General features: G+C 42.1%; 1 protein-coding gene across 4 annotated transcripts; it reads right to left on the bottom strand.

The window, feature by feature from the left end:
* Nucleotides 1-28,760: 28,760 nt before the first annotated feature.
* Nucleotides 28,761-142,119, bottom strand: LOC106561945 (activating molecule in BECN1-regulated autophagy protein 1A). 4 transcript variants are annotated; one of them, XM_014126404.2, is made up of 19 exons: nt 141,820-142,117; nt 140,832-141,133; nt 140,655-140,713; nt 140,371-140,554; nt 127,226-127,398; nt 126,991-127,057; nt 125,426-126,897; nt 119,929-120,015; nt 98,543-98,725; nt 93,841-93,921; nt 92,871-92,974; nt 72,972-73,082; nt 61,130-61,318; nt 58,878-59,032; nt 51,761-51,900; nt 42,649-42,759; nt 42,122-42,318; nt 35,776-35,880; nt 28,761-33,645 (listed from the first exon to the last, which is right to left on the bottom strand). In XM_014126404.2, exons 2-19 carry the CDS (start codon nt 140,961-140,963, stop codon nt 33,029-33,031), a joined length of 4,167 nt encoding a protein of 1,388 aa, XP_013981879.1. In that variant the 5' UTR covers nt 140,964-141,133; nt 141,820-142,117; the 3' UTR covers nt 28,761-33,028. The 4 variants fall into 4 exon arrangements, with proteins under 4 accessions (XP_013981879.1, XP_013981878.1, XP_013981881.1 ...); XM_014126403.2 differs by having other exon boundaries at nt 140,832-141,029; nt 141,820-142,116; XM_014126406.2 differs by having other exon boundaries at nt 125,426-126,894; nt 140,832-142,119.
* Nucleotides 142,120-144,179: the final 2,060 nt, after the last annotated feature.

Here is a 144,179-nt window from a genome sequence, read left to right as displayed (position 1 = left end):
ACGTATACAGAGAAAAGAGTCGGCCCGAGGATTGAACCCTGTGGCACCCCCATTGAGACTGCCAGAGGTCCGGACAACAGGCCCTCCGATTTGACACACTGAACTCTGTCTGAGAAGTAGTTGGTGAACCAGGCGAGGCAGTCATTTGAGAAACCAAGGCTGTTATGACAAAATACCAGGCGAGGCAGTTATTTGAGAAACCAAGGCTGTTATGACAAAATACCATGTGTTTGCCTGTCCGTTTACCACACATTCATATGCTTTGGCAGCAATAAAGATGTAGGAGGATTATACAACATGGAAGTTTACACTCACATGCCAGTTTATTAGGTACACCCATCTAGCATTGGGTCGGACCACCCTTTGCCTCTAGAACAGCCTGCATTCTTCGGGGCATTCTACAAGGTGTTGGAATCATTGGCCACTTTAATAAATGGATCACTAGTCACTTTAAATAATGCCACTTTAATAATGTTTACATATCTTACACTACTCATCTCATATGTTTATACTGTATTTTAAACCATGTATTGCATCTTGCCTATGCCGCTCGGTTATCACTCATCCATATATTTGTATGTCATATTCTTATTCCATCCCTTTAGATTTGTGTGTATTAGGTAGTTGTTGTGGAATTGTTAGATTACTTGTTAGATATTACTGCACTGTTGGAACTAGAAGCACAAGCATTTCGCTACACTCGCATTAACATCTGCTAACCATGTGTATGTGACCAATAACATTTTATTTTATTTTATTTGGAAACGTTTCGAAGGAATCTTGGTCCATGCTGATGCAATGGCATCACGCAGTTGCTGCAGATTGGACGGCGGTACATTCATGCTATGAACATCCCATTCTATAACATTCCAAAGATGCTACATTATATTGGGTTGAGGTCTGGGGATTGCGCAGGCCACTCAAGTAAACTGAACTCTCTGTCATGTTCCAGGCAATGTTTTTCCACTCCTCCAGTGATAGTGATCGCCTGCCCATTGGAGCCACTTCTTCTTATTTTTAGCTGATAGGAGTGGACACCAGTGTGGTCATCTGCTACAATAGCCCATCCGTGACGAGGATTGACAAGTTGTGCGTTCTGAGATGCTGTTCTGCACACCACTGTTGTACTGTGCCATTATTTGTCTTTTTGTGGCCCGCCTGTTAGCTTGCACGATTCTTGCCATCCTCCTTCGACCTCTCTCATCAACAAGCTGCCGCTGAGTGGAAGTTATTTTATTTGTCGCACAATGCTCGGTAAACCCTAGACACTAACATGCGTGAAAAGCCCAGGAGGGCGACCGTTTCTGAGCTACTGGATCTGGCACTGGCAACCATACCACGCTCAATGTCACTTAGGTCACTCGTTTTGCCGATTCTACTGTTCAATCGAACAGTAACTGAATGCCTGTCTGCCTGATTTATATAGCAAGCCATGACCACGTGTATCACTGTCTGTAGGAGCGATCAATTTTCGTGAACAGGGTGGTGTACCTAATAAACTGTCCGATGCGTGTATATTCGTACATCGTAAAAAATGGTGGAAGACACTCCTGGTATTGTCAAATATCTGTAATTTACCCTTACTGCTATCACTAATGGGTGGCGCGATCCACTAATGCGGTAAGCCCAGAGATGGCAAGGTACGATGACTGAATTCCCTTTCGGGGAAGGTTTTTATTTGAGGAAAAAAAGCAACACTGTTGGTTCTTGAGTCACATAACAAAGTAGATGATTATAAAAATGCATATAAATAGTTGTACATGTAAGTGTAGCCTACACGTCTATTTAATATATCCTACAGTAGCAACGATTATTTATGTAGTAGTGCCAGGAACTTATGTGTCGTTCTGCAAAGAGGGACTCCAACAAGAAGCTCCTCATAAAATGCATTCGTAATCTTCATTAACAAGTTTTTTTCCCCTGAACTTTTCTCTTTACAACACAGTACCACAATTAGTGTTGGCCTAATATGTAGGCCTAGATTTCAATGTTGGCCTTAGCCTACAGTGTGCCACCCTGCCAAGCCTTGTGAAGTGAGTGATCAAGGATATTTCTTTTTATATTTCTTTATACTAAGCCTAAATGCCTGTTTGAGGAAAGAAGCAGGCTTGCTCTTGCTAATTGCTGTATGTAAAACAGGCCTACAGCATAGGCCAAATTAACAGTTGGGGAAAGTTGAGGAGAGAAAGTGCGATGGTGTGATCACTTTGGCCTATTATGATAACATTGTTGCACTGATGCATTGCAAATATGGTAATGAGCGAAGCCCAGTGGTCGGCAGCGGGAGAAGATGGAAAAGAATGTCCGACATTCTGCAAATTTTCTCTTCGATGACACATTTGATCTCAATACAGTTTTCTGTTCCCAAAACTAGAATCTGTCACAGAGTGGGGTAAGTTTTGTAGACTTTACCCTTTGCCAAAGTTTTTAAACTGTGTTATTGCACATGCACAATCCACATAGTAGGCGTTCACTAACGGAAATATGCAAATACATGCTAGAATGCGCCAATAGGATCTCGGTAGCTCGTGCTTGACTCTGCCCACCTCCTTGCTTGTTCTGCCCACTATGATTAATTTGCTCCCATTGGAAACGACAGGCTGTGGTCTATTTGGGTTAGTTATAAAAATCTTTGCCTACAGCGTGCATTAGGATGTGTTGTTCAGTTGATTGACAAGTATACTGTAGAACAATAAACAATCAACTTCCCTCTAGTGTGGATACTCACCAACGAGGGTTCGAGTCCGGACTCGCAATAAACTTCTTAAATAACTAACACTGTTAGTTAATTGCAATACTGCCATCTGTAGGATGGGAACGAGAGTGCTTGACTTTGTTAAGGACACTGTTATGTAAAAGTGTTTGTTCCTGTCCATCTACATCAGGGATCATCAACTAGATTCAGCCATGGGCTGATTTGTTTTTCTTGAGAGGATGGTCGGGGTGCTGGAACATAATTACAAATAATTAGAAGACTGCAAATTGTCCGCAGAAGCCCGAACAGATATAATGTTTGACTAATACCTAATCATTTCAAACCTTGCTTACATTTGTATACGATCACATGTGTCTCTCTGTTATGTGTAGGAATACTTAGAAACAGATTTCTTCAATTAAAATCACTTGGAGCTGATTTCCTGGTGTTTTTACAGTTCCTGGTGTTTTTACATGGAAACTTGGGGGGCCAAATAAAACCAAATTTGGCCGCGGGCCGCCAGTTGTGGAACTTTGATCTATGTCAACATTTTTAATTGGCTGACACAAAACTTGTTCCAGGAAATAATCACTGTCATCTGGTGAGGTTAGCATAGGGTTAAGGTGTGCCAGGTTATCTAATGGGACCAGCTACAATGAAGCGTTCTATCCCGTGCAAGTAAATCATCGAATTTTAATTGGCTGATGCGCATTTTGAGACACTGTTTAATTTATACTGTTTATAATGTTCGTAAGTACAGCCCCAGTATGTTCAAGTGCCCACCTTGCTAATATAAGACACTACACAGTAAATTAAGGATAGTTGAAATCACAGTGTTACATTTTTGGGGGTTACATTTACAATACTTGGAGTTATCCTAAACCTCGAGAGTGATACGCTCCCTGGAGTTAGTGTTGATAACTGGAGTTCATTGGGACAGAGTACTTTTAACTCCATTAAAAGGAACCAGAGACGGGGAGTTAAATATATAGTTATCCACAGATGTGGGAGGGGCCTCATTGTCATATTTCCCAGCATGCTCTGTTGCAGGTTGATTTTTTGAAATGACTGTGTACCTGCACATTCATCTGAGATGCAATGACACATCATATTTCAATTGTCTGCTCATCTAGCACTGACAGTATATAAATGAACAAAATTATACACAGTAGCATCTCATAAAAACCAGTCATAAAAAAATGTTTTTTAAAATGTATATGTTTATTAAGTAGTCTTGCTTGTCTCAGAGCTGTGCAAAATGGTGCTGAAATAGTTGACCACACACGGGTAGGCTATTGCTTGTTGGGGGGATTTTCACACCTACAGTAGCCGGGCTATTAAATTAACCGTTGGATAACAGATCGGCTCTCGGAACTCATTAACATGCGTTACTTTGTGTGTTTCGATTCTCTCGCTCTCTTGACCTCTGAATGCTCGGCTATGAACGCCAACTAACATTTACTCCTAAGGTGCTGACTGGTTGCACCCTCTATAACCACTGTTTATATTATTTGACCCTGCTGGTCATCTATGAATGTTTGAAAAATGATCTAGCCTTTATGGCCATGTACTCTTATAATCTCCAACCCCTGTGCACCTTCATCAGATGAACCGTAACATGTCGTGGACTCGGTAAGATGGACTCACTGATGGGTGAAGATGATGAGCGATCGGCAAAGGCAATCAACATCGCTCTAATCACAGTCAGAAGACAGTTGAAGAAACTTCAGTGGACCTATGGAAAGGCTCTGTAAAACATTTTATATACACTACCATTCAAAAGTTTGGGGTCACTTATAAATGTCCTTGTTTTTAAAAGAGAACTACATTTTTTATCCATTAAAATAACATCAAATTGATCAGAAATGTAGACATTGTTGATGTTGTAAATGACTATTGTAGCTGGAAACGGCTCATTTTTGTTATGAAATATCTACATAGGCGTACAGAGGCCGATTATCAGCAACCATCACTCTTGTGTTCCAATGGCATGTTGTGTTAGCTAATCCAAGTTTATAATTTATTATAAAAGGCTAATTGATCATTAGAAAACCCTTTTGCAATTATGTTAGTGTAACAGTGTAGGTTCCATCCCTCTCTTCGGCCCAACCCGGGCTCGAACCAGGGACCCTTGCACACATCAACAACTGACACCCACGAAGCATCGTTACCCATCGCGCCACAAAAGCCGCGGCCCTTGCAACGCAAGGGGAAACCCTACTTCAAGTCTCAGAGCGAGTGACTTCACTGATTGAAACGCTATTAGTGTGCACCACCGCTAACTAACTAGCCATTTCACATCGGTTACACTCACCCCCCTTTTGACCTCCTCCTTTTTCCGCAGCAACCAATGATCCGGGTCAACAGCATCAATGTAACAGTGTAGGTTCCGTCCCTCTCTTCGCCCCAACCCGGGCTCGAACCAGGGACCCTTGCACACATCAACAACTGACACCCCACGAAACATCGTTACCCATCATGCCACAAAAGCCACGGCCCTTGCAACGCAAGGGGAAACCCTACTTCAAGTCCCAGAGCGAGTGACGTCACTGATTGAAACGCTATTAGCGCGCACCACCGCTAACTAACTAGCCATTTCACATCGGTTACATTAGCACAGCTGAAAACTGTCGTCCTGATTAAAGAAGCAATAAAACTGGCCTTTAGATGAGTTTAGCATCTGGAGCGTCGGCATTTGTTGGTTCGATTACAGGCTCAAAATGGCCAGAAACAAATAACTTTCTTCTGAAACTCGTCAGGCTATTCTTGTTCTGAGAAATGATGGCTATTCCATGCAAGAAATTGCCAAGAAACTGAAGATCTCGTACACCGCTGTGTGCTACTCTCTTCACAGAACAGCGCAAACTGGCTCTAACCAGAATAGAAAGAGGAGTGGGAGTCCCCGGTGCACAACTGAGTACATTAGAGTGTCTAGTTTGAAAAACAGGCACCTCACAAGTCCTCAATTGGCAGCTTCATTAAATAGTACCCGCAAAACACCAGTCTCAACGTCAACAGTGAAGAGGCGACCCCAGGATGCTGGTCTTCTAGGCAGAGTTGCAAAAAAAAAGTATTATCTCAGACTGGCCAATAAAAAGAAAAGATTAAGATGGGCAAAATAACACAGACATTGGACAGAGGAAGATTGGAAAAAAAGTGTTATGGACAAACAAATCTAAGTTTGAGGTGTTCGGATCACAAAGAAGAACATTCGTGAGACGCAGAAAAAATGAAAAGATGCTGGAGGAGTGCTTGACACCATCTGTCAAGCATGGTGGAGGCAATGTGATGTTATGGGGGTGCTTTGGTGGTGGTAAAGTGGGAGATTTGTACAGGGTAAAAGGGATCTTGAAGGAAGGCTATCACTCCATTTTGCAACGCCATGCCATACCCTGGGGACGGCACTTAATTGGATCCAATTTCCTCCTACAACAGGACAATGACCCAAAGCACAGCTCCAAACTATGCAATAACTATTTAGGAGTGGCCAGCACAGTCACCGGATCTCAACCCTATGGAGCAGTTGTGGGAGTAGCTTGACTGTATGGTACATACTGTAAGAAGTGCCCATCAAGCCAATCCAATTTGTGGGAGGTGCTTCAGGAAGCATGGGGTGAAATCTCTACAGATTACCTCAACAAATTGACAACAAGAATGCCAAAGGTCTGCAAGGCTGTAATTGATGCAAATGGAGGATTCTTTGACGAAAGCAAAGTTTGAAGGATACAATTATTATTTAAATTAAAAATCATTATTTATAACTTTGTCAATGTCTTGACTATATTTTCTATTCCATTTGCAACTCATTTCATGTATGTTTTCATGGAAAACAAGGACACTTCTAAGTGACCCCAAACTTTTGAACAGCATTGTATGTATGTGTGTGTGTGTGTATGTATATATATATATATATATTTTTTTTTTCAGAACATTAACCACGTGTGTTCTCTTGTTGTGTACTGTTCTGTAGTTTCGACTCAATGATTCGTCTGACAAACAAATAACTTTGCGTACTGCAGGCCCAGGCATGGATCAAAGCTGGTGAGACTTTCAATGACATCAAGAGTTATGCTGGACCCTATGTCAGAGAGGTATTTTTGGGGCCACATCGTGTCTATTGTCCTGCTAATAGCCCTTGTGAAAAACAAGTGTTTGGAAACGTTTTCAAAAGGTGTCCATGCAGGGCCGACAGAGAAGTTCCTTACTTTTTCCCCCTTCCACTTGCCTCTTCCATTTATTCCCATAGTAATTTGTTATGGTTTGCATTGCAAATGAGGGCATAAACTGGGTCAAGACGCCAGCAGAGTAAGTAGACCTTTATGTAGCAAAATAAAGGTTAAATAAAAAGAAATAAAATACATCACTTTTAACAGCACATTACTCAACACTAGTGAGACTCATGTCGCCTACGGTAGGCCTACAGTATATCTACAAATATTTTTTTCATCTCAGTGATTATTTCCTGGAACAAGTTTTGTAGGTCTCCTGACTTAAACCCGATTGAACTTGTTGCAATTAAAATGTAGTTGAAATAAACATCTGTCTGTTAGCCTGGCATGGATTGTGACTCCATCTTGTTCCTCGCCCTCTTCAACTCCACCAATGCCACCTGACTCTCCGCCAATAATAACATTTAGAGGATTGGAGGATTCTAAATGAATATCTAAGGGGCATTTTCGTAAGGGCCAATCTGGTCTGTGAGAATACCGAAGGGGCTAAGGGGCTTTGATATAAGTATAATGCAGGGTTAATAATAATAATAATAATAATTGCTTTGTAAATAAGGATGCGTTATAAAAGGAAAATGACATGCGCAAGAGACGGTGGTATATATTTTTATTTATCACAATTTTCTTTAACCAATTTTGGTCTGCACAACTGACAGACAAGTTCCCTACTTTTTTTTTTTTTTTTTTTACTGAAATTGCAACCAACTTTCTATGGCTTGTTTAAAAAATTACGATATTTTGGAGATGATTTTGTTTCAAATAACCGAAAGTGAGCGATTTGTAATCTGAATAAAGGGAAAAAGGCCATTCTTGAAAATGGGGTGAGATATTCTTACTAATTTGTAAATAATACCAGTTTGTTATTTAGAATGATTTATTTCTGTTTTTAGAGGGAGAGAAACCAAAAGCCCACCGTGCCTATTTTTGGGAAAATCGTCAGTCCACATGTCAAGTGAAATTCCCCCATTGTATTTACCTATGTTCTCGCTTAACTTCAAACCACCAACAGTTTTTGTTGTTGTTGCCTGGTGCAGGACTCTAGTACCAGAGGAGAGACTCAGACTGAAAACGCCTCCATTAATTGGCACAGTTTAGACTACCGATAGATCGGCGTTCTAACTCCCCCTTGTGATAGTTTGGTGCAATGACAGAATGCCACCATCTACCACAAACAGTCGCAGTATAAACTCGTAACTTTTAAAGGAAGAACCACTGTACAGTATTTATGCTGCAGTAGTTTGTGTCGGGGGGCTAGGGTCAGTCTGTTATATCTGGAGTATTTCTCCTGTCTTATCCGGTGTCCTGTGTGAATTTAAGTATGCTCTCTCTAATTCTCTTTCTTTCTTTCTCTCTCTCGGAGGACCTGAGCCCTAGGACCATGCCTCAGGACTACCTGGCATGATGACTCCTTGCTGTCCCCAGTCCAACTGGCCGTGCTGCTGCTCCAGTTTCAACTGTTCTGCCTGCGGCTATGGAACCCTGACCCGTTCACCGGACGTGCTACCTGTCCCAGACCTGCTGTTTTCAACTCTCGAGACAGCAGGAGTGGTAAAGATACTCTCAAACTCTCAGCTATGAAAAGCCAACTGACACTTACTCTTGAGGTGCTGACTTGTTGCACCCTCGACAACTACTGTGATTATTATTATTTGACAATGCTGGTAATTTATGAACATTTGAACATCTCGGCCATGTGCTGTTATAATCTCCACCCGGCACAGCCAGAAGAGGACTGGCCACCCCTCATAGCCTGGTTCCTCTCTAGGTTTCTTCCTAGGTTTTGGCCTTTCTAGGGAGTTTATCCTAGCCACCGTGCTTCTACACCTGCATTGCTTGCTGTTTGGGGTTTTAGGCTGGGCTTCTGTACAGCACTTTGAGATATCAGCTAATGTAAGAAGGGCTATATAAATACATTTGATTTGATTTGGAAAGTAGTCAGACCGCTTGACTTTTTCCACATTTTGCTACGTTACAGCCTTATTCTAAAATGGATTTTAAATCATTTTTCCCCCCTTATCAATCTACACACAATAACCCGCAATGACAAAGCAAAAACAGGTTAAGAAATGTTTGCAAATTTATTAAAATAAAAAAAACAGAAATATCACACTTACATAAGTATTCAGACCATTTTCTCAGTACTTTGTCAGCGATTACAGCTTTGAGACTTATTGGGTATGATGCTACAAGCTTGGCACACCTGTATTTGTGGAGTTTCTCCCATTCTTCTCTGCAGATAATCTCAAACTCTGTCAGGTTGGATGGAGAGCGTCACTGCACAGCTATTTTCAGGTCTCTCCAGAGATGTTCGATCGGGTTCAAGTCTGGGCTCTGGCTGGGCCACTCAAAGAAATTTGGATGTGTGATTAGGGTCATTGTCCTGTTGGAAGGTGAACCTTTGCCCCAGCCTGAGATTCTGAGCGCTCTGGAGCAGGTTTTCATCAAGGATCTCTCTGTACATTGCTCCGTTTATCTTTCCCTCGATCCTGACTTGTCTCCCAGTCCCTGCCGCTGAAAAACATCCCCATAGCATGATGCTGCCACCACCATGCTTCGCGATAGGGATGGCGCCAGGTTTCCTCCAGATGTGACGCTTGGCATTCAGGCCAAAAACTTCCATCTTGGATTCATCAGACCAGACAATCTTCTATCTAATGGTCTGAGTGTCCTTTAGGTGCCTTTTGTCAAAACTCCAAGTGGGCTGTCATATGCCTTTTACTGAGGAGTGGATTCCGTTTGGCCACTCTACCATAAAGGCCTGATTGGTGGGGTGCTGCAGAGATGGTTGTCCTTCTGGTAGGTTTTCCCATCTCGACATAGGAACTCTGGAGCTTTGTCAGAGTGACCATTGGGTTCTTGGTCACCTCCCTGACCAGGGCTCTTCTCCCCTGATTGCTCTGTTTGGCAGGGTGGCCAGCTCTAGGAAGAGTCTTGGTGGTTCCAAACTTCTTAATTTAAAATTATGGAGGCCTTCAATGCTGCAGACACAGCAGGGCTTCAAACTGTAGAACCCAGTTCCTACATTTGAATATAAAAGTGGATTCTATCAAACAAAAATATGCTACATTTTATCTCTGGAACCCTCAGGATGACAAAGCAGAGCAAGATTACTGAATGTAAGTACATTATTTACCTTTAGAGGTGAATGTATCAAACCAGTTGTCGTGATAATCTTTTTTTTATGCACTCTCCTCAAACAATAGCATGGTCTTTTTTCACTGTGATAGCTACTGTAAATTGGACAGTGCAGTTAGATTATCAAGAATTTAAGCTTTCTGCCCATATAAGACATGTCTATGTCCTGGGAAATGTTCTTGTTACTTACGTCATCCTAATCACATTAGCGCATGCTAGCTCAACCGTCCCGCGGGGCGTCACCGATCCCGTAGAGTTTAATAAATGTACAACAAATTCTAAAAACCTGTTTTAGTTTTGTCATTATGGGGTATTGCATGTAGATTGATGAGGATTTAAAAAAAATACATTTTTAGAATAAGTCTGTTACGTAACAAAATGTGGAAAAATGGAAGTGGTCTGAATACTTTCTGAATACAAACTGGGTTTGGTTTGTTATGATGAGAAGACAAGATAATCAGGCTTTGTTACTGAAAATCAAGTATTTGATAAAACTTCTTGGGCACCTGACTTTCAGAGTCGGTGGTGACTAAAACATAATGACATTGATCAAACACAATTCATTCTGTTGAAAAACCAACCAACAGGGTGAATATCTCACCTTTTGTTCAATTAGCTTTTACTCATTATCAAGGGTCACAGCATGATTGAAATGTGCTATAAAAAACAGCAAATTTCCCTCTGTGTTTTAATGGCATCAGGGATCCATGGGGAGAGGAATTTAGAGTCAACAAACATCAGCCATGCATGACACATTAGAGGCTGAATATCAACACTCTTATGAAATATACCTCCATTGTGGATTCACAGTCATTTTGCAATTTGTTCTTAGTAATTAGCTATACCATTGCCGCACTCAGATGTTATTCATAATTATGTGAGTCAAAGGCCTACTATCAATGATGATGGACATGAAGGGGGAGGATGATTACTGTGGGAAAAGCATTATTACGCTCCAATTTTCACCATCCAGGTAAAATGAAGTCATTTCACACAGAAAATATGGCAAATATGCACACAACTTTGGTTTCAGCAGTGAAGTCCCTTTGGGTCTTGAAATTCACACTCTCACATAACCTTTATTATATCCATGCCACTTCAATACATAATACTGTAATATAAATTCTTAATGTGTGCTCAGTAATACCATAGAGGCTAAATGTCTTTGTTGACCCCCTATTGAATTTTTCATAGGCGCCCATCGTATGGTATATTAAATAGAATTGAATAGACGCAGATGAAAAGCCATGACTTTTTTTTCTCACTCCGGCAAAAGGGCTGATACTTGCTTCAGCAAATCAAAGGATTCTGAGCACTTTCCCCACCCTTCACTCTCTCAATCTGAACACACACTCTTCTACTGATTAATAAAATATCAAAGAAACTCAACTCACAGAAAAAAATCCCACAGGCTTTCTACGGAAAAGGGAGGGAAAAAGGAAACTCCCACATGCAAACACGCTGTTTGATTGGATAATCCCAGGAAACGTACCTGCTCACTATTTCTACGCCTGCTCAAGCAATATGATCCTACTTCTATTTCATGGATCTAACTTCCACATTTTCCTGCATTTCATTTTGAACTGTTATCCAAATCAATCTTGGTATCTGTTTGTGTGTTCGACAAATCAAACAAACCAAAGTATCAATATCGCAGTGTCTTTGCGTCAACATAATGAACTCCAAAAATCTGGTGATCAGTCAACCCCATAAGTGTCATTGTTATGGACATCCACAAATTCTACGTCTCTCCTGGCTTTGATGCGCTCACAGGACAGTCTGCATCCTTTTAGACAGATACTGTAAAGGAATTGGTCTTACGGTCTTATGAGAGATTTGGAAAAACCCCAAGGTGTTTTGTCTGAATAAAAACCGCTGTTGTTCTAACCCCCGAAGGGCCCTCTTATCTACTCATATGACCAGGCAGACCCAATCAAGCGCATTAGCCGCCTATTACAGATGGCATATGCTTCCTAAAAGTCCACCCTGCCATAATTATACCCGTGCAGGACAGCCTCCCGAGAGGAGGATAATCGGCGCTGATGAGATTATACATTCACGTGGGGCATGTTGGGAAAGAGAGGGGATGACGGAGTCATGAAGCAGTTTACTTTTGGAGGAGAGTAGCTGGGTTTTGTGGAACGACTGTACCGCTCCACTGTCTAATGTGGAGTCCTCACAGTTGTTTTTACTAATGACACCTCATTTCATCATTGTTATTTGCACGGTGTATGACTGTTGATCAAAACACAAACTTCTGTACATCTGATAGGGGTTGGTTTGCTTGTTGACATTGATTTTGATACTGATGATAAAAGAGAATGAAGTTGGTTTTCTGCCCTCATACTTAGCGGCCGTCTCTTTGGCTGCATTTACACAGGCAGCCCAATACTGACATTGTGCCACTAACTGGACTTTTGACCAGTCATATCAGATCTTTTGCAGAATCAGATCAGATGTTAGCCCAATTCTGATATTTTGCCCAATTATGGGCAGTCTGTATAAACATAGCCTTTGAGTCAGAAGCTGAAAATAAGTAATGTTATTTTCATAAAACAGTGTGCTGGCAGTTGATTAAACGTAGCATTTTTTGCTGAAACAATATTTACAGTATTGTTTTGATTTGTTACCTCACTTCACCAAAGTGCATGTTTCAGAGAAACATAATTAAATCTCACATGCTGACACAGCTTCTCACATAAAATGGCAACAACAAATGAAAAGCTCTGTAGCTTTTTTCAACCGTCTACAGCACATGATCTTAAAAACCAAGGAAAATAACAGGTCTCTGAGGTATTGTCCACTTTTAGACACACACCACCACCAGCATTCCTCTCAGAGGTAAACTATGTTTACCAATCAACTTTGAGTCAAGGTTGCATCAAGTGTTTTGACAGGAAATGTCAAAGTGAGACAAATGAAGCCTGGTCACGGACCGTTGGGCTGAGTGTCCGCTGCTTGAACAGGGTTCATATTATTCTAGAAATGAAACTTCTGAAGTGATATCATTGTAAATTAATGTTGACCGTTTAATGAACAGAGGGAAATGTCCTGACACAGAATGTGAAATATGTTGGTTTACATAGTCTGTACTGTCCATAAATGTGCTAAACAATCATATAATCTGAATTAGCAAACTGGAAGGAATAAAATCATACTCAACAAATTGGTCCCATAGCTACATTATGAGTCCCTTCAAAGGGACAGAATGTGCTGCAATAAATAAATAACAAGTCATTGAGCTCGACAGCAGTGCATCATTGTATCTTGTGTGTAAGAGGTTTAAAAAAGCACACCATCAAAGATATGCCAGACAGTCAGCTTTCCTGGGGCTTTTACTGAACACTCTCTCGCCCCCTCTCCCTCCTACCTACCCCACAACACCTCTCCCTCCCCCATCCGAGGGAAGGGCCACGGTGCTCACGGCAGGGTCAGCTAACCCTGTGTTTATGCTGCCAGGGAAACAGCTTCCTCCCACCTCTAAATTAAAACAGTGTTGGCACCTTCTGAGGGGCGCTTTACCCAGCTCTCTTCCCTCCACATGCTCTCCGTGACTCCCACCTGCCCCTGGGACAGACAGTCAGATGTGGCCTGGCGCTTAGCTAGCATACGAGACAAGCAGTGCCAGTGAAGGTCTTGCTAATTGATTCCTATACACATGGTAGCTTATTATTTTTCTTCACAGAACTTATGGAACAATGTAGTGGCCTTCAGGAATAAATCCACCATGGCATTTTTCTTCATTCAATCTACATTGTAAATGACGGAAGTTTAGAGTCAAGGTTCATTATGGGTGTAACAGCACTGTAATTATCACTGATGAAAAATATCTGTGTAATATTATTTGTCATTGAATTATCTTCACTTGACAAAAACGCTGGTGGGAACTTCATAACTGAAAACCCAAGGACGCACAACATTGTCACTGCAAGTTTGCACATTTTCCCTTGAGGTTAGCCTTTAACTACCTGTGGGTTTCATGAGCAATGGGAGCTGATCACATTGGATCAATGTCTCAACAGTGGAGCTTACTTGTACTCGAGTCTTTCCTGGCAGAGCTAGCCTGAGGGCTTCTAGGTAAATTGAAGGCCTTTCTCCCATACTGTACATCCAAATGAGAAGGCTGCACACAGAGTTGTGATGTTCAAGTTCAAAACTCATGAGCTCCAGACACAAAGTAAAGCTGTCGTAACTGTTATATAATCGCACATGGAGTCGGCCCTCTGTTCATCCATTAGGAGGGAATGGGAGGTTTGGTAGCTTGGCCTAAGGCTCTTAGCTAAGGTAATGAGGGAGTGAGGGACTGCCAGTGGACTACTCACAATGATAGCATTTATGTTTCCTTCATTTGGCTTGATCAATACGTAACAGGTTGTAATGTAATAAATCGCTTCAGATTACAGGGGGGAGAAGGGCATAAAAAAAATGTCATCCTTACTGGCAAAATTCCAAGTTGCAATAGAATTACATGAAGTATGAGGAGGGAGCTCACTGAGCCCAATATTCTTTCTTTACAGGAGTCCAAAGTCATTTTGTAAGAACTAAATTCCATGATGTCTTATCTACTTACTCTGTAATGTGTTTCCCAGGCCTAGCAGTGACCGTTGTGGGCTCATGAGACATCACTGTACATTGAATCCGCAAGCGGTTTCACCCAGAATTTATAGTAAATCTACCACAATCCCTACACGATCAATACGGAGTTAAACGGCCAGTACTGGCTGCGGTCTCGGTGATGACAGTGGGGATGGGGTGGTTATGGAAGCAGGTTCAGAGATGGGGACAGACACAAACTAAAGACCTTGCTGAAATAATAGCCTCCTCCTACAACCACGCAGCCTATTCTCTGACTTGTACTGGAGGTTTTTGATTTGATACTTTGCACTGATATGTGTTACAAGGCAATCTTCACCCTGTTACATACAGTGCAATCGGAAAGTATTCAGACCACTTGACTTTTCCCACATTTTGTTACGTTACAGCCCTATTCTAAAATTGATTAAATTACATTTTTTCCTGGTCAATCTACACACAATATCCCATAACGACAAAGCGAAAACAGGTTTTACGATTTTTTTTTGCAAATGTATAAAAAATAAAAACAGAAATACCTTATTTACATAAGTATCCAGACCTTTTGCTATGAGACTCGAAATTGAGCTCAGGTGCATCCTGTTTCCATTAATCATCCTTGAGAGGTTTCTACAACTTGATTGGAGTCCACTTGTGATAAATTCAATTGATTGGACATGATTTGGAAAGGCACACACCTGTCTATATCAGGTCCCACAGTTGACAGTGCATGTCAGAGCAGAAACCAAGCCATGAGGTGGAAGGAATTGTCCGTAGAGCTCCGAGACAGGATTGTGTCTAGGCACAGATCTGGGGAAGGGTACAAAAATTCTACATGATTGAAGGTCCCCAAGAACACAGTGGCCTCCATCATTCTTAAATGGAAGAAGTTTGGAACCATCAAAAGTCTTCCTAGAGCTGGCCGCCTGGCCAAACTGAGCAATCGGGGGAGAAGGCCCTTGGTCAGGGAAGTGACCAACAACCTGATGGCCACTATGGCAGAGCTCCACAGTTCCTCTGTGGAGATGGGAGAACTTTTCAGAAGGACAACCATCTCTGCAGCACTCCACTAATTAGGCCAGATGGAAGCCACTCCTCAGTAAAAGGCACACGACAGCTTCTTGGAGTTTGCCAAAAGGCACCTAAATGACTCTCAGACCATGAGAAACAACATTCTGCGGTCGGATGAAACCAAGATTGAATCTGGAGGAAATCTGGCACCATCTCTACGGTAAAGCATGGTGGTGGCAGCATCATGCTGTGGGGATGTTTTTCAGCAGCAGGGACTGGGAGTCTAGTCAGGATCGAGGGAAAGATGAACGGAGAAAAGTACAGCGAGATACTTGATGAAAACCTGCTCTAGAGCGCTCAGGACCTCAGACTGGGGCAAAGGTTCACCTTCCAACAGGTCAACGACTCTAATCCAAGACAACCCAGGAGTGGCTTCGGGACAAGTCTCTGAACGTCCTTGAGTGGTCCAGCCAGAGCCCGGACTTGAACCCGATCAAACATCTCTGGAGAGACCTGAAAATAGCTGTGCAGTGACGCTCCCCATCTAACCTGACAGAACTTGAGAGGATCTGCAGAGAAGAATGGGAGAAACTCCCCAATTACAGGTGTGCCAAGCTTGTAGCGTCATACCCAAGAAGACTCAAGGCTGTAATTGCCAAAGGTGCTTCAACAAAGCACTGAGGAAATGGTCTGAATACCTATGTAAATGTGATATTTCAGTTTATTTTTCTATATGTTTAAAAAAAACAGTTTTTGCATTGTCATCATGGAGTATTGTGTGTAGATTGATGAGAAAAAAACGAACAATTTAATCCATTTTAGAATAAGGCTATAATGTTACAAAATGTGGAAAAAGTCAAGGGGTCTGAATACCTTCTGAATGCACTGTACATAAATATTTTTTTTATGCAGATGCAGTGTTTATATATAAAATAAAGTATCATGATCGTATACACAACATTAACAAAACTGATACTAGTACCTGCCAACAATCTTCCCTGAATTGATGCTTTTGGGAACGTTTCATTTAAATCACTCTAACCCATGAAACAGTGTGTGTCTGATTTGACACTAACATCCATTTGAAGCTATATGAACATGTTTAACATGCTGAAACAGATTGCAGGTATGAGACTCTTCAACGTGACAGATGGGCATGGCAGCGGAAAAAGCTCTTCGTAAGAGCTACTCCTTGTGAGTGTCCTTCCATAGATATTTCCTCTCAAAAGAGTCCACTTCATCTGGAGATGATGTGTGGACAGTGAAACGAACATGAAATCCATCCTATTGGGCTACTACTGACATTAATCTAGCTAATCACTCCCAAATGTCTGAGAACTAAAAAAGAGGACCTATTTTTTTTGTATGTGTTTACATTTTAGAGTTGAGTGAATCATGTATTTTAACGGTTCCTTGGGTTTTCACCTAGAAAGAACTGTACAGTATGATTACAGTATGGTTGTATGGTGATAATGGTTGCGTGAGTTGAATCAATGGGTCATGAGGTGTGCAAATTACCCCCCTTACTGTTTGATGTAGCTCATTAGCCCACAATGCATCTGATAAAAATCACATTATGTAGTAAAAAGACCCCTCCCCTTTTCCAGATGTTTTTGTACTGTGTCCTGAGCTCTGCAACTGGATCCTGGACTTCAGGATCCAACAACACCTCCGCCATGCGGACCTGAATACGGGGGCCCATCAAGGGTGCGTGCTTAGGTCCCCTCTTGTCCTCCCTGTTCACCCACGATTGCGTGGCCACGCACGACTTCAACACCATCATTAAGTTTGCTGACGATACAATGGTGGCAGGCCTGATCATCGACGACAATGAGACAGCCTATAGGGAGGAGGTCATCGACCTGGCAGTGTGGTGCCAGGACAACAATCTCTCCCTCAACATCAGCACGCCCCCATCCACATCAACAGGGCTGTAGTGGAGCGGGTCGAGAGCTTCAAGTTCCTCGGAGTCCACGTCACTAAGGAATGAACATGGTCCACACACCAACACAGTCGTGAAGAAGGCACAACAATGCCTCTTTACCATCAGAAGGCTGAAAAGATTTGGCATGGGCCCTCAGATCCTCAACAAAGTTCTACAACTGCACCATTGAGGAAGGCCTTAAAAATTGTCAAAGACTCCAGCCCCCCAAGTCGTAGACTGTTCTCTCTGCTACCGCACGGTAAGCAGTAGCGATGCACCAAGTCTGTAACAGGACCCTGAACAGCTTCTAACCCAAGCCATAAGACTACTAAATAGTTAACCAAATAGCTACCCAGACTATCTACACTGACCCCCTTTTGCACTAACTCTTATGACTCAACACATACATTGCTGCTTCTGCTTATTATCTATCCTGTTGCCTAGTCACTTTACCCCTACCTATATGTACAGTACATATCTACCTCAATTACCTCATACCCCTGCACATCGACTCTGTATCCATTTCCCATGTACATAGCCAAAGTATCATTACTCATTGTGAATTTATTCTCTCTGCATTATTGGGAAGGGCCCCTAAGTGAGAATTTCACTGTTCGCCTACACCTGTTATTTACGAAGTATGTGACAGATACCGGTTGATTTGATTTGAGAGGACAACGCAGACGAAAACCGGTCTGAGGATGTAGCGATTAAGCTCATTTGGGAGGTGCTACATTTCTCAGACTTTCACTTCCGGTTACCAAAATCAACTACAAAGAAGTTTCGAGTGACACTTTAAAAGATGTATCTTATTCAACACATTATAAACAAATGATTACCGTTCTCATCTCTCCAGGACAAGCCTGTCAGCGGAAAAGGAAACTGAGAAAGATGCTATTTTGATCTAATTGCTCAGAAGTAGGGAGGTAGAGCAATCAGTGCAGGACACAGTTTGTATTTGAGCTGCTTTTTTTGCTGGCTTCCCACAAGGATCACTGGGCCATTAGCTTCCATCGTCCCCCGGTGGTCGACGTTATCTCAAATTGGCCTATTTGAACCGTGACACATCTGACAAACAGAAGAGAAGATGAGAAAACACAGACTCTACGTCAAAACAACTTGTGGTAGGAGAGGAAGGGCTAGCTTTTTGGGAGCAGATCTGATCTATGAACAGATCTTCTGTGAACTGTAATCTGCTTACCACCAAATCAAGTATCTATGACACAAAGAAACAGACCCCATACCACTGGCTACGTTATTAACCATTGGAAAATGCATTGGAGGTAGTTCTACATGCTGGTGATATTCAGAAACCTAAAGCAGTATTGACATCATAGACTAACATGTTACTGTAGAGAAGCTATGCAACAATTAACCTTATCCTCCTAAGCCACAGTATCTCATGATTTCTCTCTACAAACAATATGCCATAGATGTGACCTTTAGAAGGCCTGTTTGAATTTTTAGCTGTCAATCGATATTTGGGTTAATAATCGATATTCTCTATTTTTGCATCCATTTGTCCTCTCACTACATGCGGGGCACACTGGATGTCTTAGTGATAGAGCAAGACGCACAATGGTAATACCTGCACGTAATTGTGGCATTTAGTCTTTTCCGAGAGTTCATATTTTTTCTTGTGTGTGTGTGTTTATTGTGGGTTTGCTGCTGTAGTTCTGAAGGTTGTTTCAAACTAAAAGGTTTCCTCTGTGAATGAAGATGTTCTGCTGCTGTAAGGATGCTGGTTGTTTGACAACTGATAGTACATCCTGTTCATAATTTATTACTCAGGCCTAGTGTTTGTTCAAAAGACAAAATATGTGTTTCAAAAAAGGGAACTGCTGCTACCTCGCTGTCCAGCCAAGTTGCATGAACTGAGGAGCAAACTGAAGTGCAGAGGAAATTCAGCAACTCTTGGAAGACATTGGAAGTTGATAAAAGAGCTTCTTTATTATTAAAACTAAAACCAATGTGTTTCGGCCCTTGGCCTTCATCAGGGTTTTCATGTGCAAGAATTTCCTCTTGCACAAAGAAAAAGATCAAGGGTAGAGAGAGCTTTCACATGATTTAGCACTAGGAGAAGGGAGAGTGAAGAGTGGGGAAAATACAAGCTGCAGAATGAAGAGATGAATTAACTAGAGAGGAAAGCAGTAGAGCCTTGAGTCTGATGCTAGCAGCAAGCAACCAGGAACCAGAGAGATAAGCACTGTGATGACAGGAGAGAATTTAGAGATACCACAGACAGCAGCATTCTGAATGATTGGATAATTGACTCAGTGATTTCAAGAGAAATTATACCGTAAACATATGTGCTTTATCTAACAAACGATTCTTGATGTTGAAAGTGAAATGTTGATGCCGGTTCAGGATCTTTTTTTCCTATCCCAGAAATAACGGAGCAAATTTTACCAGTAGGTTGAAAGAAGGCACAAAATGAACCATTACGTCAACAACCTTAAAATAGCTTGCACTGACAGTGTGAGCCATTTCTTTTAGAAGAATTCGTTTTCTTGCCAATGGTTGTAGTAATGTACTGTAAAAGAACAGTACCAAAGGAGGGGGTATTATCTATAACTAAAATACTGAGATAAACTATCGTCAAACCAGTTCTATCCATGTCCATCGGGTTGGAATGAAAGGTGGTATAAAATAAAAAACCCTGTGAAAGTCCTTGATATGAAGACATGAGTGCCTTGACATTTCCTTCCAAAAAAAATTCAGCCGGGGTCAGTGTGAAAAGGTGAAAAACACTTATCTGAAAGGTCTATGAAGCCTTAACCGAACTTCATAAAGCACGATATTTACTGAACATTTTGATGGTGTTGCAGAAAAGGCCACCAGTATTTCAGTGCCCTTTATACCCTATAACTTTAAATATCTGCCCTTTAGGTCTTATATCTCTACCTTTTACCACTTTCTCCCTCTCCCTCCCTCACCTCCCATGTGTCCTGCACAGAAGAAGAGCCTTTATGGTTCTAGGGGTAGAACCTTTTTCCTAGTGTGTATGTAGCTGTACTGTATATGAAGTGCAAACTAATTATTATAATTATCAGCAATTATGTATATGGTGTCAAACGTTTCATTTAAATGAGAATGAAGTTATCAAGGACTTCTTGTTGCGTTGACCTTTACCTGTTGTATGTGGGACTTTGTAACAGTGGGTATCATAAGTATCCGCCCCCATAAGTATTCGCCCCCTTGCACAAGGTGCACCTGTGTAATGATTATGCTGTTTAATCCGCTTCTTGATATGGCACACCTGTCAGGTGGATGGATTATCTTTGCAAAGGAGAAATGCTCAGTAACAGGGATGTAAACAAATTTGTGCACAAAATAAGATTTTTGTGCATATGGAACATTTCTGGGATCTTTTTTTTTCAGCTCATGAAACATGGGACCAACACTTTGCATGTGTAACCATGCCAGCCCAGGATTTCCACATCGGGCTTAGTTACCGCGAGATCGTCTGAGACCAGTCACCTGGACAGCTGATGAAACTGAGGAGTATAAATAAAGCTCTTTTGTGGGGAAGAACTCATTCTGATTTGCTGGGCATCACTCCCCAGTAATGTTAAATCCATAGTTTAGAGGGGCCTAATTTATTCAATTGACTGAATTCCTTATATATTCCTTATGTATAACTCGTTGAAATTGTTGAAATAAGTAAAATCGGTGACATTTTTGTATGTTGCGTTGATATTTTTGTGTAGTATAGTTGAATCTGTGCTTGAAATTCAATACTTGAATGAGGGACCTTACAGATGTTGTATGTACGGGGGAAAGAGGAAGGGGGAGTCAATCCCTATTATTTCACACAGAGTGAGTCCATGTAATGTATTATGTGATTTGTTAAGCCAAATTCCTGAACTACAGTAATTTAGGTTTGCCTGAACATAGGGGGTGATCACTTTAAGGGAGAAATGATCTACTTGATGCATAAGGTTATTTGACACCCAAAGTTGTACGTTTTACTCAGTGACACGATGTTGTTTTGTGAAAGTTGCGTTGTGAAAAACATGGATATATTGACATGATGCAATTGCTTCAGTGACGCCCTGTCTTCGTTTGCCACTAAAATGGCTAAACTGCATCATTAAATTGTTATCCTTCAAAGTTACGAAACAAAAGGTTACATTCCCAGATGTCTTATTATTTTACAGGACAGAAGCTTATGTTCTCATCCTATAAATCATTCCTTGAATAAATCGTACTTGCATTTATTAGTGAGGAAAAACCCCAAAACGTATTTTATCTGAGAGACTTTGCACAGCCTTCTATACTTTATACATCTCCTAATAGCTGACCATGCCGATTGCCCTGATGCTCATCACCACCATAACATAACACAGGTTTGTAGAACTTGATTGGCTCTAAACACGGGCTGATAAAATAGGAGTTTAATTCCCAATGAATATCCATTAGACATGACTCACTAAAGCAGAATCTGACTGCATGTGTCATATACAATACGTAAATCTGTCATGTCCGAACGCATCGACGCTGGTGAAGATAGATAGATACTAGCTGCGGAAGACTTTTTGCAAGGTCCTTTGCAGACTGGTTTTCATTAGACTGTGCCTCTGATGCATTGCATCGTTATTTGGAGAGGGGAAAAAAAGCCACCCAGCTTAACTGGATCGAGACGGTCTTAAAGGGCCGTGTTCTGTGCCTTCGCAGCTTTAAATCCTCTCTTCTTTCCCTTAAGCACACACAGGTAATGTATTCTCTCCTCCATGTAAGCATATGGCTTATACATAATGGTTTCTGACTGACAATGATAAATATTTTGTAAACGTATAGTGAAAAAAACTAAAATACTAATCAACCCAAGAGGAATTTCTACATGTTGTGCCTCCGGAATGCAATGTTACAAAACCCTATGACAACAAAATAGAACATCTGCTCAAATCTGGTTTTCCGGGAAAATCCAAACGTGGTGTGGATTGGTCAGTCAAGAGCCTTTGACACCAGGTTAAAGATAATGAATTATGTATTGATTAATCATAATTTGGTCAGAATTACACTGAAGGAGGTTGACCGCCATGGGGCGTTATGGATGGACACTAACACCCCGGTGTTAAGCCTGTAAGGAATTGGCGTTATGAAGTAATTCACCCAGAAAAGAGAACCATGGCTCAGTTATCTAGGATGGGGAGATTTCCTGCATCACGACACAGGTCAACAAACACATAAAGATACCACATGGATCATGGCGGAGACTATGTGAGATGAGCTAGCTCATGTAGCCTGGAGGACAGTGCCTTTAGTGCCTTTTGTCCATCCATTCTTCAACTACCACTCACCCCTCTATGTCTCAGTCCATTTGCTTTCTCTACCTCCCTCTCCTCCTCCGCTCCTCTCTCTGTGAACCTGCCCTAGAGCTGTCCTGTCATAGGCTATGTGGGTGAGTGGCAGTGTGGTAGATATGCTACATCTACCCAATAAAATCCATTTCCATGGTTATATCCTTGTGTAAATGTTGGAGTTGGCTGGAATCTGAATCCTATAACGTCTCTTTAATGTTCAGTTACTGACAAAGGATAGGTAGTCATATTTCAATACATATTACATTGGCTTACTCTTAATTCCAACCTCTATAATTGTATTTATTCACGTTCCTCCTTTCGCAGTCCCTTGCAACATAATGATGTGCCACAACACTGTCATTTTCCTTTTCTCTCGTGTTTCACACAATGAGATTATATCAAATACACCTTTCATGAGAGAAGGTCCCCTACTCCCCAGCCATTGTGAGACCTACCCACCTGCTATGCTTCACTTCAGTACATAGCAGTAGCGGCTCCTGCGAGGAGGAAGGGGAGGACCATTCCCCTAAGTGAAATTTCATAAAAATAAAAATGGTGAAACATATATATACTAAATATATTCATAGGTCACCAAATAATTGATTAAAATACACTGTTTTGCAATGAAGGTCTACAGTAACTTAAACAGCACTGTCTGGGGTCGCACCATGGTGTAGCCAAAGGACAGCTAGCTTCCGTCCTCCTCTGGCTATATTGAGTTCAATACAAAACTTGAATGAACTGACACGTTGTCCATGCAATCATAGAATTAGGATCAGAGAACGAAGTCAGTGTGTTGTATTGGGATTGCGCTACAGAGCATTATTGGTGTTCTATGTGTTGAGACGCTTGGTGACATTGTTGGATAGTTGAGCATTTTGGGGATATTATTCAATTCAAATGACCTTTTTCAAATTACAGGAGACGGAGGAGGTATTTTATCAATTGTTTTCAGAACTTTATTTTTGTGTCCAGTTAGTGCATGTTATTTAAATGTGCCTTGCTAACTTCAGTAGCTAGCTAACTTAGCTACCAGGGAGTGTGCAGTTTTCTCTGCCAGAATGGCCAATGCTGAAGAACCTCTTTCATTCTCTGGGGTACACGGAAAAGGTGTGAATTAAAAGCGAGGGTCGACCTCTGCCTGAGATCAGTTTCATGGAGAAGGATGAAAAGGTGAGGGCCTTCAATACCACCTGGTATCGAAAGTATAGCTGGTTAACAGGGAGCCTTTCACCAAGCCGCCTGTATTGTTGGCTTTGCCTGCTTTTTGGAAAGTCTGAGCCTTGGTTTGAACTGTAGGTTACTAATAAGAGCAGCTGCATACAGCCTATGAACCCTGTCCATCTGGTCAGGGTAAACTAATTGGTAACGTTGTGTATTTATAGTCCATTTGTGTTTCAGGAGAAAATGTGAATGTGATCAAAGTTTGTTTATATTCAAAATTGGGCTGGCTAGGGTGCCTATACGTTTTTAATCAAATTATTAACTGGAATTCATCAATAAACATAGTAGTGATGACAGATGTGTTTAAATGTTTTATAAGGCCTACAGTTTCATAGGCCTGCATGATGCAAACATGCAAACATGCATAAAGCTCAGCTCTGTGAGTTCTACTGTCTATCTGTTGTTGTCTATGTGTCTGGGTAGAGGAAATCCCCCTCCTAATCTAGTCTAAATATAATTTATATGGACAAACGGTAGCTGCAGTCTGACAGGGTTTTCATCCCCCCTGGGCCAGGAGTTTTTTTCAGTAGTTTTTTTAAACCATGTGACTGGTGTATCATAGTCCGGTGGAAAACCTTTTTACAAATGATTAATCACTGTCAAACCTTATATTTTATTTTACCTTTATTTAACTAGGAAAGTCAGATAAGAACAAATTCTTATTTACAATGATGGCCTACCCTGGCCAAACCTGGATGACGCTGGGCTAATTGTGCGCCGCCCTATGGGACTCCCAATCACGTCCGGTTGTGATACAGCCTGGAATCGAACCAGGGTCTGTAGTGACGCCTCTAGCACTGAGATGCAGTGCCTTAGACTGCTGCGCCACTCGGGAGCCCAAAAGGGTATAGGGTTCAGAGTTTTCCTAGTTAGGTTAACAGATAATGAAAAACTCCAGGCCCCAGGGGATAAAAATTGCCCCACCGCTCTGGGACCTATGGTGCCACCAGTCTGCTTGCCGTTGTCAGTTATCATCAGGTATGTGGATGATCAGGGCTTTATTCAGGAACGTTTCTTGGGCTACTTTGATGTGTCAAGTGGGCGAGATGCGCAGTCTGTGTTTGATTTCATACATTTTGAGATGTCGGAGTTTAACATCATAGAGAAACTCATCCAAACCTATGATGGCGCAGCTGTAATGGAATGTATCTGCTATTTATATTTACAGCTAAGTCCCCTCCTGTTCCCTGATTAAGATGTGATGACGACTCCACTCCACTACCATTGTAAACTTTCTCCTGACATGAACTGAACCCACGTCTCATGTGCCCGCTCATCCACTGGCACATTGAATGTTTCCCCTCCACGCACTGTGAGAACCCCTATTCATTTTCTCTCATTACTGTTTGTAGAGTCAATCACTTACGCAATCACATTATAACATCAATGATTTTACGCCTTGCTTGGACAAATTCATTCTTATCTCTTTTGTCTATCTGTGTTGTGTTATTGTTCTGGGTCTTCCCAGTCAAATCTTGTACTGCACTGGTCAAGCCTCTGAACACCTCAACTCATGCCTCATACCCTCATTCAATCACGGCTGTGATCCTTTTCCAACTGTGTAAGTAGCCCTCTCATTCCCACTCCCCATAATATTGTACTATACATGTCTTTATTAAATGCTTTAGGTTAAAATAATTCGTCGTTGATGAAATTTTGAAACACACTTTGTCGTCTCCGTGCGTTCCGCTCCTATGCCGTGGGTCTCCCATCCTCTTAAATTTTAAGTCACCAGCCTCCACTGGTATATAGTATACTACTACCCCAGTTGTTGCACAATAACCTGTATTTCTTCAGCACAAAATTGTATGTAGTAAATGTAATACAGTATTATGATTTGTGCTTTGTGTCCTTTTTTATTATGTACTGTAATTCATACAACAATAAAGCACACTTATTACATCAAAATCACACTACTTGAAGCTAGAGGGAAGATTTACACTAATTTAACAAAGCGATAAAAAAATTAAGATAAGCTTGAATGCATGAGAGAGAGAGAGTGAGTAAGATAACGGCCCTTCCTCTCAATAGACCATTAACAATTAATCTCACCAAAACCTCAGTGTTCTGTGATAGTTCATACATTGGAAAGGTAATGATTCAGCGGGTCATTATGAGATGGCTTTACTCGATCATATTTTGCTGCTCCTAGTTGTGTGAGGACAATGAAAATGAATCCGGAACAATCCCTGACTAGTTCTGGTGCTCAACTTCCCCTGTAGTAGTAAGGGTAGACATTTAGTGGTGTAGCTTTTACAGCATGAATTATTCTACCAGGAACAACGTCGCTGCAGCAAAGCCAGCTGGTGTGCGTGTTTGTTTGTTTGTTTCTAGGACAAACTCCATACCCATTTAAAAGTCCTCATGCGGTTTTCTGTCTTCATGTTTACTCTGATTAAAAAAAATGTGCCCCAATTTAACCAAAAGGGGAGCATTTAGGAGTTGGGACGGGTTGATATTTTTTAGCATCAAGCTTTTTTTTTTGCAACAGTTAATTCATTATGAGGGGATCTGTGGCTAAAAGACAGTCAAGCACGTTGTGGTCTCCATAGATTTCCTATGAAATTTGGACGTTGGCCTAATTTGTTATTTGCCCATTTGCAGGTTGCATGTGTTACTTGAGCATGTGGTGATGCACGCTTATAAGCTTGAACTCATTCCAGATAAGACACACATCGATAACTAAAGTAGTGCAAGTACCTGGTGTCTTTGCAGACACACCAAGTGAAGAGTTCACCCGAACATCCCCAGGCCCCACTTATGGAGTGGTGGAGTATGGGTAATGGCTTCTTTTTTTTCCCATACCACCTCTGAGGACACCCATCATCCACCCTGCTACCCTCTCTCCTGAACGGTAGGTGCCCTCCTAGAACTGCCTCACCAAATTGGATTAATTAAAAGCATTGCTTTGAAGTGCCAGCCTCTTATTCACAAGAGACATGGCAGGGGGGGCGCGGAGGGGCATGCAGAAATTATAATGGGAGTGGAGAGACTATGGGTGGGGTGATAAGAGGGAGGAAAGAGAGCATCTGTGGAACAGTGGGGGGAGGTGGGAAGGAAGAGGGCAGGGGAGGGAGAAGGAAAACATGAAGAGGGAGTGCAACAGAGAAAGGGGGCAAACAAAGAGCGAGGAAATAAGTGGGAGGAGGACTTTCTCTCTTCTAAAAACGTCTTACTTTTGTGGCAGTATTTCCCCAGAGCGCCTGGCATACAATTAAACACATCGATTCCCCCACTGAAGCCTCTCCTCGTCAAGAACATTGAGCAGCCATTGCAGATGGACCGCAACTCAGAGTTGGACTCCCGGGAGAAAGTTTTGGGGCTGGAAGATGGCTACTGCAACAAGACTGGTGTAACTTGAGCTTCAGCATCTAATTAGTTCCGCCACCTCTCTGACTCAATATCCTGATGATTGCGCTGGATCAGAGGCTAGTCTGTGTAGGTGCTTAAGAGGAAGTATCCATTCACAGAGGAGCATACTGTCGTTATGTAAGTTCTCTGTTCTCTGCCTCCTGCAGCTCAGCAACATTCACAGCGGCAAAGGGAGGGATTGTATGGGGAATCAGACTGGTCCTATCCTCAGTCACTTCCAACAGCACTCTCCATGGTCATTTATAAAGTTAAGTGCAATGCTTTCATCAATTTCCCAGGTCTAGTTTCCATCCATTTACACCGTTGTGTAATCCTACCAGTTGATATAGAGGCACGGCTTTGTTTGTTTTCCCGCTACCTCTTTGCACCGGTCTGAATCTTCATCTCTAGCATAAACACATACACCCCTCAGTTGTTCAGGTGGGCCAACACTAGATAAAGCTCGACCTCTTCAAACCCCCAGGGTGTCCATGTGTCAGATCATTGTGGGACCTTTTGGGCAGATCTGATACAGCAGAGCAGCGACTGAGTAATCCAACGATTCGGTGGATTTTATATCTTCCCCTGAGTAGTTATCGAGAAAATATGAATAATTCAGCAGACTAGAAATAGTTATCCTTTTTGGTGAAATATCAAACAAATAAGGATGCAGTTTCATGATAATAAAAAAAAAAAGTCAATTCTCAAGGAGCAAATGATTCTGGAAGACATGAAAACCCCCAAGCAGGAAACAATCCTAATATTTTTTTATTTTGATTGCTCTCGTTATTTTTGCTCAATGCCTTGCTGGCCAAAAGTGAGTCTTTCTGTAGGAGGGGATGTGGGTTGTTTACCGGAAACATTTGCCATGAATAAACCCACATAGCTCCACAAAGATGATCAAAATAAATGGAGGAAGCAAAATATCTGTAGAGAGAATTAGTTCCATCCAATGTTAGCACTTGGTCCAAGCTCTCAAGAGAAGGTCAGTCTTGAAGATCCTGTGCACAGTATTCTGTACTGTGAACATGACCACCCCCAATGACATTGCCTTGTTCAAATTACTGAACACATAATGTTGAGCGATTATAAACAGCTGGCAGGATATATTGCCGTTATGCTATTAATTAATGCATTAATTATACAATAAATTCTCTTGAAATTCTCATACTGTAAAATAGCAAGGAGAGAGACGATGACAAAGTTTCAAACAGGTCATAACAGCTCACCATGTAAGAGAACCACTTCTTACTAGATGGAAGGAAAATGTATGATATTGTCTTTTACCCTTGAGAATAAAAAAAGAAAATGTATCATTTCTTAGCTTTACATTTTTATTTGTTTATGTTCAACATATATTTTCTAGGATCTTTGGTGTTCCAACAGCACTTAGTTGCACATTGACTACTGTAATATACTGCATTTTACCCTTTAAAGTAGATAGAAAACCCTTCAAATCACAATCTCCTACAAAAAACATGCACGCTGAAGACACTTCCTTGTTGAGTTCACGTACACTCAGGAGATCACATATTGATAAGTGTGAGAAAAAGACACTATGGTGAGTCAGCGACAACAGAACAAATACACTCATGACCTTTAGAATTTCCCTGAAAGTATTTGTATAGGAAGCTCATTATCCTCAATTTATAAACACATTTCAGACTTGAATATATTTAAAAAACTCCTAAACAGATTTGATCCAAATTTCAATCATATCCAGAAGGTCACAGACATTTTTATTCTGGTGCACAAACATGTGAATATCACCTGTGTGAACATATGACAGTGTAATGTCTTGACCACACTGATTTTGTGATGATCTGTGAACAGTGTAAAGCATTATAACTAAATACGCTGAGTATGTAATGTGATTACATATTGCCCTTAATTGCACAGAAACTAAAAACAGGGGTAGTCGCAAAACACCCTGGGCTGTGGAGAACTGTAAGTGGAGATTTCTACTCTATATACTGTAGTTCCACTATTTAACTATGGTCTGGATTGAATTTTGAATTGATACACACGCTGCTGATTATTGTATGTTGGTGAACTGAGCAGTGGCGGTTCTAGACCATTTCAACTGGGGGGGCAAGCTGGGGCCAGTTGTACTGTTAGAGGGGCCAGTTACATTAGACATTGTTGACATATTGTTTTCTTCACTGCATTGCAGGCATTAGCAGGCAAAAGACCATGTTCATAATCATCATCGTTGCCACCGTCTAATAACGGATGTAAAAAAAGAATGACAGCAAAAAATTTGTTAGGTACAAATTATTTCATACTCCACATTTAGGGGGGCCACAAGGGGGTCCAAAATTGTTATTTCCCCCTCCAGAACCGCTAGTGGAACTGAGTAATAAAGAGCACAGATAGGTGAAAGCTGAAACAGATGAGATCATCTAACGCAATGCTGTATGAGCATCAAGGTGACCAAATCCAACGCTGCTGTTTCGCTCACTGTTTTTCTCCCACTTCAAGCCCAGCAGGACTGGAGCCCACAGGGATCAGTTGTTCAGTTCTCCTGCTCCAATTCCATTTCTCTCTCCATCTCACCCACCAGTCACCACGAAGCCACTGTAAGCTCCTGCCTTCTGATTACAACACATCCTTTCCATGAACCCTCCTGACCAACAGGACACTAGAATGCAGTCAATCACATCCTCTTCAAATACAATAGAAAACAGGTGAAAGAAAACAGTCAATTCCACACGTTAAAAACCAAAAACAAGAAAAACACGAGATGAAGGTGCTCAAAAAGAAATAAAAAAGGGGGGAAACAAAAGAAAACTGTGTCAGCTGTCTGCTCCACTTTCCAAAGGGGAGGGGGGTCTTTTCAGGAGCAGAGAGTCTGACAGATCTGGGTTAGCCTGAACCATTCTGATGCCTGATGGGTCTCTTGGTTTGTCTGTCGCAAACACTTTCCCATTACATCCCTTTCTACTCCTACCGAGATCACTCTGATATTCAGCCCAAGAACTGTAAACGAAACTTCGGTCTTCATGCTATTTCCAAGGGTCGATTGTAAACAGATGATTTTTGTATAAAATCAGAATGGTATTGTCCCTCATGGATCATACGCTAACATGAAACACATTAATGCTTGAATAACAAGCATATATTTGTCCAAATCTAATTTCACTCAGAGTCCGACGCTATGAGAGGTAATCTAGTATTTCCCATAACCTTACAGGAGTCATTACAAGCCATAATGGGACCCCTTAATTGAGGACATTAAAATGAAGATCGGCACAGTACAAGTAAGTGGTCAGTCATACAGTATAGGAAAACACTGGGGAGACAATTTCACAATCGGATAAACAATGAACATAATATATTTATCTTTTTGACAATCTTCCTGAAGTTGTTTGTAGTCAGATCAGCATATGAACCGACAAATGGTGCATTGCTCTCCTAGAAGTGATCTGAACAACAGAGATAGACAGTGCTGCTGCAGGGTCACATGACTAATGCAACTCTGGTAAATGTATATGAAAAAAGATTATGATCAACCTTACGTTATTGCTTAAGTTGGCATATCTTCTTCTATAACCAATATCTTTCTAAAACATGAACTCAACAGATACAATCACAATATACTTTTGAGAGAGAGACAGATATAAGCAGTGCAAGTTGGCTGGACCAACAGTGGCTGAGAGACAAAAACCTGCTCATAATGCGTAACTTTTCACATCCAAATATCAAAAAAGTAACCCATTCACCATGGAGCTGCAGTAAGCACTTCCAAATTCATTAATTCAACACAGTTTCCTTCACTGTCAAAACCCACCACCTTGATAGGAAAAACAATAAACAAAATGTATTATTTTTTGCAGATTACTGCTAATGGCCAAACCAGTTTTAAAAAGAATTAAGAACTGACAAATCTGTTTGAAGCACACAAAGTCCATTCAACCTAGAGAGCTTTGCCCCTGTGGTGACTCGGAATGCGATCATCACCCCTGTGCACCTCCAACTGCCTCTCTGTCACAACAACACAACCCTCAAGACACCGGGGCGGCTTGTGGGAGGCAAACTGGCCATTTTAAAGAGAGCCTTCTGGATGCATCTCCTTTTCAAATTCCATTTAGTCTTAGATGACGGGGCTCAACATACCACAGTGGATCTAGAGAAGGAATCCTACTGTATAAAAGACAACCATCACAAGACATGGGGTGACAGTTTGACAGCGTGGAAGAGATGCACTATTGTCAAAATGCTTCACTTCAAATACTTGGCACAGCATTTCGGTGTTTCAAAACAAGTTTGGAAGTTACGAGGCTGCGGATCTAGGGCTCATGATCTACATGCCACTAGTACATGTGTACTGTACCCTGTTATTATTAAATCAACCTTTGAAATACATAAGTCATGCGGTTTGTTTTCTTTTCTGGGTACAGATGAACCATTGTCACACACACATCCGACCGCATACTGTACACCAGATTCAGGCATTACACTGGGGAGGAAAGAGTAATGGTATTATCTGGTAGCAACGGCTTGTAATGCTACTAGGTTTGGCTTAACATATGACAAACTCGAGGATCGGCAATATTTGTCATCAACTATATGGTCGAGCTATTGTGACGCACTAGACAATACTCTATTTGAACTTTACAAGTCAAAACCGTGCAGTTTTATCAGTTAGACAGTATCAATATGTTGAAAAGAAGTCTAAATGAGAAGGAGGTTATGAGATCATAAATAGCAAAGAAAGGAGTCGCGTATTATTTTGTCATTAACAGCGCACAGCGATAATATCGAATATCGCCCATATTTGGAGTAGCATATGGTGGAATTGGTCTCCCGAAATATTGCCCAACCCTAAATTCTACTCTGTAATGTAACGCTGCTCTCCTATGTAGTACAAGAGATTCAAAAGTTATCTTGGGTTAGCTACATCTTTGCGAAACACTAATCAACCATGACGACTATAACGGAAGAATGAAAAGTTTTGTAACCACAAAGGGTCACATAGAACATCCTCTCTCTCTCACACAATAGAATATAATTCATAGACATAAAAAATAAAAATGATACAGAATCATCCAGTTTCACAATCAAACTGTACCAATGTGATTGGTTAATAAAATGTGCTTCTACTCAGCATATCAGCTTCATGCTAATAGTGATCAAGAGTCTTAACACGTTTTGAAGAAAGTTGCAATTTGATCATGGAATTTGGTCCTTGATGGCATTTGAAAACCACCGATCTGAAACCCTGATTGTAAAAGAGTCATTCAGGTCCACCTCCCTCCGATGGAATGGTCAAACCGTAGCTTTGGATTCTTGCACTCAATTGGGCAATGACACAAGTCTCAAATTGAAGTCAGGGCACGCAAAGGAACACCACATCCAAGAAAGAGACCAAGCCTCATCCTAGGTTGAAGATAGGTCTCATCCATCCTACTATTGGATAGAAAACAGTTCATGCAATGGAGGAGTAGGATGAAGTTTTAAGTGCCTCATTTCATTGTTGGGATTGGAAGCCTCCAGAATAAACAGTAGTCAATGTATTAAGGCTAGACGGAGGAGAGTCTTCTAGGTAGAGATCAGATGGGTATGGAAAGCACATGACCATCTATCGACTGTAGGGGTCTCCGTGGTAACTGGCACTGTAGCTGTTGTTGTTGAGAGGGGAGACAACAGGGGACAGGGTTGAAGAAGAGGAGGAGGAAGCAGAGGGCGAGTGTGGATCTAGATCATCGACAAGTCCCACACCCTCAAACGCATCGTCTGTGTCCACAGGGGTCCCATCGGCCCCCTCCTCCACCCCAATGGGCCCCTGAGGGCTGAGATGAGAAGAGACTGTGATGTACTGGGAAGGGAGAGGTGTTACTGTCCTGCTATGGGCCTCAGAGGGCTCTAACAGGAAGGCTGAGCTTTCACCCAGCTGCATGCTCTGGTGGGTCAGAATACGGGAGGTGGGCTCTGTGAACGACAGAGTGCCACGGTGGGGCGGAGAGAGGGACGTCCAACCATCACCACCACCCTGACCCCTGCCCTGGGTGCCTCTGCCCCCACCCTGAGCCTCTGTCCCAGTCTGGGATCCGCGGTGGCTAACGATGACGCTGTTACCGAAGCTGCCCATGGTGGTGCTCTGCTCCCTCTGGACCACGGCCGTCGTACCACCCTCAGGGATCAGCCCGCGGAGCCGAGAAACGGCGTCCTCCCCACTGCCCCGGTCTTGAGATTCCCCTGGGGAGAGGAGGAAAAGACACGGAGAGCTTTGTAACACATACAGTAGAAACCGTTACATTCATTTCCTCAATGTTGGATTCACTTCATTACTGAAGCAAAAACATGTTGATTCGCAATGTCCTACTTGCTCAACATCTTGTTTGCACCTAACTACAACACACACATGAAAAACAAACCATTTCCACTTTTTACACAGATGCATGTCCTCTGCTTGGCGGTTGAGAAACTGCCTCCATAACTGTAACCAGACAGTATAAACTATTTGAGGGAAGGTGGAAGTGGCAGGCATGACGTGATCGAGGTGGGCCTCTTCTCTGTGATTTGGCACGGCGCGGCGATATCTACGCTAGCCGTAGCGCTAGCCCTAATGAAGGCCGCGTTACCTGACAGGGGAAGAATATAGGTATTTACAAGGCTGGCTAATGTCGCAGTGTCCAACTAGCCTGGATAAATCCACTCCTAAAACAGCGTTACCAGTCTGCTCTAGCGTCTAGCCCCTACAGTAATACCACATACTGTAATCATATTAGTTGGGCAGCTGCTGTTGGTGCAGAGTTCAACTTATCCCAATCCCCTATTGAAAGGAAATCAAAGATTATTTTCCGAGCCTAAAAAAAAATATATTAAGCAACATCTCGGAGAAAGTGCAGCCAAATAAATCTTTGAAACTAGACAGCTGTGTACTGTAACATCAGCGGAGTATGAATAGAGTGAGTCATGGTGCAACTCAGTGTTACGCCTATCTGTCAAGCACACATGGTTATTTGGCTTTGCCACAACGTGATTGGCTGTTTACACCCATAAATGTAAAAAAATATATATTCCTCTACAGGCAAAATACTGTATATGAAGATTACTGAGCGAACGTTGACAGCCTAAATGTTTCGCAAGCACACTTAATGTGATGCGGAGAATGAAAATGAGAGAGTGAGTAGGCTGCCTCTAGCGATGCATGGAGAAGCCAGACTGACAGATCAGAGTACTGGGTGTTATCTGTCAGTCACGAACTCTCCCGGGACTCTGCAAAGAAATTCATAATGAAATTTGTGTCAAAAACAAAGCCACAGTCAGAAGCACACAAGTGCAGTACCATAAGGTGGAAACACGGCAACTTTAGCATCCAAAACTTCAGGCATTCAGGATATGAACAAAGTACTTTTTAAAAAGTATTATTGTACTTATGGCTGTCCCTTCTACTGAAAACAGGAGGCATCTGCATTGTTGTTTTTGTCAGGCGCTTAAATTGTTGGGAGTACGAAATGTGTCAATTTGGAAGAGTAAACACAGGCTGTATGTTTTTGTTCTTCATTTGAATTGGGCTCCAAGCAACCATAAAAGTTTATGAACAATGGTATTATACCGTTATCTGCAGAATTACACTGAGTGTGCCAGCAGGACAGTGGCCCTGGCAATGCCATTATTCGTATGGATGGGACTACTACTGTACATTGGAAAAACATTCAAAAGAGCTACTGCTTACAATGTACAATACTATTTTTCGCACTGTGTTTGCTGGCAACAGTTACATCCACTCCAGTTTATGGCTACTGTATTCACTACGCACATTACGATCATTTGTGGTCTATAGATCATATTCACTAGAGTGTAAGAAATGTGTGAGCGTCGACAACTGGGCTGTAATAATCCCAGCTGTAATAAAGCTCTGTTGCCCCTACAAGGGAGAGGCCATTAACGGGTTTAATGAAGGGGAGAATATGAGGGAGGGAGGAAGAGGGAGGCCTCCTCCCTCCGTGTCCTCAACCCCAGAGATAAGGAGACAGTGAGTACTGACAATCATCTCAAACAATGACCAAATGTATTTATCACAGCCAACCCCCCCTGTTGACTGACTGGTCTTGCTAATGATGTGGTGGTAGAACGGTGTTAAGATCATAGATAAAGAACTGAGATGACCTCGTAGATTAGGCACTGCGATGTTTTCTCTGACTCACCTGGAGCTACATTATGTCTCCTATTTGGCAGCTGTTTTGCTCGCAGGCAAAGATTGTCTCGACTTTTAACACTATTTTGTGGCGTATAATGACACCACAAATGCCACTCAAATATGAGATAAGATTCTATTTACACTGAGAATCAGGTGTGAGGAGGAGGACTGGATGGGGTTACCTGGGTTAGCCAAGGTGGTGCTGGCCTCTGTGGAGGCCTCGGCTGACAGAGACGGTGTCGTCTCTGCGCTGCTGCCTGGATGAAGGTCCCTTATGTGCCCAGCAACTTCGGGGAGGAAGGAAATAAAACGCAGCACATGTTGAGACCGTGTTCGCTGGGAGAGAATGTACATTTACCTTTCATTTTGTACGGTTTAGAAAACATGCGTGCCTTGGTGACGCCAACAGAATCTTGTGTTCATCGTGTAAGAGGAAAACTACATCCAGTCAGATTACAACCGTTTGCCCAGGTAAACATTCAAACTCATTCAAACCCCTCCAAAAACAAGCTCATTGTGAAGGGAATTCTTCAAGGTGATCTGCTCCAAAAAAAAGAAATACGCCAAGGAGATGGATATGTACCGTGTATAGTACCCCGTACAATGATATATTTGTCGGAATATAGATTTACTCTGACTGAGAAACCTGTGCTGTGTTTAAACCATATCCCTCAAACATGTTTCCTAAAGAAATGTTTAGTCTCAGTGAGGGGGAGAGGAATCGGATTAGCGCAGTATTTTGTGGCTCCATCTGCGAGGTGGAGAGATGAAAGCCCGCATTGAGCGGCTGCCGACGAGGTGAGCGAATGAGGGTAGTGAAGAAAGAAAAAAAAGCTCAAACGTCTCTCGTATGCAAAACTGGACTAGGGACAGTTCCTCTTATACATGTTCTCTCATACCTCCAAAATCGTGGATTTCTGATTGTGACATCAAAGGTGAATATTGGCGTGACTATTTTCACCTCTAGATCCAATCAAACCAGAGACTGACAAGGCTAGGGGATTCTACTGAAACTCGCATGGCATCAGGGAATTGGATATAAGACCTGCCAGTGGGTGGCATTCTATCTGACTGTTTGACACCACAAGGCCAGCGGCTGTGTGAGTAGCACTCTCAGTGTCAGTCACCTGTCCACCTGCTAACTGAACTGCAGAACATTTTTAGAGTGGAAGTTTTCCCACAGTGTATAGCATTGACGGGTACAAATCCATTTAGGTTTTCCGCCTTAGAAGGGATGACGGGACGTTTACAGTGATGGATCACACCCATTTACCTTAACGACGACGCATCTTGATAAGTAGGTGACAAGACAAGCCTTGGTTGGTTAACCACAAAGAAATAAACAATGTACAGTACAAAAACTGTATGGTTACGTTTCAGGTCTAAGATGATTCTCATTCAAACCATTCAACCATAGTTCAGTGAAAAAGTAAACTGAAGATTTTAAAGATGATTTCTCCCTCACCCCACCCATATACGGTATGACCTGTGTAATTACACGCTTTTCAATATACTGAAAGTTTTCCGGTCGTTAAACTGGAGGGGTTTCTTGACGACCCAGATAGTAAATGGTAAGTCCTGGGGGGCCTCTATTGCTACTGTTGATTAGTCAAATATCCTCAGTCTATTCTCCATTTCCCCATCGAACAGCGGGAGGCGCCATTTAAAATCCTCTTCGGTGGAGTAAGGGAGCGTCTGCTTTATTGCTCAGCCCTGTGTCATCTCCCAAGTGTGGCCCCAAAAATACAGAAGGTGTTGAGGGAACGTTTCCTCCGTACCCACACGGCCTCTTATTGGCACATCAGAGGACCAGCGCTGAGCATTTCCTATAGTCTCTCTGACTCTCCCGCTCTCTCTCTCTCTCTGTGGGATAAATGATCATTTGGCCTAATAATGCAACTCAGGCGCTTTAGCTTCATCACTGTCCTGACAAATTGATTGCGGCTGATTTACCTGCGCGGTGGGCTATTAGGGCTCTCCGAAGTGTGTCGCTGCCTTAATGAAAGCAGGTGGGAAGTGTCACCTTGTGTTTAATACCTCTCCTCTGCACAAAACACAGGGTGTCTGACTGGCTGGAGGGGACTCGACTCAAACGGAATCTTGGCTAAAGTCACTTTGCCGGGTGGGCGGGTGTAACAGAGGTGCTGGTTGACTTCTTTTGGGGATCATTCGGGAATAGGATAAATCGGAACTACTTAACTAAAATGACATATTAGGCCTTACACAAAAGAGAAAGTAAGACCCTGGGCAAGAGTCGTGCCGAGTGTCCTATGAGACAGATATTCTTTGAAGCACAATGGCTCGACTGCCAAGGCATAAATACGGTGTGTAATGACTCTATCATGATAAAATGTGATCATCCTCTCTCACAGTGCTGCTAATCCATTTCAAATGAACACGTCGAGCAATGTTTGAATACAACTTGGTGAACAAGAGTTGGGCCTGAGGAGTGCGCTGTTCAATGCGATGCGCGGAGGCGTGTTCCCAATGCCTGCTCTATCCAACGGCAAATGCTCCATCAGGCATGCACTGGAGAGAGCTGCTAAAGAGTCACTTGAGGCATCACAGCCGTGGAGATGCGGATTAGTCAAACCAGCCAGCCCGCAGTATGTGGATGGATGATTCAGATCCGAATGATACGTAAATGTAATTTCCCTTTGCACCAGGCCCAACGGGCAAACGCAATTGCAAAGTTGCTCATTCGTTGGGACTATTTTGACCTACAGTCAATTTGCACTTACGCCAATAATATTATGATGAATAAATTCAGGTTTAAATCATTAAAAATCTTTTCTTTGTGATGAGTAATATTAGGCATCCTGATAGTGGTGTTTCGTACCTCCATCATTTTGGGGGAAAATTGTCAAATACACAATTTGCATACAATACCTCCATCTACCACTGAAAACTCCTTGGATGATATAGTTCAGATAATATTAGATATTATGAAACCTAACTTCAGGTTTGGGTAAGGAAGTAGGCATCATGTAAGATTCTCTTACAGCGTTTCTTATATAAGAGGGACTCAAGTCTTTTTTTTATGGGAAGGAAAACACTCCACTTCAAGAAATAGGCACATTTCCACTCGAGAGTAGCAGCGTCTGAGCAGTCAACTTTTGAAGGGCGGCGGGTTGGAGTCAAAGCAATCAACCTTAATTACCCTCGAACTCCTGGACACCTGTCAGAGAATCTTCTCATAGCTCAACCTGTATGACGAGGACCATGACAGAATGAACAGACATGGTCAGAACTGGTTCCAAGTGAGGTACAGTTAGTACCCGCCTACATACAGTACAGTGGATCTCTATCCCCCAATAGGGGAGTAGAAACGGAGATAAATGTTAAGTGCCGGATACGATTGGATGAAAGGTGAAAGGCCCTTGTTTTATGATGTACAAAACATCGTTTTTTGCTTGAAATACTGTAACTTATTGAAGGCTTGGCGTGAGACCTTGTTTTCGAATTTCTCGCCGGGTGTTTGTTTCAATCATTCATTTGTAATGAGTATAACGGAGGTGTGCTAATGCTCTCGCGACGTAATGCCTCGTGCACAACATTCCAGCTGAGCCGAAATGGACTGTGGTGCTCCGTTTGTGGATATTGACTCTTATGGAATTGAGTCTAAAACCCCTTTAGACAGTACCTTAAGAAGGCCCAGACACACAAAAGTGGACCATGCAGGTCTCATTTTCTCTGCCAGCGCTCACGTTCCCAGATGTGCCACTGGGAAACATAAAGATACAGTAATGGAAATGATATTTCAGTGCCCCAAGAGAGACGTGTTTTGGATGAGACCCAATATCACGACATCTATTTATGTGATCTGTTACTAAGACAGTTAAATGCAGAGATATCGGGTAATTGGTATTGCTATATTACCACTGGGACAACAGACAACTAATGGTCCACTTCACCTGATTTAGGAACCAAGAGCAATTCAGAGGTTATTGTCTTAAAGGGAAATTTCACTTCTTTAAAACATTTTTTTTTACTTCACATTGATTATCTCCAGCACCACCTCAACATATGTGAAAATGGCACCTTTCTGTTTTATAGTAAAAAAAAGATAGGAAGTATAAGTATTTCCAATGACATCATTGATGCGCATCATGTGATTTTATCCAATTATGAGTAGGCATTGCCTACTAATTGGTTGATGATGTCATTGGAAAGACACGGTATCTTCCTCTATCTTTTTTTACCACAAAATATAGAAACACGGCATTTTCACATACAGTATGTTGATGTTGGGGTGGTGCTGAAGATGATGAATAGGAAGTTGAAAATTTGTGAAATGTACCTTTAATTAACTAAACAAGTATTTGCTTCCTGTTGCCAGGTACTGTATGAGCCATTGGTGCATGCCTTTGAGGTCTTTGTTCTGCTCTGTATGGAATGAGGTCAAGGAGGTTGTTAAGACTGATTGCAATTAGGTTAAGTCCTAAATGCCAAATTCGTCAAATGAAAAGGATTCCATAAAAAGTGAATTCAATTATGACGCTACTAATTTGCCAGGTTGTATTTCCTGACAGCAACGAGGAACAAATTCCCCATTAATGAAAAAACGCAGCCGTTGTAGAAATGCACTGAAACAGAACAGCAGAAAGTGTTGTGCAGTAAAATGGAACCTAGTTGTGAATTCAGTGATGGGGTGATCATTACCATCACCGACCATCCAAGAGGGTCGCTAGCTGATATGATTAAAACCAGAATGGGGATTTACACAGTTCACTCGCTCAATTAATGACAAATTGAAAGTTCTTACAATATGCTTGAGGGGAGCGTTGGGCTCTCTGCATATATATTGCATATTGTGACTTACCTGTTAAGACATTACATAGTTGAACAGCTCAGTATTATGAAAACGATATACAGTGCCTTCGGAAAGTATTCAGACCCCTTGACTTTATCCACATTTTGTTAGATTCCAGCCTTATTCTAAAATTGATTAAATTGTTTTTCCCCCTCATCAACCTACACACAATACCCCATATTGACAAAGCAAAAACAAGTTTAGATTTTTCTGCAAATGTATTTAAAATAAAAAACGGAAATATCACATTTACATAAGTATTCAGACCCTTTACTCAATACTTTTTTGAAGCACCTTTGGCAGCGATTACAGCCTCGAGTCTTCTTGGGTATGACGCTACAAGCTTGGCACACCTGTATTTGGGGAGTTTCTCCCATTCTTCTCTGCAGATCCTCTCAAGCTCTGTCAGGTTGGATGGGGAGCGTAACTGCAAAGCTATTTTCAGGTCTCTCCAGAGATGTCCGATCGGGTTCAAGTCCGGGCTCTGGCTGGGCCACTCAAGGACATTCAGAGACTTGTCCCGAAGCCACTCCTGCGTTGTCTTGGCTGTGTGCTTGGGGTAGTTGACCTGTTGGAAGGTGAACCTTCGCCCCAGTCTGAGGTCCTGAGCGCTCTGGAGCAGGCTTTCATCAAGGATCTCTCTCTGTACTTTGCTCCGTTCATCTTTGCCTCCATCCTGACTAGTCTCCCAGTCCCTGCCGCTGAAAAACATCCCCATAGCATGATGCTGCCATCACCATGCTTCACAGTAGGGATGGTGCCAGGTTTCCTCCAGATGTGACACTTGGCATTCATGCCAAAGGTCTTTCCTCAGACCAGAGAATTTTGTTTCTCAGAGTCTTTAGGTGTCTTTTGGCAAACTCCAAGCGGGCTGTCATGTGCCTTTTCCTGAGGAGTGGCTTCCGTCTGGCCACTCTACCATTAAGACCTGATTAGTGGAGTGCTGCAGAGATGGTTGTCCTTCTGGAAGGTTCTCCCATCGCCACAGAGGAACTCGGGAGCTCTGTCAGAGTGACCATCGGGTTCTTGGTCACCTCCCTGACCAAGGCCCTTCTCTCCCGATTGCTCAGTTTGGCCGGGCGAACAGCTCTAGGAAGAGTCTTGGTGGTTCCAAACTTCTTCCATTTAAGAATAATGGAGGCCACTGTGTTCTTGGGGACCTTCAATGCTGCAGAATTGTTTTGGTACCCTTCCCCAGATCTGTGCCTCGACACAACCCTGTCTCTGAGCTCTACGGACAATTCCTTCGACCTCATGGCTTGGTTTTTGCTCTGACATGCACTGTCAACCGTGGGACCTTATACAGACAGGTGTGTGCCTTTCCAAATCATGTCCAATCAATTGAATTTACCACAGGTGGACTCCAATCAAGATGTAGAAACATCTCATGGATGATCAATGGAAACAGGGAGCACTTGAACTACATTTCAAGTCTCATAGCAAAGGGTCTGAATTCTTTTGTAAATAAGGTGTTTCTGTTTCTTCTTTTTATAAAGTAGCAAAACATTTGAAAAACCTGTTTTCACTGTCACTATGGGGTATTGTGTGTAGATTGCTGAGGATTTGTATTTATTTAATCCATTTTAGAATAAGTCTAACGTAACAAAATGTGGAAAAAGTCAAAGGGACCAAATACTTTCTAGATCTAATAGACAGGGTCAATGCTGGAGGGACTGGGGGAGAGAGACATGGGTATAGATATAGGTAGACCTTACTGTCTGTTGCTCCGGAGGCCTGGGATGTGCTGGGAACCTGTGGATCTCGGTCGGTCTGTGTTTCGGCATTCTGAAGCTGTAGGACGGGTGTCTGTGTGCCTTGTGATGTCACAACGGGGGTAGGGTGACGGGGCTGGAGACCGATGGCGTTCATAAGTCCCATGTCCCTTTCAGACCTCAAGGGGGCCCTGCTGCTCCTGCAAAACCCAGCCACATGGTCAGCGCTGATCCATATGGATGTAAGTGTGTGTATGACACTTGAGTGTTGGCATTGCATTTTGTTGAAACACAACTTACTGTTGTGAGCAAAAGGGGAGAGTCCAATGTCAATACACAGAACTAGTGCTGCCTTTACTTTGACAGACATGTAAGCACAGTTCAGAGAATGCCTGCTAGACAGAAGACTTGCATATCTCCATTGAAGAAAAAAACTCTACTTGCACATCCCCCTTCTCTGAAAGCCACATATACCTTGCCATTGTTCTCACACACACCATCCTCAAAGGCCAACCCCTGCCAATTCTCACCCTGGTCGCTCTCCGTCGTGGCTCTCACCGGTACCACCGCCTCGATTGTTGTTGACAGCAAATACGAGCTCACTGTGCTCAGCGGGGCCGTCTCCGTCTGACTGGGCATCTCTGGAGGGGAGAGACGAAGGAGAGAGAAAGAGATAAAAAGAGAAAGAAACAAAGAAAAGGAAAGAGAGAGGGACATTGTACAATGAGTCAGTACTATCATATCATTAATGTTTCATAATTTGGTCATATTTGTATGTTAAATCAGAGAACTAAAAATGTTCAGTTCCAATGTTCCACTTGTCATGTCAGACCTATACAGCAGGATATGCTAAAGCTTTCAATAAGTTACAGTACTTCAAGCAGAAAAGGATGTTTTGTACGTCATAAAACAAAATGTTTTGCTAGACAGAATGAGCAGTCCATACATTACCAACAAGCAGATCCCTCACAATAGTCCCCAGCATTAAGATGAGAAATCTTTTGTGCTGCTTCATTGCGTCATAGCTCAAAATGACACAACGTTGATTGACGCAGGTTATCAGACCTGGGTGCATCCACAACTATGATTTCATCGGATAAAAATCAATTCAGGGCAAGCACTCCGGCTATCTTCCGCGTAGAATATAAATAAAACGTACATCATTTTACCTTGCAGTGAAACAGTTGATATCGTTTTCATAATACCGCACTGGTCTGAGAATCTGACCAATAAGTGTCTGTTCCACTGATGTTGAGCCATAAAATGACCTCAAGACCTTCAATTCACATTTAAAACATTCCTGTCCAGTAGGATTGGATTAAATCTTTAAACAGAGACAGAATGGTACTGGAGTTCACCTAGAGGCAGTTTTTGGTATTTTAATCCTGCAAAATGATCCAGAATTATTTCTTAAATGGGGGTGGCACTGTACGTTGGCCCAGTAACCAGAAGGTTGCTAGATCGAATCCCCGAACTGACAAGTTAAAAATCTGTCGTTCTGCCCCTGAACATGGCAGCTAACCCAGTCATTGTAAATAAGAATTTGTTCTTAACTGACTTGCCTAGTTAAATAAAGGTTCAATTAAAAAAAAAAAAAATCTATTGTTTTTTAAGTTCATTGTTTTTATCAACGTTTCGTTTTTTTGATAGTTTATCAAGTATAGAACATATGAATTCTTCGCTTTTTAATCATCAACGTTAAATTAGTTAGCTACTTCTCCAACCGCTCCAATCAAATAGCAAATTGTTTGGATTCAAATACCAGCCGAGCTAGATCTTTCTAGATCCTCCACACAGAAGGATTCCTCAGAAGTTTTAAACAGATTAAAACAACCCTGTGTAAGGACCTTAAGAACAGCCTCTCGATACGGGCTCCTACGGAAAACATGGTGATCACGGGCCTGGCCATTTCTGCAGGCTGACCCTCGGGCAAATTACGTCACCCACTCCAAGCCAATACAGTCCATACAGAGAGCAGTGGAACAACCAAAATGTAATGAACGTTTTTACACCAATGCCTTCACATGTCGTGCACTCTACAATCTTCAAGCCTTAACAAGTCTCCTCTTTTGTATGAGTTTATCTCAGAGAATGATTTTGACCTGATCTGCCTCACTGAAAAATGGCACAAAGAGGGGGACTTTGAGCATCTAGATGCGGCAGCTCGTCCTGGATATAAATTAATTGAAAAGGCGCGAGGGGCTGAAGCTCATTGGCTATAACTCTAATTGCTAGGGGGCTGGGCCGCGGTGGGGAAAATGTAGGGGAAAAGGGTGCAGCACAGCTTCCAGAAAAACAGTCCCTTTCAAAAATAAATGGCTAATTTAGTTAAAACAGTAATTCTGCTCATAGATTATGCATGTATGAACTAAACATTCAGCCCTAAATGGGAGGTTAAAATACTTATTAGTCGCCAAAGTTCCAGAGCATGTCTTTAAGTCACACCCAAATAGATTGTGGCATGAGTGTTGGGAGAATGCAAGCCCTCCATAAAGCCTGGTAACATTGAATAGCTAGAGATAGTCAAGCAGTTGGTTTCTGGGAAGACAGCACCATTCAAATGCATCTATCAGCTGTATCTTAGACGGATTAATAAACTGCATCTTATTAGAATAATTAATCAACTGCATCTTATTAGAAGGATTAATAAACTGCATCTTATTAGAAGGATTAATAAACTGCATCTTATTAGAAGGAAACTAGAAGGAAACGAGCAAAATAAGTTTCCATGTTCCATTAATCCTCAACTGCATCTTATTAGAAGGATTAATAAACTGCATCTTATTAGAAAGATTACTAAACTGCATCTTAATAGGATTAATAAACTGCATCTTATTAGAAGGAAATTAGTAAAATAAGTTTCCATGTTCCATTAATCCCCAGCTGCATCTTATTAGAAGGATTAATACGCTGCATCTTATTAGAAGGAAAAGAGTAAAATAAGTTTTCCATGTTCCATTAATCCCCAGCTGCATCTTATTAGAAGGATTAATACGCTGCATCTTATTAGAAGGAAAAGAGTAAAATAAGTTTCCATGTTCCATTAATCCCCAGCTGCATCTTATTAGAAGGATTAATACACTGCATCTTATTAGAAGGATAAATAAACTGCATCCATGTTCCATTAATCCCCAGCTGCATCTTATTAGAAGGAAACGAGCAAAATAGTTTTCCATGTTCCATTAATCCCCAGCTGCATCTTATTAGAAGGAGAAATAAGCTGCATCCATGTTCCATTAATCCCCAGCTGCATCGTATTAGAAGGATTAATACGCTGCATCTTATTAGAAGGAAAAGAGTAAAATAAGTTTCCATGTTCCATTAATCCCCAGCTGCATCTTATTAGAAGGATTAATACGCTGCATCGTATTAGAAGGATAAATAAACTGCATCTTATTAGAAGGAAAAGAGTAAAATAAGTTTCCATGTTCCATTAATCCCCAGCTGCATCTTATTAGAAGGATTAATACACTGCATCTTATTAGAAGGATAAATAAACTGCATCCATGTTCCATTAATCCCCAGCTGCATCGTATTAGAAGGATTAATAAACTGCATCCATGTTCCATTAATCCCCAGTATCAGTGGACAAGCAGCAGAGTCAGCGAATCAGCAGCCTGTGAGAGACACTGATAAATCATGTACACTTAACGACCCTTCTGCTACAACCGTTAATTAAAATAAGTATGATACAGGGAAATGAAATACTTGATAAGAAACTGAGCAGTGGCTCTTTTTGGGGTAGTTACCATGGATCTAGGAAAACTGCTGGCAGGCTTCAAATTGGGAAGATATAGCACAAAAGTGGATATCTTATATGGACTGTTCTTCTTTCTCATGCCGGGAGGTAGATAAACAGTATGTGTATATTTCCAAAGACCATATTCTGGTGTGTAAACAGTGCAGTTGATGGACTGGTGTGCTGAAAGAAAAAAATGGATGAGAGAAAGGAGAAAGAGGGGATATTCTATTCACTCACTCCCTCAGGCAAAAAATAATATATCTGAGAGACAAATTGAGTGCGTGACACTTAAAATCGCCGAAACGGCAGCCCCTGACATGCTACTGCTTTCAAACCTGTCAAATTGTCTGCTTTACAACAAGCACACCAGGCAGTCGAAGAGACCTGCCCAAATCCCCAGAGGAAGACAATCTATGTCTTCTCTCATTTGCATGAAACCAGGGGGCGGTTATCTTGAGATATAACATTGAGCTCTGCAAATATCACCAGAATGATTCAACATTAGACACATGCATACGTTATGCATGAGTTATTTTGACATAAGCTTGGACGGGCCCAACTCAAACCTGTGTCTCAGCCAGTAATTGGATATGGGCACTGTTTGCTTCTTCATCATTGTCTTGGATAATGTGTAGCACATGAGGTTCATTAGCAAGTACGGTACCACGTCCAGCTGTAGTGAGTGCAGTTTTGCTGGAATCTCCTTTAACACACTTAGAACAAGACTAAGAACTGGAATAGAGACCGTTTGGACAGAGGTGTTTGGGTTTACAACGAGCCAGAGCTGAAGCCTCAACTGTTTTTGCCAATGGTCTTAAAATGCCTCCATAAAAGGGATAATGAGAGCTCTTCCTCAGGGCTCCTTTACCCAGCATTCTCTGGGTGACTGGCCTGTTCTCCTCCAGCTGTTTCAAACTCCGGCAGGCCACTGCTCCACCTCATGACAGTTAGAGGCATTTATGGGATATCAGTGTGTGATGATGATGATGATACACATACAGTACTATTGAGAGAAGGTGCTGGATATCATGAGTGTGCATCTGGTTTACAAGTCCCTACATTTTCTGCTTCAAATGTAAGAAAGCCACTGTGTAAAGTGAGAAGGAGGAGTGGGATAATCAATTTGAGGATAGATTTCCTCAGGTACCTGTACACGTGAAACCCTGGTTCCAGTCGGATAACTAATCAAAGTCCGCATTTAACCTGACGTAGACCCTGTACTAACTAGCAAGGAATTCCTACCTGTACCATTAGAGAATTTGGCCCGTGAAAAGCTTGCATTTTAGACCTCCAGCACACTAGCTGTGAATCTGAAAGGAAGTACACAATCCAAGAAAAGCTGCCAAGAACAGAATACATGGTGGGAGTAGGATCAAACTCTCAGGAGATAAATAAAGAAATAATATCAACAGTATTAGGACCAATAGGGGGAAAGTTATTATTTTATGAGACTACTTCCCAAACAAGGCCACTCTCTCTCTCTCTCTCTCTCTCTCTCTCTGTGTCCTGATCTCATTTCAGTTTCATCAGCAACATCACGTACCTGCTCCCGAGCAAAGCTGATTACAGCACAGCATGCTTAATAAAAAAAAAGAAGAAGTCAAATTGCATTATTTTTCATGCTGTTATTCTATATAATAAATCAGAAAGGCTACACCAGGCATGGACAATTGAATTATGGGGCTGAAAAAAAAATCAATCGCACAACAACCACCTCCATCTGCCAGCGAAATTGGGCTGTAAAATACAAAGTGCTACCCAAATCCCCCAAAACCAGGACAATGGAAGACAACGGAATGTGAGATATTTTGGTGAGGGATGACCAATAAGCTGAGAAATCAGATAGACAGAGACGGTGAGGCGTCTGTGCAACAGCTGAGATTGACAGGCTGCTCTTAGAATACAGCTGTTTCGATTAGGCTTTCTAGGATGGTTGGCCTCTGCCCAACTCGTTCCAGTGCCCCTGGTCCCAGTGCCTTCTGTTGCTAAAGAGGTTACTTTGACTACACAATGACCAATTGGCATTTGGTCAAGGTGAAAAGGTGGCTAACAGTACAAACCTATGGACTGTAGTTGAAACAAATATTAATCAAGAGGATGGTCATCATCAAAGAAAGGGCTGATTGAATTACTAATCCCCTAAACAGTCGATCACCCAAAACGGCTGACAATCATTGTTTGCTCTGATTCATGTCAAACTGAACGCAGTGAGACATTGAGAGGCTGTTTTGGCTTGGAGAGAAATCACCAGTAAAACTGAAATGTGGATGAAAAAAAAGTACACTTCTTCGAGAAAACAAGCAGCCTTAAATAGTTTTTCATCCGAGCAGAAAATGAAATATTATGGGTTGTAGGAAAAGAAAAACAAATCATTGATTGAAGATGTCAGGGTTCTCGTGAATACGTACAGAGCGAGGAAACTGCCTCTTCATCTGAGAAGCCTGCCTGTGGGCAAATCAGAAAACATTTCTCTCACGCTGCTTCAGACTGCCAACACATATGAAGTGCCGGATATTAAAATGCAGCTTAAATTGCTGCTTTCTCAGTAGAGAAGATGACGTGTGCATCGTTGCTGATCCATCTCTACTAGGTATCCTAGAGAGAGGGTGTGTGTACAGTAACATGCTGCCTCGCTACTGAGGTAGTACTGCTATTCGAGGTCCGGCCATATACGAGCTCCTGCTGTAAACCCCCTTAGACATGTTTGATCATGTCATTTACACAACACAAAGAGAATACAAACAAATACAGTGGGGGGAAAAAGTATTTGATCCCCTGCTGATTTTGTACGTTTGCCCAGTTACAAAGAAATGATCAGTCTATAATTTTAATGGTAGGTTTATTTGAACAGTGAGAGACAGAATAACAACCAAAAAATCCAGAAAAACGCACATCAAAAATGTTATAAAATGATTTGCATTTTAATGAGGCAAATAAATATTTGACCCCTCTGCAAAACATGACTTAGTACTTGGTGCCAAAACCCTTGTTGGCAATCCCAGAGGTCAGACGTTTCTTGTAGTTGGCCACCAGGTTTGCACACATCTCAGGAGGGAGTTTGTCCCACTCCTCTTTGCAGATCTTCTCCAAGTCATTAAGGTTTCGAGGCTGACGTTTGGCAACTCGAACCTTCAGCTCCCTCCACAGATTTCATATGGGATTAAGTTCTGGAGACTGGCTAGGCCACTTCGGGACCTTAATGTGCTTCTTCTTGAGCCACTCCTTTGTTGCCTTGGCCGTGTGTTTTGGGTCATTGTCATGCTGGAATACCCATCCACGACCTATTTTCAATGCCCTGGCTGAGGGAAGGAGATTCTCACCCAAGATTAGACAGTACATGGCCCCATCAAATGATGCGGTGAAGTTGTCCTGTCCCCTTAGCAGAAAAACACCCCCAAAGCATAATGTTTCCACCTCCATGTTTGATGGTGGAGATGGTGTTCTTGGGGTCATAGGCAGCATTCCTCCTCCTCCAAACACGGCGAGTTGAGTTGATGCCAAAGAGCTCCATTTTGGTCTCATCTGACCACAACACTTTCACCCAGTTGTCCTCTGAATCATTCAGATGTTCATTGGCAAACTTCAGACGGGCATGTATATGCATTCTTGAGCAGGGGGACATTGCGGGCGCTGCAGGATTTCAGTCCTTCACAGCGTAGTGTGTTACCAATTGTTTTCTTGGTGACTATGGTCCCAGCTGCCTTGAGATCATTGACAAGATCCTCCTGTGTAGTTCTGGGCTGATTCCTCATCGTTCTCATGATCATTGCAACTCCACGAGGTGAGATCTTGCATGGAGCCCCAGGCCGATGGATATTGACAGTTCTTTTGTGTTTCTTCCATTTGCGAATAATCGCACCAAATGTTGTCACCTTCTCACCAAGCTGCTTGGCGATGGTCTTGTAGCCCATTCCAGCCTTGTGTAGGTCTACAATCTTGTCCCTGACATCCTTGGAGAGCTCTTTGGTCTTGGCCATGGTGGAGAGTTTGGAATCTGATTGATTGATTGCTTCTGTGGACAGGTGTCTTTTACACAGGTAACAAGCTGTGGTTAGGAGCACTCCCTTTAAGAGTGTGCTCCTAATCTCAGCTCGTTACCTGTATAAAAGACACCTGGGAGCCAGAAATCTTTCTGATTGAGAGGGGGTCAAATACTTATTTCTCTCATTAAAATGCTAATCAATTTATAACATTTTTGACATGCGTTTTTCTTGATATTTTTGTTGTTATTCTGTTTCTCACTGTTCAAATAAACCTAACATTAAAATTATAGACTGATCATTTCTTTGTCAGTGGGCAAACGTACAAAATCAGCAGGGGATCAAATACTTTTTTTCTCCCACTGTACACATCCTGGGATTCTGGTCTTTATTCCCCTCTTTAAATGATCCCTGCTCAACAGTGTAGTAGGAGATGAGCCACTGATTGCAGCACAACTGCTTCTACCATTAGTAAACACACAGGGATATAATAATTGGTCTCCCGAGTGGCGCAGCGGTCTAAGGCACTGCATCTCAGTGCTAGAGGCGTCACTGCAGACACCTTGGTTCGAATCCAGGCGATGTCACAACTGGTTCCATAGGGCGGCGCACAATCGGCCCTGCGTCGTCTGGGTTTGGCTGGTGTAGGCCGTCATTGTAAATAAGAATCTGTTATTAACTGACTTGCCTAGTTAAATAAAGGTTAAATAAATAAAAAAATATATAAAAAAAGAGGCTTTCCCCAATAGGGATGTGGAGTCAATGCTGCAGTGCTGTACAGTATGTGTGCCTGTGAGTGAGGCAGTATGTCCATTGGGAATACTGTTTGTGTTCTTCCTCTTGTGATGTTTGTTTGGTTATGATGCACCTGTGGTGCTCTGCGTGTGTAGGAATGCTGTTACTGAATTTTACAGATCACAATTAGGGCTTCAGGATATAGATGTGGTTGTAACTCTCTCTTGCATGTACAGTGATTCTCTGGGTAAGATTATTGTTGGATCATTAAAATGGCTGACATAAATTAGAGACAATTTTGCTGTTGATGAAATGCAATGTCTTTAGGGATGTTTTCGATATAATTCCCCAAATTTCCTCTTCAAAATCACATAACATTTGTCTAGACTTAACTATTGCTGTTAGTAAACTTTTGGTTTGTTAGTAAGGTTTGTCATTTCTATGTGTAGAAAATACTATTTGGTCATAATGCACATTTTACTGATGTTGGATGATATCTAAGCTATAGTTTTTGTCCCTTGAAGTAACAATGTAGGCCCGGGGGCTAGGGAGAACAAATCATTCTTCCACTAACACCAGGCAATTTATTTCAGACAGCCAGACAGAACGGAGAAAAACATAACTGAGAAACTTCATGAAGCGTGAGTGAGAACAAGCTCCTCCGACTTGACTTAGCTGATGACATCTGGCTGAATAAGACAGTGGGCGCTCCATCGATCCAACTCTCCCTGCCCTGCCTGCCCTGCCTGCCTGCCTGCCCTGCCTGCCGTGGGTGGGGGAGCTGCCGCCTGCCTTCCCGAATGCCAAATGCTTTAAAGCCATGAGCACTGGGACTCTCGGGCCATTACGTAACCACACAAATGAGGGGATTCTTGTCCTCACCAGCAGAAACATAGATTTATCTAAAGCAGGGATAGAAAACACACTAATTGGCTATTCGTTTTTTCACTGTTTCCATACAAATGTAAAACAAATACATGGCATGTAGAGAAACGTGCTATGGGAGAAATCTAGCCACAGGCCACTCCTGATTTAAACATACTGTGGTAGTGAGAGAAGAGGTAGTGAGGACAAACTTAGTTCTCTAAGCCAGGGGTAGATTGCACTGTGCGAGAGGGAAAGCAAGAAAGAGAGAAAGAGAGAGAAACAGAGGTACTGTACAAAGAGTGTGTAGTGCAGACTTACACAGGTCTGCAGATGACGAGGTCACCCTTGTTGGTACCGTAGGCAAGACCCAGGCCAGGTTCTGGGAGCCAGCGGGCCGAGTTGATGCTGACGTGTCTCCGCTGATCAGCGGCCATGGGGTACACCACATCAAACATTCTCTGAAGGGAATGGGGACATATGGAAAGAAATCAATTACAACCACAGCAAAGAGTACCACTATTGTCCCAATATGATACAACCCCAACATCTTTTCAACAACAACAAAAAAGACAGTCATTTTATTGCATTAGCGCCGTCTTCTAATGAGCTTTATCTTTCACATTAGATTAGCATGTTATCGCATATTCATTAATTTCATGTTAATATATCGGTTATCAATTAACCCGATGATTCAGAACCTAAGACATAATCCGTTACCAGTGTGGGAATAGCAGAACAATGCTGGAACTTTAGTCTGTCTGCTGAAGTGCTGATTTAGTGTTGTAGAGTCTGCCTTGTCAGAAAGTAGAGAGCCGCTCCTTAGCGGTTGGCTGTTCCCGCAATTGAATCAAGTTCAGGAGAGACATTGTTGGAGTGCTCATTTAAGAGCAGTCAACTTGGCTTGTCACGCTACTTCTCAATATGACTAGCCAAAACTGCTGCTATGACAACCATATCAGGTGACAGACACGGGTACTACTTCCTGCCTCTGCGTTGTCTGCCTCTTACCTTATGAAGCGAAGATGAATGACCACATATACCAGTCTGTCTACATCTGCATACAAATTTTACACCACAGACAAAATAGGGAGAAATAACAAAGGAGAGGGGGAAAAAGCGGTTTCATTCATCTCCAAACGTAGGAGCAAGACAGAATAATTGGGGATCTGCATAAGAGCTGTCAGCTCAGAGAGCCTCATTGGACTGTGTACGCTGCCATGACTTGGGCAGTGTGTCAGTTGTGCTCGCAGGGAATGCAAAATGTTCATCGTACAAATTCAGAACACATCTAACACGGTTCCCCTTTTGCAAGAGTCATGTAAGAACAAAAAACAACAAGTTACATACACTACCGTTCAAAAGTTTGGGGTCACTTAGAAATGTCCTTGTTTTTTGTCCATTAAAATCAGATCAAATTGATCAGACATACAGTGTAGACATTGTTAATGTTGTAAATGACAATTGGAGCTTGACCAGTCTCAACGTCAACAGTGAAGAGGCGACTCCGGGATGCTGGCCTTCTAGGCAGAGTTGCAAAGAAAAAGCCCTATCTCAGACTGGCCAATAAAAATAAAATATTAAGATGGGCAAAAGAACACAGACACTGGACGTTGAAGAGCATCCTGGAGTCGCCTCTTCACTGTTGACGTTGAGACTGGTGTTTTGCAGGTACTATTTAATGAAGCTGCCAGTTGAGGACTTGTGAGGTGTCTGTTTCTCAAACTAGACACTCTAATGTACTTGTTCTCTTGCTCAGTTATGCACTGGGGCCTCCCACTCCTCTTTCTATTCTGGTTAGAGCCAGTTTACGCTGTTCTGTGAAGGGAGTAGTACACAGCGTTGTACGAGATCTTCAGTTTCTTGGCAACTTCTCGCATAGCCTTCATTTCTCAGAACAAGAATAGACTGATGAGTTTCAGAAGAAAGGTCTTTGTTTCTGGCCATTTTGAGCCTGTAATCGAACCCACAAATGCCGACGCTCCAGATGCTCAACTTGTCTGAATGGCAGTTTTATTGCTTCTTTAATCAGAACAACAGTTTTCAGCTGTGCTAACATAATTGCAAAAGGGTTTTCTAATGATCAATTAGTCTTTTTAAATGATAAACTTGGATTAGCTAACACAACGTGTCATTGGAACACAGGAGTGATGGTTGCTGATAATGGGCCTCTGCACGCCTATGTAGATATTCCATTAAAAATCATCAATTTCCAGCTACAATAGTCATTTACAACATTAACAATGTCTACACTGTATTTCTGATCAATTTGATGCTATTTTAATGGACAGAAAATCTGTTTGAAAAAACGACCAAAAAACCCCAGCGTTGAACGAGAAACTGAAGATCTCGTACAACGCTGTGTACTACTCCCTTCACAGTTTGAGAAACAGACACCTCCCACCTCAACTGGCAGCTTCAATAAATAGTACCCGCAAAACACCAGTCTCAACGTCAACAAAAAGAAAAGATTAAGATGGGCAAAAGAACACGGGCACTGGACAGAGGAACTATATTAAAAAAAAACAGGTCGCTAGGTGTAGGCAAGACCATAAGCAAATAGGTCAACTGGGATATGACTAAAGAGATAATCAGGGTGATATTTCCACAAATAGACAGGTATTTTCCTTTCCATGGTAGCAAGATCTTATCTATTTTTGCAAACTCTCTATTAAAATTGATTGGAGTGAGATAATTTATTTCTTTCGGGATATGTATACCGAGTATGTCCACATCACCATCAGACCATTTTATTGGTAAACTACACGGTAATGTAAATGTTGTATTTGTTTGTGATCCAACACATAATATAGTACACTTGTTGGTTTTAATCAAGAGAGGATAGAAAAAGTATCTAGATCCTCTATGAGGCTGTAGAGGGATCCAAATTGTGGATTTAAAAAAAAAAACATGAATCAGCGTACAATGACACTTTTGTATTTAAGCCCTGGATTTCTAAACCCTTAATATTATTTTTGGATCTGATTTTAACAGCTAACATTTCAATGGCAATAACAAAATAGATATGCTGATAGTGGACAATGTTGTTTTACTCCTCTAGAAAGTTTAAAACTTTGAGAAGTAGCCATTATTTACTATTTTACACAAAGGGCTACTATACATGATTTTAACCCATTTTATAAAAGATTCTCCAAAATGTAAATATTCCAGGCATTTATAAACTCAGCAAAAAAATAAACGTCCTCTCACTGTCAAATGCTTTTATTTTCAGCAAACTTAACGTGTAAATATTTGTATGAACATAAGATTCAACAACTGAGACATAAACTGAACAAGTTCCACAGACATGTGACTAACAGAAATTGAATAATGTGTCCCTGAACAAAGGGGGGCGGGGTCAAAATCAAAAGTAACAGTCAGTATCTGGTGTGGCCACCAGCTGCATTAAGTACTGCAGTGCATCTCCTCCTCATGGACTGCACCAGATTTGCCAGTTCTTGCTGTGAGATGTTACCCCACTCTTCCACCAAGGCACCTGCAAGTTCCTGGACATTTCTGGGAGGAATGGCCCTAGCCCTCACCCTCCAATCCAACAGGTCCAAGACGTGCTCAATGGGATTGAGATCCGGGCTCTTCACTGGCCATGGCAGAACACTGACATTCCTGTCTTGCAGGAAATCACGCACAGAACGAGCAGTATGGCTGGTGGCATTGTCATGCTGGAGGGTCATGTCAGGATGAGCCTGCAGGAAGAGTACCACATGAGGGAGGAGGACGTCTTCCCTGTAACGCACAGCATTGAGATTGCCTGCAATGACAACAAGCTCAGTCCGATGATGCTGTGACACACCGCCCCAGACCATGACAGACCCTCCACCTCCCAATCGATCCTGCTCCAGAGTTCAGGCCTCGGTGTAACGCTCATTCCTTCGATGATAAACGCAAATCCGACCGTCACCCCTGGCGAGACAAAACCGCGACTCGTCAGTGAAGAGCACTTTTTGCCAGTCCTGTCTGGTCCAGCGACGGTGGGTTTGTGCCCATAGGAAACGTTGTTGCCGGTGATGTCGGGTGAGGACCTGCCTTACAACAGGCCTACAAGCCCTCAGTACAGCCTCTCTCAGCCTATTGCAGACAGTCTGAGCACTGATGGAGGGATTGTGCCTTCCTGGTGTAACTCGGGCAGTTGTTACAATCCTGTACCTGTCCCGCAGGTGTGATGTTCGGATGTACCGATCCTGTGCAGGTGTTGTTACATGTGGTCTGCCACTGTGAGGACGATCAGCTGTCCGTTCTGTCTCCCTGTAGCACTGTCTTAAGCGTCTCACAGTACGGACATTGCAATTTATTGCCCTGGCCACATCTGCAGTCCTCATGCTTCCTTTCAGCATGCCTAAGGCACGTTCACGCAGATGAGCAGGGACCCTGGGCATCTTTCTTTTGGTGTTTTTCAGAGTCAGTAGAAAGACCTCATTAGTGTCCTAAATTTTCATAACTGTGACCTTAATTCCCTACCATCTGTAAGCTTTTAGTGTCTTAACGACCATTCCACAGGTGCGTGTTCATAATTGTTTATGGTTCATTGAACAAGCATAGGAAACAGTGTTTAAACCCTTTACAATGAAGATCTGTGAAGTTATTTGGATTTTTACAAATTATCTTTGAAAGACAGGGTCCTGAAAAAGGGACGTTTCTGTTTTTGCTGAGTTTATATAAACTCCAGTTGTACTTTATCAAAGTCAGCTATGAACACCAGGCCTGGTTTCCCAGATTTTTCATCGCGTTCTATTATTTCAAGTATTTGTATTATATTACCTCCAATGTATTTTCCATGTAAAAAAATGAGGATGAATAATATCCAACAATACCTTTTAAATTCTATGCGCTAAGCATTTTGCAAGAATTGTAAAAGGCCTCCAATTTTTTTATGGACTGGATCTTTATATTTACCACTTGGATCCTGTTTCAGTAATAATGAAATCTGACCTTGTTGAGTGTCTGATAATCTACCATGTATATAGGTAGATATATACAGTACAAAAAAAAACAAAAAAACTGCATGAAATGAAATGTATGTATTAACTACTGTAAGTCGCTCTGGATAAGAGCGTCTGCTAAATGACTAAAATGTCAAATGTATAGGAGTGGTTAAAACATGCTAATAATGGTCCTCTGAGTATATCAAAAAAGGTTTGGTATACTTCCACTGGTATGCCATCCAGCCCTGGAGTTTTCCTAGACTTAAAGGCTTTAATTGCGTCAAGAAGTTACTCCTCTGTAATTTGGCCTTCACATGAGTCTTTCTGTACAGCTAGTTAATTTGACATTATTCATATAAAAAACATACATACAATTAGCTTTGGCTTTCAAAATATTGTTTGGTGAATCATGGGTGACTGTCATTTGTAACAAGCTTCAGTAAATTATTTTTGGTAGCATTTCTATGTTGAAGATAAAAAAATATAAAAAAATGGTGCATTTTCCCATATTCCATCCAGTTTGCTTTATTTTTATAATATATTACACTTGATCTTGAATAAGTTCCTCTATTTATTTTTGTTTTTCCTCTAACTTATTCTGACCCTCTAGGGTACAGTTTTTATTGCTATTTATCTGTACTGTTAGTCCTCGTATTTCCTTTGTTAATATGGACTCTTGACCTAAATTGCTTTTGTTTTATAGATGAGTACTGAATTGCATGGCCTCTAAAGGCACATTTAAAAAGTGTCCCATACAATAAGGGGATCTGCTGTACCTATGTTATGTCGGAAAAAGTCAGTTATAAATTCTTCTGTCCTAGTTAAAAACAAGTTATCATCCAATAGGCTTTGATTAAATTTCCAATATCCTCTCCCACATGTAAATTATGTAAGAGTAATATAAATGCCAAACACCTCTTAGTTCACTTCAAAATCAGAGATGGGCTTTCATGCGCCGTGTGGCAGCTTTAAAAACAAAAACAATATTCACAATTTGTTCAATTAGATTTCGCTAATTATGGCTCTCTTCAGACCATGTAACTGTTCAGTTACAAAACTTATGTCACAACAATTTCACCACTGGCAATGTGAGAAGTTGGGAGTTAGAAGAGTTACTGGTGCTGCACTCCCCCAACCCCAAAGTTAAAATGTCACCTCAATTATCATATAGCCTAGTTGCCAGGGCTACAAAAATTGGGAGGGACGGAGAACAGTCTCACAAACAGCAAGAGGCAGAGGGAGAAACAGAAAGTGGCACCCTGGTGTTGTTTACCCAGCCAAGTCATTAAAAGCTGCCCAGGCAGCGGGGTCCTGCTTCCTGCTTTCATCAAGGCCTCTGAGGGCTGGCTCTGGGGTGGCCATGGGACACTGGGCTGTGTTCTGGGTCACTGGGATGTCACAGATGGATCCCTGGTTCCAAGCCCTGCATCATACACACTTTACCCCTCATCCTTCATACACTACCTATCACAACCCCTGTTACATTCTGATACATGTACAGCCAAAACAGAGTCACATATGGAGCCTCCAAACACAGAAAACGTTCAAAGACTCTTCATTACTATTTAAGTGTGGCACATTGTGCGATTGTGTAAACGGTGTGGTACATTCTCTAAATGGTCATCTGGATTATTAAAAAAATGGTTGCCTCAACAACAACAACAAAAACATGTTTCACAGTGCTGTTGATCAACGATCATCAAGACTGTAACAGCAGACAAGTTCCTCTGAAAGAGGAAAGGGAACACACTGTAGTGTGGTCTGCCAAAGGGCCATGAGAGATCACGGGGTCGATTAAAGACTAAATGAGATGTGCATAACCATGATTCTACTTGGGGTCTAGCCACAGAAGTCTCTCAATTACACTAGCTCACTTTGTACTGCTGGAATATAAAATGCTAGAGCCAGCACCTGGAGGCGTGTGAAAATTCTCTGATTGTAAGCCCATTTTCTACCCCCATCTCGTTGGAAAATAAAGATATTTGGTACCTTCAGAATCCAGTTAAAGTAGAGTCAATGCAGGCTCTGCCAGCACTGGGTTGATTGTTTGGGGTTGCTAATCTGGCTGGCCATTGTGAGAGGGCTGGAGCTCCGAGGGTATTATTGAGCTACTGTGCTGCATTGAATTGTAATGTCTGTCTCACGTTCCGGCTCAGTTGGTTAGAGATAATGGGGGTGGGTGGGTGGGGGTGGGGATCTATTGTTCATCCCCCCCCCAAATGATGGAGTTAAAGTAGCTATTTATAAAGAGTCATACTCTTTGCCAGCCAGAAGAAGCTTATCATTTACAATGTTCTTTACCTCCAGATTTGGGAGGTTTCATTTGGTTACCGTCACCCTGAAGATGCTTACAGATGATTTGGTTCTAGGTTCTTGCTGGCATTTTCAAGTTCAATGCAAATCAACCAGAGTCAAGACGCATTGATGAAAGCACAAATAAATGGCATAATACCTTGTTGTTCCTGAAATTCCAAAGGGTTAACGTTGGCCAAACTCACCCTCATGGAAGTCTCTCCACCATGGGGCTGCTGCAGGCGTAACACTTGCGCTACCATGTGGTCTGTGTTGTGATGGAGCAGGATCCGGCGAGAGGCCAAGCCCACCATCACGTAGTGGCCCATTGGGGACAGGCTGACAGAAATGGCATTAGGACCTAGACAAAGAAGAGATGGTTAGGCTACTACTTTACGTCGAGCATGGACGGGTTTGGCATATAAACTTAAAGCAAATATTGAACACCTTTTGTCATGGTTTTACTTGAGGGCCTAAAAACAGTATTTACAGTCTGACTGAAACACTCAACAGGAACCATTAAATTAAACTGTCCTGCCTTCTCTGATGCCTTAGATGCCTGCTACTGTACAAGCAGGCTAATGCAAGTCATGTTTCATTTCCTAACAAACCAGTGAAGTATTTCTTAAATGAATGGTTTTAATGGTTTTTGACGACAGATGAATGTTTGTTCCCACTTGAGAAACATACGGTAAAACAACCTCTCTCATTAAAGACAACCATTTGGAAACCGATGCTATTATCCAGTTAGGAATCTGGATTATATCCAAAATGGAATGCAACTTGCACCTGCTAAAAATCTAAAAGGTATATTTGTGTACTTGAGTAAGCTATTGCCTAGTCTTAATGATTGGTAAGTGTTGTCCTGCTCGCAAGAGTAGATTAACTGTGAATTACTGTGTTCACAGCTACTTTGGGCCCAGACCTGCTCTAAATAACTTGCTTGGAATTTATGGCTAAGCTAATTAAGTAGGCCTCCCACATTCCCATTCTACTTACCACCAAAAAATGGTTGCTTAGACTAAAGCTTTAATTTGCCTTTTTCAATCTTCATGCTTAATACGCCTTCATTAATAGATTAAAACTTACACAATACTGCTGAAATATATATATATTTTATTATTTGACCTTTATTTAACTAGGCAAGTCCATTAAGAACAAATTCTTATTTACAATGACGGCCTACCCCAGCCAAACCCCAATCACGGCCGGTTGTGATACAGCCTGGAAACGAACCAAGGTCTGTAGTGACGCCTCTAGCACGGAGACGCAGTGCCTTAGACCACAACGCCACTCGGGAGCTCAAAAGGGGACTTTAAAGATTCAATCTGTAAGATTGATATGACAGCACTAAATGACAGCACAGAATATATATTTCGAAGCACTCCTTAAAGTCCATGTGCCGGGGGGGGGGGGGGAAGAGATATTTTTGGCCTTACTACAATTATATTTCATACATGTATGGTCATGTGAAATTGTCCAATAAGACCCCATTGAGTTGTTTGGCTGCCATATTGGAAAAAAGGCTTCTATGGGGTTAATGCGGAAATTCTGTGATGGCCCAGTATCTACAAATCTTTTTTCTAGTTGTGTGCACAATTTGGTGCCTCTATCACCAAAGTTACAATTCAAAAACATAGCGGCCCCATTACTAGGGATGGGCACGGTTATTTGAATACTCGAAAATCCGAGCGGACGTTAGTCTTCGATTACCTGCGAGGGTGTATTCATTTATTATATATCTGATATTGCAACATACAAGGATATACCAGGGCATTCAACATTTTTATAAAACAAAAGTTTCACAGTTTTTATGAGTGAGCCCCATTAAAAAAAACTTCCGGTAGACTAGGCTACACACTTTTCAAGCATGTAACTTACTGTCGTCAATCAAAGCAGCACTACAGTCTGAGGCTCCATGCGTAGAAAGTAAAGTGGGAGATTTCTAATCAATGCAAAATGGAATTACAATTACAGAATTAAGGTGGCTAAATGAGAAGGGGTAGGCTACAATGATTAACCGTTGTTTAATATGGAGTTGTTGTAGACAAGGACGGAGATCGCGGCAAAATAGCATAAATGATCCTTGCTAGCTTATTCAAATAGATGTGATGCAGTCAAGACAGACACTACCAGATGAGGCGATAGATAACCTATCACAGCAACAAGTTTATCTAATTTGTGCGAGTCGGTTTGGCTACTTTCTTCCTCTCTCCCCCTCCGTGTCAGACACACCGGCCCCTGTTTTGGGCCCCTGGCTCATGGACTATTTATGGGCCACCGTGTTACTTTAGAACAGGGGTGTCAAACTCATTCCATGAAGGGCCTAGTGTCTACTGGTTGTTTTTTTCTTTCCTTTCCATTTCAATCAAGTACAAGGGAGGAGAAAAAACCCGCAGATACTCGGCCCTTCGTAGAATGAGTTTGACACATGTGCATAATAGAGACAATGACTCACCGAATCTCTTGGAGTAGAGCATCTCTCCCAGGTTGTGAGGCGCCAGAGAGTAGATAGCCAGGATGCCCTCGTCTGGGAAGCCCCGCTGGCTGCTGGGTATGAACACAGCCAGGAGCTGCCCGTCTGCAGAGATGTCACAGCTGGCGTCATTGTAGATCTTGCAGTTCTGCACCAGCACATTGACAGAGGCTGCAGTGGAGGAGACAGACAGATGTGAGCGTTCAGTTTCACACATCTCCCACTGTGTACATGTCTGGTGCACATCAACTATACAAAAGAGGGCATGCTGTAAAACAGGTGAATGTCTCAGAAGTTTGAAGGGAGAATGCAAGGAGAAGAAAGGTTGACATCAGCATTCAATCATATTTTGTTGCTCTCAGACAGCGGGGATAAATGTTGGTTAACAATACTGGTCATATTATTCACACTCAAGTAAGCCCTTAACTAGTCCATATTGCATTGACATAGTAAATTGCTTAAAAAAAAGAAAGTATAGTTCCCATTTCCAATAAACTTCCAGACGGCATTGCTAAGAAAACAAATGCTAATTTCAGTCTGTTCAAAAATATTTCCCGAAAGTTAGACTTGAAATAGGCATTGAATATTTATTTTGGCATTGATCTTAATGTTACATTCCAACATCCGGCATCATCCCTTCCCGTCTCCCTAGAGGAGGCAACAATCCAAAACATGATTAAGTCATTTCTCAAAGAAGGCTGAGAGCGGCGGCTATATTAACACATAACTCCCCTCCAAGTGTTGAGATACTGTAAGGAGAAGGGAAGTGATACCGTTAATGACTATACTGGCAACCTGATGTATTGATGGAAATAGGCTAAATAAAATGCATTCCATTTTTAGAGGGGAAACTATCCGCAAGCACATTGGCAATGTCGTGCAATTTAGATTGTATCAGCCATTCAACATCAACAAGAAAAAACAGCTCTCCTAAAAGCTAAGGGTCCCAAATAAGAGTAGAAAACGGTTAGTGTTTCTTTTACAAAGAAAGGGTACCCTTACGGCAAGCTGTGTCAAAGCGTACAAATTGGTCACATACAGCAGGCAGTAGAGGGATATCATCAGTTAGCTGTTAGCAGACCACGCTCCAGTTCCTCTAGCTGGTTATTCCCTGCCTACACCTTGGTTGAGGGAGCAGAGCTCTCCTTCCAATAACCTAGCCCAAGAATGTCTGTCATGGAACCAATACCAGTGGTCTACTTGGGTCCAGTGAGGACCATGGTGATGGCTGGTGAGGGATGTGGTGAGGGAGGGGTGGACAGCATGCATAGTGTATGGCCAATACACGGGGTGATCACAGCTGCTTGTGGAGAAGATTGAAGCTGGGCCATGATAATTAAGTAAAGCAGTGAAGTAGTAGCAATGTAGGGCCGGGGCCTTGGGGGACAGACCCTGTGTTTTCCTCTGTGACAGCGTTATGAGCTCAATCCATCTAGCACAGCTAAATGGACAGAGTGGGCATGCCACGCCTGCCTAGTGAAGCAGCAACTTGAGTACGTCCATTTGTGCTTTCACAAACAAACACACGTAACTTGTATAGGGTACACTGTATGCAATGTATGAGTAACAGAGAGTTGAGCACAGTTGTCAATTAAAATGTTGAGAAATTCACTAGCCTCCAGATAACATTTGTCTACACGGTTCTAGATTTCAGTTATCTCCTGTGGCTCCGTATAAATTACAACATGTAGACTAGATTTATTAAAAACCACTTCAAAAACAACTGCCAAAAAGCAGTACAATTCCCATGACTTAGACTGCTCAAGCATGAAATTGTTTTAGCAACAACAATATCAACAACAGCTAAATACATTATTGTAAGTGGAGTAACCATATTACTGTAGCAAGACACCATTATTACATTTTCCCTTACTGTTAAGTAGCCTTTTTAAAATGAATGGCTGGCCTTTCTGAAAAACAACAATCTTAAGCAACAATAATCAAAATGATTTGTGTTGCGTAAGATGTATTTACTTGTCTCGTACACAGAATGTGGGATAAGTGGATGATTGTCGAAATGAAAAGGGATACTTTTCATTGTCACGCAATACGCCTTCACATTAAAATGCAAAACTAATACATTTTATTTACTGCGAAATTAAACCTCAAAGCCTCTCAGCAATAAAATTGGCCCAGCTTCCTGCCATGGCTGCCAACATACTGTGATTTGCATTTTAAGAGAACAGTCTCTACTATGCCACTGGGATGAGATGTGGCAAACATCCATAGGACGGATGGCTTTGTCTGGTGAGGGAACGTGGCATTGTTTCGTAAACTGTTCTAGGCTTAGTGAATATTATAGCTGCCCTGGGTTTTTAAAAAAGGCACTCTCTTGAGCCATATCCTGTCATCGATCAAATCGACATCGCTCGATACCATTTCAAACACTCTCCTTACTCAACTCCCAGACAGGTTTGATTAAAATCTCATTTTCGTTGAGGACAGAGGATGCCCCTCCTCTGCCAGCTTCCTCTTGCTCCCTCACCCTCTCTCCAAACATTATCTGGCAGTTTTTCGCACAACAAATTAGCTTTCCCCTTCAGCCACTCACAGGCGGGATATTCTGCCAGTAATGGTGCAAAGCTCTGACTAAGTCGGGATGAGAGGAGAGCAACTTTTGTTTCCTAATCTAGGACAGTTCTGGGAGGAGAAGATGGGAGCTTCCTGGCCATTCAGTATAGTTTTTTTTGAGGATGCTGGCTTGTGATCTCTACTCCCCCAGCAGGCATACAGTTGAAGTCGGAAGTTTACATACACCTTAGCCAAATACATTTAAACTCAGTTTTTCACAATTCCTGACATGTCATCCAAGTAAAAATTCCCTGTTTTAGGTCAGTTAGGATCACCACTTTATTTTAAGAAAGTGAAATGTCAGAATAATAGTAGAGAGAATTATTTATTTCAGCTTTTATTTCTTTCATCACATTCCCAGTGGGTCAGAAGTTTAAATACACTCAATTAGTATTTGGCAGCAGTGCCTTTAAATTGTTTAACTTGGGTCAAACGGTTTGGGTAGCCTTCCACAAGTTTCCTACAATAAGTTGGGTGAATTCTGGCCCATTCATCCTGACAGAGCTGGTGTAACTGAGTCAGGTTTGTAGGCCTCCTTGTTCGCACACGCTTTTTCAGTTCTGCCCACAAATGTTCCACATGATTGAGGTCAGGGCTTTCTGATGGTCACTCCAATACCTTAACTTTTGTTGTCCTTAGGCCATTTTGCCACAACTTTGGAAGTATGCTTCGGGTCATTGTCCATTTGGAAGACCCATTTGCGACCAAGCTTTAACTTCCACATATTTTTCCCACATATTTTTCCTTCCTCATGTTGTCATCTATTTTGTGAAGTGCACCAGTCCCTCCTGCAGCAAAAGCACCCCCACAACATGATGCTGCCACCCCCGTGCTTCATCAGACCAGAGGACATTCCTCCAAAAAGTACGATCTTTGTCCCCATTGTGCAGTTGCAAACCGTTGTCTGGCTTTTTTTATGGCAGTTTTGGAGCAGTGGCTTCTTCCTTGCTGAGCGGCCTTTCATGTTGTCAATATAGGACTAATTTTACTGTGGATATAGATACTTTTGTACCCATTTCCTCCAGCATCTTCACAAGGTCCTTTGCTGTTGTTCTGGGATTGATTTGCACTTTCTCACCAAAGTACGTTCATCTCTAGGAGATGTCTCCTTGCTGAGTGGTATGACTGCTGCGTGGTCCTATGGTGTTTATACTTGCATACTATTGTTTGTACAGATGAACGTGGTACCTTCAGGCATTTGGAAATTGCTCCCAAGGATAAACCAGACTTGTGGAGGTCTACAATTTTATTTCTGAGGTCTTGGCTGATTTCTTTTGATTTTCCCATGATGTCAAGCAAAGAGGCACTGAGTTTGAAGGTAGGCCTTGTAATACATCCACAGGTACACCTCCAATTGACTCAAAATGATGTCAATTAGCCTATCAAAAGCTTCTAAAGCCATGACATCATTTTCTGGAATGTTCCAAGCTGTTTAAAGGCACAGTCAACTTAGTGTATGTAAACATCTGACCCACTGGAATTGTGATACAGTGAGTTATAAGTGAAATAATCTGTCTGTAAACAATTGTTGTAAAAATGACTTGTGTCATGCACAAAGTAGATGTCCTAACCGACTTGCCAAAACTATAGTTTGTTAACAAGAAATTTGTGGAGTGGTTGAAAAACGAGTTTTAATGACTCCAACTTAACGGTAACCTTCCAACTTCAACTGTATATACATGGGTTGGATTTGCAAAAGACAGCAGACAATGTGTGTCACAGAACAAATACGTCAAGCAAGGTCAAAAAGTAGCAGACAGATTTAAACTGAAAACAACAAAGTTATAACACTGCATGAAAAGCATGTCTGGTACCAACTTTGTTATAGAAATGGCAATGGAATAAAATATGGCACTTAAGCTGTAACAGTGAAGAGACGTGCCACCTCTTCCATCCCAAATGTCATTAATACGGGGAAAATAACTAAATCGAAGGATGGGCAATGTAATCCCTTCCTTGGGAGTTTACTATCCCACTTCCTCCATGCCCCCACCGCTCTACAAGACATCTGAGGACACATTGGTTTTACACTTTTTGTAAGAATATGTATGGCTAGCTTTCCACGAGTGCTATTGATGTGAATGGACTGTTCCAACAACCAATTAAATTTAGCAAGAGAAGAGAGAGTGGGGCCTTTGAAAATGTTGCACGATATCAGCATGGTTCCACACTTATGCAATCTGCTTGTAACCACCAATTACTCTCCAAGAATGAAAATACTTCTTAGCATGTGAACTAGGTCTGTGACGATAGCAGTATTGCAATATTTTTTCAAGGGCAAAAATGAAAACATGAAGCAGACCAAACTCTTTGGTCCTTTAAAAACCTGCTGTATGTAAAATATTGTGTCCTAATAGCTTGGGAAAATGACTCAATGACAACATTAGGGCTGTTTTCCTAAAGAAGTTAAATTCACTTAGTGTTTTTTTCCTTGCCAAGATACTAGAGTGTTGCGATACTGGTATTGTCCCGGCAGGGTTTCTGTTAGCCGGTAAATGCCGTCTTTTGGCCGATAAAATAAATTAAATAAATACATTTGTTGCTGGGCGGAAGAAAAAAAATACATTACAAAATGATGCTTTTTATTCATTGATGGAAATACTACTCGATGTGCTCCAACTTCAAAGGCAAATATACTTCATAGGCTAATAAAGCCACAGCCTGCTTGGAAATTTGTGTTGGGTGTGTGTGTGAGGTTCTGTGTGAGGTTCTCATAAGGGACTTCAGCTAAGTGTACTCAGACTGAGCTAAATTGGCAAAGATTTTGTTGATTATCCCCGTTTCCAGTGTGCCCGCCGAGATGGGATTCTTTCTCCAAAACAGAGTAAAGACGGCCTCAAGATCACGCCTTCTTGAGGACAAAGTAACGAGGCTGATATGCATCACAAGCTGCTGCAAGGAGTAGGACAGCGTTGACTTCCCAACGGCAGCGGCTCACTTTGAGCAGGCCAAGGTCCGCCGCAAACTCAGGTAAAGAGGCAAATGATTGTGTTCGTCAGGCCCTGTCCTAGCAGTTTTGCTGCCCAAGGCAAGATCAACATATGCCGCCCTGTGTCATGAATAGTATAAAGATTTGGAATGGATTGATAGACTAGAGTAATGATATGCACAATTGGTGCATTTCAGTGGAGCTTATTCAGTAGCACTTGGAAATAAAACATTGTTGCCAACTATTCACATTGGAGAGTTACAATGTTGCAATCACCAGACAGCCAACTGCCTATAGTAGGAAACAGAGTTGTTGCCAATAAGCCACGTATATCACACATTACATCAGTCAAGACCCCACGATAGCTCAAATTACAATAAAACATAAAAACGTTATAACATCATTCAGTAGAACTGTAAAAAGAGTGAGATATAATTTAAGCTTTGGAAACAAGCTCTTTCATAAATGCATAGAGCGGGACTCATTTCACTGGAGCGTTGTAAAATACGATATTTCTCAATGAATGAATCAGCCGTAACGAATATAGTTTATTTACGTATCGAATTTGATTGTCCAACATAAGTTTTATAATTTGCTCATTTTGCGTCCGCCTAGAGTGTCCTCAATCCACTGCTGTGGTGCCGAATCGCAGCGGGCAACAATTTAAAAGATTTTACTGAGTTACAGTTCATATGAAGAAATCAGTTAATTGAAATAAATTAAATTTGGACACACTTCCAAATTCTCTAAAACGATGTTGAGGTGGCTTATGGTAAAGAAATGAACATTCAATTCTATGGCAACAGCTCTGGTGGACGTTCCTGCAGTCAGCCTGCTAATTGCACGCTCCCTAAAACTTGAGACATCTGTGGCATTGTGTTGTGTGACAAAACTGCACATTTTAAGGTGGCCTTTTATTGTCCCCAGCACAAGGTGCACCTGTGTAATGATCATGCTGTTTAATCGGCTTCTTGATATGCGACACCTGTCAGGTGGATGGATTATCTTGGCAAAGGAGAAATGCTCACTAACAGGGATGTAAACAAATTTGAGCACAAAATTTGAGCGAAAATACGCTTTTTGTGCATATGGAACATTTCTGGGATATTTTATTTCAGCTCATGAAACATGGGACCAACACTTTACATGTTGCGTTTATATTTTTGTTCAGTGTAGTGAATCTTAACCCTAAACCGTTTCCTAACCTGCTACGACAAGTCAAATCTGACGTTAATTTGACTAAAGCTGGATCTCTTCTAGCCACGACCGGCTGGCCCTGGTGTTCGTAGACAGCCATTTTATTTCTGTTATTAGGCCTGGGTTGTATTTGAGAGGCCTAGATTGCAATTGAAAACAGCTGTGTTTTGTTATTTATTAATTCAAATGTTCATACAAATAGCCTATAGGCCAGGTCATTCGCAAATTATATTAGACAAATATTATATTTTGAAGATGTATTTCATTACTGTGTAGGTGACTTGTTCTTCTAGGCCAAATGTTTTTTTCTTTTCTAAATAATATTCAATTATGATTTACAGCAGGGATGAAGATGCAAAGGGCAATGTTTTGCTTTTCAATAAAAACCTGTCATGTTGGTATAAGAACATTGTTCTACTTTATTTTATTACAACTTTACAGGCAAATTTCTATTCTGTTAAAATGAATTACAATAATCTACATGTGATTTGGAGCACAGTGGGTGGACGCCCTAATGCGTTACACACCCAACGCATATGGACATCCGGTAAATTAGAATCCTGCCGGTCACGTTGTCCAGCGCCAAATTCTCCTGACGCAAACCCTGATGCACATGCCTATCCATCTAACACTAATGACCCCTGCTGCTGCAGATGTACTAGTGGACGGGTCAAAACAGCAGAGACCGCAAAGAAAGTGGGATTCATAATAAGACGTCAAAATAAATTAGGATGACCTAGGAGAGCCTATAAGTTGTTCCATCACTGCTAATATAGAGAACCAATAGCATACCTAAGCGCTTTTCTAAACCAAATTATTGTCTGCCCTAGAAGATAAAGATTCAGGATAATGACTCAATTAAGCAGCAACACACACACACACACACAGACGTTCAACTTAACTAACATCCCACACTGTTGTGTAATTGCACAACTCTTTCTTTGCAATATGTCTCGCTGAATATGTGCATCAGCCAGTCTGCATTTGGCAAGAGCTTTGAGATGAAGATGGGGAGAGCCATATGCATTGACTGTGATTGTATTTCAGACCCTCTGCTTTAATCATTGCTGAGAAGCTCCACACGCATGCACGCACGCACGCACGCGCACGCGCACGCGCACACACACACACACACACACAAACACACCGGTTAACGCATCTCTTCCTCTTTCCCAAACAGCTGTTACAGTTCATTGTTAATGGCACCACCCACATCAATTATATATGAGCAGCATTCCGGAGAGTCTGTCTGTCGAGCTTAGTGGAGAGCCATACACACCACATTGAGTTCACAACTTACTCTCACAGAGAGGAGGAACAGGTAACATCTGCTGTACTAGCGTTCTGAAATGAAGTTCTTATCAGGAGGCAAAGTTATCATTATTGCTTTTAAATGATTTACATTCATTCCGGTGATTTACCTAGTCTTTTTTCCATAATATAAGTGTTGAGCTTTTGTTACAAATGCATAGGTCAGATTAATTCAATATTGTTTTAATTGTACACATTTTAACTCTTGACTTCAGTTCAGGGCATCCCTGTTTGAATTCTATAACACATCAGTATTAAAAATAACTTTTCAGATTAGATGTCAATACCATAGTGCCCTATAAGCTCATTACAGGGCTCATGGCCCTGGGTCTGAACTCCTCCCTATGCAACTGGATCCTGGATTTCCCGACGGGCCTGATTTACAACAATGACGTGACAGCTTACAGGGAGGAGGTAGGTACTCTGACGACGTTGTGCCCATGCTTGACACGCCCTCAACCTCATCAATGGGGCCACTGTGGAGACGGTCAGTAACTTCCCATTTCTCGGCGTACACATCTCAGAGAAGCTGAAATGGTCTAACCAAACGGACACCGTGGTGAAGGAACGACAGCGACTCTTCAACCCATGCATGTGTAGAAATTCGGTCTGTCCCTGAGGGCCCTCACAGGGTTCTACAAGAGCACGATCGAGAGCATACCGTAGGGCTGCATCACAGTCTGGAATGGCAACTACACTGCCGCGGATCGCAAGGCTCTTCAGAGGGTGATATGTGCAGCCGAACACATCATTGGGTGCACACTGCTTGCCCTACAGGAAACCTACAACACCAGGTTTCACAGGAAGGTCAAGAAGATCATCAAGGATCCCAGCCACGCCCTGCTCTCCCTGCTTCAATCCCTCAGACAACGCAGAAGCGGCATGGCAAAAACTGGAAGATTGGCAAATAGTTTCTATCTCAGACCATCAGGCCGCAGAATAGCCACCACTAGTCAGCTACCTGCTCTCCCCTCACCCCTGCTAGTCCCCTATGGATACCCCCCCACTTCCCCTACAGACATTTCTAAAATCACATTGCTGGGATTGGGTGAGTCACATCTCACCAACCTGAGGTATATTGTTGGGCAAAAAAACGAAAAATAAGGGCAGGGTTCCCCAACTGGCGGCTCGTGGGTGATTTTATATGGTCCCCCAAGTTTTTGAGCAAAAATAAATATACTTTATTTTCCCTTTTTTTTTGGACATAAGACTGTAAAAACACCAGCAAATCAGCTCCAAGTGATTTTAATTTAGGAAATCTGTTCCAAAGTATTCCCACACATAATAAAGAGAGATACAGTGCCTTCAGAAAATGTTCACACCTTGATGTTTTCCACATTTTGTTGTGTTACAGGCCTTCACATCAAACCCCATAATAAAGTGGAATTACGTTTTTTTTAAATGTTACAAATTAAAAATGAAAAGCTGAATTGTCTTGAGTCAATAAGTATTCAACCCTTTTGTTATGGCAAGCCTAAATAAATTCAGCAGTAAACATTTGCAAGGACACTGTGACAATAATCATTTTTAACATGATTTTTGAATGATTACCTCATCTCTGTACCCCACACATACAATTATCTGTAAGGCCCCTCAGTCGAGCAGTGAAATACAAACACAGATTCAACCACAAAGGCAAGTGAGGTTTTCCAGTGCCTCGCAATCAATCTATTGGTAGATTACATTTTTTTTGGTTTTATTATGTATATCCCTTTGAGCATGGTGAAGTTAATAATTACACTTTGGATGGTGTATCAATACACCCAGTCACTATAAAGATACAGGTGTCCTTCCTAACTCAGTTGTCAGAGAGGAAAGAAAAAGCTCAGGGATTTCACCATTAGGCCAATAGTGACTTTAAAACAGTTACAGAGTTTAATGGCTGTGACAGGAGAAAAGTGAGGATGGATCAACAACATTGTAGTTACTCCACAATACTAACCTAATTGACAGAGTGAAAAGAAGGAAGCATGTAAATAACACAAATACTCCAAAACGTGCATCCTGTTTGCAACAAGGCACTAAAGTAATACTGTAAAAGATGTGGCAAAGAAATTCACTTTTTGTCCAGAATACTAAGTGTTATGTTTGGGGAAAATCCAATACAACACATTACTGAGTACCACTCTAGATATTTTCAAGCATAGTGTTGGCTGCATCATGTTATGAGTTAAGCACGGGCAAAATCCTAGTGGAAAACCTGGTTCAGTCTGCTTTCCACCAGACACTGGAAGATGAATTCACCTTTCAGCAGGTCAATAACCTAAAACACAAGGCCAAATTTACACTGGAGTTGCTTACCAAGAAGAACATGTTCCTGAGTGGCCTCGTTATAGTTTTGACTTAAATCTATTTGAAAATCTATGGCAAGAACTGAAAATGTTCTTGTCTACCAATGATCAACAACCAATCTGACAGAGCTTGAAGATTTTGGGCAAATTTCCACAATCCAGGTGTGGAAAGCTCTTAGAGATTTACCCAGAAAGACTCACAGCTGTAATCACTGCCAAAGGTGTTTCTATAAAGTACTGACTCAGTGGTGTGAATACTTATGTAAATGAGATATTTCTGTACTTCATTTTCAATACATTTGCAAGCATTTCTAAAAACATGTTTTCACTTTGTCATTATGGGGTATTATGTGTAGTTGGGTGATAATTAAAAATAATATTTAATCGATTTTGAATTCAAGTTGTAACAACGACATTTGGAATAAGTGAAGGGGTATGAATACTTTCTAAAGGCTCTGTATATGTGATCGTGTAAGCAAGGTTTGAAATGATTATTATTTAGTGAAATATCATATCTGTTTGGGCTTCTTGCGGTCAATTTGCAGTCAACAAATTATTTGCAGTCTACAAATTATGTTCTGATTATCTGCTCAAGAAAAATAATTTGTTGATAAACCCTGGTCGGTCTAGGGAATACCATAGGCTTCCGCTTCCTATATTCTGGGATAAGTTTCCTGTTTCTTCAATTCTTATTTGATTACCCCCAAATGAACAATCTTTGGACAATTAGCATGGGGACCAAACACTCAAAAGTTACAGACCTACGGTACGTACAGAGGTGAATTAGAAGTGAAATCCTCTATAAAAGTCATGGCTTAGTTTGAGGATAATGTTCTTCCCCAATGTCTATTGTAGGTAATGGGTATAATGATGCGCTGAACCGCTAGGAGTACACTACAGTAACTGCCGCTGGCTTCGGCAACAAAAGAAAATACTTAAAATAGACACGGTTACATAACATATTACAACCTTTAAAATAATAGCTTGTCAACAAAACCCTCAAACACAGAATGTTAAAGAAAACGAAACCCAGAAAAGGTGCTTGATTGGGCACTGAATGCATTAGAGCAGAATAACTCAGTGAGTTTTATATTTAGAGGTGGTGTTCTGAGCAGCGGGCCTCTGCTCTCTGTCTTTGACCTGATGTCAGGAATAACCTGGCCTGAAGCAGAGTAATAACCAGACCATGACACTATGTGAGCCTGATGATAAACAGAGCCACTGAATCTCCCATACCCTTAAGTATGGGACAAAAGTAGAATGCACTCAGCATGGTCCTGCAGGGATAGTACTGTGAAATGAACCCAACCATTAAGACCAGTGACGGGCAAGATGGACAGAGAGAGAAAGCATTACAGAATAGCAGTCAGTGCTGGGCTTGGATCTGAAACAATCCCCACAGAGGAATGAAAGATGGAAAGAAAGGTTGGGCATATCTTTATGAGTAGGCCTAAGTTTCTTGTTCCACCCCAACAAATCGACCATCCCAACCAATCGACAACTTCAACAATGTCGGTCCACTCACAGTTGCTGATTTCAGGTAGGTCGTACTTGGTGAAGTCCCACCACTGGAGGCGGTAGGTAGTGTTGGCGATGTTACTAGCCACAGCTGACTGACCGTCACCAATAACCGCACCTAGGAGAAGAAAACAGAGAAACAAAAAAAATGCACAAATCACTTGTCATGACTGTCCTGTGAGGATCCAAATAGGTCAGCACAGCTTTTGCAATGGATGACTTCAACCAGACCCTCTCTCACCCACAGCGGGGGGGGGGGGGGAGGAGGGAACTGGTGGGGGGTTGACAGTTCACACCCTGTTGAAAATCAAGGAGAGAGAACATTCCTCTCCAAATTCACACAGGAATGTTCCTTTGTCTACACAGACAGTTTCCTTCCGAAACGAATACATTCTAAAGCGAATACTGGAACAATATTTCTAACATAGAATGTGGGGAATGGTCAGAGACGATCTAAAGAATAATAATGTCATATGGGTTGTTATTTTGTGATGTCATAAAAATTTTGTTATAAAGGAACTACTGTAACTTGAAATCTCCATCCTCTACATTGTGTATGAAATATGGAATATGATGAAAGTATTTTTGTAAAGATATGGATTTGACTTTAGGAGGCAGCAGAGATCTGTTTTTTCTATAAACTTTGCACAGTAAGTAGCCACAGCCAGTGAGGTCAGAGAGCGTGTCAGCTTGACGGAACCGTCCCTTTCAACCAGAGTGTATAAAAGGATTGGTAAAGAAATTAACATTTAGACCAGAAAGGCGTCGAGCTGCAGCTCACGTCCAAAGTGGTTCGAACTCTGAAATCTCAAAACAAGGTAGAGACGATAACGTCACCTCCCGAACAATGATTAGCTGTCCTAAGTAAAGTATCTACAAAAGCGAATTTAAGTGGGACCATTCTACTACTTTTCAAAGCGTCGTATTCTACTACAATCATCAACCTTGAGAACCATCGACATGGCTGGCTAGACTATCTTCAAATAAGCAGCTTTAGGAGCGAATGGAAGGGGAATCAACTCTGTAGTTCTGTTCAGGACTACACGACGGACAAAGACATTTACACGTAAATACATTCATGATTTCTTACTCCAAACAGGTGGCGGTTCGTCTGCAAAGTTTGTGATTACTGTGAGAGTAGTTCTAAATGTACCAAAGTATTATGTCTCTGTCCCTCTCTCTCTCGCCCTCTCCATGTCAGTCTAATGTATTAAGTGTGTATGTTTATCCTGTGTTATCATTTAGTTAGCTAGTAAATAAATAGTTTAACCAATTTGTGTAGTACTGAATCATAAGTAAGGCTGGGGTTTTTGCAGATGCAGGAGGCTATGACTATTCAGAATGATGATATGATACAAGGTTATGATTAATATGTTGACTGTTTTATGGATGTGATAGGTAAAGTCCTTTAGAGTTATATTCTGGAGATGGTAACTCTTTAAACAACCGCTCTCGTGGTGCCCCAAATTCCTAATGAGTTAATTGTTTAATGATTCATTTAAATCAGGTAACAATGAAACATAGTTAGTTGATTAGATAAATAACAATCATCAGATAAATGCAAGTAAAGCCACGACACATTTCTATAATACCTATATTAGGTTATGGGAAAAAAGTGTTTTCTATTTTACAGTTTTGGAATTCTGTCAAGCCTTTTTTGAGCTGTCATCCAACAATAGGGAAAACCGCAGTGGTCCAGTACCAGGGTTTTTCCTGTCTGCTCAGTCATCATTCTCAGTAAACAACATACTATCGACCAGAAGTGTAAATGCTTCTGGTCGAGTAAATGAAAAATAAAAAAATAAACGTTTCTTATGTTGACGCTCGCTCATGAACAAACCAGTGGTTTTGTTTTCCTGGAGTGTTATGTTAATAGGATGCCATTAACGTGGCTGATGAGAATGGAATCCTGACAAGGTGCACATATGTCAGTGTAGGACTAATGTCAAATCAAAAAGGTATGGGTGAAAAACTACAGTGCACAAAAACCATTTAATAACCATCAAAGGTAGATACTGGTGTCTGTATGCTGTTATAGCAAAAAGGGAAATCTAGAACATATATTATTCATAAGAATGTCTAAACCTACGAGGCAAAGAACTGCTCTAAAATTCTGTAAAATGTGTGAAAAGAAATGCATTAATACTGCAATATCGCCAATTGAAAAGTCCTAATGAATAATGAGGTATAGGCCTAAATCATAAATGAATTTACTGGTTCTGATTTGATGTCAGAACAAACTTCCACCAGTCAGTACATAGTAAATGTCTGTAGTAACTGCACCAGAGGCAGAAACATCAATAGTAACTGCCCATCAGCTACAGTAAATGCCTCAAGTAATTACATACACTTGACACATTTTCTGTCTGTGACAGTATGTGTGCATGTCACTCCGGGAGTCTAGGACACTTACAAACAGCAACCGCAATTATTTTTTCACAGTTAATTTGAAATGGAGATAAAGGCCTCAGGCTTGTGAGACAAAAACAAGTTGTTGTACTGACTTGACAGCAAAATAAACTATGATAAAGACAAGAGGCAATGGCTGTTTATACTGAGTGTTTCATCTACTTTCAAGGTGTTTAAAAAGCAAAGTAGATTAAAAACCGATCGAGTTTGCCATAATTAGCTATGCTTACATGACACAATTTTATCAAAAATTACAGAAACTGCAGTGTGACGATTAAGTGCTTAATGTTTTTATCTGCCGCACCATGGTAACGGGCTAAACCTCTTTCAAGGCTGCACTTTTCCTTCTTACAGGAATACATCAAGTTTGCTTATTTTTATTCAACTAGTCAGGTTAGAACAAATTCTTATTATCAATGATGGCCTAGGAACAGTGTGTTGACTGCCTTGTTGAGGGGCAAAACAACTGATTTTTTTACCTTGTCACCTCGTGGATTCGAACTTGCAACCTTTCGGTTACTAGTCCAACGCTCTAACCACTAGGCTACCTGCCGCGAATACATATGGTACGCTGTCTGCCCTCTGCTCTTAGTTAAGTCATTACGAGAACATTGTTTATAACTTCAGTTCCTTTTTTTTGTCCAAGATCACTGAAGTGTTGGAGCAAATGACATGTAGAGGGGCACTTGACAAGTGTTGCATTCATTTCTGACAGACCCATCATGACTCATGTCAGAGGGGGGGTGAGAAGAGGCCTAGACTCATGTAGGCTTAGTACATAGTCAGCTGCATATGTGGGGAAACCATCAGCAATGAAAATGACTGGGAAGTTATCTGCCCTTATGCTCTATTCCCCCCATTTCGTTTTGTATTAAAAAAAAATTGAATTAGCCATCGTCTTACAGTATTTCCATGCATCATTGCCTGCAATGCCCAAAAACCTGATGGCAGAGGTTCAGGAAAATAGAGTGAATTACCTATTCTCTGAGGAAGAGGGGCGCTATAACTAAAGATACCATCTGTAGTGCACTGGCTCCTCTTGACTGATTGAAACAGAGTGGAAGGGCAGTAGATCTTTAAAGAGTGGATTTCACAAGTACTAGGCCTATACACCGGAAATACAAAGTACACGTTTTATGAGAAATGTAAAATTTGAAAGCAGACACCGGTCAATAAACTAAACATTTCTAATAATTTCATGGTTTAGAAATGTTTTATGATGATTCATCTTTGGAAAATCACGCTTGTCAGAATGATATGTGGCAAACAAACTACAGAATCTAGACTAGCACCATAGTTAGCCAGTCAATGACTAAGAGCAGTTGAAGCCCAGGCTGTTATTCGAAAAGCCTCAGCCATTTTCACACCCTCATCGGATCAAGTTACGGATTACTAGGGAATCAAACTGGAAAGTGAGAAGGATTGGAGAGTTGAACTGGATAGAAAGGAAGTGTTTGGGACAGTGTGAGAAGAAGAGTAGCAAGAATGCCTGGAGATGTTATAGGGTATGGGGACAATGGAAAAAAATAAGGGAGTTGGCGAACAAGGGACGGAGCGAGCGTAAGTGGTAGTATTTGATGCATATTACTCATAAGCTGCATTTTACTTCCCCCTGGTCTCTCAGTCCAGATTTAAAACCAGATACATTTTCACAGCTCCCCCTTAAAATTGGTCAAGGAGGGGGTCAGAGGAGTCACTGGTTCCAACCCCATGGCCACGCAGACTACACCACTGTCACATGGCACCAAGGATGCGAGAGAGAGGACCCTCATTCTCTCACATAGGAGATCTGCTCATAATTGTACCACATGGTGGGTTTGGAGATTGACCACAACTCACAGACTCACTGCGCTCATACATAAAAAGAGAGAGGACTGATAGCGCTCCAGTATATTTACACCAGCGGGAGAAGACCCATGTTATAGTCACACTATAATACACAGAGGAGCAGCCATATGAGGATCAAGCACCCGGTGTCATATTGCGTCATGCAAATGCAACCACTGGCCTTCTAGGAGTCTCTGTAAATTCGGAGAAAAACTACTACATGAGCGCATATTCAAAAACACACACATTTTATTCCGCTCTATTAGGAGACTAAGATCGAACTAGACAGAATAAGGACAGTCATTTTCCAACATCACTTAGACATTTCTCTGCTGGGGTTGTTTGCACTTTAAAAAGGAGAGGGAGTCACAAGTCTCAGAGAAAGACGCTTGTTGCTTTTTCCCACAGCCATTTTTATACCAGTTGAATGGCTGCTACTGCTGGTATTTGGTTCACATAGGGAGGTCTGAAACATCTGAATAATGGCCCCTTCCTGGCCACTCATATCCCCACATGGGTTGACCTCCCATAAACCAGATAACCTCTACTGCACATCTTGTTCTGTACATAAAATGGACATTTCTCCAGCAAGATTGCTTGCTAGGTGCTTATGGCTTTCTATGTCAGGATACAGCTAGTGGTGTTTGTTTATGGCTGAGCTACAAATGTTCAGTAGCTGCTTCAAGCTACCCAGTGTGAGCGCATCTGATCAACAGAAGGCAGAGAAATGGGATGCAGCTCTTACAATACATACGAAAAGAAAGTAAATCACAGCGGGTACACTAACATATGAAAAACATAATGCAGTGCTGCAGCAGCATGGAAGCATGTAAAGTGGAGCTATAGAATTTAAGGTGTGACAACTGCCCAATAGCAGAGTAGGGAGTAATCACCCATCTTATCAAAGTTACATGAAATCACAGCGGATTTGGTTGCTGTGGTTACATCAACAGTGCATTGAGGCATGACTGATGAAATTTAGAGAGGAGAAAAGATACAAGACAGTGGTAATGGCCAAGATGATTTGTTGAATATAAAATAATTCACATAATGTTTATCTGGATTAAAAAACTTGAAATAAAACTGGGGAATATTTATGACAGCCCTAATACAAGAGCAATGCTAATCTCATTTGCCACACTATGAAATAACGCAAGGAATGCAACAAGAGGGGGCATTATAGAAATGGAATCAGACTGACAATCAGTCTGTGTTCTGACAGTTTAAACAGTTTACATTTTGCCAGTAGAAAGTCAATCCCTTCTCACTTCAACCGCATACCTTTAGTCTGCCACAACTGACAGAATCCGAAAGAAAGTGATGTCAAAACTAGCCCAATGTGGTTTAGATCTGAAGAGTACTGCAAAGTGTGTGCATGATTGATTCAGTGTTTGAGAACATGTCTAAAAGAGTAGGTCTATACCCATTTCTTATGCTGAAAGTCCATAGAGGCTGTAACTGGCCTGCAAAGGGTTGTGCTTTCAGGCTCAACCAAGTACACATTTTGAAGGTACCATAAACAATGATTGAGTTGGAGGCGTGCATGGCCACGCAGTCGTGGGTGAACAGGGAGTACAGGAGGGGGTTGAGCACGCACCCTTGTGAGGGTCAGCGAAGTGGAGATGGTGTTTCCTACCTTCACCACCTGGGGGTGGCCCGTTAGAAAGAAAGATGCATGAATTATGCAGAGGCCATAATAACTGGACAGGGAAGAACTTTTGGGCAGATCAGGTGTAGCTTTTAGAGTCCAACTACTGCTTGAGCGTTCTTAAATTTAAAGTGTTGACTGAGCCAGCATTACTTGCGTTTTGCAAATCAACAAACCATTAATCTACTAGAAAAAACGGATCATCTGCCATTCACCACACTGCCAGTGTGTTTTACTCAAAAGCGGAAGTGAGCCTAAAGCACAGCAGAGTGATCACCAATGCCTTCCTTAAACCCATTTTGAATTTCCAAGAGCAGAGGAGATGGAGCCTCTGTAGAGTGAATTTTTCAAAAGGCTATTGTGTATGGTTATGTTATCTCTGAACAATAACCTAATATAATAGACACACTCTATTCTAACCACCGGGCCTCTGATGACGCTTAGCACTTACTTACTTCATAAAAAAACACTTAATGGAATAAGTAGGTAGGTTTTTATCGTTTGGTGATGAGAAAGCTGCTGTCAGCTGTCCGACACAGCTCTCAGGAAAGTATTACAAAACCCAAATGCATATCCTTTGGGAATTTCCAGGCAAGACTTTAAAGAGCCCATAACAGTATGAAGCACTGGTGTGTTCCTGCCATAGACTCCATAAACGTCCCTCCTCCATAAGACCTAGGAGGGAGGAGAAAGATCTTCAAGTAATGGCCACCATTACTGGCTCCACAGCCACAGGTCAACACTACCCCCTAGCTGGGCCTAGACAACATACACAATACACCATAGCCTCTAAAGCAAGGGTATTCAACCGGGGGTCCAGAGACCCACAGGTACTGCAGGGGGTTCGAGAAATATATACAGTCGGAAGTTTACATACACCTTAGCCAAATACATTTAAACTCAGTTTTTCACAATTCATCCTAGTACAAATTCCCTGTCTTATGTCAGTTAGGATCACCACTTTATTTCAAGAATGTGAAATGTCAGAATAATAGTAGAGAGAATGATTTATTTCAGCTTTTATTTCTTTCATCACATTCCCAGTGGGTCAGAAGTTTACATACACTGAATTAGTATTTGGTAGCATTGGCATTACAGTGTTAAACTTGGGTCAAACACTTCGGGTAGCCTTTCACAAGCTTCCCACAATAAGTTGGGTGAATTTTGGCCCATTCCTCCTGACAGAGCCGGTGTAACTGAGTCAGGTATGTAGTAGGCCTCCTTGCTCGCACACGCTTTTTCAGTTCTGCCCACAAATTTTCTACATGATTGAGGTCAGGGCTTTGTGACGGCCCACTCCAATACCTTAACTTTGTTGTCCTTAAGCCATTTTGCCACAACTTTGGAAGTATGCTTGGGGTCATTGTCCATTTGGAAGACCCATTTGCGACCAAGCTTTAACTTCCTGACTGATGTCTTGAGATGTTGCTTCAATATATCCACATAATTTTCCCTCCCCATGATGCCATCTATTTTGTGAAGTGCACCAGTCCCTCCTGCAACAAAGCACCCCCACAGCATGATGCTGCCACCCCCGTGCTTCATCGTTGGGATGGGGTTCTTCGGCTTGCAAGCCATCCCCTTTTTCCTCCAAACATAACGATGGTCATTATGACCAAACAGTTCTATTTTTGTTTCATCATACCAAAGGACATTTCTCCAAAAAGTACGATCTTTGTCCCCATGTGCAGTTGCAAACCGTAGTCTGGCTTTTTTATGGCGGTTTTGGAGCAGTGGCTTCTTCCTTGCAGAGCAGCCTTTCAGGTTATGTCGATACAGGACTCGTTTTACTGTGGATATAGATATTTTTGTACCTGTTTCCTCCAGCATCTTCACAAGGTCCTTTGCTGTTGTTCTGGGACCAAAGTAGGTGCATCTCTAGGAGACAGAACGCGTCTCCTTCCTGGGCGGTATGACGGCTGCGTGGTCCCATGGTGTTTATACTTGCGTACTATTGTTTGTACAGATGAACGTGGTACCTTAAGGTGTTTGGAAATTGCTTCCAAGGATGAGCCAGACCTGTGGAGGTTACATTTTTTTTTCCTGAGGTCATGGCTGATTTCTTTTGATTTTCCCATGATGTAAAGCAAAGAGGCAATGAGTTTGAAGGTAGGCCTTGAAATACATCCACAGGTACACCTCCAATTGACTCAAATTATGTCAATTAGCCTATCAGAAGCTACTAAAGCCATGACCTAATTTTCTGGAATTTTCCAAGCTGTTTAAAGGCACAGTCATCTTAGTGTATGTAAACTTCTGACCTACTGGAATTGTGATGAAGCGAATTATAAGCGAAATAATCTGTCTGTAAACAATTGTTGTAAAAATGACTTGTATCATGCACAAAGTAGATGTCCTAACCGACTTGCCAAAACTATAGTTTGTTAACAAGAAATTTGTGGAGTGGTTGAAAAACAAGTTTTAGTGACTGCAACCTCAGTGCATGTAAACTTCCGACTTCAGCTGTATATATAAAAATAATAATAAAACATTGATATAAAAATACATGTTTTTATGAATATTGCTAGCAACAACAGAATAAACACATTTTCAATTACATACCTACAGTAGAAAAGAGGAGAATATAAATTCTAATGATTCTCAACTGCTAATATTGAGCAAATTACACTCACTGGAGCTAATTACACTCACTGGAGTATCTGACATAGGCTTTGAAAAAGCACCCGCGAGTACCAGTCGCGGCAAGTGCTACTGGCTGCTGGTAAGCTTTCTTGACTGATGCTATTTGTGAAAATGTGTTTGGAGTTACGTTTCTATCTAATAGGCTATGTTACAGTTTACACTTCCTCCTCCATTTATAATGTCAGGAGGTCAAAATTAAAAACAATGTACCAAATCTATGAACTAAAAATGTTTGATTACTGGCCTCCCGAGTGGTGCAGAGGTCTAAGGCACTGCATCACAGTGCTAGAGGCGTTACTACAGACCCGGGTTCATTCCAGGGCTGTGCCACAACCGGCTGTGGCACAGCCCAGGACGGTGCACAATTGGCCCAGCGTCGTCCAGGTTAGGGGAGGGTTTGACCGGGGGGGCTTTACTTGGCTCAATGCACCCTAGCGACACCTTGTGGCGAGCCGGGTGCCTGCAGGCTGACCCCGGTCGCCAGTTGAACGGTGTTTCCTCCCACACATTGGTGCGGCTGGCTTCCGGGTTAAGCTGGCAGGTGTTAAGGAGCACGGTTAGGCGGGTCATGTTTCAAGGGACGCATGACTCCACCTTCGCTTCTCCCAAGCCTGTTGGGGAGTTGCAGCGATGAGACAAGATCGAAATTGAGGAGAAAAAGGGGGGTAAAATACAAACAAACAAAAATAAATAATATGGTTGATTACTTCTCCTTGCTATTAACCTGATAAGACGATAACATTTGTTTTGTGCTAACATATTATGGGGGTCCCTTGGTCGCCGGTTTGCCTGGGCGGGTGTCCCTGGGCAAAAAAAGCTTAAGGACCCCTGCTCTAAAAACTCTTGCTTTATTGCATCATGATGAAACATTGAGAATAAATGATACAGTCTAATAATATTGCAGATTAATTAGGGCTATTTTTTAGAGGGTACAACTTCTTTACGTGTTTAGTGTAATAATGCAGGCCCTGTGCACATAGAATTCAGCTGGGTACACTTCCTGGGATATGACACACTGCACAACGGAAAATCTGTTGCCCGTCTGCCAATGGAGAAATGAGTCCAAAAGCAGGAAACTGCCTAAATCCCTAATGTATTGAGCTTAATGCTGACAGCTGGAAACTTCCCCTTTTCATTGGTGAGTGCACATAACAAGCATTCAGTGGTGACAACCGGGCAGCAGACAGCATGCCGTCAGTTACCAGTCAGCATTTAGGCTAGTAACAGCCCGATCTGCAGTCTGATCACAGAAAAGAACATTCAGATATTCTAACATTGTTATCACACAGTTACATAACCCTCCGATCGTAGTCGGAACATCATTATCAGACAACCACAGCACAACTTCAACGTACACAACCAACCGACAGACAAATTCAGCAAAACCAAAGAGCATTGACAGGAGTTGAATAATAATGGTATTGTAATGGGAAACAAGACAACATAGAACAAGCAGAATGCCGCAGTAAGCATTTCATACTTTCTATATCCGCTGAAAGTTACCCAAACAGGAAACGTAAAGAAAGGAGGAAAATAGCAGGAGTGGGGAAGCAATCAGCCATACTGGAGATCTCTGCTCAACATCCTGACAATCCAGTCCACTCTTATAAGAGCGGGTTCAACAGTTGCACCTACAGTTGAAGTCGGAAGTTTACATACACCTTAGCCAAATACATTTAAACTCAGTTTTTTACAATTCCTGACATTTAATCCTAGTAAAAATTCCCTGTCTTAGGTCAGTTAGGATCACCACTTTATTTTAAGAATGTGAAATGTCAGAATAATAGCTGAGAGAATGATTTATTTCAGCTTTTATTTCTTTCACCACATTCCCAGTGGGTCAGAAGTTTACATACACTATTTGGCAGCATTGCCTTTAAATTGTTTAACTTGGGTCAAACGTTTCGGGTAGCCTATCACAAGCTTCCCACAATAAGTTGGGTGAATTTTGGCCCATTCCTCTTGACAGAGCTGGTGTAATTGAGTCAGGTTTGTAGGCCTCCTTGCTCGCACATGCCTTTTCAGTTCTGCCCACATATCTTCTATCGGATTGAGGTCAGGGCTTGGTGATGGCAATTCCAATACCTTGTCTTTGTTGTCCTTAAGCCATTTTGACACCACTTTGGAAGTATGCTTGGGGTCATTGTCCATTTGGAAGACCCATTTGCGACCAAGCTTTAACTTCCTGACTGATGTCATGAGATGTTGCTTCAATATATCCACAAACCTTTCCTGCCTCATGATGCCATCTATTTTGTGAAGTGCACCGGTCCCTCCTGCAGCAAAGCATCCCCACAACATGATGCTGCCACCCATGTCCTTCACGGTTGGGATGGTGTTCTTCGACTTACAAGCCTCCTGCTTTTCCTCCAAACATAACGATGATCATTATGGCCAAACAGTTCTATTTTTGTTTTATCAGACCAGAGGACATTTCTCCAAAAAGTACGATCTTTGTCCCCATGTGCAGTTGCAAAACGTAGAATGGCTTTTTTTATGGCGGTTTTGGAGCAGTGGCTTCTTCCTTGCTGAGCGGCCTCTCAGTTTATGTTGATATAGGACTCGTTTTACTGTGGATATAGATACTTTTGTACCTGTTTCCTCCAGCATCTTCACAAGGTCCTTTGCTGTTGTTCTGGGATCGATTTGCACTTTTCGCACCAAAGTACGTTCATCTCTAGGAGACAGAACGCGTCTCCTTCCTGAGCGGTATGACAAATGCATGGTCCCATGGTGTTAATACTTGCGTACTATTGTTTGTACAGATGAACGTGGTAACCTCAGGCGTTTGGAAATTTCTCCCAAGGATGAACCAGACATGTGGAGGTCTACAATTTGTTTTCTGAGGTCTTGGCTGAATTCTTTAGATTTTCCCAATATGTCAAGCAAAGAGGCACTGAGTTTGAAGGTAGGCCTTGAAATACATCCACAGGTACACCTCCAATAGACTCAAATGATGTCAATTAGCCTATCAGAAGCTTCTAAAGCCAAGACATCATTTTCTGGAATTTTCCTAGCTGTTTAAAGGCACAGTCAACTTAGTGTATGTAAACTTCTGACCCACTGGAATTGTGATAGTGAATTATAAGTGAAATAATCTGTCTGTAAACAATCGTTGGAAAAATTACTTGTGTCATGCACAAGGTAGATGTCCTAACCGACTTGCCTCAACTATAGTTTGTGGAGTGGTTGAAAAACGAGTTTTAATGACTCCAACCTAAGTGTATGTAAACTTCCGACTTCAACTGTATTAATGACAGGCATGATGTTGGCAGGCACTAAAACCACTCGACTTTTCTGTCTGAGTGTCCATCAACCACAGCATCAAACGCCTCCAAGAGAGCTCCCATACTGGAGATAAAAGGTTGTCGCCCTCCCATCTATAAAGAGAGACTACTGCATGACTGAGTCTGGTACTGCTAAGATATTCTAATACAGCCACTCATGCACTCAGTATCCCCAACCGGGACGCTTTGATTCAAACCATTTACAGTAACTAATCTTGTCTTTGTTATTTTGAAGAGCAAATACATTTGAAAAATGCAAATGGAAAAAACTCAATTTTACATGAAATTGTAAACAGTTTGGTTTACTCTTCACTAATGCATTTCAACAGGAAACTTCTAAGGCTTGGGTTTTCCATTGGGCTTTGGGGGATAGCCTATACACACAGATTTCTGGAGGGCTAACAAAATGCAGGCATTGCATATTCAACAGCTTTCCCAATACAAAATACATGGAGATGACTGTCAGACTTATCTTGGTTTGACAGCGCCTGAGCCAACTGGGTGATGGAGTACTTTGAACAGGGATGGGCAACTTAGGATTGGCAACTTAGGATGGGGATTGGGGGGGGGGCACAAAAAATCTTAACTCCCGATGAGGGGCCGCAGTGGTTCGTGGGTCTACATACCAACATCCATACAGCAAAACGTGCAATTCTACACATTTTGACATGGGGCGGAGATAAGATTTGGTTTTGTTTAGAATATGATATCTGAGTGAGAGTGACCAACAAAATCTATGGGGGCCCCCCCAGTCGGTAATTTGACCAATATTACTCGAAGTTTAGACAGCTGGCCGCTAGACTAACTTATCAATAAATATAAAAAGATGTAGCTGAACATGGGCTTATTGAGTGAATATCAGTGACTGACATGCGAAAACCTGCTGGAAATTGGAAATTGCACATTGTGTATTCTACTATTTTAACTCTCAACCGTGGCGGTGATGAATTCATCCGCGGGCCTACAAAAAGGGTGGGGGGGAGTTCGCCAGTTTCCCATCCCTGACTTGACATAGGGTATTCAATTGCACAGCTAAAGAAAATAACTTGAGCAGAAAAACAATTGAAGCAGTGATCAGGAAGAGATGTTGGAAATGAGGAAGCGGTACACTGTACACACATCAGTTTGGGACTTTCTCATGTACATCTTTAACATGTATAATGCTGTTCTCAACCCTCCCACTTGTAATCAGCATGTGAGCGGCTCCTGCAAATTCCAAGGTACATGAGAATAAATTATATGACTTACTCAAAAGGTGAACCTTAAAAGGAGGGAATTGCTTTCTTCTATACATCAGCAAGGAAGTAGCTCCTTATACGAGTTAAGCTCAAGAGATTTACTTTGGAGGAGAGGTGGATTTAGGATGGAGTGACTGAAGAGGAAAAAAAGCATAGGGATAAGCTGGAAAGACAACAATGGAGGGTTGGAGGAGAGAGAAGAGGGGTGAAGTAGACACAGTGTGGGGGTGAAGAGAAGGCAAACCGAGTGAGAGAAAGTGACTGATCAGACCGAAGGTGAATGAGGTTATAGAGGACTGAAGCAGGGCAAAGTGACAAGAGAGTGACAAGCCCCTCTTTTCACAGTATGTCAGAGAGCTGGAGCGTCACATAATAAAATACACCTGGCATATCCTCTCTCCACTTGGCTGCACGTGTGATTTCCCTGAAGGTCATATTTTTATGTTTGGCGGCAGTCCCAAGACAAAGCCCAAGTGGGGGAGGAGGAACATCGGGCCCCTTGCTGTTCAACTTCTGGGAAAGAGCTAACATGACCGACGGACTGTCTTAGAGCTAGCTGCCTTAATTAATTAAGACTTCCTGTCTCACTGATACAGCATGCCTCCAGGTACTCTCACTGCCACATCTGAACACGCACTTACAGACTGATACTAAATATTGAATTAAAACAGTATGGATTAAAGCACAAACCATTCTATATTGCATCATACACATGCCAACTGTTTTCTATTCTACTGCATTTTAGTCAATGCCACTCCAACATTGCTCGTCCTAATATTTATATATTTCGTAATTCCACGATTTTACGTGTGTATTGTTCTGAATTGTTAGATAATACTGCAGTGTTGGAGCTAGGAACACACGCATTTCGCTACACCCACAATAACATCTGCTAAATATGTGTACGTGACCAATAAAATTGGATTTGACTTAGATGCCATTGGCCCTGTCGCAAACTCATCCATAAAACAAAATCTCACATTATCGCAAAATGTAAGATTATACTGCAAAGTATCTGAGCAATGGGACCTGGCAAAGAAACAACAAATCCAGAATGTTTTTAGTCAACTTCACAAGTGGAATGACCCTTTACTGAAGAAAAAAAAGAAGCAGAGTGAAAAAAGGATAATGCACGACAAGATTAGCTTACGTGTGATTTAAAACACTAGGTCCTCGATGGTTTTGAACTGCTCCCTTTACGATACGTTCTGTTTTGACATGAAACCCTTACTTTGCCATGGATTTATCGAAAGGGAAGAAACCTTCACACAATAGGGAAAGAGATCCTAAAAAAAACTAGAGGCACTGAAATAGCAGCCACTGAAATAGAAGAGTACAGATCTGAAGTACTGTGTGTTATGCATTAAAAGCTGTACGGTTGAGGGTCTTTATGTAAGGGTGTCATCAGTTCCAGCAATTTCCATGTTGCTGGCATATTTGTGAACTGATATACAGTTCACAGATGCCTCGACCAACATGTCAATGCACAGAGGGGTGAAAAGCTGACATCTGCCACCAGCGCAGTCAAAAGTAGAAAACCCCAGAGGGGGACAAGGGAGATAGAGCAGAAATAAAAGTAGCTTCTCTATAGTCATGCAATACAGTACTTGCTACTTGGTGTGCTCTTGATTAATATCATATAAGTCTCTGGCATGGAACATATTTTATTTTTCATTTGTACATTTTTTTAGGGGTGGATCAGCTTAATATTGCAGAAAGAATATTGTTTCCATCAATGTAATTGTCTGCATCACTTCCAATCCCCCATATATTTTTTGGGTAAATATATATATATATAATATCTCCATACATGCATGCATACATATACACATATATACATACACATACCTATATAGACATACATACGTTTTTTAAAGAATATACCTTTATTATTCCATTCAAACCCTACCACCCAATTGGAGTAAACTAATAAACACTTCGGCTTTTACCTTCAATTTATTAATCTTATACACATTTTACAGACCCAGTCTATTTTACAATAGTTATTTTTGGTTTGTGTTTTAGTCCTTCCTCTATTTCCGATGTCCATCCAGTTTGATTTCGATTTGTAACTATGCTATTTCACAACATTTCTGAACCTATATACATTTTACGGAACCCGTATGTTTTACATTGGTTATCTTGTTATTGGTCCAACCCTTCAGCTCCATTCAACCCCTCCCATCTGTCTCTCAACACCATTCATTTCGGATTTCTATTTGCCATATATTTTTCAACTGTGCTGTGATGCTTCACAAAACAATTGAACCTTTCTATTCTCATAGCTTCTACAGATTGTAAATTAAAAATACACATTTTTGCTAAAATAATTACTATATTATTGATTGATTGACTATGGCTTTTCAAATCACCCAGTATTGCTATCTGCAGCGTTAGTTTTAGGCAAATGTTGCAATTCTTCAGCCATTCCTGGACCTGTGACCAAAAACGAGCTACATATGGACAATACCAAAATAAATGATCTAATGACTCTGCCTCCTTACAGCAGAATCTGCAGAGCTGGGAAGATTGTTTTTTTTTGAGCAGTATATATGGGGGATACAAAGGGAACACTTAAACAACACATCCTAGATCTGAATGAAATAAATAATCTTATTAAATACTTTTTTCTTTGCATAGTTGAATGTGCTGACAACAAAATCACACAAAAATAATCAATGGAAATCCAATTTATCAACCCATGGAGGTCTGGATTTGGAGTCACACTCAAAATTAAAGTGGAAAACCACACTACAGGCTGATCCAACTTTGATGTAATGTCCTTAAAACAAGTCAAAATGAGGCTCAGTAGTGTGTGTGGCCTCCACGTGCCTGTATGACCTCCCTACAACGCCTGGGCATGCTCCTGATGAGGTGGCAGATGGTCTCCTGAGGGATCTTCTCCCAGACCTGGACTAAAGCATCCGCCAACTCCTGGATAGTCTGTGGTGGATGGAGCGAGACATGATGTCCCAGATGTGCTCAATTGGATTCAGGTCTGGGGAACGGGCGGGCCAGTCCATAGCATCAATACCTTCCTCTTGCAGGAACTGCTGACACACTCCAGCCACATGAGGTTTAGCATTGTCTTGCATTAGGAGGAACCCAGGGCCAACCGCACCAGCATATGGTCTCACAAGGGGTCTGAGGATCTAATCTCGGTACCTAATGGCAGTCAGGCTACCTCTGGCGAGCACATGGAGGGCTGTGCGGCCCCCCAAAGAAATGCCACCCCACACCATGACTGACCCACCGCCAAACCGGTCATGCTGGAGGATGTTGCAGGCAGCAGAACGTTCTCCACGGCATCTCCAGACTCTGTCACGTCTGTCACTTGCTCAGTGTGAACCTGCTTTCATCTGTGAAGAGCACAGGGTGCCAGTGGCGAATTGGCCAATCTTGGTGTTCTCTGGCAAATGCCAAACGTCCTGCACGGTGTTGGGCTGTAAGCACAACCCCCACCTGTGGACGTCGGGCCCTCATACCACCCTCATGGAGTCTGTTTCTGACCATTTGAGCAGACACATGCACATTTGTGGCCTGCACGAGGTCATTTTGCAGGGCTCTGGCAGTGCTTCTCCTGCTCCTCCTTGCACAAAGGCGGAGGTCGCGGTCCTGCTGCTGGGTTGTTGCCCTCCTACGGCCTCCTCCACGTCTCCTGATGTACTGGCTTGTCTCCTGGTAGCGCCTCCATGCTCTGGACACTACGCTGACAGACACAGCAAACCTTCTTGTCACAGCTCGCATTGATGTGCCATCCTGGATGAGCTGCACTACCTGAGCCACTTGTGTGGGTTGTAGACTCCGTCTCATGCTACCACTAGAGTGAAAGCACCGCCAGCATTCAAAAGTGACCAAAACATCAGCCAGGAAGCATAGGAACTGAGAAGTGGTCTGTGGTCCCCACCTGCAGAACCACTCCTTTATTGGGGGTGTCTTGCTAATTGCCTATAATTTCCACCTGTTGTCTATTCCATTTGCACAACAGCATGTGAAATGTATTGTCAATCAGTGTTGCTTCCTAAGTGGACAGTTTGATTTCACAGAAGTGTGATTGACTTGGAGTTACATTGTGTTGTTTAAGTGTTCCCTTTATTTTTTTGAGCAGTGTATATAAAATTCTATTGGTTGCAAGAATTTTGTATAGTAATTTAAATTGAAAAATTCTAAGTTTTGAATCCGGCGTTGTTTTGCGTATCAATTCATAAACCATGTGCCATGGAATGGGTACATCGAAAATCTCTTCCCAACTATTTTGCAATTTATATGGCACAGCTGTCAGTTTTTTGGTCCTTAAATGAAATTGGTATATGTTTTTATTTATCACACTTTTCTTTAACCATTTATGTTCTTTAATACAGGGCCGACATACAAGTTCCTTACTTTTTTCCCCTTCTACTTGCCTCTTCCATTTTTGTGGTAATGCTGCAATTAATTGGTTGTAATTTTGGGTAGAGCAGACATTTCCATATGTCTGTGTTAGCTGCATGTGTGACATAACTCCACCAGTCCTATTTATAATATCATTCACAAAAATTATACCTGTTTTAATCATTTCTTCTAAAAATAGTTTTTTTTATCAATTACTAAATTTGAATTTAACCACAATATTTGTTGTATTATTTGTTCTGTCTTTTCAGGTGGATTAAACTGAAATTGCAACCAACTTTCTAAGGCTTGTTTAAAAAATAAAGATATTTTGGAGATTATTTCCTTTTCAAACAACCGAAAGTGGGCAGGTGTAATCTGAATAAAGGGGAAAAGGCCCTTCTTGAACATAGGATGAGACATTCGTACCAATTTACTAGAAAACCAGTTTGGATTTAAGTATAACTTTGGTATGACTGATGCCTTTAGTGAGAGGTCTAATGCTTTAATATTTAATCATTTCTGCCCTCCGAATTTATATTCGTTATATAAATAGGCCCTTTTAATTTTATCTGGCTTGCCGTTCCAAATAAAATGTAATATTTTTTGTTGATATAATTTAAAACATATGGTGTTAATAAAATAAAGAAAGTTGGACAAAGATAGGAGATGGTACTAAGTTCAGTTAATGTCTTTAGATAGAAATATGGATTAATAATGTATGATTTACTGGTACAATGAAAATAGTGGGGAACTGAGCCAAAATATTCTGAACAACCATTGTCTGTGTTCTATCAGATCATTTCCATGTTGTGTGCTGCCTGAACCAACAACCCTCTCTGTCCACTCCATTATTGTCCTTCTCCACAGTCATTCTGCACTTGGATTGGTAATTGCAGTGGGTTCACTCTGGGTTACAGAGTGAGCAGATAATATCACCCTGTCAGTTCCCTTCTCTCCTGACCTTTGGGGTGACAATGAGATGTCATCGCAGGTCACCTTCTCCATTAACAAATTCTCTTTCTGCTCAGACACTGATTGGCCGCCAAGATGAGAAGGGACATAGCCTCGACCCCGGTTTGGCTGCTCAACTGTGTCTTAAACGTTGAATGACGTGTGCACTGTACCTCATGCCTTTATGCAAGTTGAAATTAAAATGCACTTTTTGGATCACAAAAATTAACAGTGAACCCCTAAAAGACAAAACCCTTCCATTGAAAAAAAGATAACTGCCAGTTATATAAATGCGCAGCAGCATTATTTGTTTTTGGAATGATTAAAGATTTGCATTTCTGCCTCTTACATAAAGGCTCATATACATATACAAGCCTATGGTCATTACTGTCCTCTGCTGGTGAAAAAGCCAGTTCTCAATTTTCACTACATGTACACAGCAAAAACAAAAGAAGACGAGGCCATCTGTGAACGAGCTATGCTGAACGGCTGTGAAAGGCCATTTCAACTTAAACACTGTGTGCTGCTGTGGCATTTCAAGAGCAACATTACAAACCATCACCAACACAGGCGGCATAGCAATCAGCGTAGGAAGCAAATGGAGGGCTGGGCGGAGAACACATCTCTCCTGACTCAACAGGCATAAAACCTGATGTGATTTCTCTGTTTATTAACTAGACGTCTCTCACACACACACACACACACACACACACACACACACACACACACACACACACACACACACACACACACACACACACACACACACACACACACGCAGGAACTTTTCATTCAAGTTGAAAGGTAACACTAATTGTAAAACATTTGGTATGCGTAAGAGGTTTCAGCGGTGGGCAAGACACACACAATGACAGTGATACAGTACAATGAGAAACAACACCGTGCAGCCACAGCAGCACTCTCCTCTAATGTCTCACTGTGACTATCGGTCATTGTCAGCCAACGGAAGCAAAAGGTGAGTGGGACTATTTGGCTTGGTTTGACATGAGCTGTGAACGTGTTCTACCTTTGGGTATGAGGAGTCAGAAACCATTCACAATGCAGAAGCATGCTTGAGACGGGACTTCAGAGAAACTCACATTCTGACACACGAATCATGTCGGGGGGGGATAGTTTGATAAGTTTGCTCTTTGTGGGCGTTCCAGCATGTTTGCAAGAGTGTGGGCGGCAGGGGAAAAAAAAAAAGATGTTCTGAAGCGCTCTCGTCGACGAATTCCTTATCTGCAACGTCCACATCAATAACACTGGAGCATGTGGATTTTGCTCCAAAAGCGTGGGTGGAGAGCACAGGGCAGTCATCACGCAGAGGCCCTCTTCGCAAACACTTACCTGTGCTGCTGCACTAATACTCATGAGTGGCTGAACTGCTCATCCATCCGAAAATGGTACGTTGTGTGGGCAGCCAGGTCCTAAAGCACCAACGTGATCTGAAATATTACTGGAATGCCAGTAGCAGCCTAGTTTCCAAAACAGAAACACAAGATGAAAACACGAGGGATAACTCTGCCTACCTGCTAGGACCCTGTTGACAGAGGAATGGGTGGCCAGGCCAGGCTGGCCCCTCTCATGGTGGAAGATGCCAGGATATGGTAGATACTCAGGCAGTAGGAACCTCCTTGAAGAGAGAGAGAAGCGTCACATTATATAGAAATCACACAACAACTGACAGAGTTCACTCACCCCATAATTTAAGATATGAGAAAATTGGAGACCATCTCTGTCGCGTAATAGGGGACTACAAAGCACAGGCAAGTTTTTATAAAAGCCTTACCCGACTCTACATTGTTGCACAAACTGATGAGGGTAGCCTAGTGGTTAGAGAGTTGGACGAGTAACCGAAAGGTTGCAAGATCAAATCCCCCGAGCTGACAAGGTAAAAATCTGTCGTTCTGCCCCTGAACAAGGCAGTTAACCCACTGTTACTAGGCCGTCATTGAAAATAAGAATTTGTTCTTAACTGACTCGCCTAGTTAAATAAAGGTAAAATAAAAAATAAATAGAATTGTGCTATATGATTGTGCTAATGCTCACCACTGGTTTTGGGTAGAATGATTCAAATCAAACTTTAGCAAAAGTTGGAGAATATGTAAAACATTTCCTGTATACTAATCCTCGGGACACAGAGTCCCGTTATGTCATTGGCTGCTCATATCATTGGCCAAAAAACAAACATTGGAATATAAAGAGCCAATAAGTATAATGTATTCAGAGTCCAGGAGTACACATGAGTTTGGATAGGTTGACTATTTTTTGTTTTTCTGTTTCTTTTCTTTTTTTAGTTATGTATTTACAGTATCTATTGTATGCTGTGTGATGCTGTTTTGTTATTGTATGGATGGCTGTTGTTTTTGGTTGTTTTCTCTGCATTGTGTGTATTCCATCAGGGAAACCAATGGAATCGCTTTAACGTGTTATCCCTTGGGGTTGTACTCCGTGCATCTTTTTCCCAATAAATCAATCAATCATATCAGGGCCACCCACCGGGGAACAAATCTGCCAAGTGAGGGGGCAGACATACGAGCGTGGCGCGGAGCCCTGTGTCTGGCGCGATCACCGTTATCCCTGTGAAGACAGACAGACGGACAGAGAGGGAGATAACAGACAAACACATACAAAGAAAAATGTAAATCCTCTTAACTGAGAGACCGTAGCTGGACTCACTATATAGTGCAGGCTCACTTAAAAGTTTGATGTTAGCCTAACTTATTATTGGCTTGAGCTTGAGACCCAGACCAAAGGGAGGACGTTGCAGTACTGCTTGTGATCATCCAGCAGCCTCAAAAAACCAAGCAGCCAAACAGAAACTCCAGAGAAGATTCGCAAAAGTTTGAAAACGCTGCATTGCATAAAGATGGCTATTTACGGTAAAGATGGTTATTTATGGCTCCAATGTTTCTCCATTTACAGGTTTGAAAAACTGCTAGTAAGTGGGCCCCTTTTCACAACACAGTATAATCTAGTCTGGACACATTCAAAGGAGAAAAAACAAAGGCAAAATATTTCCAGGCCAAGGGGACACTGTATAGAATCGAACGGTAGCTCGTTCAGGTCCCTGAGCAGACTAGGTGAAAAATCTGCCGACGTGCCCTTGAGCAAGGTACGTAACCCTAATTGCTCCTGTTAGTCGCTCTGGATAAGAGCATCTGCTAAAATGGCTCAAATGTAAATATCTGACCTCGCAAAGGAAGACTGTGCCATTACAGGAACATTGGTTCCTGTCATTTATTCGCTGACCCCTGGAGGAATTAAATATGCATCATCTTTCCATCAGAGCAGAGTATCAGCTGAGAGGACGCGGCTTCTTTGTGATCCACTGGACGTTTCACATTCAGAATTTGCTTTACACTTCTTGAAAACTGAGACAATGTGAAGGACGCGAGAGAGAGGAAATCCGACGAACGCGGGAGCCTCTGAAAGTATTCTAATCGGAAAGCAGGCGGAAATAGACATGCTTTCATAAATATACCCTCAGCAATGAATTTCTAAGTCGGGCAGTCAGGTCGGCGGAATAATTCATGAACCAAATCGGTGAGGTCATATTTTGGCTTTGAAGATGCCCCATCTCACATCAGTCACCCAGAACTGCATTTTAATACCGGCTAAATGTTGTTTGCTCCGACTGCAATGATATTCTGTGGCTGACTGGCCGTATAACTTCATTCTATGTATGACGCTCAAGTCTAAAGTAAACCTATTTTGCTGGTCATGTTATAAATGTCCAGTAATAATGCAATAGTTCTTGGTCTAGGAGGACTTCATAAACTTGCAAACAGACTAGGGATGAAACGGTTACCGGTTTCACGATAAACCACGGTAAAATTCCCGACGGTTGATATTACCGTTTCAAATGTTTATTATCATTAAAACCGTGTTTGATTACCGCGGTTTGAAAAACTCACGGTAAATACTGTCCAGCATCAACCAAAGTTAGCAACAGTCTGACGCAGGCGCAGCATGCAACGTGGGTTTTTCTGTGTTTGAAAACATGGCGGAAGGCAGTGACGGCGCTCGGGAGATTTTTCAGCCTTCTAAGCGGACCAAATCTGAAGTGTGGTTGTATTTTGGGTTTTGCAAGAGTGTTGGGGGTAACTTATTCGAAGATGGTCACCCTGTCTGCAGAACATGCATCAGAGCTGCTTCACCTTGCCAGGGTTGCCAGGAAGCTTTTGTGCATCCCAGCAACCAGAGTGCCATCAGTGAGTGTTCAGTGCCAGCGGGCACATCGTCTCCCCACGCAGATCACTACTTAAACCGGACAAAGTAAATATGCTGACATTTTTACATTTCATTCCAGTGAACAAAGATGCATCCATACAGGATGTTAGGCCAGCAGCACCTGATTTCTTTATGAAGGAGAGAACGGACATACAGGATGTTAGGCCAGCAGCACCTGATTTCTTTATGAAGGAGAGAACGGACATACAGGATGTTAGGCCAGCAGCACCTGATTTCTTTATGAAGGAGAGAACGGACATACAGGATGTTAGGCCAGCAGCACCTGATTTCTTTATGAAGGAGAGAACGGACATACAGGATGTTAGGCCAGCAGCACCTGATTTCTTTATGAAGGAGAGAACGGACATTATCAGTGTTGTTCATTTTATTTGTTTACATATTTTGTGTTATTTTAATGTCAACACCTGCACATTGGATTTGTTTCCATATGGTTGTATTGTTCTTACATGCAAATTGCTTTACTTGTTTTGCTTTTAAGTGCACATTTGATTTACTAACTTAAGGTTGTGTTCATTAAAACCTGCACTATGGGAAACTAACTCTCATGGCCACATGGTGCCATCTTTAATGTTAATGTTATTATTTTAATGTTGATGCACACAAATGCATAGTGCAGCTAATTTTATTAGTTGTTTGTTGGTTTTCAATATAAAACTTGGTGAAATGATTTCAGTGTTTGTATCAGTACTTTCTGAACATTTCCAGCACATTTTAACAATACCGCGATAATACTGATACCCGTGATAATTTTGGTCACTATAATCGTGATATGACATTTTTATACCGTTTCATCTCTAAAACAGACTACAAACAAAATGGGGACAAGGTGCACCCGTAAGTAAGTTGAAGAAATGTCCAGCCTCATTCTTCGCAAGCGTAGAAAACTAACTCATTTAGATGAATCCACAATTCCTTTAGGAAAGGAGATGAGAAGAAAGGAGAGCAAAGAAACGGCCTAGCGATAGCTGCGTTCTGTGGAAACAGGCCACAGTGTCATCGGAGGTGTCATTATTAAACCTCTCTCTCAGATCAGCATGTTACGAAATAGGTCGAGGGTTTGGAAGAGAATTAGGATACAGCTCTACAATGATTTCTTCAGTACACCCCTTTAAAATACCAAGCGTTGTCATTCTGTGCAGTTCTCAAGGGGAGCATCATCCTGATTCATCTATAGTCTGAGCCTGCTGCTGTGTATGTTTTCACAGCACTGTAATCTAGGTTTACTTTCACTGTTTGCTGGTTCCATTACAGTGAGTGAATTCTTAACATCATTCCAAAAGCGCCATAGGGTTTTTCTGTTTAAAGAAAAAGTGAAAATCTGTCCTCAGTTATTCTGCACGTTAAAATATTTGATTTTGTGAAAATCAAACAAAACACTTATCAATAGTGTGTATTGTGTTAAGAATCCTGCTCCAGAAAGACCCCGCTCAGACAGGGCTGGTCGCACCAGTGCAATAGAAAAAATTATCTTATAAAGCCAGCCGCGGTGCTTTATTGAGGAAAATAGACTGTTGCTATATACATAGCTCCAGACTTCTCCTAATTTTTTAGATCAATCAAGACCCATTTGCCTACGTGGCCTAATTCATTTGGGGCTAATTCACCACCTCAGGAAGTGGAAATCAAAACACATTAGCTATATAGCTAACTGTAAATATTGCTCACAGTTAGCCGTGGAATTGCTCAATCTAACTGTAGATTGAATGTCCTAAAAACTTTCCAGTGGTACTAGCACGGACAACAAAATGGCCAACGTGCACGAGGCTCCGCATCCCAAAGACTTACTGTACCGCAAACTTCGTTTTTTAAAAAGGTGCCAATCGCTCATTACTGAGAGTTGAGAAACGTCATACCCCCAGAAATCTAAGACCCCATACGATTAATTGCACTCACTATGGCTGCAAAGTTTTCTGATCCACACCAGTCATAAAACACTTGGCAAGCAGAAGCCTAAATCTAGAATGGGGGATAAGGGGATGTTGTCTTGTTATAATTCCCTGAATCCCACCAGGTTCAATAATGAACGAGAGGGTGGCAGCACATGTCTAATCTTGTCTGAAGAGAACAGACACTGTCTCGCACTGATGTGGAGGTGACGCCACGCCATGCAATGACCCAGTTCTAACTAGCAACACTGGACCGTTTACATGCTCCAGGAAAATGTCCCAGCTGGTTTCATGAAACTCTGAATCCATCCCAAAGGACAATAAAAGGCATTCTAAAATAGTTGATAGAGTGACGAATAACTTAGTTGTTCATTCTGACAAACAGTTGTTATCACTATAAATAATATGTCCTTAATTGCCGGAGAGGAATAGCACCAGGGGAATTCCTTTGACCTCATTCAGCCAATGATGCTACAGTAAAAAGTCTGCAGAGGCCTGAGAAGACTGATGACCTCAAATAAGTCCTGGGAGCATAGAGTGTTCCAAACCACTGACCCTGGAGTATCATGGTCCTGCAAGCAACACCATCACCCTGCACCTTTTTTTTTTATAGCCAGGCCAGAGGCAATTAACATTTACATATTGAAAGAATAAAACCTAATCAATTAGAAAAATACATCACAAATTCAACCTTTGAGAGCCATGCATCAGGCATTCGATATGCAAGTTATTTTGGTAGGAGTGTTTTTCTGCTGCTGCTTTGTTAGACAGTCATTATGCATTCCAGATCATACAGAGGGTGTGTGGAGGCATAATGGAGGGAATTCATTTCTCTCACCCATTGGCAATGGTGCCTCCCCTCTGGGGACAGAAAAGCTCAGCATTTTGCTATGGTATGGTTTCATGCAAATAATTCCATTAATGGTGCTTCTTGTGGAATAAATCCCAAAGCTCTTGACAATTATAGGATGCTTTATCATAATGTGTTCTGTAAATGTCTTCATAAACAAGTGTCAAGGGATACGAAAGGCATTGGATGTTGTAGGTTGAAGACGACTCACTCAAACTCCTCAAATTCCACCTCGTTGTTCTCAATGGAGGGGGAAGAGTTGCTTCCTGGGCTATCCGAGGTGGATGAGAGAGGCCGCAGTCGGCTCTGGTAGCGCAGTGATCGTTGGCGAATGCTGTCCCGCCGAGATAAGTACTGAATCATCCGCTGGGCGTAATATGCAGCAGGTGACAACCTGTGAACACAGCAAGGACACACAACTAAAATCAATGGTGATCAGATAACCCAGGAGGAATAGACCACAATAGAAATCTGTCTGACTTTATTGTGCTATCCCAGTCACGTTTTTTTGTTGTTGTATGTACTGTGTAGATGTGTATTCTTTTTTAAATGAGAAATAAAAACAAGCAAACCAGGCAGAAAGCAGTGCTAATACCAGAAAAACCTGAACAAACCCAAGACCATGTATTGTCAGAGCCCACAAATGGTAAAGATGGAGCAGGCTTCTTCTTCTTAAAAAAAGAAGAAGTAAATGTCCCTCTCTTTCATGCTTCAACTCTCAGGGCCATAGTTACAATGTGGTTCAATTACTGACTGATCCAAGTGGATAAGCCTTGAGCTGCACTCCGGTACCACAGCACTAAACCTACACAGGGAGGACAGGGAGGGCAGCTCAGAAGCTAACTGAACACAGAGTGCTCCCCATGTAAACAGAGCTGAATAAACAGTAAGCTGAGATCCAGTGAGTTACACCACATTGGAAGACTATAGACCAGGGATGGGAAACTGATGGCCTACTTACCCTCTGAATTGCACATATATAATCCATGTCTCAAGGCTTAAAAATAATAATATTTAACCCGTCTCCTCCCCTTCATCTATACTGATTAAAGTGGATTTAACAAGTGACATCAAGTGACTCACCTGGTCAGTCTATAACATGTTCGTAATGTTTTGTACACTCAGTGTATATGTCTGCAATTAAAGCATTCTGGACATTTTTTTTATACAATGAACAAAAATATATAAATGCAACATGTAAAGTGTTGGTCCCATGTTTCATGAGCTGAAATAAAAGATCCCATACATTTTCCATACACACAAAAAGCTTATTTCTCTCAAATTTTGTGCACATTTTTTTTACATCCCTGTTAGTGAGCATTTCTCCTTTGCCAAGACAATCCATCCACCTACTGGGGACAAAAGGCCACTCTAAAATGTGCAGTTTTGTCACACAACAATGCCACAGACATCTCATGTTTTGAGGGAGTGTGCAATTGGCATGTGGACTGCATGAATGTCCACCAGAGCTGTTGCTGGAGAATTTAATGTTAACATTCATTTCTCTACCATATGCTACCGCCAACATTGTTTTAGAGAATTTGGCAGTACATCGAACCGGCCTCACAACCGCAGACCACATGTAACCACGCCAGCCAGGGACCTTTCACCTGCAGAATCATCACCCGGACAGCTAATGAAACTGTGGGTTTTGCGCAACCAAACAATTTCTGCACAAACTGTCAGAAACCGTCTCAGGGAAGCTCATCTGCGTGCTCGTCGTCCTCACCAGGGCCTTGACCAGACTGCAGTTCGGCGTCATAAGCGACTTCAGTGGGCAAATGTTCACCTTCGATGGCCACTGCCATGCTGGAGTGTGCTCGATGGGTGAATCCCGGTTTCAACTGTATCAGGCAGATGGCAGAATGGCGTTGTGTTGGTGAGCGGTTTGCTGATGTCAACGTTGTGAACAGGAACAGAGTGCCCCATGTTGGTGGTGGGGTTATGGTATGGGCAGGCATAAGCTATGGACAATGAACATAATTGTATTTTATCCTTGGCAATTTAAAATGCACAGAGATACCATGATGATATTCTGAGGCCCATTGTTGTGCCATTCATCTGCCGCCATCACCTCATGTTTCAGCATAATGCCCGGTCACATGTCGCAAGGATCTGTACAGAATTCCTGGAAGCTGAAAATGACCTAGTTCTTCCATGGCATGTTTGGGATGCTCTGGATCGACGTGTACGACCATGGCTTCTGGTTGAGGTATGTCACTGTGTGGATGATGTCATCGATGCACTTATTGATGAAGCCACTGACTTTGTGCTGCTGTGCGTTTAGTTGCCAATATTACTTTGCTACCTGACAACTTCACGGTTTTTACTTTTTGATTACCGTTAATATTTTTAGTTTTTCCCTCACTCAACTTTTTTCATTCAACTTTTTCACTCCGGAGGTTTTGTCTGGACATGGTTCGTCAGGACTTCCAACAGCCGAAGCTCAGTAACATTAACATGATGCCTTCTAATTGCAGTCGTTGTACTCATAATATACAGGAGAACGATCGCCTTACGGTGGGGATAGCTGTGCTGCAAGCCCAGCTTCAGACGCAATCGTTAGGCAAGGGCAATTTCAGTGTAGGAAAGGATGAAACAGCATCTGTGCCACCAGTAAGTACAGATAGTAACGTTAGTATAAACCCCCTCGCACGGTCCCCGCAGCCGGACAACTTTCTCATGGCTTCCGGATGGAAATGCTGTAGGAATGCTCAATCGGTGTCGCTCATTCAGCCGACAGAAACTTTCAAATCGGTTCTCCCCATTAAGCGAGTCGGAGTCAGAGGCCGAGACTTCTCTGGTCTCTACTCCTCCCGTTATGGGGTCTGAGACGCCGAAGCCTCCCACCATTAGCTCTGACAAATTGAAAACCCTAGTCATTGGCGACTCCATTACCCACAATATTAGACTTAAAACGAATCATCCAGCGATCATACACTGTTTACCAGGGGGCAGGGCTACCGACGTTAAGGCTAATCTGAAGATGGTGCTGGCTAAAGCTAAAACTGGCGAGTGTAGAGTGTATAGAGATATTGTTATCCACGTCGGCACCAACGATGTTAGGATGAAACAGTCAGAGGTCACCAAGCGCAACATAGCTTCAGCGTGTAAATCAGCTAGAAAGATGTGTCGGCATCGATTAATTGTCTCTGGCCCCCTCCCAGTTAGGGGGAGTGATGAGCTCTACAGCAGAGTCTCACAACTCAATCGCTGGTTGAAAACTGTTTTCTGCCCCTCCCAAAAGATAGAATTTGTAGATAATTGGCCCTCTTTCTGGGACTCACCCACAACAGGACCAAGCCTGGCCTGCTGAGGAGTGACGGACTCCATCCTAGCTGGAGGGGTGCTCTCATCTTATCTACGAACATAGAGAGGGTTCTAACTCCTCTAGCTCCACAATGAAATAGGGTGCAGGCCAGGCAGCAGGCTGTTAGCCAGCCTGCCAGCTTAGTGGAGTCTGCCACTAGCACAGTCAGTGTAGTCAGCTCAACTATCCCCATTGAGACTGTGTCTGTGCCTCGATCTAGGTTGGGCAAAACTAAACATGGCGGTGTTCGCTTTAGCAATCTCACAAGAACAAAGACCTCCTCGTTTCCTGCCATTATTGACAGAGATTGTGATACCTCACATCTCAAAATAGGGCTACTTAATGTTAGATCCCTCACTTCAAAGGCAGTTATAGTCAATGAACTAATCACTGATCATAATCTTGATGTGATTGGCCTGACTGAAACATGGCTTAAGCCTGATGAATTTACTCTGTTAAATGAGGCCTCACCTCCTGGTTACACTAGTGACCATATCCCCCACGCATCCCGCAAAGGCGGAGGTGTTGCTAACATTTACGATAGCAAATTTCAATTTACAAAAAAAACAAAAAAACAACGTTTTCGTCTTTTGAGCTTCTAGTCATGAACTCTATGCAGACTACTCAATCACTTTTTATAGCTACTGTTTACAGGCCTCCTGGGCCATATACAGCGTTCCTCACTGAGTTCCCTGAATTCCTATCGGACCTTGTAGTCATCGCAGATAATATTCTAATTTTTGGTGACTTTAATATTCACATGGAAAAGTCCACAGACCCACTCCAAAAGGCTTTCGGAGCCATCATCGACTCAGTGGGTTTTGTCCAACATGTCTCTGGACCTACTCACTGCCACAGTCATACTCTGGATCTAGTTCTGTCCCATGGAATAAATGTTGTGGATCTTAATGTTTTTCCTCATAATCCTGGACTATCGGACCACCATTTTATTACGTTTGCAATCGCAACAAATAATCTGCTCAGACCCCAACCAAGGAGCATTAAAAGTCGTGCTATAAATTCTCAGACAACCCAAAGATTCCTTGATGCCCTTCCAGACGCCCTCTGCCTGCCCAAGGACGTCAGAGGACAAAAATCAGTTAACCACCTAACTGAGGAACTCAATTTAACCTTGCGCAATACCCTAGATGCAGTTGCACCCCTAAAAACATTTGTCATAAGAAACTAGCTCTCTGCATTGGCGAAAATCTGATATCAACTTTGGAGGGGACAATTACATGAAATTTTCTCAAGAGCAATTCCTGAGGGGGACACCAAAAGTAGTGCTGTAAAACATAGCCTACATTGTAATATGGTAAATGTATATTGAGGAACCAAAGAAATAAGGTGTTTGCCATACTCCTAACTACCGGTACCCAAAACTACACAACTAATCACAACAGCAATACCATTGCCTTTAACAAATCTTAGTTCAGTCACCAGTTTAAGTTGAGAGTGGGGGTATCCATGGCATTTTCCAATTATGTTCCTATTTTACAAGTAAAAAAAATGGAGAACCTTTCATAATGTTGCCAAACAAAGACTCAACAAACTTACCTGAGACTCCCTGTCTCTGCCAGTCTGTCCCTGCATATCTGTCCCAACTCTGCTGTCTGTGTGCCATCTGTTGCCTGCTCTGCCTAATGACATCATTGTGAAACATTTCCATTAGAATTTCATTTCTTTCTTATGAACATTTTATCAACTAGTCTTTCAGATATTAGGCTACTAGGGTTCTTACTTTGCGTTTTGGTGTATTGAAAAATACACTGATGTCCGTCTTTTATTTTTCTGCCATTTTCTACCTGGCTGGCTGGCTGGCTACACACACACACACACACACACAGTGTGTAGGTTATTTACAGTAGGAGATGGGCTTCTATCATCTTCAATCATTCTATTTGGGCTTCGATCTAAAAGGTAGCTAGCAAATGTGAAACGGATTAAAATGACAAGAGTTGACAGCTGTATGAGTTCACCATTTACACAACATATGCTGCAACCTTTTGTAATTTTAATAGTTTGTTTCATATTGGCTGGCTTCCAACAATAGCTGAATTTGCAAAGCTAGTGAGCACCAATTCAGTTTCAGTGGTGTTTGCTATAATCATTGCTACCCAGGTTAAATAAAGGTGAAATAAAATAAATAAATAAAAGTTCACTTGCGACAATTTAGCTTTTGCAACGAGACCATTAAATATATTTAAGACAATGGTAGAAGAGAGTGTAGTTCTGTTCAGTTTGGATTTCAGTTTATCGCTAACCTTATCACAGGGACTTTGAAGCACTAACTTACATCATCTGCATGCTGATTCCATCTTTGACGACGCCACATAAATGGAATAGGTACTAGCTAGCTTAATAGTTAATATTTGCGTGCTAGCTCTGCATATTCAGCTTTTGTGTGTGAGCGATTGACTGGATTAACCTCACGTCAGTTACGTGCATTAAGTGCCTTTCAGACAGTAGATACGACCTCTCTGTTAGCTAGCAAGCTAAGGAACTGGCAGTGGATCAAACCATTGTGAGGCAAAGGGTGGGGGGGTTGCAATCTTTTGAAACTTAAAAACGCGCTATTAAGTGTCTATAATCAGCACAATTGCTTTCATTGCGTATTATTAATATTATTTAAATTACATAGTTATGTTTCAGTGATATATTGGGGGGGACGAATCACATTTTTCCCAGGATGGGGGGGTCGTGTCCCCCCGTCCCCCCTGGGATTTCCGCCCCTGGCTCCCAGGTATACAGAAAATACACGAGCTCTGAAGCAAGCTTCCAGAAAATTGGAACGGAAATGGCGCCACACCAAACTGGAAGTCTTCCGACTAGCTTCGAAAGACAGTACCGTGCAGTATCGAAGAGCCCTCACTGCTGCTCGATCATCCTATTTTTACAACTTAATTAAGGAAAATAAAAACAATCCGAAAATTATTTTTGATACTGTTGCAAAGCTAACTAAAAAGCAGCATTCCCCAAGAGAGGATGGCTTTCACTTCAGCAGTAATGAATTCTTTGAGGAAAAGATAATGATCATTACAAAGTAAATTACGGACTCCTCTTTAAATCGGCGTATTCCTCCAAAGCTCCGTTGTCCTGAGTCTGTACAACTCTGCCAGGACCTAGGATCAAGGGAGACACTAAAGTGTTTTAGTACTATATCTCTTGACACAATGATGAAAATAATCATGTCCTCTAAACCGTCAAGCTGCATACTGGACCCTATCCCAACTAAACTACTGAAAGAGCTGCTTCCTCTGCTTGGCCCTCCTATTTTGAACATAATAAACGGCTCTCTATCCACCGGATGTGTACCAAACTCACTAAAAGTGGCAGTAATAAAGCCTCTCTTGAAAAAGACAAATCTTGACCCAGAAATTATAAAAACTATCGGCCTATATCGAATCTTCCATTCCTCTCAAAAAAATTTGAAAAAGCTGTTGCGCAGCAACTCACTGCCTTCCTGAAGACAAACAATGTATACAAAATGCTTCAGTCTGGTTTTAGACCCCATCATAGCACTGAGACTGCACTTGTGAAGGTGGTAAATGACCTTTTAATGACGTCAGACCGAGGCTCTGCATCTGTCCTCGTGCTCCTAGATCTTTGTGCTGCTTTTGATACCATCGATCACCACATACTTTTGGAGAGATTGGAAACCCAAATTGGTCTACATGGACAAGTTCTGGCCTGGTTTAGATCTTATCTGTCGGAAAGATATCAGTTTGTCTCTGTGAATGGTTTGTCCTCTGACAAATCAACTGTAAATTTCGGTGTTCCTCAAGGTTCCGTTTTAGGACCACTATTGTTTTCACTATATATTTTACCTCTTGGGGATGTCATTCGAAAACATAATGTTAAATTTCACTGCTATGCGGATGACACACAGCTGTACATTTCAATGAAACATGGTGAAGCCCCAAAATTGCCCTCGCTAGAAGCCTGTGTTTAAGACATAAGGAAGTGGATGGCTGCAAACTTTCTACTTTTAAACTCGGACAAAACAAAGATGCTTGTTCTAGGTCCCAAGAAACAAAGAGATCTTCTGTTGAATCTGACAATTAATCTGGATGGTTGTACAGTCGTCTCAAATAAAACTGTGAAGGACCTCGGCTTTACTCTGGACCCTGATCTCTCTTTTGAAGAACATATTAAGACTGTTTCAAGGACAGCTTTTTTCCATCTACGTAACATTGCAAAAATCAGAAACCATCTGTCCAAAAATTATGCAGAAAAATGAATCCATGCTTTTGTTACTTCTAGGTTGGACTTCTGCAATGCTCTACTTTCCGGCTACCCGGATAAAGCACTAAATAAACTTCAGTTAGTGCTAAACACGGCTGCTAGAATCCTGACTAGAACCAAAAAATTTGATCGTATTACTCCAGTGCTAGCCTCCCTACACTGGCTTCCTGTTAAGGCAAGAGCTGATTTCAAGGTTTTACTGCTAACCTACAAAGCATTACATGGGCTTTCTCCTACCTATCTTTACGATTTGGTCCTGCCATACATACCTACACGTACGCTACGGTCACAAGACGCAGGCCTCCTAATTGTCCCTAGAATTTCTAAGCAAACAGCTGGAGGCAGGGCTTTCTCCTATAGAGCTCCATTTTTATGGAATGGTCTACCTACCCATGTGAGAGACACAGACTCAGTCTCAACCTTTAAGTCTTTACTGAAGACTCATCTCTTCAGTAGGTCCTACGATTAAGTGTAGTCTGGCCCAGGGGTGTGAAGGTGAACGGAAAGGCTGGAGCAACGAACCGCCCTTCCTGTCTCCGCCTGGCCGGTTCCCCTTTCTCCACTGGGATTCTCTGCCTCTAACCCTATTACAGGGGCTGAGTCACTGGCTTACTGGTGTTCTTCCATGCCGTCCCTGGGAGGGGTGCGTCACTTGAGTGGGTTGAGTCACTGACGTGGTCTTCCTGTCTGGGTTGGCGCCACTCCCTTGGGTTGTGCCGTGGCGGAGATCTTTGTGGGCTATACTCGGCCTTGTCTCAGGATGGTAAGTTGGTGGTTGGAGATATCCCTCCAGTGGTGTGGGGGCTGTGCTTTGGCAAAGTGGGTGGGGTTATATCCTGCCTGTTTGGCCCTGTCTGGGGGTTTCATCGGATGGGGCCACAGTGTCTCCTGACCCCTCCTGTCTCAGCCTCCAGTATTTATGCTGCAGTAGTTTATGTGTCGGGGGGCTAGGGTCAGTCTGTTACATCTGGAGTATTTCTCTTGTCTTATCCGGTGTCCTGTGTGAATTTAAATATGCTCTCTCTAATTCTCTCTTTCTTTCTCTCTCTCGGAGGACCTGAGCCCTAGGACCATGCCTCAGGACAACCTGGCCGTGCTGCTGCTCCAGTTTCAACTGTTCTGCCTGCGGCTATGGAACCCTGACCTGTTCACCGGACATGCTACCGGTCCCAGACCTGCTGGAACCCTGACCTGTTCACCGGACGTGCTACCTGTCCCGGACCTGCTGTCCCAGACCTGCTGCAAGCCTGACCTGTTCACCGGACATGCTACCTGTTCCAGACCTGCTGTTTTCAACTCTCTAGAGACAGCAGGAGCGGTAGAGATACTCTCAAAGATCGGCTATGAAAAAGCCAACTGACACTTACTCTTGAGTTGCTGACTTGTTGCACCCTCGACAACTACTATGATTATTATTATTTGACCATGCTGGTCATTTATGAACATTTGAACATCTTGGCCATGTGCTGTTATAATCTCCACCCGGCACAGCCAGAAGAGGACTGGCCACCCCTCATAGCCTGGTTCCTCTCTAGGTTTCTTCCTAGGTTTTGGCCTTTCTAGGGAGTTTTTCCTAGCCACCGTGCTTCTACACCTGCATTGCTTGCTGTTTGGGGTTTTAGGCTGGGTTTCTGTACAGCACTTTGAGATATCAATATTTAATAAATTTGATTTGATTTGTTCCAGTTCCAGACAATATCCAGCAACTTTGCATAGCCATTGAAGAAGAGCGGGCCAACATTCCACAGGCCACAATCAGCAGCCTGATCAACTCTATGCGAAGGAGATGTGTCGCGCTGCATAAGGCAAATGGTGGTCACACCAGATACTGACTGGTTTTCTGACCCATGCCCGTACCTTTTTTTAATTAAGGTATACAGATGCATGTATGTATTCCCAGTCATGTGAAATCCATAGATTAGGGCCTACTGAATGTATTTAAATTGACTGATTTTCATATATGAACTGTAAAATCTCAAATCTGTAAATACTAAACTATAAGCTGAGAACATTGTGTAGAAATTGTTTTAGAATGAAAACTTGTATGGTATATCTACAGCCTAGTCACAGTACCCACTAAGAGGAAAATGGATGTTAGATACTGTAAATAGCCTAAACTGTGCTAGGGCCACAGACTAGAGTATTTAGATTGAAACCAATGTGTTGATTTGAGTAAACAAAGCTCAAGAGTCAGTAGAGGTGAAGGAAGACACATAGCTAAATCAGTAAAGTAAATATGTTAGTTTGTGCTGCTGACAGCAGACAAGGTGGTCTGGGACAGTCAATGTTGACACTCCACAAACATAAATAGATAAATCCATCCAAATGACATAACTAGGAGAAGATTAGGGTTTAGCGTTTTTCAAAACCAAGACCCATCCATGCAATTATCACAAGTCAAGTTGTGTGCATACCTCAGTCTAGCCTTCCCATTGATTGTTTTACAAGGGCTCAAGGAGCTTGCAATACTCTGATATTAAGATCATGTTCTTTGAAGTTATAGTGTAGCCTGCTATGCAATCCCTGCATAGCTGTTCGTGTCACAAATGAGTTTATCTGCCTGCACAATTACTTGAATAGCTGGAAAAACCTGAGTAACATTAATCAAAAAGTTATTGCATGGACATTCAATCATGTAACCAATATGCCCAGAACGTCAGCAATTGGAATACAGTGCAAAATACTGGATTGGAAACTAAAACAAGTACTGGGAAATAAATCAACACCTGGCAAGTATTAAATGTGATCCTAAATTGACTCTACTAATGAGTTTGCCACATCTGCCATCAATTCCACTGAAGCTTTATGAATCTGACGTGACAGGGGTCAACCCTTCTCACAATGGCCAAAATAAAAGGAGGCAGGTTCCATTACAGGACAACATCTTTTGATAACTGGATATCCTAGAAACAAAATCCAAAATCTCAACTCTGGAGTTTAGAATGCACTGGGAAGAGAAGGTAGGAGGGTGCATCGTGTTCTTTTCTATGGAGGGTCCAGCACACCAGAGGTGAGAAGGAACAGCAGTGGACATGAATACCTATGAGGCCTGCCCACGAGGGAACGCTATCAAAGACACCGTCAAGCTCTGAAACAGGTTAACAGCAGAGATGATCAGATTATGGACACTATCTACTCTTAATGTAGTTCTTTCCTGGCTGCAAGCTATACAGGAAAATTACAAATGACAAGGCACCTACAAAGTTCCACTAGCTTTCTCACAATGTTCAATGGAAATTATTTTAGTAATTCCCTAGAAAAGGCTTTCTAGGAACTGGCCATATAAAGACCCATTTTCACCTCAGATACTCAAATCAAATCTAATTTTATTTGTCACATGCGCCGAATACAACAGGTATAGATCTTATTGTGAAATGCTTACTTAACTCTATTTTCTTAAAATTGCTTTGTTGGTTAAGAAAATATTTAATAAATAAACTACAGTTAAAAAACGACAAAAAATAAAATAACATTAATGGGGGGTACCGGTACCAAGTCAATGTGCGGGGGTACAGGTTAGTCAAGGTAATTTGTACATGTAGGTAGGGGTAAAGTGACTATGCATAGATAATAAACAGCGAGTAGCAGCATAGTAGCAGTGATCTGGGGACCCATACCAAATCTGTCTCCTGAGGAGGAAAAGGGGTTGTCGTGCCCTCTTCATGACTTTCTTGGTGTGTTTGGTGATGTGGACACCAAGGAACTTGAAACTCTCGACCTGCTCCACTACAGCCCCGTCGATGAGAAAGGCCGCGTGTTCGGCCCTCCTTTTCCTGTAGTCCACGATCAGCTCCTTTGCCTTGCTCACGTTGAGGGAAAGGTTGTGGTCCTGGCACCACACTCTGACCACCTCCCTATAGGCTGTCTCATCATTGTCGGTGATCATGTCTACCACCGTTGCGTCGTCAGCAAACTTAATGTTGGAGTTGTGCTTGGCCATGCAGTCGTGGGTGAACAGGGAGTACAGGAGGGGACTAAGCACACACCCCTGATGGGCCCCCGTGTTGAGGATCAGCGTGGCAGATGTGTTCTTGCCTACCCTTACCACCTGGGGGCGGCCCTTCCAGGATCCAGTTGCACAGGGAGGGCTTTAGTCCCAGGGTCCTTAGCTTAGTTATGAGCATTGTGGGCACTATGGTGCTGAATGCTGAGCTGTAGTCAATGAACAGCATTCTCACATAGTGTTCCTTTTGTCCAGGTGGGAAAGAGCAGTGTGGAGTGCGATTGAGATTACGTCATCTGTGGATCTGTTTCAACGGTATGCGAATTGGAGTTGGTCTAGTGTTTCCGGGATGATGGTGTTGATGTGAGCCATGACTAACCTTTCAAAGCATTTCATGGCTACCGACGTGAGTGCTACGGGGCCATAGCCATTTAGGCAGGTTTCCTACACTTTCTTGGGCACAGGGACTATGGTGGTCTGCTTGAAACATGTAGGTAATTACAGACCCGGTCAGGGAGAGGTTGAAAATGTCAGTGAAGACACTTGCCAGTTGGTCCGCGCATGCAAGAACATGTCTTGGTAATCAGTCTGGCCCTGTGGCCTTGTGAATGTTTTGACCTGATTAAAGATCTTGCTCATATTGGCTACAGAGAGCGTGATCACACAGTTGTCTGGAACAGCTAGCGCTCTCATGCATGCTTCAGTGTTGCTTGCCTCGAAGCAAGCATAAAAAAAGCATTTAGCCCATCTGGTAGGCTCGCGTCACTGGACAGTTCGCGGCTGGGTTTTCCTTTGTATTCCCTAATAGTTTGCAAGCCCTACCATATCCAACGAGTGTCAGAGCCGTTGTAGTTGATTCAATCTTAGTCCTGTATTGACGCTTTGCCTGTTTGATGGTTTGTCTGAGGGCATAGCGGGATTTCTTATAAGCGTCCGGATTATTGTCCCGCTCCTTGAAAGCAGCAGCTCTAGCCTTTAGCTTGGTGCGGATGTTGCCTGTAATCCATGGCTTGTGGTTGGGATATGTACGTACGGTCACTGTGGGGACGATGTCAGCGATGCACTTATTGATAAATCCCGGAACATATTCCAGTCTGTGCTAGCAAAACAGTCCTGTAGCATTGCACCTGCTTCATCTGACCACTTCCGTATTGAGCGAGTCACTGGTACTTCCTGCTTTAGTTTTAGCTTGTAAGCAGCAATCAGGAGGATAGAATTATGGTCAGATCTTCCAAATGGAGGGAGAGGGAGAACTTTATATGCTTCTCTTTGTGTAGAGTAAAGGTGTCTAGAGTTTTTTTCCCTCTGGTTGCACATTTAACTTCTTTGGGATAGGGGGCAGTATTTTCACGGCCGGATAAAAAACGTACCCATTTAATCTGGTTACTACTCCTGCCCAGAAACTAGAATATGCATATAATTAGTAGATTTGGATAGAAAACACTAAAGTTTCTAAAACTGTTTGAATGGTGCCTGTGAGTATAACAGAACTAATATGGCAGGCCAAAACCTGAGAAGATTCCATGCAGGAAGTGCCCTGTCTGAAAATTTGTTGTCCTTCTGTTGCATCTCTATCGAAAATACAGCATCTGTGCTGTAACGTGACATTTTCTAAGGCTTCCATTGGCTCTCTAAAGCCGCCAGAAAGTGGAATGGGGTGTCTGCTGTCTCTGGGCAAAGTATAGGAGCAGAGTTTGTAAGTGCTCAGCCTGGGGACAGTGAGACTGGAGATGCGCAGTCACGAGAACTCGCCATGTTTTTCTTTCTCTCTTTGAATGAATACAACGTTGCCCGGTTGGAATATTATCGCTATTTTACGAGAAAAACGCATAAAAATTGATTTTAAACAGCGTTTGACATGCGTCTAAGTACGGTAATGGAATATTTTGACATTCTTTGTCACGAAATGCGCTCGCGCGTTACCCTTCGGATAGTGACCTGAACGCACAAACAAAACGGAGGTATTTGGATATAACTATGGATTATTTGGAACCAAAACAACATTTGTTGTTGAAGTAGAAGTCCTGGGAGTGCATTCTGACAAAGAACAGCAAAGGTAATCCACTTTTTCTAATAGTAATTCTGAGTTTAGGTGACCTCGAAGTTGGCGGATGTCAAAATAGCTAGCCGTGATGGCCGAGCTATGTACTCAGAATATTGCAAAATGTGCTTTCGCCGAAAAGCTATTTTAAAATCGGACATAGCGATTGCATAAAGGAGTTCTGTATCTATAATTCTTAAAATAATTGTTATGTATTTTGTCAACGTTTATCATGAGTAATTTAGTAAATTCACCGGAAGTTTTCGGTGTGTATGCTAGTTCTGAACATCACATGCTAATGTAAAAAGCTGTTTTTTGATATAAATATCAACTTGATTGAACAAAACATGCATGTATTGTATAACATAATGTCCTAGGAGTGTCATCTGATGAAGATCAAAGGTTAGTGCTGCATTTAGCTGTGGTTTGGGTTTATGTGACATGTGCTTGCTTGGAAAATGGTTGTGTGATTATTTGTGTCTATGTACTCTTAACATAATCTAATGTTTTGCTTTCGCTGTAAAGCCTTTTTGAAATCGGACAATGTGGTTAGATTAACGAGAGTCTTATCTTTAAAATGGTGTAAAATAGTTGATTGTTTCAGAAAATTGAATTGTGGTATTTTAGTTGGTTTTGTATTTTGCGCCGTGCGATGCCATTGGCTGTTGGGTAGGGGTTCCGCAGGCGGAACGTCTGTCCTCAACAGGTTAACATGCTGGTAGAAATTAGGTAAAAGGATTTAAGTTTGCCTGCAATAGGAGTGCCGCTTATGGATGAGTATTTTCTTGTTTGCTTATGGCCTTATATAGCTCGTTGAGTGCGGTCTTAGTTCCAGCATCGGTTTGTGGTGGTAAATAGACGGCTACGAATAATATAGATGAGAACTCTCTTGGTAGATAGTGTGGTCTACAGCTTATCATGCGGTACTCAGTCTCGAGGTATTGCTCGCCTGAGGCAATCTTAATAATAATCACGCACCAGCTGTTATTGACAAATAGACACACACCCCTCGTCTTACCGGATGTAGCTGTTCTGTCCTGCCGATGCACGGAAAACCCAGCCAGCTGTATATTATCCGTGTCATCTTTCAGCCATGACTCGGTGAAACATAAGATTACAGTTTAATGTCCCGTTGGTAGGATAGTCTCGAACGGAACTCATGCAGTTTATTATCCAGTGATTGCACATTGGCCAATAGAAGGGATGGTAGAGGCGGGTTACCCACTCGTCGCCGAATTCTCACAAGGCACCCTGATCTCCACCCCCTGTATTTCCTTATTTTCTTAATGCGAATGAAGGGGATTTGGGACTTATCTGGGAGCAGCATTATATCCTTCGCATCACACTCATTAAATGAAAAATCTTCATTCAGTTCAAGGTGAGTAATCGCTGTTCTGATATACAGATGCTCTTTTCGGTCATAAGAGCCGGGAGCAGCAACATTATGTACAAAATAAGTTGCAAACAAAGCGAAAAAACACAATTGGTTAAGAGCCAGTAAAACGGCAGCAATCCCCTCCGGCACAATTCTGGTTTTTCAGCGGTATCGATGCATTGTATTGGATGCTTGCCAGCATGTAAGAAAATGTTCATGGTCAGAACATATAGGAAATGTTTTCAAGTGGGAACTATATGCAACTGTTACTCTTGCCGATGGGCCTAGGCTACTTCTTACTCTTGAATGTTTGATGATATTAAAAATGGAAGAGGAACTAGATTTGGATTTTAAAATTAGAAAACCTTTAACGGATCCTTACATTCAGTCTACATGCCTTTTAACTTTTGGGAAATTCTGATTGTTGGTTGAAGAACTCTACTGAGAAATGTGGTTGTTTTTTTATGATTGTATTTTCTATTTTCTATGCTCCTGTGATTGTGTAAGTGTTTGTCATGCACGTTGGTTTTAATGGGACTCCGCCCTTTCCTAAATAAAGTTCTAAATAAATAAACGTAAGGGAGAGAATAACGAGGTGGGAAGGAAGTGTCGGTGCTATCCTCACCACTAGAAAGGGTATTAAGCCTTCAATATCAAAGGTCAAAGAAAATGACAATTGAGAGTGAGGAGCCAATTGTCAAGTGTCCACTCTCTCCCAAAAGTTGGTTGTACTGATCATTATGTCCCTGCTCTGGGTCACACATTGATTTTCAATATTGCACCTTGGTTCCTAAGCAGAGCAGCTCTGTCCCTAGATGAATGTGTTTTTGTTGAGAGGACTTGGCCTTACTCTCAACCTCACAAGATTACCACCTCGGTGCTCTGCTGGCAGTCAATCCCAGAAACTAAAATGAGAATCTCCAGGCTCAGCGCAATTCATCACTCTTCAGCAAGACAGTGTTAGAAAGGTAGGAAACAGATAGATGGTGATAACGTCACCACTTCCCTCAGAGGTCCAGGAAACATGTTGTCTAGACCTGCAATGTATAAAAATATATTACCATGAAAAGACCGTGTTCTATTTCCATTTACAGTGCAATCATAAAGTATTCAGACCCTTTGACTTGTTCCACATTTTGTTTCGTTACAGCCTTATTCTAAAATGAATGAAAAAAAAAAAACATTTTAAATCCTCATAAATTTACACACAATACCCCATAATGACAAAGTGAAATTTATTCAAACTAAAAACAGAAATACCTTATTTACATAAGTACTCAGACCCTGTCCTATGAGACATGAAATTGAGCTCATGTGCATCCTGTTTCCATTCATCATCCTTGAGATGTTTCAACAACTTGATTGGAGTCCACCTGTGGTAAATTCAATTGATTGGACATGATTTGGAAAGGCACACAAATCAAATTTTATTGGTCACATACACATGGTTAGCAGATGTTATTGCGAGTGTAGTGAAATGCTTGTGCTTCTAGTTCCCGACAGTGCAGAAAAATAAAAATATCTAACAAGTACTATCTAACAATTCCACAACAGATACCTAATACACACAAATCTAAGTAAAGGAATAAGAATATATAAATAAAAGTATATGGATGAACAATGACAGAGCGGCATACGCTAAGATGCAATAGATATGTATATACTGCATTCTATACTATGAGATGAGTACTACAAGATATGTAAACATTATTAAAGTGGCATTATTAAAGTGACTAGTGATCCATTTATTAAAGTGGCCAATGATTTAAAGTCTGTATGTAGGCAGTAGCCTCTCTGTGTTAGTGATGGCTTTTTAACAGTCTGATGGCCTTGAGATAGCTGTTTTTCAGTCTCTCGGTCCCAGCTTTGATGCACCTGACTGACCTCGCCTTCTGGATGGTAGCGGAGTGAACAGGCAATGGCTCGAGTGGTTGCTGTCCTTGATGATCTTCCTGTGATATCGGGTGCTGCAGGTGTCCTGGAGGGTAGGTAGTTTGCCCCCAGTGATCCGTTGTGCAGAGCCCTGGAGAGCCCTGCAGTTGTGGGCTGTGCAATTGTCATACCAGGCAGTGATACAGCCCGACAGGATGCTCTCAATTGTGCATCTGTAAAAGTTTGTGAGGGTTTTAGGTGACAAGCCAAATTTCTTCAGCCTCCTGAGGATGAAGAGGCGGTGTTGCGCCTTCTTCACCACGCTGTCTGTGTGGGTGGACCATTTCAGTTTGTCAGTGATATGTACTCCGAGGAACTTAAAACTTCCCACCTTCTCTACTGCTGTCCCGTCGATGTGGATAGGGGGGTGCTCCCTCTGCTGTTTCTACGATCATCTCCTTTGTTTTGTTGACGTTGAGTGAGAGGTTATTTTTCTGACATCACACTCCGAGAGCCCTCACCTCCTCGTTGTTGTGTCGTCGGCAAACTTGATGATTGAGTTTGAGGTGTGCTTGGGTGAACAGGGAGTACAGCAGGTGGCCCCAGTGTTGAGGATCAGCGAAGTGTAGATGTTGTTTCCTACCTTCACCATCAGGAAGTTCTGGACCCAATTGCACAGGGCAGGGTTGAGACCCAGGGCCTCAAGCTTAATGATGAGCTTGGAGGGTACTATAGTGTTGAATGCTGAGCTGTACTCAATGAACAGCATTCTTTTTTTTAAACCCTTTTCCTCCCCAATATCGTGGTATCCAATTGTTAGTAGTTACTGTCTTGTCTCATCGCTGCAACTCCCGTACGGACTCGGGAGAGGCGAAGATCGAGAGCCATGCGTCCTCTGAAACACAACCCAACCAAGCCGCACTGCTTCTTAACCTGTCTGGGAACGTGGGACCCTTGCGTCAACAGCCAGTGGAATCGCGTCGCGCGAAATACAAAACCTCATAAATGCTATAACTTCAATTTCTCAAACATATGACTATTTTACACCATTTTATAGATACACCTCTCCTGAATCGAACCACGTTGTCCGATTCAAAAAGGCTTTACAGCAAAAGAAAAACATTAGATTATGTTAGGAGAGTACCCTGCCAAAAAAAACGTCACTGCCATTTTCAAAGCAACTAGCATGCATCACAAATACCCAAAACACAGCTAAATGCAGCACTAACCTTTGACAATCTTCATCAGATGACACTCCTAGGACATCATGTTACACAATACATGCATTTTTTGTTCGATAAAGTTCATATTTATATATAAAAACAGCATTTTACATCGGCGTGTGACGTTCAGAAAATATTTTTCCTCAATTGCTTCCGGTGAATCAGCGCTACAATTTACAAAATTACTATTCGAAAACATTGTTCAAATTTAATATTGTCATTCAAAGAATTATAGATTAACATCTCGTGAATGCAACCGCATTGCCAGATTTAAAAATAACTTTACTGGGAAATCACACTTTGCAATAAACGACATGGTATGCTCAGAAAAATAGGCTAGGCGATACATGTTAGCGCCATCTTGGAACCATCTAAAATCAAATATACTATTGTAAATATTCCCTTACCTTTGATTATCTTCATCAGAAGGCACTTCCAGGCATCCCAGATCCACAACAAATGTAGTTTTGTTCGAAAAAGTTAATAATTTATGTCCCAATAGTTCCTTCTTGTTAGCGCATTCCGAAGGCTACTCATAATGTACTGAAGCGCGCGGGACTTGTCGTCATGAATGTGCAAAAAATATATATTTACGTTCGTTCAAACATGTCAAACGTTGTATAACATAAATCTTTAGGGCCTTTTTCAACCAGAGCTTCAATAATATTCAAGGCATTGTCTTACTAAACGTTTCGGAACAAAATGGTTCCCATGGGCGCCCGCGTCATAGTAGTAATGGCCCTCCCCCTGTGACCAACTTCCCAAGCCTCTCTTTGGGTCAGTTTCTACCATAGAAGACTCAAACCACTTTGTAAAGACTGTTGACATCTAGTGGAAGCCTTAGGAAGTGCTAAATGATTATTAAGTCCCTTTCAATGGCAAAGGTTTGAAGTGATTCCACACATCAGATTTCCATTTCCTGTTAGGATTTGTCTCAGGGTTTTGACTGCCATATGAGTTCTGTTATACTCACAGACACCATTCAAACAGTTTTAGAAACTTTAGGGTGTTTTCTATCCAAATATAATTATAATTATATGCATATGCATATTCTAGTTACTGGGCAGGAGTAGTAACCAGATTAAATCGGGTACATATTTTATCCGGCCGTGCAAATACTGCCCCCTATCCCCAACAGGTTAACAGCGCACATCCAACCCGGAAGCCAGCCACACCAATGTGTCAGAGGAAACACCGTACACCTAGTGACCTGGTCAGCCTGCACTGCGCCCGGCCCGCCACAGGAGTCGCTAGTGCGCGATGAGACAAGGATATCCCTGCCAGCCAAGGCCTCCCTAACCCGGACGACGCTAGGCCAGATGGGCCTCCCGGTCGCGGCCGGCTGCGACAGAGCCTGGGCTCGAACCCAGAGTCTCTGGTGGCACAGCTAGCTAGACCTTAGACCACTGCGCCACCGGGAGGCCCCCATGAACAGCATTCTTACATAGGTATTCCTCTTGTCCAGAAGGGATAGGGCAGTGTGCAGTGTGATGGCGATTGCTGGCCGCCCGACCAACCTGAGCAGTAGGGGTAGAAGGGCCTTGGTCAGGGAGGTGACCAAGAACCCGAAGGTCACTGACAGAGCTCCAGAGTTCCTCTGTGGAGATTGCAGAACCTTCCAGAAGGACAACCATCTCTGCAGCACTCCACCAATCAGGCCTTTATGGTAGAGTGGCCAGACGGAAGCCACTCCTCAGTAAAAGGCACACGACAGCTCGCTTGGAGTTTGTCAAATGGCCCCTAAAGGACTCTGACCATGAGAAACAAGATTCTCTGGTCTGATAAAACCAAGATTGAACGCTTTGGCCTGAATGCCAAGCGTCACGTCTGGAGGAAACCTGGCACCATCCCTACGGTGAAGCATGGTAGTGGCAGCATCATGCTGTGGGGATGTTTTTCAGTGGACAGGACTGGGAGACTAGTCAGGATTGAGGGAAAGATGAACGGAGCAAAGTACAGAGAGATCCTTGATGAAAACCTGCTCCAGAGCGCTCAGGACCTCAGACTGGGCGAAGGTTCACCTTCCAACAGGACAACAACCCTAAGCACACAGCCAAGTAACCCAGGAGTGGCTTCGGGCTAAGTCTCTGAATATCCTTGAACCCGATCGAACACCTTTGGAGAGACCTGAAAAAAGCTGTGCAAAAAGCTATGCAACGCTCCCAATCCAACCTGACAGAGCTTGAGAGGATCTGCAGAGAAGAATGGGAAAAACTCCCCAAATACAGGTGTGCCAAGCTTGTAGCTTCATACCCAAGAAGAGTCAAGGCTGTAATCGCTGCCAAAGATGCTTCAACAAAGTACCGAGTAAAGGGTTTGAATACTTATGCAAATGTCATATTTCAGATTTATAGTTTTAATACATTTGCAAAAATGTCTAAAAACCTATTTTTGCTTTGTCATTATAGGGTATTGTGTGTAGATTAATGAGTTAAAAAAACAATTATCAATTTTAGAAGAAGGCTATATTGCAACGAAATGTAGAAAAACGACGACCATGTCCAATTCCATTTATAGCAGTGATAATGTATTTCAAAGTACTGCATGCATTAGAATAAGTCAATATATGCCACACAGCTGGACTACTGGCAGATGTTGAGGGCAGTGACCTTTGACAATACTTAATGTGAGCATCAGGTGCTTGAGGCGATACTGTCTAGTTCGTCTTACAGTATATAATGTTCAATGCTATCACATACTGTTGCCCAAGAACCACACAGAGACAAGTGTGTACCGGTTGGTGAAATGGTAGTCTTGCGTAGCCATTCCTCCAAAAACGTTGTCACACCTTCTTTGGAGGTCTGAAGAATCTTGTATTAGCCGAAACAGTTTGAATGGTCCGCTGGCTTCCAGCAGCTACATTTTTGTTTCATGTTACATTCCCAGAACCCTCCCCCACATGACTGTTGAAGGAGTGCTGCGTCTTAAGCTCCGCCCAAGCAAGGCATTTGATTGGTTTGACGTGTTGTGAGGCGTCAGATTTAGACCAGGTCTCCATCCCCTTTTAGCTAATTTAGGCCAGACTTCACCAGGCTTCCGGATTAGGGAAGCCTAGTTCTCTACGAGGCTAGTGAAATTATGTTTACAGTGGAAACACTTGCCATTTGTTTGCTGGCTTGTCTGCACCTGTTCGAGCACTACACCGAGGTCCGAAGGGCCGAACTGAAAATGTGTCATACTTCCTTGCCATCAAAATTTGCCATAAATTGTGATCTATCCATTGTTTTTGAAATTGTCGATACACACTGTCTCCCTTATGTGTTTGGTGATTGTTAGACAGAGTGAAGAGACTGTATAAATGTAGGTCCAATATAATTTCTGCACAGTTTCGATTTGGTTTTAGCCATCTTATTTTATTTACTTATTTTTACTCAAACCACCCGAGGGAAAATCAACTGTATGTTTGACACCCCTGTGTTTGAACAACCAATGTGTTTGATTTATTGAAGTGGCTATTTATTGTTGGTTCTTGTAATGAATGCTACATGCTAATCTAGTATGCTTGGTTGATTTTTATAAATTTTTTCTCACGAATTACATATTACAAGTAAATCATCAATAGCCCTGACTACTTGCCACAAAACTCACCTGGCAGGATCTGGATAAATGGGATGGTCCCGGGAGCCAGATATGTCATACCGAGACTGCGACATAAGAGATGACTCCAAAAGTCTCCTATGAAAGAGAAACAGAGCAAAAGGGATGGTTAGATGTGCATTTCCACTAAGGAAAACACCACCAACAAAGTTTTTGTACATGTTGTTGTTTAATGATCAGCCCAAATCATTTCCATATTCATTATCACCAACTAGTCTAAACCGCTTTCCAGTGAAAAAAAGGAGCCATTTTTGTGACTGACGCAACCAAACAATGTTTCTCTCCTATCTCGCTAATTTTCTGAGGTATAATTAAGAGAATGGATACCTCCACAATTAACACAAGCACACCATAGAGACCCTACATATCAGGTGCTTCCTTTTGGGTGACAACCAATGGATACGAATGTCTCCTAGCTCTTTTTAATTCTTAATAATAGTTAACCCACTGTTCCTAGGTCGTCATTGTAAATAATAATTTGTTCTTAACCGACTTGCCTGGATAAATAAAATTAAAAATGTAATTGAAAAAATAACCACCAGTGTCCAGGGACAAGTGATTTGGAGGTTAGATTTAGGATGGGAGTCAATGCACTACAGCCCAATCTATTATACTTGATAATGCCAATAAAACATGTGACAACGCTCTGAACCTTTATCAAGACCCAGTATTCCCACACTAGGAATGTTGCCAGATGATGCAAAGACCATGAAAAATGGCTACATTTCAATTCACGACATGCATTCAGCGGTCTAGCTCTTATTTTTTGGATGAAACTGGATGTTTCAGAGAAAGATTGGATTTAGGTTATGTTTTTCAGGCCATTCATCTGAAACGTTTGAAATAGAGTCAGATTCCTGACAAAACTAACATTTTGAAGTTAGCATGGTGTTAAAGGTGAATATAGAGAAGCTCAGGGACGTGTGTGTGGCAAAGGAGAGACACGACGTGACAATTTCAAATATTGAATTTGACATTTTTGGGACCCATAAGACAAAGACAAAAAGCAACTCCAAAATAGACAGTCTATTAATCCAAATATGGAAGGGCGGCAATAATTTATTCAGATTTAGAAAGCAATTTATTTTTTTAATTGTTGGATTCAAAACTTGTTTTAAAACAGCACATATGCAGTGCAGACTATTTCAAGTGATTGGCCAGCCCGCTAGCCCAACATTGTCAACATTGAAATCATTTAGAATAATTTACAGTGTGGCTGACATGTTAATGAGACTGAACATGCAGTTCCCATCCTCCTGCTTTAATCCTTACCCCAAAGTCACAAAACAACGTGCTCATTACTGTGAGGACTACAATGGCCAAATTACTGGAATAACTCAAAGCATTCCCTTCCTTGAAATTCACATTTATCTACATCTTCGCCAGCCTGCTCATTGGAGCATAGTCCTTTTAACCACAATCTCAATCCTTAAAAAGTATCATTAAAGTTCTAAGGGACATTCATTTGCTCATTATCGACAGCACATCAAGTAAAAAAATTATAGTGATGTGAAATGTCACAGCCCTGTGTAACAACCCATTAAATTTGGTCCAGTCTTTTTCTGATCCAGGACTTGAATGCCATTTCTATAGAGGATGGTGAGACAACTAATAAAACAATGGCCTTTATACTTCAGTTGCTTTAAGTTAAGCAAAAAAAATCCCTAAATATTTAATTGTTAGATTAGAACTTTTAGAAAATGGATACATCAACTGCTCTAGTCATTTGGGCTCAAAACAAGTCAGAAAATGTCTAAGAATACAGTAGCCAACACCTCTCCTTGAAAAAGCAATTACTGCAATAAATAATACAGCCTAGGCCTATTCATTTTGTTAAATCACTTTTAAATCTGCTATATCAGTGCTTTCCCAAATGAGGTGACTTCAGAATGTGGACACAAAAGAAAGAACCCATTAAACCCTTAGAGCAAGCCATTGTGCCCAGCTTGGCTAGACAACACAAAGTAGCCTGAAGCTCTAATATCATTATTATAGTCACATAAAACCTTGAACATATTACATTTAGGGTGAACTGCAACTGTGAGTCTATGAGATAGACTGGAATCTAAAAGAGATGTGAACAAAACTTCAGTTTGGTAATTTGCTTTCCAGACACTTCTTGACAGCCTACAGATTAGACCCAATGCTTTGGCCTCGTGTCAGACAAAGTAGAGCAGCACCCTCGGGCTACTGGAGAGCTCTCCATGCAACAAGCCCCAGCATTAGGCTAGATAATGAGAGGTTGGGCAGGAAGGGTAACTTCACATTGTTAAAGTTCACAACCCTGCCCTTGAAACAGAGGCTAATTGCAGCCTTCCAGGGCACAGGGGATGGATTGGGATTGAAGCAAGACGGAAAATGAGAGAGGGAAAAAAAACTGTGACCGTGTGTGTTTTCAATGACTAACAAAATGTTATGCAAATATTCGGATATTTAACTTTTTCCATTTCAGTTTTTACAAGAATAGGCATTACTTTCTTGCCTGGCTAACCAAACTCTTTGCTCCAGCCAAACGCTATGCCTGGATCTGTCTGGATCTGAGTACCTCCCGATGATTTATAGAATGAAAATCCATTCTCGACCATCTGATTGGTCCCAGAAACTGATGGGTTGGGCCAGAGCCAGAGGCTTTAAGTGGGTAAAGTGGCATTTTGAAAATGTGTAATTGTCTTTGATACACGGATTGGTTTTAGATTATCCAATCGCTGATGACTTTGTTTTGTACAACACCACTCATTTTGACGTCAGCACAAACGACTTCATTGATGGCAGTCTCAGACTGAACTATGTAGCGAACAATAGGGCAGCGGAAGAATTCAGTTTGAGTCGTCAGGCAAATTACCTTCTAAGCCTATGTAAAATAGATGTCATACTTTTGTACTGAGCTGCCACTGCTCAATCAGACATGTTGTGCAGAGCGCATCATATCCTCCTACTTTGTGGGAATAAAATTCACAGCAAATACCTATGCTAATTCCCTAACTAATCCTAATAGGCTAGCCTATGTCTAAGTATGCCTATTCTAGAAACTAGTAAGTTGTCAATGGTAGTTGGTAGTTGCCACAGGAGAGGCAGAGCTGTCATGGCAATCGTCTCTAAATATCTAGTCAGTACCATACTGCCACCAAGTGGAACACTGAGGAGCAACATGGAGACAGCCCATCTTCCACAGGTCCATCACAAATTAGCTTGTCTCCGCCCTTTGATTGGAAGGTTGGGAATTCGATCCCTGGCCAAGTCATACCAAAGACTCTAAACATGGGACCCGATGCGTCTCTGCTTGGAACTCAGCATTAATGAGATTGGGGGATAATTCTGCGTTCAATACAACTCTGAAATGTCTTACTTGGAAAGATGTAGAAAGATGAGGCCGAATTCCCCACTTGGAAAGTATTAGAATCAGCCAATAGAAAGCTCTTTTGTAGGCTTTTTGAATGCTATTCATAAAAGCCATCCAACAGAAGTAAATTCATCCACAAACATATAATTATATACACACTACCGTTCAAACGTTTGGGGTCACTTAGAAATGTCCTTGTTTTTGAAAGAAAATTAAAATTTTTGTCCATTAAAATAACATCACATTGATCAGAAATACAGTGTAGACATTGTTAATGTTGTACATGACTATTGTAGCTGGAAACGGCTGATTTTTTATGGAATACCTACATAGGCGTACAGAGGCCCATTATCAGCAACCATCACTCCTGTGTTCCAATGGCACGTTGTGTTAGCTAATCCAAGTTTATCATTTTAAAAGGCTAATTGATCATTAGAAAACCCTTTTGCAATTATGTTAGCACAGCTGAAAACTGTTGTTCTGATTAAAGAAGCAATAAAACGGGCCTTCTTTAGACTAGTTGAGTATCTGGAGCATCAGCATTTGTGGGTTCGATTACAGGCTCAAAATGGCCAGAAACAAAGACCTTTCATCTGAAACTCGTCAGTCTATTCTTGTTCTGAGAAATGAAGGCTATTCCATGCGAGAAATTGCCAAGAAACTGAAGATTTCGTACAACGCTGTGTACTACTACCTTCACAGAACAGCGCAAACTGGCTCTAACCAGAGTAGAAAGAGGAGTGGGAGGACCCAGTGCACAACTGAGCAAGAGGACAAGTATATTAGTGTCTAATTTGAGAAACAGACACCTCACAAGTCCTCAACTGGCAGCTTCATTAAATAGTACCCGCAAAACACCAGTCTTCAACGTCAACAGTGAAGAGGTGACTCCGGGATACTGGCCTTCTAGGCAGAGTTGCAAAGAAAAAGCCATATCTCAGACTGACCAATAAAAATAAAAGATTACGACGGGCAAAAGAACACAGACACTGGACAGAAAGATGGCTTTTTTCTTTGCAACCCCATACATCAATACCTGCATGTATTTTCTTTCGACTGGATTGGTCGTGAAGACAAGCTCAGGAAGTTCGAAGCCTAATCATTCCACTGACTGTAGCCAGTGGGGCAGTTGACAGACAGTCAGGCCAAGTAAGGCCCACTACAGTCGAGGCAAAGCAAACTGCCAAGGAAGGCATTACAAAACCCTCCAGAAGACACATCTACCAAGCAGCTAATGAGCAAGAAGGGGAAGCCATGGAGGCCGAGCATCGTCTCAAAACTGAATGAAATGTATACTTTAATTGGGATAGGAAAGGGGGTCCAACTGAATGTATTCAACTGAAATGTGTCTTCCGCATTTAACCCCTCTGAATCAGAGAGGTGCAGGGGGCTGCCTTAATCGGCATTCACGTCTTCTGCGCCCGGGGAACAGTGGGTTAGCTGCCTTACTCAGGGGCAGAACGACACATTTTTACCTCGTCAGCTAGGGGATTTGATCCAGCAACCTTCCAGTTACTGGCCCAACGCTCTAACCACTAGGCTACCTGCCGCCCCTTTGTCAGAGATCCTTACCAAAAAATAGCCCTAATGACTGCACAAGTTTGTAAAATGCCTTTTATCAACTTCGAATGAAGCACAAAAAGCAAGATATGCAAAGTTTGACTGTATGATTACACTAATGTCACAAGCATGGGGTGACTTGGGGTTATGTGTAGGTGTTGTGGTAGGGCAGACTTATAAGACGTGTCGAATTTTGCATCTCACCTCCATCTATAACTGCCTCAAAGTCAGAGTTCAGCCATCATGCTACTTCCAGTATATTGGAAAAAGCTATGCATCGATTATGTTTTTCATTTAACCTCTATGGGCTAGGTGGGACGCTTGCAGGCCACTTCCTGCTTGAAATCTTCTCAGGTTTTGGCCTGCCATAGGAGTTCTGTTATACTCACAGACACCATTTAAACAGTTTTAGAAACTTTAGGGTGTTTTCTATCCAAAGCCAATAATTATATGCATATTCTAGTTACTGGGCAGGAGTAGTGACCAGATTAAATCGGGTACGTTTTTTATCCAGCCGTGCAATCCCCAACAGGTTAACAAATTGCACAAAATATAGATAAACAAGACCTTAACACCCAATTCTCTCACCTTCTCAGGTAATCGTCATCAGGGCTTTCGTCAGGCATTTCTTGGTTTAAGGCCTCTTGTGGTACATTCACCGCTGGACTTGGACTGGCAGACTGTCTGTAAACCCTCTCCCACTGGCCTGTCTCCTGATTATACACCAACCCTACTGCCTGTTCTCTCTGCGGGCTGGGGGTTCCCCGGTGAGGGAAGGCTGTGTCCCCTCCAGGTTCATCAGCACTGGGCTGTATCTGTGCTAACTGTCTTCTGTCAGAGGACTGGGGATCCTGTAGCACAGTCTGCCTCATGTTGTGAAAGGCAGGGTTGGGGCTTGGATGCTGCCATGAGGTGCTCCCCTCTTGTGATGGGGTCTGGCCGGTGCGCTCCCAGCGCTGTGTACCTTGATTAAATGTGAACAGGTTGTGGCAGACTCTGCAGCGGTTCATATGGCCGCGGGAGGGACCAGAACCACCATCAATGCTGTGGGGGGGCTGATAATGAGGCATGACAGGCCGCTCAGAGTCTATGTTATTATTGAGCATCTCCCGTGTCTGTTGCTCTTGGCTGCTCTCTCTACCAGCGCCACCTGACTGCTCCATTTCCTGCATGCGATCATACTCCATGAAGTAGCGATTCAAGTTGCACTGCAGCACGTTACGGATAGAGGTGGGGCTGTTGCTCCCTCCCTCCCCAAGAGAGTGGTGTCCACTACTAGTGCTGGGTCCATCTACAGAGCTGTTTCCACTGGTGTGGGGGCTCATAACTGCTGGGGGAAAGCTTCCTCCCTCTGTGGCAGAGGTGTAGACAGGCGACTGATAAGAGCAATCCTGCTGTCTCAGCACAGACAGCAGGCTGACAGACGATGCACTAGTCCTGGGTGGAGATACCCCAATACTCCCACTACGCTCAGGCCGCATGTTGAGCATGCTACCCATCCAGTCTGCCCCCGCCAGTCGCCCAGAACACTCCCGGCCTGGCTGCTGGTGGCCTGAAGATGGAGTGCGTAAAGAGTGTCCTCTAGCACCGCTGTACACACTGCTGAAGGCAGAGGGACGGTGTGAGGAGCGAGGCTCAGAGGGCTGCCGGGGCTCAGTGCGAGCAGAGGAGAAGGTGGAGGCATAGGACTGGGTCTCCAGGCTCTCCGGGTCAGAGGGGTCCTCTCCAGATGGTGAAGGGGCTTGGATGGCAGAGCACCGACTGCAGAAGCAAACCATACCAAGGTGTTGCACACAACCCTGGTAGGGAGGTCGGGAGCGATTACGCAGGGCGGAATAACGTCCAGAGGAAAGACTAGGAGAGTCAGCAGCACTATTGACAGCGGGTGCAGGAGGATGCTGTTCCTCAGACTGTGAGCCTGAGTTCCTCGATGACAGGATGTGCAGGAAGTTGTGGAGAATGGGGGTACGGCGGACCGGTTGGGACTGTAGGAAGGATCGATGGCGAAAGTGGGGCATCTCCATGCTATCCATGGGGACCTCAGAGTCATCATCACTCTGCTGAAAAGCACACAACGGGAACAAAATGTTCTTGATATGACGTAACTGACCTAATGTAAAGTATATAACGTAAAGTATTAGACAGAGTCTCACCTGTTGGTTAGAGGGATTCACTATAGCGGTCAACAGGTAATGACCCAGTGGGTCAAACCTCACCAGTCTGCAACAGAGCATTCACATGTGTCATCTCCATTTTGCTTTAAATACAGTTTGAGAATATCTGACTCGGTTTTCAAATTCAGAAATTTCAGCAAAGTTTCAACAAGTCAACTAATCGAACACTGTGGAAATGACAGGGAGATGAGGAAAGTGGAGCTTTTCGTCAGACCTGACTCTCTCTGTCTCGCTGGCAGTCTTGACCAGGGCAAATGGCTCCCTCCTACTCCAGTCCCAGAAGTGAACCTCATTGTTTGTTGCTATGAGAAGGAGCTGGGCAGTAGGGTGAAACGCCAGGGAGGCAATGGCCACATTGCTCTCAGTGAACCAGCTCTCACTGCCACCCTGGGCATCAGATGGGCCACACAATGTTCAAAAGAAGATGATTAGTGTCAATATTATGCACAAAAACCCAGAATGTCATATCATCCAACTACTTTTAAGAGAGTTCAAGGAAATCGATTGGTAAAAAGTAAAACTTGTGATGATGCAAGAGAGGACATGGTCACTTACACCAGTGCCACACACAGAGATAGTTAGAGATCTCTAGTTGGATATGTTGGATTCGGGGTAAACTTTGAACATTGTTATACTCATAAGCATAAAGGAGTGGAAGAGACTGGTTTTTATGTCAGAGGTTAATGGTTCTCTGTAGAAAGACAGATGGCTTTGGAATGTGTTGGGTGGACGGGAGGTGGTCACATGATTGCTATAGGGGAAGCGGATGGACATCTGTGGATTAGTCGAAGGAGGGGTTGAGGTCAGGTCAGATCCCCTGAAGGGAGAAATGATGGCTTATTATCCTATTATCCTCTTCCTGTCAAACCATAAAAGGTCAGGACTGGAGAAGAGGCGTGCCTAAAGTGGAGTATACAGTCATGGGCAAAAGTTTTGAGAATGACACAAATATTAATTTCCACAAAGTTTGCTGCTTCAGTGTCTTTAGATATTTTTGTCAGATGTTACTATAGAATACTGAAGTATAATTACAAGCATTTCATAAGTGTCAAAGGCTTTTCTTGACAATAACATGAAGTTGATGCAAAGAGTCAATATTTGCAGTGTTGACCCTTCTTTTTCAAGACCTTTGCAATCCGCCCTGGCATGCTGTCAATTAACTTCTGGGCCACATCCTGACTGATGGCAGCCCATTCTTGCATAATCAATGCTTGGAGTTTGTCAGAATTTGTGGGGTTTTGTTTGTCCACCCGCCTCTTGAGGATTGACCACAAGTTCTCAATGGGTTCTCAATGGGATTAAGGTCTGGGGAGTTTCCTGGCCATGGACCCAAAATATCGATGTTTTGTTCCCCGAGCCACTTAGTTATCACTTTTGCCTTATGGCAAGGTGCTCCATCATGCTGGAAAAGGAATTGTTCCTCACCAAACTGTTCCTGGATGGTTGGGAGAAGTTGCTCTCAGAGGATGTGTTGGTACCATTCTTTATTCATGGCTGTGTTCTTAGGCAAAATTGTGAGTGAGCCCACTCCCTTGGCTGAGAAGCAACCCCACACATGAATGGTCTCAGGATGCTTTACTGTTGGCATGACACAGGACTGATGGTAGAGCTCACCTTGTCTTCTCCGGACAAGCTTTTCTCCGGATGCCCCAAACAATTGGAAAGGGGATTCATTTAGAGAAAATGACTTTACCCCAGTCCTCAGCAGTCCAATCCCTATACCTTTTGCAGAATATCAGTCTGTCCCTGATGTTTTTTCTGGAGAGAAGTGGCTTCTTTGCTGCCCTTCTTGACACCAGGCCATCCTCCAAAAGTCTTCACCTCACTGTGCATGCAGATGCACTCACACCTGCCTGCTGCGATTCCTGAGCAAGCTCTGTACTGGTGGTGCCCCGATCCCGCAGCTGAATCAACTTTAGGAGACGGTCCTGGCTCTTGCTGGACTTTCTTGGGCGCCCTGAAGCCTTCTTCACAACAATTGAACCGCTCTCCTTGAAGTTCTTGATGATCCGATAAATGGTTGATTTAGGTGCAATCTTACTGGCAAAAATATCCTTGCCTGTGAAGCCCTTTTTGTGCAAAGCAATGATGACGGCACGTGTTTCCTTGCAGGTAACAATGTTTGACAGAGGAAGAACAATGATTCCAAGCACCACCCTCCTTTTGAAGCTTCCGGTCTGTTATTCGAACTCAATCAGCATGACAGAGTGATCTCCAGCCTTGTCCTCGTCAACACTCACACCTGTGTTAACGAGAGAATCACTGACATGATGTCAGCTGGTCCTTTTGTGGCAGGACTGAAATGCAGTGGAAATGTTTTTGGGGGGATTCAGTTCATTTGCATGGCAAAGAGGGACTTTGCAAATAATTGCAATGCATCTGATCACTGTTCATAACATTCTGGAGTATATGCAAATTGCTATCATACAAACTGGCTTTGTGAAAATTAATATTTGTGTCATTCTCAAAACTTTTGGCCACGACTGTATATACTGGTAGTGGTGGAAACATGTCTTTGTCTGAATACAGCTGTGTCGACCCTTTGGAAAGAATTAAACTTGGTTAAGCTTCTCTAGTGTCCATGAGTTATTTACTCTGAAAAATTAGGACCTCACAGATGGCGCTGCAATCAGAGTTCACCATGATTTGTAGTCAAACCAAAGAGTCCAGATCAGTGGAGCAGAGCTGTCAACAAACAAGGTAGGCAAATTCCTATAACTGATTCCACTCATTTTGACATCTTGGGGAGATGTGAATTGTAGGCTGAACATTATAGGACATGGACTGAGAGAGCCTGAGTTTAATTCGGTAGGCCCATTGTGTAACGACTGGTCGTAGCTTTATGGTAGTTGGTAAGTCCCGGAAGGTAAACTCGTACAGGCTGGTACCTGTAGGGTAAGTCCTAGGGGGTAAATTCCTAGTAGGTTGGTTCCTGCTAGTACTATAAAGTAAATGGTAAACTCCTAGTAGGTTGGTTCCTGCTAGTACTATAAAGTAAATGGTAAACTCCTAGTAGGTTGGTTCCTGCTAGTACTATAAAGTAAATGGTAAACTCCTAGTAGGTTGGTTCCTGCTAGTACTATAAAGTAAATGGTAAATCCCTAGTAGGTTGGTTCCTGCTAGTACTATAAAGTAAATGGTAAATCCCTAGTAGGTTGGTTCCTGCTAGTACTATAAAGTAAATGGTAAATTCCTAGTAGGTTGGTTCCTGCTAGTACTATAAAGTAAATGGTAAATTCCTAGTAGGTTGGTTCCTGCTAGTACTATAAAGTAAATGGTAAACTCCTAGTAGGTTGGTTCCTGCTAGTACTATAAAGTAAATGGTAAATTCCTAGTAGGTTGGTTCCTGCTAGTACTATAAAGTAAATGGTAAATTCCTAGTAGGTTGGTTCCTGCTAGTATTATAAAGTATAGGGTAAGTCCCAGAAGGTAAACTCCAGCACGCTAGTGCCTGTAGGGTAAGTCCTAGGGGGTAAATTCTGGTTGGGATAGTTAATGTGACTACTATAAGAATAGGGTGAGTCCCGGAAGGTAAGCCCGTGCAGGCTGGAACCTGCGAAGGGTAAGTCCTAGGGGGTAAATTCTTGGTGGGGTTGGTTCCCTGCTAAACCTGTAATGAGAGGATGGAAGCCCAGTCACAGTGGCTGTGAGAGCGCAGGGTGTGAGTGTGTGTGTGAAAAAGAGGTTCGTTTTGTGCCCTGTTGGGGTGGTGAGCCATGGCAGATTATGTGGAAATAGGAAGACAAGTGTGAATAATTTTGGCAATATCTGTTATCAATAATAGGGATATTGGAGGCAATACGGGAAAAAGCCATTAAATCATCCGTATTCTCCAGTAATACATTCGCAGACGCTATAGTATCGTTCTAATACAAGGTATTAAGTGCCGTGACCGATTAATTATTATCCGGGGAAGTGGGTAGTGCTACCTTGGAAAAGAGTTAATAGAAGGTGTGTATTATAGACGGGAGTGAAGAAATCCAAGACACACTGAACCCCGTCAGGAGAGGTTAGCGAATAATAACTATTGATATGGCGACAAATGGCCCTGATTCTCCCTGTAATGTGGAGCTAGAAGATTTTAATAAAGCCATGGAGGCGCTGAAAGAAGCGCACCAGCATTCTACCAATTCGGCTCGAATATGGGAAAAAGTTTGCAAACTGGATAAAATTGGGCAACATTTCCCTGCTGACGAAGAATTCAAATCAAATAAAGAATTCAGGGAGGCAATTATGACTTGGCACAATGACATAAAACCAGAATCAAAAGCTCAATATATCAGCGTGTTGATGTCAGCATTCTATCAACAATAAACCACGATAAATCCGGAATGAGTACCAGTACACTGCCACAGAAAGACTGGGAACGGGATTGATGTAATTTGCACTTCTGCTTTGATGGCAAGTTTGAACCCTGTGGTCAAAACGGTAATTGTGGAGGTAGTGGATTTAATTCAAGAGGATGTTTTGAGAGTGGAATACAACTCCGCTCACTTCGCGGATGTGCGAGGGGTTAATAGGGCCATAGGGAAAATCACTAACTATAGTTTCAGTGGCCAAGGTAAGACAAAGAAATGTAGCGAAAAAACATCAAAGCGTAAGGAGAAAGCTCCCTGTTTTAGATGTGGGACTATCAGACATTGGAAGAATGAGTGTAAGGTGATACTGGTACCTGCTGCATTCGAAGGAAATGCCGTTATACAAGCGTTTGCATCTTTTTCAAAAGAGCAACAACAAATCGTCTTGAGATTAGCAGGAGAGGAAATGTCACATATCCGTGTATAGCCTAGGTCCGATCGGTAAGTGGTTAATAGAGATTACAGTTTCTACGTGAAGGAAGACGTATGAGATCACGTCTGACCTAACTTTTTAGTAAAGGCTAGGGATGAAATAACGCGGAGTCCTTACGATGAGAAATTGGCTAAATTTGCCACATAAAAAATATTTTGGGTTGAAGAATCTAGGCAAAATGCCAGGGGAATGGATTCTAAAGGTAACACATTTAAATTATATGGCCAAACACTCTCTGGAAAGTCAGAAATCCTTGGGTTTTTTTTTTTATCTCATGAGACATTTTATGTGGTTTTAGTTTGAAATAGATGCACGTTTTATGTCGTCTTACTCTGAAATAGATTTCTAGAATATACAAAAGGGTGGAGGGGTAACAAGGAATTAGCAAAGGAGTTACTAAACCTAAAACTAAACACCAGTCTATTCACATTGTACCATTACGTTATGAGGTTATTATTATTTCCGTAGGGAGTTATAAAGAGTTGTAATTCTAAGTTGATTAGTTATTCGAATTAGTTTATTTTTTATTTAACATGTTGTTTTAGAATCATGTGTTCGACGGGGAAAATTACCAGTTCCCTGGGGTCCTGGTTTTTGGGTAAATATACAGAGGTGCTGTGTTCAGTCTGCATATAGAAGGGAAAATATATGTTAATAAGGGATGACAGTTACTTCAAATGGATTGTGATATATGTATTGCTGATTTCATTTTGTGTTTTTGTTTCGATACAAATTTCACCAGATTGGGATACTGGAGTGTGGGATTCTGCGAGGGGTTAGGGTGCTAACTTCATGATCTGGAAACTCTTCCGAGAGGTCGCCAGTAGAATAAGGGAGTATGGACTAATTTTGAAAATGGTTTTAGCACTAACAGTATGTTGGTATGCTCTTTGACATTTGTCATAGATATAATGTTATTAAGAAAAGGTTAGTGTAATAAGTTGTCATATAGTCAATGCTTGTCTGGACTTCCTGGAACAGTTTGTGCTTTTTATGAGGTCATCATGGAAGGTGACGTCAGATCATGTCTTAATGCATGGTATGAATAATTTCACCACAAACAGTGTGTGTGAACCTCAAAACCCTCCCTAACTAACTGGCTGAAGAAAGAGCGACTAAGGCGTGCAATTCGACAGTGGCGTTTTATTAACACTTCTGAGTCCGAGCCATAAACCGGAGTGCTGAGAACGGCTCAAGTGAGAGATTTGTGTACGTGGGAGAAACTGACGTATCCATTTGGATATTGAAATCACGACATTATCAAGGGCCATCAAATGGGACAGGAAAGAGTTACATGTGCCATTGGGAAGTGCCGGGAGAAGGACAGGAAGGGGGGGGGTGTAATGATAGAGTATCATTCTCAGAGACTGTATATTGTTACAGAAGATAGCTCATAGGAGAGGGAGGACAGTTAACTGTACACAATATGGGGATTTAATTTAACATTACACATACCCAGATCATGGTGAGAGTAGAAGAGATAGTGGTGGCATTTCAGACACTATGGTAAACTTTCAAGAAACCTGTGACTCAAAGTTTTGTTAGGTTGGATATTCTTCCCAACTCATTAATCTTTTTCCCAATTTCTAACAGCCGGCGAACACTTGACAGATTAGTTGAAGGAGGTTATAAACATGGGCCATGTTAGTAGAAGCAGGGGTTAGCATTGTTGGGATATCAGTTAATGAGGACTCGTGCCACATGGATTGGTAACTGGGAGACCGATGGGAGTACAGGGGAGGCTGTTATTCAAATGTCACAAATTGGTGATCTTGCCATAAGAGGAGAGTTTATGTTGTCAGGAATTGTGTAGCATTATGTATATCCTCAGGTGAAAGCAGAGATTACCAAGGGCACGGGCTGAATTCTGGAGATTGAGTGTACATCAAGATACACCAGGCGGGGGTGTTGGGACAGCGTTGGTCTGGTTCACACACACACTACTCCTTACAGCACCTGCAGCGGTAAAGATCGTCATGTCTCTCCTTGGTGGGTGCATTGTTCTCACGTGAAGTGAGGTCAAGCTGCATAATGGGTGAGCTTGAAGACATCATGACAGAGGAAGCGGAGCGAAAGAGAGAGAAAGACTAGATTCCACTGTAGACATGCAGATGGGTTGGGTCTGGGAGCTACTTTAAACATCATAGTTGAGTTGGGGTTAGCTGCTTTATTGGTTAATGCATCATATGAAAGAGGTTAGATGTTCGGGTAATTGTTCTTTAAACAACATGTTGAAGTCAAAGATGTGAAAGCATATACAGTGCTGAGTTACCTTAAGAGGATGTAGGGGGGATGGAGGAGATGGGGAACAAAGTGAAAATGACATGACTTGGGAACACCTCTCGGAACCTGGGGCCGAAAGGGGAAGACTGGGCAAAAGCATGGAGGCTTTTTAGGGCTTTTATTTTTGTGGAATCCAGCAGAAAAGTATCCTGGAGACATAGAGTTAGGTGAAGAGAGAGTGGGAATTTTAATGGTCTCAGACTTTGGTTTTCATGCATATATAATTATGCATAGTTTATCACATTGTTAATACTGTTATGTTTTGTGTCTTTTTGTTGCTTTCCAAGTCTTATGATGTCACTCTCTTAGGAACAAGAGGGAGAGAGTGGAGAAACAAAAAGCGCTCCCGCTGACATGGAACAAGACAGCAGATTCAGCTGGAATGTCATTTTGTTGTGTGATGAGAGATGGAAATAAAATTGTGTATGGTGTGATCATAGGACAGAGGCTATAAGTCTCTGAGTTTGTAAACCTCACGGTGAATGTTTTGCTATCATTGTTTGTTCATTTTATAATTTATTTTTTATTTTTAATTAATATCATTGTCCATTTAAAAGTAATTTCCAAGTTTATGTAAATTGAACATTAGGAAGCTATTGTTCAATAGGAGGGACTGTTGGATTCAGGGTAAACTTTGAACATTGTTATACTCATAAGCATAAAGGAGTGGAAGAGACTGGTTTTTATGTCAGAGGTTAATGGTTCTCTAGAAAAACAGATGGCTTTGGAATGTGTTGGGTGGATGGGAGGTGGTCACAGGATTGCTATAGGGGAAGCGGATGGACATCTGTGGATTAGGCGAAGGAGGGGTTGAGGTCAGGTCCCCTGAAGGGAGAAATCATGGTTTACTATCCTATTACCCTCTTCCTGTCGAACCATAAGATGTAAGGATTGGAGAGGAGGCGTGCCTAAAGTGGAGTGTATATACTTGTAGTGGTGGAAACATGCCTTTGTCTGAATACAGCTGTGTCGACCCTTTGGGAAGAATAAAGTTGGTTAAGCTTCTCTAGTGTCCGTGAGTTATTTACTCAGAAAAATTAGAACCTAACAGATATAACCCATTTTTGCATGGACACTGCCATAGAGCCCCACAGTGGAGCTGTCATTGTACCCATAAAACCTAGCAGTCATGCAGGGAAATGGTTCCTATAGTTTTCCACCATTCATTTTTCCCATAGGGGATTTTAGAAACACTTAAAAGGGCTAAGTTTCGTGTGTGACGTTCTAGTGTGACGTTTTGATAACCATGTAAATTTCTCTCAGACAAGGTAATATTGTTACTACGGCTCCATTTACGTTCAGATTCGAAAATGTTAATTTGTATCAAAGAACAGTGGCTTGCGATAGTATTCACCCCCCTTGGCATTTTTCTTATTTTGATGCCTTACAAGCTGGAATTCAAATATATATTTTTGGGGCGGGGGGGGTTGTATCATTTGATATACACAACATGCCTACCACTTTGAAGATGCAAAATATTTTTTCTTGTGAAACAAACAAGAAATAAGACCAAAAAAATGAAAACTTGAGTGTGCATAACTATTCACCCCCCCCGCAAAGTCAATACTTTGTAGAGCCACCTTTTGCAGAAATTACAGCTGCAAGTCTCTTGGGGTATGCCTCTATAAGCTTGGCACATCTAGCCACTGGGATTTTTGCCCATTCTTCAAGGCAAAACTGCTCCAGCTCCTTCAAGTTGGATGGGTTCCACTGGTGTACAGCAATCTTAAGTCACACCACAGATTCTCAATTGGATTGAGGTCTGGGCCATTCCAAGACATTGAAATGTTTCCCCTTAAACCACTCGAGTGTTGCTTTAGCAGTATGCTTAGGGTCATTGTCCTGCTGGAAGGTGAACCCCAGTCCCAGTCTCAAATCTCCGGAAGACTGAAACAGGTTTCTCCTCAAGAACTTCCCTGTATTTAGCGCAATCCATCATTACTTCAATTCTGACCAGTTTCCCAGTCCCTGCCGATGGAAAAACATCCCCACAGCATGATGCTGCCACCACCATGCTTCACTGTGGGGATGGTGTTCTCGGAGTGATGAGAGGTGTTGGGTTTGCACCAGATATAGCGTTTTCCTTGATGGACAAAAAGCTACATTTTAGTCTCATCTAACCAAAGTACCTTCTATATGTTTGTGGAGTCTCCCACATGCCTTTTGGTGAATACCAAACGTGTTTGCTTATTTTTTTCTTTAAGCAATGGCTTTTTTCTGGCCACTCTTCCGTAAAACCCAGCTCTGTGGAGTGTACGGCTTAAAGTGGTCCTATGGACAGATACTCCAATCTCCGCTGTGGAGCTTTGCAGCTCCTTCACGGTTATCTTTGGTCTTTGTTGCCTCTCTGATTAATGCCCTCCTTGCCTGGTCCGTGAGTTTTGGTGGGCGGGCCTCTCTTGGCAGGTTTGTTGTGGTGCCATATTCTTTCCATTTTTTAACAATGGATTTAATGGTGCTCTGTGGGATGTTCAAAGTTTCTGATATTTTTTTATAACCCAACCCTGATCTGTACTTCTCCACAACTTTGTCCCTGACCTGTTTGGAGAGTTCCTTGGTCTTCATGGTGCCGCTTGCTTGGTGGTGCCCCTTGCTTTGTGGTGTTGCAGACTGGGGCCTTCCAGAACAGGTATATATATACTGAGATCATGTCACACTTAAATAAAGTCCACCGGTGTGCAATCAAACTAATTATGTGACTTCTGAAGGTAATTGGTTGCACCAGATCTTTAGGGCTTCATAGCAAAGGGGGTGAATATATTCATGCACCACTTTTCCATTTGATATTTTTTAGAACTTTTTGAGACAAGTAAAAACCCTTTTTATTTTTTATTTTTTTTGTTTAAATCGCTTCACCAATTTGGACTATTTTGTGTATGTCCATTACATGAAATCCAAATAAAAATCTATTTAAATTAAATTGTAATGCAACAAAATAGGAAAAACACCAAGGGGGATGAATACTTTTGCAAGGCACTGTAGACATCATGCAACACTACAAATCCCTGCAAGCTCCTGCACATTATCTCTAGCTGATACTTTTGCTAACAGGTATTATGACAACTTAAAACTTGCACAAGACAGTTCTCAGAATTGTAAATTTAAAGAAATGTTGCCAATTTATTCATTACTACATGTTTAATTTCACCTTTATGTATCTAGGCAAGTCAGTAAAGAACAAATTCTTATTTACAATGACGGCCTACCAAAAGGTCTCCTGCGGGACGGGGGCTGGGATAAAAAAAAATATATATAGGATAAAACACACATCACGACAAGAGAAACAAGAGAACATTACACAAAGAGAGACCTAAGACAACATCATAGCAAGGCAGCAACACATGACAACACAGCATGGTAGCAACACAACACGACAACATGGTGGCAGCACAAAACATGGTACAAATATTATTGGGCACAGACAACAGCACAAAGGGCTGGAAGGTAGAGACAATAATACATCACGCAAAGCAGCCACAACTGTCAGTAAGAGTGTCCATCATTGAGTCTTCGAATTAAGAGATTGAGATAAAACTGTCCAGTTTGAATGTTTGTTGCAGTTCGTTCCAGTCGCTAGCTGCAGCGAACTGAAAAGAGGAGTGACCCATGGATGTGTGTGCTTTGGGGACCTTTAACAGAATGTGACTGGCAGAACGGGTGTTGTATGTGGAGGATGAGGGCTGCAGTAGATATCTCAGATATGGGGGAGTGAGGCCTAAGAGGGTTTTATAAATAAGCATCAACTAGAGAGAGACAACTCAAAGGCGAAATCCATTAATGCCAAGATAATGGAATTCATTGTGCTACTTGCTATAGGCGTCAAGACTGACATTTGGACCAGCAGTGTCAGCCCCATGAGCATGCTGAGTCTGATAGCACAGTAGGTCGATGAGGATTTCGTACTGAGGAAAGCTGTATTGCATGCTCAATAATGTGCTGGTTCTCATACCGCTGCTGCCATTTCAATGGTATTTGAGAACATGTTTGAAACTTGGAAACATGAACACACTCCTAGCACCATTCGAACAACTGACTCGAGAAATAAGCTCATCAACTGCGTCTGCAGCAGACGTTATACCCTCTGTCATGGCATTGAAATGCCTGCTCAACAAAACTGCCAATTAGAGTGTGGGGTTAAAACTTGCAAAAGTACACGAGACTGTGAACAAGCGACTCTGAGCCTCTTTACTGTGTCGCCACCATGCTCGATGCTAGGTACAAGGACCGCTACTTCGATGCAGACAAGAAACAGGGTTTACGTGAAATGTTACATACACAGCTGGACAAGATGGAAAAGGACACAGTGACAGTGCGCACCGAGGAAGAGAGGCCACGGACAGAGCTGCTTGACATGTATGATGAAATCCTTGTTGAGAATGAAACGAATGAACAAATGAACAACGAAACAGCACAGCATGTAAGTGAAAGAAATAGGTTTAGATTATGTTTTACTGGTAATGGGGACATACGTAAATGACAACAAAATAACTTTTTGGTCGGTGGTGTGTGTGTGTAAGCTTTATTTAACTAGGCAAGTCAGTTAAGAACAAATTCTTATTTACAATGACGGCCTACCCTGGCCAAACCTGGACGACGCTGGGCCAATTGTGCGCTGCCCTATGGATCTTCCAATCACGGCCGGATGTGATACAGCCTGGATTCGAACCAGGACTGTAGTGACGCGTCTTGCACTGAGATGTAGTGCCTTAGACTGCTGTGTCCCTAACTATTTAACTGTACTAGAATGTTTAAAAGGCAGCTAAAATGTAAAATGTCGGTATAAATTTTTTTGGCAAGGAAAATACTGGACATCGGTATGGCCAAAAATGTCATATCGGTGCATCCCTAGCATCAACGGGTATACAGAGATGACCAGTTTACAGATGAGTATAGAGTGCAGTGACGTGTCCTATAAGGAGCATTGGTGGCAAATCTGATGGCCGACTGGCAAAGAACATCTAGCCGCTCGAGAGCACCCTTACCTGCCGATCTATAAATTAATGTCTCCGTAATCTAGCATGGGTAGGATGGTCATCTGAATCAAGGTTAGTTTGGCAGCTGGGGTGAACGAGGAGTGATTACGATAGAAGAAACCAAGTCTAGATTTAACATTTAGCTAACATTATATAGCTAATCCAGAGATTCTTACCTTTGCCTCGATTCGGCAGTCTAGACCAGATCATCATGGCATTTGTGGTTCTGTATGATAGCCACATTAGCAGCTAATTAGCATTACATTTTGGGGGATAAACACAGGTGAATATATTGATAACTCACTTTGTCCTAGAGAGATTTACATGGTTATCAAAACATCACACCAGGGTAAGCCTACACGAAACACATCCCTTATTTTAAGTGTAGGAAAAATGAAATGGTGAAAAAGCTATTGGAACCATTTCCCTGTTTAACCTCTAGGTTTTATGGGTATTATGACTCATACTGTGGTACGCTATAAAGGGCTGTCACCATTTAAAAGTAGTCAACCGGGTGGGGATTCATATGGGTTGAGAGGGACCAGCCAATGATCAGAGCATTGGCTTCTTCTTCAAATTGGGTTACCTTGTAAATGGCTTTAAGCTGTATCACTGCCATCTTGTGGCCACAATAAATGAATGACAAGATTTGGTTCAGGACTCCGGCACTGCAGGTGGCGGTAAAACACCAATATAAGCTGTATGCATTTTTCTAACACAAAAAATAAGAAAATTGACTACTTCAAAATGGAGATGGCCTCAACTGCGCTGCCCGTGCTCTTACAGATGCCATAATGGGACAGATAAAAAGGGAGAATCTCAATTGGTTTTGCTCAACTCTCCTTTGTCCTGCTTTTGAAAAAGTTCAAAGGTAATCGAGGTCCAGAGGCGAGGAAACAAATTAGCTTGTATGAAATGAGACTCCACTCCATAAGGCAAATTACATTTACAGGGGTGGAATCCCAAAATAAATGTGTAAAGTGATAAAAACATATATAGCTAGTTGTGTAAGACATTTTATAGATGAAATAAGTGCTGTATTCTTATTAAATGTGTGCATGCTTTTCTCCAAGAAAACAGCTGATTTAAAGGGGGTGTGGCGGATTTTAAAACACTTCAGCGCTAGCCACTGAGTGGAATACTCTTGTGCATCAAGGAAGTGAGCATAAGTCCTCCGTTCACCTACTAATTAACTGACACCGTCCTCAACCACTTATCGGTTTCCAGGTCACGGAGGAGTCATCTAATTAAGTCTATGGTAGCACATGTAGTCCCTGGGGTTCCTTTGCATGAGAAGATGACAGCCACTCACATGCAGGTCCCAGATGCGAACCTCTCCATCCAGACATCCCGAAGCCACCAAACCAGGGATGGTAGGGTGAAAGGTCAGACACCAAGGAGTGCGGCGATGGCCAACCAGAGAGTGAACACACTTCCCTGTCTTAATCTCGGTGATATAAATGTTATGGTTGACATGAGTGGAGGCAATTAAGGTCCTATATGAAAGGAAAACATTAACAGTTACCATACAATCTTCCAGTCTTGGTGTCTTTCTACCTCCTCCAAACACATTTTTTTATAGGATGTCATTCTGACCTGTCCGGGCTAAAAGCCAACAGGAAGGTAGAACGAGGGCTGTCCGGCAACTCCACTTTCTGTGGAAAATAAAATAAAAAGAGCACATAAAAAAAGTCACCACTCATCTCAGTTAAACTTGATACATTGCACGATTTCCACGATTGCCATCCATGCCTCACCAAGGATGCTCCTTACCTGACTCTGCCATTTCATCCTCCGGGTCTTCTCTTCAACAAGCTGCTGCAGGAGGCGCTGGGAGCCAAGGCCACGGGCCCCACGCTCCCGGGCAGATAAGATCCGCACTGAATTCTTTGGGTAGACAGTCATCTCAAAGATCAGGCCTTCCTCCCTCTCCTTCACACTGGTGTTTGTTGGTCTCAGTCACCAAAGGGTCTAAGCAAAGGCCATATGAAAGTGTGTGTGGCCAGCTTGTAGTCTAAAGGGGAGTCTAGCTTGTAATCTACACCTTCACCTTGCCATAGCATGATGAAATCCAACTGTTGATGACAGAACCATGTTTGTAACTAACTAGCTAAAAACAATTATTAGTTACCTAATCACTGCAGTTCTCATTTGTTAACAGTCCTGAGGAGCTGATGACAATGTTGCCATTGGTGGCATGAATAATGAAAACCTGTTCGTTTTACAGAATTACAACATAACGTTAATGACCAAACAACTGGTGGTGTGGGTTCTGCCAGAAAAACTTTAACACAGAGAAACAACGAAAACAGGCTGTCATGAAACTTAAAAATCTAGTTAAACTACCGGTCTCCTAACTCCAGATTGTAAAACCAGATAATGCGATTTAACCCAACAAATGTGGTTCATTATACTGGTGGAGGACGAAGATAGTATCGCCAATAACAGGTTCAAGTTATTAGGCGTTTTGTACAGCCAGGCCTGTAACTACCAGTATAATATTTGGTTAAATCACATTGTGTTACAATCTGTAGCTACCCGTCTCCCAATAAACTAGCAAGCTAACATGCCTGCGTTTGTCCAACTCAAGAGCTAGCGTTGTCAACCGTTACAATCTGTAGCTACCCATCTCCCAATAAACTAGCGAGCTAACATGCCAGCGTTTGTCCAACTCCAGTAAGAGCTAGCGTTGACAACCAACCCAAACAAGGCATTTGGCCAAACTAGATAACGTTAGAGATATATTCCACCACGTCCCTACCTTTTCCCACTGCTACGGTTGGATGTTCTTGACGACTTAACTAGTTACATATATTAGACTTTTACTAGCACCTGAAACTGTCTCGTATATTTATGTTTTATTTTCTCCGGTGTTTTTATATTGTGTTGACCGACTGTGGTTAGCAAACTAGCAGCGTAGCTAGGCTAGCTATTAGCCTGTGTTCTCCAAAACATTAGCCAGCTGGCCAGATCAGACCTGCCACAGCACATCAGGCATTACTAGTTGAACACAGGAACCTAGGTGGGCGTCAAACAGGGAGCTTTTTTTTCAGTGCAATAAATAGCTAGTTTACAAAGGGTCACTTTTGCTTTAAAATAAGCAATGTATTGTTCATCTACATTTATCGCTATTTCTAAATGTTTTACAGAAAACATGTAAACATAGAAGTTCATGATTATACAACGTAGCGTTTTCCAAACTGCTTCTGGGCCATATGATACTGGTCCTCAATCCAAACAGTACATACAGATTTGTGAAAGTGATCTGGATTGCACAATAAAGTCGGACTTATTCCAGGAGTTTACGTACAATTCTTACAAGCTTGTTTGGCTGGTAGTTTATTCTTTAGATGTTCGGATCTGCTGGTGAACCATGATATGCAGGCATTATCAAAGTGACGCTGGACTGGCGCACTAGCTTGGTTTCCATCCAATTGGCGACAGATTTTAATTCGAATATTGTAAAATCTTCATAAAACAATATGCCATTTCAATGTTTTCTTTAGGAAATTTAAGCACCTGACAACATGAAAGGGAAGATTTGAATTGGACAAATGGGACTTTTGGCCAAATGAGCCACAATTACGTGTCGTTAAAAACAGTCTATAACAAATGACAAAAACACTATTCATTGTGTTTCGATGTGTAGCATATGCAAAACTTTATAGCCTATTTGTTAATGTGTTTTAGGCTACTTTCCTAAAACAATTATTATCTGCCTCACCATTCAGCTGTCACGAGATTTGAGCACTACATGCATCAGGGCATTGCATGCATAGGCCTACAGGCTTAGGTGTCTACTGAATGATATTAATGTTTTAATAAAAATAAATATTGCTTATATAAAGGAAGAGAAGCTTAGGCCTAACCCCAGACAGATAGAAATATGCCGGTGGCATCCTACAACACTGACATGCATTTCTTTCATGTCAGATGGCTACTGTGTCTGCTATACAGATGTACAGGAGGCTAATTAGTTCATTTTCTATCATAATATTTTGTATAAAGATAAGCAATGTATTGTACGATTATAGGAGTAACTCTGGTAGGCCTGAAAGTCTTACTCATCTCAAATCAAACTTTATTTGTCACATGCCCCCGAATACAACAAGTGTAGACCTTACTGTGAAATGCTTAATTACAAGCCCTTAATCAACAGAGCAGTTCAAGAAGAGTTAAGAAAATATTTACCAAATAAACTAAAGTAAAAAATTATGAAAAGTAACACAATAACATAACAATAATGAGGCTATATACAGGGGGTACCGGTACCGAGTCAGTGTGCTTGGGTACGGGTTAGAGGTCATTTGTACATGTAGGTAGGGGTGAAGTGACTATGCATAGATAATAAACAGCAAGTAGCAGTGTACAAAACAAATGTGGGGGGGGTCAATGCAGGGGCGCCACCAGGGATTTTGGGCCCCATGAAAATATATCACATTGGGCCCCACCACAACAGGCCACACCAAACCTGCGCAATTGCTGTAACCACACACCTCCAGAACCCAATCGACCCATTAAAAGCTTTAAATAACTCTACCTTTGCAGGCTTGCAACTCCCTTGTAGTCCAATATTTACTGTACGATATTTACTGACAGTGGGCTGTGAAAATATAACACTGTGCAGACATGCATGCAACGGAATTCACTATTTGATGCAAGACTGATGTAACAGTGTAGGTTCCGTCCCTCTCTTCGCCCCAACCTGGGCTCGAACCAGGGACCCTTGCACACATCAACAATTGACACCCACGAAGCATCGTTACCCATCACGCCACAAAAGCCACGGCCCTTGCAACGCAAGGGGAAACCCTACTTTAAGTCTCAGAGCGAGTGACGTCACTGATTGAAACGCTATTAGCGCGCACTACCGCTAACTAACTAGCCATTTCACATCGGTTACACTGATACCCTCTATAAGAAATGTGCTAAAGGCCATCTTTTACAGTCTAAATGTAATTTTAATGGTCAAATTCTTGAATGGAACATTTTCTTAACAATAATGAATAACTTAAAATAAATATAACTTAAATATACATTAACCTCTTCAATTAAAATACATTAACAAGATGGCGTAGCAGTCGGACGTGTGTTTTGTCTTGTCCCGTGTAAATATCGTTT

The sequence above is a fragment of the Salmo salar genome, chromosome ssa11, assembly GCF_905237065.1.
Source record: "Salmo salar chromosome ssa11, Ssal_v3.1, whole genome shotgun sequence".
Lineage (NCBI taxonomy): Eukaryota > Metazoa > Chordata > Actinopteri > Salmoniformes > Salmonidae > Salmo > Salmo salar.
Note: the sequence above shows the minus strand (reverse complement) of the source record. Positions and strands in the feature narration are given on the sequence as shown.

Bases quoted from the DNA above. Each gene is read 5' to 3' on its own strand.
- LOC106561945 (XM_045689022.1), bottom strand. From the start codon at position 140,963: ATGACTGTCTACCCAAAGAATTCAGTGCGGATCTTATCTGCCCGGGAG. The intron at 120,016-125,425 runs GTGAGAGAATTG...TCTCTTTCATAG, and splicing joins GATGACGATTACCTGAGAAG to GAGACTTTTGGAGTCATCTC. The intron at 92,975-93,840 runs GTGGGTGGCCCT...TCTCTCTTCAAG, and splicing joins CTTGGCAGATTTGTTCCCCG to GAGGTTCCTACTGCCTGAGT.